General features: G+C 35.7%; 6 protein-coding genes, 1 long non-coding RNA gene and 1 other non-coding gene across 18 annotated transcripts in view; 2 read left to right on the forward strand and 6 right to left on the reverse strand.

The window, feature by feature from the left end:
- Window positions 1–19324: 19324 nt before the first annotated feature.
- LOC106050896 (uncharacterized) lies at window positions 19325–47102 on the forward strand. 2 transcript variants are annotated; one of them, XM_013205950.2, is made up of 3 exons: window positions 19325–19393; window positions 39481–40776; window positions 44691–47102. In XM_013205950.2, exons 2-3 carry the CDS (start codon window positions 39493–39495, stop codon window positions 44739–44741), a joined length of 1335 nt encoding a protein of 444 aa, XP_013061404.2. In that variant the 5' UTR covers window positions 19325–19393; window positions 39481–39492; the 3' UTR covers window positions 44742–47102. The 2 variants fall into 2 exon arrangements, with proteins under 2 accessions (XP_013061404.2, XP_013061403.2); XM_013205949.2 differs by lacking the exon at window positions 19325–19393 and adding an exon at window positions 25591–26018.
- Window positions 41238–41311, reverse strand: Trnai-aau (transfer RNA isoleucine (anticodon AAU)). The gene has a single exon. It is a non-coding gene; the product is annotated as a tRNA-Ile (tRNA).
- Window positions 47103–47869: 767 nt separating the features above from the next.
- Window positions 47870–57574, reverse strand: LOC106050891 (uncharacterized). Of its 3 annotated transcripts, none has more exons than XM_056024972.1 (3): window positions 57231–57574; window positions 55665–56156; window positions 47870–49591 (listed from the first exon to the last, which is right to left on the reverse strand). In XM_056024972.1, the coding sequence occupies exons 1-3, from the start codon at window positions 57231–57233 to the stop codon at window positions 49448–49450; spliced, it is 639 nt and encodes a 212-aa protein (XP_055880947.1). In that variant the 5' UTR covers window positions 57234–57574; the 3' UTR covers window positions 47870–49447. The 3 variants fall into 3 exon arrangements, with proteins under 3 accessions (XP_055880947.1, XP_055880939.1, XP_055880935.1); XM_056024964.1 differs by having other exon boundaries at window positions 57148–57574; XM_056024960.1 differs by having other exon boundaries at window positions 57142–57574.
- A 3074-nt stretch (window positions 57575–60648) lies between these two features.
- LOC106050890 (angiogenic factor with G patch and FHA domains 1-like) lies at window positions 60649–80419 on the forward strand. Of its 8 annotated transcripts, none has more exons than XM_056025007.1 (13): window positions 60649–60780; window positions 61274–61576; window positions 62839–62885; window positions 65188–65385; window positions 66300–66443; window positions 67653–68022; window positions 69310–69470; window positions 70998–71099; window positions 71535–71697; window positions 74097–74179; window positions 76246–76379; window positions 77998–78097; window positions 79767–80419. In XM_056025007.1, the coding sequence occupies exons 2-13, from the start codon at window positions 61288–61290 to the stop codon at window positions 80193–80195; spliced, it is 2220 nt and encodes a 739-aa protein (XP_055880982.1). In that variant the 5' UTR covers window positions 60649–60780; window positions 61274–61287; the 3' UTR covers window positions 80196–80419. The 8 variants fall into 8 exon arrangements, with proteins under 8 accessions (XP_055880982.1, XP_055881000.1, XP_055880957.1 ...); XM_056025025.1 differs by lacking the exon at window positions 67653–68022 and adding an exon at window positions 67477–67579 and having other exon boundaries at window positions 60673–60925; XM_056024982.1 differs by having other exon boundaries at window positions 60673–60925.
- Window positions 80420–90202: 9783 nt separating this feature from the next.
- Window positions 90203–91476, reverse strand: LOC106072125 (uncharacterized). The gene is made up of 2 exons (XM_056018552.1): window positions 90874–91476; window positions 90203–90442 (listed from the first exon to the last, which is right to left on the reverse strand). Exons 1-2 carry the CDS (start codon window positions 91474–91476, stop codon window positions 90203–90205), a joined length of 843 nt encoding a protein of 280 aa, XP_055874527.1.
- Window positions 91477–96235: 4759 nt separating this feature from the next.
- Window positions 96236–98299, reverse strand: LOC129924297 (uncharacterized). Its single transcript, XM_056018553.1, has 3 exons — window positions 97697–98299; window positions 97206–97391; window positions 96236–96286 (listed from the first exon to the last, which is right to left on the reverse strand). The coding sequence occupies exons 1-3, from the start codon at window positions 98297–98299 to the stop codon at window positions 96236–96238; spliced, it is 840 nt and encodes a 279-aa protein (XP_055874528.1).
- Window positions 98300–103063: 4764 nt separating this feature from the next.
- LOC129924298 (uncharacterized) lies at window positions 103064–104988 on the reverse strand. The gene is made up of 3 exons (XM_056018554.1): window positions 104386–104988; window positions 103895–104080; window positions 103064–103114 (listed from the first exon to the last, which is right to left on the reverse strand). Exons 1-3 carry the CDS (start codon window positions 104986–104988, stop codon window positions 103064–103066), a joined length of 840 nt encoding a protein of 279 aa, XP_055874529.1.
- A 32760-nt stretch (window positions 104989–137748) lies between these two features.
- The window catches only part of LOC129925375 (uncharacterized), a 10932-nt gene continuing 4501 nt past the window's right edge, over window positions 137749–144179 (reverse strand). Inside the window, exon 4 of the long non-coding RNA XR_008777139.1 lies at window positions 137749–138163. This is a non-coding gene — a long non-coding RNA (uncharacterized LOC129925375). The remainder of the gene's footprint in view (window positions 138164–144179) is intronic.

Below are 144179 nucleotides of genomic sequence, written 5' to 3' on the forward strand. Positions count from 1 at the left end.
GGGAGCGGGCAGGGTTTGAACCTGGGACCATCGATAATTCCGAACGACAGTGCATCGCGCAAACCGCACGAATAAGTTTTTAAATATTTCATTACATAAAAAAGTAGAGATTCTAATAGAAATCAAAAAGAAGGAAATAATATTTGTTTTATTTTATTAGTGAAAATTGTAACATGTATTACATCCAAAATAGATGGAAGAATAGCTAAAAAAAAAAAGTATATATACATATATATTTGTATGTATAAAATTACTTAGACTCAGGTCCTCCCATGCCTTTTGTTATGATGCTGCCAAGGTATGTTAACTTGTCCAAATCTTCAAGCTTTGACTCGCCAAATCTGACAGGGGCACCCTTTGCCTTATATCCCACTCGCAAAATTTTAGTCTTATCCAAGTTTATGCGTAGGCCAATTTTGGGTGCCTCTCTGTCTAGGCTCTCCGTCATTTCTTGAATGCATTTATTTGTAGCCCCGAGTAGTGCAACATCATCAGCAAAGTCCAAGTCCGTCAATCGGAGTTGTTCATGCCATGGAATACCAAAGACAGTCTGATTCATTGCTCTCTCATCATGTAGTCGATGGCTAGGAAGAAGAGGAAGGGAGATAAAATAAACACCTGTCTCGATGCTAAAAAACTCGGTTGTTCCTCCTTCTGCTGTAATGTAGCAACTATACTGACGGTATAGGTGTCGTAGGATCTGGACGATTTTTTCTGGGATGCCGTATTCTCTTGCTGTTTTACATAGTGATTCTCGGTGGACACTATCAAACGCTTTCTTAAAGTCTACGAAACTGATCGTTAGCCGTTGTTGGTACTCGAGACTTTGTTTTATGATATTTCTTAGAACGAAGATATGCTCTGCACATGATCTGCCTCTTCGGAAGCCTGCTTGTTCTTCTCTGAGCCTCTTATCTACAGATTTTTGAAGCCGTCTCAATAAAACAGTGCTGAAAACTTTGCCCGGGACTTTATAGGAGAGTAATGCCCCTCCAGTTGTTGCAGTCTGCCAAGTTGCCCATTTTTGGAAGGTTACTATCACTCCCATGCTAAACCAAAAGGGGGGGGGGCAGTGCATTGTTAACAGAATGACTGATCTCTTCAATCTCTGTTGGCGAACTTCTAAAGTCCACGAGGACTGGCAAAAAGGAGTGACAATAAAGCTTCCCAAAAAAAAAATATATATAAAATATAATCTGAAATTAAATCACTTGATAATTTAGGTTTACAAAGGGTATGGTACTGATGGGGTAGGAAGGAGTTCCCCAATCTAACGAAAGAAGGAAGCGAGGATGCTAATCGAAATATGTCTAAGATTAGTAGACTACGAGAACTAAGTTAGGTACGCATTTTAAAACCCGCACTGCTGAATCCAAATACAACTGGTTCTGACGTAACATACTTTTATTAAGCATGTGTGCATGTTTATGAGTAAAGGTGGGCAGATGGTTTGGTTGTGTAGTCTGAGTAGATTTGGATGAAATCTCGAGGTGATCTGTAGGGGCCTAGTAGTTCAGTTCATAAAAAGTTGAAGGAAAGAGAACAAGAGATTGAAGAGTGACAGCAAGACATGTATTTGTTTTTTTCTAGAGTGAGTTCTATTTGGTTTAAATTGTCCAAGATCATTTTTTATCTTGTGTTTCTAAATACATTCACATTGAAGTTAAAAGCTGTGCATATTTATTAACAAATATTAGTTAGTCAGTTTTGTTTAAAAACAAAGTTTGTTCTAGTTTATTTCTTAAGAATTTAATTCGCCTCCAGTGGTTTAGTTGTACTTGCTGTTATGAGCAACAACCAAAAAATCAACGCATAGGCCTGCACATGCCTTTAAAAGATATATCTTACTGGATGCGATTTTTATGCTAAAGTAATGGAAGTTGTTTTCATGTTGTGAAAGATCACAATAGTGTTTTACAAGATGTATTTATGGTGAAACTGAAACATGAACTCAGACATTATAGTAGACTTATACTCTTCAGCCTACCAGCTTACTAATACCAATAGTCTACCTATCCCCATGATGTTTAGAGAATGTCTATATGAATATAGATCAAGCTTCTTGTCCTTCTGTGGCAGGTCTGGTCATTGATTTCCTGCTGGTGAAGAACAAGACATTAAAATCCCAAAGAGTTTGAAATTATTCTTTAGTCTTGATATCAGCACCTGAAAAAAAGGTTGTGATAAACTAGTGATTATTTGTTTAATGTAAGGATATTTTTGAATTATTACATGTCATAATAGTAAATAAAATATCCTGAAATAAAAAATGCCAGGCACAAAATGCTGACCTGCTCTCAATATATATCGATCTAGCAAAAGCTTTCGACACTACTAGCAGAGAAGATTGTGTAGAAGTATGGATGCTCACAAAACATTCATGGCCATGGTAAGACCCTTTTACTATGGCATGTACGCTCGTGCCCAGGAGAGAGGAGAACCATCAGATTGTCAATCTTTACTTTGACTTGCTACAGCTAATAAATAAACTATGTTTTGGCTATGACCAAACTCTTATCTATTTTATCTTATGAATTACAGACGTTCCTTCAAAAGATAATATAATGTTACGACTTGGGAGTAGACTAAAGAAAGTTAACTGTCAGGTCGCCGATATCCTTCTGATCGCAGAAGCACAATCCAACTATGAACAGCCAATACTCCAAGTAATAAGAAATCATTTTACAGTTCTCTTAATCAAATGTACATATCCCTATTCACAAAAACTGATTCAAGACAAACAATCCTCCATCGAAAAATCAACGATCATAACTCCAGTTACTTTACACATCAACACACTCGCTCAGGTCAGTTTCGTCTCCAAGCGTAAACAAAATTCAAAAAGTTCGCACATGGAAAAAAAATGTTTAGCCTTGGGAAACAAGTTTACAACACTGCCCTCTCCCTATGTCTGTGTGTCCCGAACAAATTCTCCATCATCTCCACAATAACGGTGCAACCGATCTAGGTGCACTACTTTGCATTTGGTTCGAGGGCCCTTCTGGATCCGGTACACAACGCCATTGATCCTTTTCACAATTCGATATCCCAATCTTTCTGTAATTTCGGCGATCTTCCCTTCTTTCTCTTGGGGTTGTATAGCCAGACAAGATTATGTTCTACAAACCCCGTAAAATTGGCCTTTCTATCTTTCTGGTTTTCATAAGGTCGCTACTGTCTTTTATCCTACTCCTTGCAACTGCATGAACCTCTTCTAGTTTCTTTCGAAGTCCTGTTACATTTTCGCTTGATGTTGTTGATTGGTCTCCTGGCTGTCCAACTAAGAGGTCTGCTGGCATTCTCAGTTCTCAACCAAACAATAATTTGGCTGGCTTGTAACCTGTAGTTGCTCCTCTGTAAGACAGGATGAATAAGGGAATGTAGTCATCCCAATCATTTTGCTGTTCTGCTGACATTTTAGCCAGGTGTTGTACCAATGTACGAGTGAAGCGTTCTACCATCCCACCCGATTGAAGGCGTTGTGGTGTCGTTCGCGTCTTCTCGATAATCAAGATTTTACAAATCTCCTGAAACAGATTAGATTCAAAGTTGCGTCCTTGATCTGAATGTAATTCCATTGGGACACCAAACCGACTAATCCAATGTCCTACCAAAATATCGACTATTGTTGTGGTTTCCTGGTTGGGCATCGCGAAAGCTTCATGCCATTTACTAAAATAGTCCATTATCACTAGAATGTATTTGTTGCCTTTGTTAGTCTCAGGTAAAGGTCCAGCTACGTCCAGTGCGATTCTCTCAAATGGGACACCTACGTTGTACCGTTGTAAGGGTCCTCTAGTTCGACGTCTTCCTTGTAACGACACCAATAAAACCTTTGCCTGACTTTTTCTAACGTTTTTTTAATGCCTAAGTGACCACCCGTGGAGCCGTTGTGCATTTCTGGGATTCTAATCTTTCGTAAAACTAGTTGTACTCGTGTCGAGGTCCCATCGCTGGATTCCCAAATCCGTTTTAGGACGCCGTTGTCTATCACCAGAGAGTCCCATTGTGCCCAGTAAGCCTTGGTAATCTCTCCCGTACTAGAAATTTGATACAAATCAGGGCGTTGTCCAACTTCCTTCCATTGCAAAATAGGGGCTATATCTTTGTCATCCTTTTGTTCTCTGCTTATCGTCTCTTCAGACCAAGACTCCGATGCACTTAGCTCCAGCAGCCTACAATCCAGGGCTCTTGTTTTCCCTTCTACTTTTATGCAATGCTTACACTCCTGCTTACAAGGTCGTGGTGACAAAGTGTCGGCATTCGAATGGGCTTGTCCCTTCCTGTGTTGTGTTTCAAAATCATAAGTCTGTAACCTTTCTAACCATCTAGCTACTTTTCCTTCCGGATTCTTGAAGGAAAGTAGCCATTGGAGGGCCGCATGGTCTGTTCTCAAATTAAATCTTTGTCCATAGAGATACTTGTGAAAATGTTTAATGGAGTCCACCACAGCTAGCAGCTCACGTCTAGTCACACAATAATTTCGTTCAGCTTTTGACAAACTTCGGCTAAAGTAGGCTACCACTCTCTCGCTACCGTCCACTTCCTGTGATAAAATAGCACCGATCACTGTATTGCTAGCATCCGTGTCATGTTGAAACACAATACCTGGTAGGGGATAAGGCAACATGGGCGATGAGACGAGAGCCTCTTTCAATCTCTCAAAAGCTTCTTGGCAATCTGGCGTCCATTGAAATTGCGTCTTCCTCTCGGTCAATTGGTGAAGGGCTCTAGCGATAGTGGAAAAACTGGGTACAAAGCATCTGTAGTAGCTGCAAAGACACAAGAAGCTTCTGAGCTCATGAAGATTAGTGGGTGTAGGCCAGTGCTTGACGACTTCCGTTTTTTCTGGATCGTGCTTACCCCGTCATTGGATACAATATGTCCCATATATTTAACTTCCCACTTAAAAAATGAGGACTTCTTCGGATTTAGTTTCATTCCCGCACTTCGAATACGTTGCACCACTTCCCTCAAGTTATGTATGTGTTCATCAAATGTCTATAATGTCCTCTAGGTAAACCAGGCAAGCATTCCAATTTAAGCCCCGCAAAACTTGTTCCATCAGTCTCTCAAAAGTTGCCGGTGCATTGCAGAGCCCGAAAGGCATAACTGTAAACTGCCATAGTCCGTTTCTCGTGGAGAAAGCTGTTTTCTGTTTGTCATCAGGGTGTAAACCTACTTGCCAGTAGTCGTTTTTGAGATCTAGGGTTGAAAACATATGAGCCCCAGAAAGAGTGTCTAATGTGTCATCGATACGCGTCAGTGGATAGCTGTCTTTTTGTTTGACGTTATTTAAAGCCCTGTAGTCAACGCAAAAACGCAGAGAGCCATCTTTTTTTCTGAACCAGAACAACAGGCGAGCACCATGGGCTGTTAGACGGCTCTATAATTCCTTGTTCCTTCATTTGTTCCAACATGTGAGCGGCCTCTTGTCGCTTTGCTAATGGTAGTGGCCTTGGTGTTTGCCGGATTGGTCTAGTGTCACCTGTATCTAGCCTATGCAATGATTACGTCACACGCATATCCATGTGTATATCTAGCAATATCTTACCCAACCCCCAGCCACCCCCCCCCCCAAAAAAAAAAAAAACGTTAAACGACTTATTAAGTAAGCGACAACACAACCAGTGTCTTAGTTTCTCATGTTCCAAACTGACCTGAACAGAACAAAAAACAAAAACAAATCGGTGGTAGCCAGTGGTAGGCCTACGATCTTTGTTGCTGACGCAGACTGACAAAATCAAGCTCTGATTTTAATATGAACAAAAATTTGATAAATATCGACCTCATAAACACAATGGGCATACAGAAATGATAAGCTGAGAGTCGAACAATTCTTCGCAGTTTCGTATTTTAGTTGCAGTCTTAGAGCCATTGTGACATTAAACCTTTAACTCAAACCTCACACTATTATTGTTTTTGTTTTTTCATTTGAATGTAAAAGGAAATAATGCATGGAATGTTGAGCAGCTATTTCGGGACAAGTGGCTAAAGAAAAAAAAAAGCCTAATAAAATACTCAGAAAGACACATTTCTTATTCCACATGATTAGACAAACTCGTACAAGTGCTCCTTCTTTCCTAATGCCATCAGAACAAGGAATAGGTTGCCTGAATCAGCCAGGAAAACCAACGACTTAGCAGAATTTAATTATTTGATTAGCATGGTTAGATAGACACATAGATACGTGTATCTCTTTTGAAGTAACGTCTGTAATTTAAAAATTATAACAAGTTTACAACAATCTACTATTAGATTTGACCACAATGAAACGTTGGTTACTTACTGAGGCATATACACATTGGAAAGATTTGATGAAAGGTCGATTTGTACTTGGAACTCATGTTGTAATATAACAACATAGTGACAGAAGAATTGATGGAGTGCAAAAGAAATGCAAAAGACCATCCTGCCTCAAAACTATTGGACTGATCCCCGTTGATGCTATAGCCAGGCACCAATGGAGTCAATATTGAATTGATACTGGCGGGGGTGTAGCATACTATCAGCACGCTTGCCACCACAATCACCATACGAATAGTCTTCTTGTCTTTGCTTGACAAACCTTTGTCTCCGTTGTCTTTGTCGTAAGTTGACGCTTGTCGCCATTTTGACTTCTGCTTCAGACTGATGATCAAAATGGTCGTCAAGATAATGGCGCAAGAGAACGCCATCAATGCTAGCGTTACCATGAAGATGAACACCAGATCTAGTATGCTTGCAATATTGCTGGAAAAATCTACCCCCATGATGGTTGCGTTGTGTGTCGGATCTATTTTCCAACTGAAATAAGCTGAGAAGTATAATGGCGCTAGAGACGCCATGTTGACAAGATAGATACAGATCAAAATGGCAGCGGTCCTTTCGAATGTGACTATTTGTTTAATCTTCAGCGGCAAAGCGATAGAGAGACATCGTTCACCTGTAATGTAGACAGTTATCCAACCGGTGATTCGAACCAGACACGCGTTGGGGCTACCGGCGGTTAAAAACTGAATTTCCGTGAAGCTAACAGGCGCATCTATGAGGCTGACGTAAGGGTTTAAGCAGAAGTTGTGCCACAGCTGGGTCAGAAGACCCATCAGGTCAGTTATGGCCAATACAAAGAAGCTCAGGTTCATTGAATTCTTAAGTCCTTGCCTGGAGAAGACGAGGATGTTGACCACATTAGCCCCTAGGCCAAACAAACTGATTAAGTTACTCAATACCACGTGATTGACAAGAATGAAAATATTTCTCCCGCCATAAGAGAGAAACTGAGTATGGGTGTTAAGAGTTTCTTTGTCTTTGACATCAGCTGTCATAGTGTCATTCTCAGCAAAGTCAGACATTGTGTAGTGTGAAGGTGTTTGCTACACTGGTAACTGCTTTTTTTCAAGACTAGAAATATATAGCATCGATACTCACTGATGTCCCTTCCTTATATATATAATTATAAGAAACAAGAGAGAAAGAGAGAGAAAGAGAGAGATTGAAACTCAAATCTGACCTAAATAATTTTTCGATACTTTTAAAAGTAACTTAATGTTCTTTTTTTAAAAATTAAATGCAATTTTAGTTAAAAATCAAGAGATTTACTTCAAAACAGGCGGATTGATTTCTTCTCTTGATAATGTAAATGTGAACAAAGCAGAACTTAATTCAAATAAATCTCGAAAAGACTGATTCGTATAGATCTAGATTGTACGTTTTGGACTGTTTAAAATGGTCTTATTTCTAGTGCTCACTAACTTAGATCACTTGTTCTTCTGTGACAGCTTAATAACATCCTAGAGCACTGCTAAGACAACTTGATATTAATCATTCTAAACACTGCACAATTAATTGGGAAGTATAGTATGCTTATGCTGAGGTTTTAAGAGAACACCAAGTGTCTGAAATCATTGCGCGCGACACACACACACCTATACACATGGGTATCAATGTCAAGGCGATAATAGCTAAGACTTTCGCTTTTATGCCAGTGATTAACAATTAACATTATAATCATTTATTGAGCTATTTAAACAAAAACGTAGACTATAATTTCCGTCAAAACTAATGAGCCAATCATTTGTGCTAGCCAGTTTTAAAAGAATCAATACACAAGTAGGCAATTAGTTCGGCCTTCGTCTTTCTATAATTTCAACAGAGTAGTTTGAAAATGGTCTAATTTAGGTTAATATGACAAAATGGCGCTAGGGAACTTGGTACAGTTAATGCACCACCAGTTTAATTGCCAACTTGAAACTTTCAAACTTCTGGATTTCTGGATTTATTTTCAAACCAACCAGCCGTGATCAAAATGTCGATTTACAAAATACAATCTTATAGACAAATGTCTTAAAAAAAAATAATTTAAAATGCAACAACAAAATATTACACGGATAGATCAATATAGTTTAAAATTTACTTATTTTAAAATGTCAATGACTTTGTTTTAACATAAAAAAAAATATTTTTTCTTGACACGGTTCACAACGATTTTAATAAGTCAGTTAAAAAATCTTTTTTTCTTTTTTTTTCACTTCAAAAGTCGCTATTAAGAAATATAGATTTAAATGTACTAAAACAATTATGCAAAAAAAAAAAAAAAAGTTATAAAGAAGACAAAGTTTGGTCAATAGTGTACTACTGACTTTAGGCTAGTCGTAAGGACTCAAGCAGCCATATTTCTTAAACAAAAAAAAATCAGTCTAAAATAAAAAAAAGTTTTGAAAAGATTTTGAGGTTGGGTCACGGCATCTTAGGGCAGTAAAACTCGCAATCTATAACTTTTGCTACATGACAATAAATAAAAGGCTTTGTTTAACCGTTGCTCCTGTAATTTTGTGCTAGAAGTTACCTTTACCTTTTACCTTTTACCTATCCCTTAGTCCAGGGGTGGGCAAATTACGGACCGCGGGCCACATGCGGCCCGCCAGCCTGTTTTATGCTGCCCGCCGACACCTACAGAAATCAGGTGTGCCCACGGTATATACATATAAAAACGCAAATATATTTAAAATAATATGTATATAAATTATTGAAACTGTCTTATAAAAAGTTTCAAGTAAACGAAGATTATGCTTATTGGCTATACATCAATATACTCGATTTAAAACACAATCTCTGATCAGTATTTATTCAATGCTATGAAGAACTGTGTTGAATATTGGGTAGGCTTGGAACAAGATTGCAAATGTAACAACTGATGGAGCTCGATCTTTGACTGAGTTTTTATTTTATTTATTATTTTTTATAAAAAATATCCCAACCATAAACTCTAAACAGGAAAGTTTGCACAAAGCTGCATAAAATTTCAACATATTATTTTATAATAATGCATATCAATCGAAATTGTTAAAGCTAGTGATGTTAACCACAGGTAGTTCCGATTTAGAAACAAAGTAATCCAATGTATCCGCCAACTTAGCATGGGCAAGGCTAATGAGAACAATATAAAATCTCAAGGAAGAAATTGTTATGTTACTTGAAGGACATTGACTGTTAATTGTTATGTTACTTGAAGGACATTGACTGTTAATTTGTTACCCAATATTTCAAATGAGGAGTGGAAAACAGATTTCATGTGTTTCGTAATTGCAATTGCAAAGGGTATTTTGCATATGAAATGTAAATGCATGTTATATCTTTTCAAACAAGGCTTTCCCATTTCTTCAAGCAAACAAAAGAAAACAGGTTTTGTCATTTTCCTTAGCTGAAATGTGAAACTATTCCTAATGAAATGATTAAAAGTACAAAACTTATATAGATTCCTTAATTGTGCAATTTTTAAAAGCAAATTTTAAAGACGTCAAGAAACAGTTTTCAATACTATCAGCTCACCATTTAGCGCAGAAGCTGATTCAGCTCCAGAGGACATAATTCCAAGCAAAGAGAAGTTCTAGTCAGTACTTCCACGGGAGTCTTATGGGTGCCAGAAGCTGTATTTCAACACTTAAAAATTTGCTGTTGTTAGCACTATTTGTGTACACAAACACATGCACATACATGTGTTCTTCTTCTTCTTCTTTGTTCTCATGAACCGCGCAATGGTTTCCAGATCAGGCAGTTCTCCGAATAGCTTTGGTTCTATAGGAAGGCTTTGGGGCCAGAGTCTTGTTCAGGTCTTATGACTTAGTATGAAGGACATGGTCAGCATTCTCTGGTGATGCTCCACGAGGGCAAGTTTCGCTTGTCCCGACATTTAACTTCCGGAACATATATTGTCTGATTCAGTGAACAAGCAAAAAACAGTATAATTACTGGTCGATTTTGACTGACTGTAATTTGACAGCAGTCACAAGGGTAACAACTAGTAAGCTAGTTCCGCAGTTCCGGAACATATGCACGAGTGTAAAAAGTAGAGTGCTGCACATTAAGTACTAATGTATATTTATGGGGATATTGTAATATAAAAAGACAACAGAAATTTAAAAAATATCGTAAAATTGATTTAAAAAATTGCTACCTCTTGTTGTAATTCCTTAACGTGGAGTGTGGAAAAAAAAAAAGAAACGTGTGTATAATACAGTGTAAATATGAATTAACACATTCTATATAGTTAGCTACAGTATCTTTCTAAGTTATATATATATATATATATATATATATATATATATATATATATATATATATATATATATATATATATATATATATATATGCGGCCCGCCATTCCCAAATTTAAAAAAATGCGGCCCTCGATACAAAAAGGTTGCCCACCCCTGCCTTAGTCTGTTGGACCGTTGGGGCACCAGGCATGATTTGTCGACCGTCTTTCTCCATTCCTCCCTTTTTTTTGCATTGTTTAGAACCTCTCTCAATGGCAGGCCCGTCCATTCTTTAATGTTGTCCTCGCATCGCTTTTTCTGTCTGCCTCTTCTTCTTTTACCTGGCACTGTTCCCTGAAGGAAGGTCTTTGCGAGCCCCGTAGAACTTGTAATGTGGCCAAAGGTTTTAAGCTTTCGTCTTTTTACAATAGTTAGCAGGTCGTCATGGGCTCCGATCGCTACAGTAACCCTGTTTCTGATTTCTTGGTTTGTAATGCGGTCTTTGAATGTGATACCTAGGATCCTTCTGTAGCATCTCAATTCCATTGCTAGGATCCTCCTCTCAAGCTCTGCATTCAACGTCCACGACTCGCAAGCATATAAAAATGTGGCCATGACCAGAGAGCGCATCAGTCTGATTTTGGTGCCGAGGGCTAAGCCCTTATCTTTCCATATTATTTTAAGTTTAATAGTTCGGGTTTTGTTCCCTCATCTGAGACAATAGCTCCGAGGCATTTGAAGCTGTTAACACTTGTTAGCTTTTCACCTCCAATACTGATGCCTCTTTTAAAGCCCTGATGGCTATTGGTCATAATTTAAGTTTTTTCGGCATTTATTTGCTTGCCATATGCTGCGGAAGTCTTGTCAATGCGCATCACCAGGTCAGCTAGTTCTACTTCTGTCCCTGCTAGGCCGTCAATGTCATCTGCGAAGCGCAAGTTAGTAATTCTTCTTCCTCCAATGCCAACAGTACCTTCATAGCCCTCGAGGGCATCTTCCATTATCCTTTCAAGGAAGATATTGAAGAGTGTTGGTGACAGTAGGCAGCCTTGTCTTACTCCAACTGTGGTTTTGAACCAGTCCCCAATATTAATGTTGAAGTACACCGCACTGGTGGCATCCTTGTAGAGGTTCTGGATAACTTTGATTATGTTTTTATTAATGTTGTACTTTTCCATTGTCGACCAGAGTGCCCTGTGCCATACTCGATCGAAAGCTTTCTTGAAATCAATAACGACATGGAAAAGATTCTCTTGGTGTTGGAGATATCTCTCACAGAGTATTCTGAGGTTTAGAATTTGTTCTGTTGTGCTGCGACCTTGTCTAAAACCTGCTTGTTCTTCTGATATGATGTTGTCTGCTATCAGTTTTAGCCGGTTTAATAAGATTTTTAACAGAACTTTGCTGGGATGACTTATGAGGCTGATGGTGCGATAGTTTTGACAGAGTTGTAAGTTGCCTTTCTTTGGAAGGGTTATTATGAGTGATTGGGTCCAGGGTTTGGGCCAATCTCCTGATTGCCAGATCTTGTTGCAAATCATATAGAGTGCGTTTATCATAGTTTCTCCTCCCACCTGAAGAAGTTCACCAGGAATGTTGTCAACTAGAAGTTAAAGAACCATGATTCGTAGATCTTTCTAGGTTCTAGGTTAAACAAAATACATTCAAAATAAACAATCTCGTCTGAAAGTTGTGGAAAAACTGAGAAAGTTTAAAAATACGTCCACATTGTGTATAATATCAAGTGTGTATTGTTTCAGGAGTTATGGTAGGCAAGTGTTTCTCAAACTTTGACTAGCCCCCCCCCACCCCCCGGCTAAAAAAAATAGTTCGTGCCCCTCTTTGTCCATTATGGGGTCTGGGGCAGCGCTGTAAACATCTTCAGTGGAGTACAGGACGGAGCCCCAGCATCAAGCTTTTTCTTGCAATCTAAACTTCAGAAAATATATATTCATATTTCGTCTACAAGGCACTTTATCCCTAGTAAGAAGAGCACAGGACAAATAATAAAAAAAGTGATGTGACATGCCTATAAAATGTGAGAGACATCCAAGGCAGCAGAACATGTAGGAGGAATCTAGAATCGCATTGGCGAAAACGTATTAAATATCTTTTATAACAGAGCTTTTTAAATAGATATTTAAAAAAAAGTATAAACGTTCTTACTTAAAAGATGAATGATAGGGCATCATTTTATTTCATAATTGGTTAAACATATATTCTCACGTGGATTTATAACCATAATGCAGATTCAAAAGACTGTTTGTCCTTGGAAAAAAATAAGACCGAATACGCTCCCTTCTTTGAAGGAACCTCTAGGTTCCCCACAGTTTGAGAAACGCTGAAGTAAGCCCATATTAGGTGTGTATTTTTCTAGGGCTTATGTATTCACTGTATTGTATCTGGAGCCAGTGTATAAGGAGTATATATTGAATTGGAATGTGCATTCTATTCAGAATCACTGTAGTGTTAATGTGTTTTGTATTGGAAGTATACTTTATACAATACCAAGAAAGCAATCTTTTACTTTGACCTAGCTGCCAAATTCTGGGTGAATATGATTTGTTTATTAATGTTATATGAGGCTTTCAATAACTTTTTTTTAAAGAAAAAAAAACAACAACAACATACACAACAAACACAACATACACAACAAACACAACATAAACAACAAACACAACATACACAACAAACACAACATAGCGATTCTCGCTAGACGTAAGTGCGAGGCTGGGACGGAATGAACGAACAATGTCATCTCTTAATGCAGTGGGGTACCGAGGGTGCCAGGCTCCGGGGCAGCATGGCCTGTCAGTGCACCACTGTTTTAATAGGAATGACGAGATTAAGTGTTTAGTACTGGAGTCTCATCTAAATTTATTTTTTTTCTGACCTATTCCAAGACGTTAGGGTCACTATTTCCTTATCTACTGACCTATTTCAAGACATTAGGGTCACTATTCCTTTCTACCGACATATTCCAAAACTTTAGGATTACTATTTCTTTATTTACTGACCTATTACAAGACTTTATGATCACTATTTGTTTATCTATTGACGGTTTATTGACCTAGTCCAAGACGTTAAGGTCACTATATCCTTATCTACAGACATTTTTCATACTTTGAGAATCACTACTTCCTTAGTTACCTGCCTGTTTTAAAACATTGAGACTTGCTACATTCTCAAACTGCACTAGAGACAAAGAAAGGAAACATGACATAGTGACATTCTATTTCTCTTTTTTCTTCATGCGGGATGGGGCGAGCTACTTCTTGTCTTCATGCGGGATGGGGCGTGCTACTTCTTGTCTTCATGCGGGATGGGGCGAGCTACTTCTTGTCTTCATGCGGGATGGGGCGTGCTACTTCTTGTCTTCATGCGGGATGGGGCGAGCTACTTCTTGTCTTCATGCGGGATGGGGCGTGCTACTTCTTGTCTTCATGCGGGATGGGGCGAGCTACTTCTTGTCTTCATGCGGGATGGGGCGAGCTACTTCTTGTCTTCATGCGGGATGGGGCGAGCTACTTCTTGTCTTCATGCGGGATGGGGCGTGCTACTTCTTGTCTTCATGCGGGATGGGGCGTGCTACTTTTTTCCATGCGCTATCTATTTGTTCCCCTGACCATGTTCTAGGTAATATCAAGTCTCTTCATAGTTTGGCAAGAGTAATGGTTTTGTTACACGAATCTATTTCTGACATAACTATTTGTCAATATTATATATTCCTTATCAACAGTCATAATTCTATTACTACACGAAAGGTTCAAAACCACGTGATGTAGGTGGCGCCAGGTGTTTTTGTTTGAGTGCTCACCCCCATCAGTAGGCATGAGTAGTGCCAGGGTCCGTGGGAAAGTCACCTGTACCTGAGCTGGTGAAACAAATATCTGGCCAAACACTCTAGAACTATGCAACGTGGTAAACTTTTTAAAATACACGTATGAATTAGTATCTTTCTTTCCCTCGGGTATCTGGGGTTTGTAAATAAAAACTACAAAAGATCATTCCTCTCTTCCATGATACGTGATTGGTTATCTTTTCAGATTTCTCTTTTAAAAAGGTTAGAGAAATCTTCGTCGATTAGAAAAGCAAAGTACCAAAGCATGAGGCACAGTGAGGCCAAAACTACGGCAAGCGGACAAATCAGGCCAGAAAAGCGGTTCTATCCGGCGCCTTGGAAATTTGGCCACAGAGCATTATGAATCATCAAAGACTCACTTCCATTGACTAGTGTCAGCATCTTCAAATACCTGGGAGCTATTGTCTCGGATGAGGGAACGAAACCTGAACTACTGGCCCGAATTGCACAGTCCACAGCAACCCTTTCAAAACTTAAAATAATATGGAAAGACAAAGGCTTAGCACTCGGCACGAAAATCAGACTGATGCACTCCCTGGTCATGGTCACAGTTTTTTTTTATATGCTTGTGAGTCTTGGACGCTGACTGCAAATCTAGAGAGGAGGATCCTAGCAATGGAATTGAGGTATCACATTCTAAGACCGCATCACAAACCAAGATATAAGAGACAGGGTTACCGCAGCGATTGGACGCCATGATGACCTGCTAACTATCGTAAAAAAAAACAAGATTACAAAGAGAGTTTGTGTTACACAAACTCAGAGGCGGCCCCCGTCGAAGTCGGATCCCTGTCGGATCTGCATATTCGCAAATAATATTCAAGAGGTGATTTAATTTTGATGTAAAATGTTTTACACGTTTCGGATGTTCCTTCAGAGTTGAAGATAATTACTTCCTAGTCCAAACCTCCCGCAGGACGACGGGGGATGGGAGCGGGCAGGGTTTGAACCCTGGGCCATCCATAAATCTGAACGACAGTCCAGCGCGCAAACCGCACGACCAGGCAGCCATCCGATGGTCAAAAGTAATAATGTTTCAAAGATTCATTTGCCATAAATTTAAATTTAATAAAAAAATAGATTAGTTTTAGTATATTAAAACATTACAATATTGATCAAAACGTTTGGAAATGAAAATCTACACTTTTTTTTTACACTTTAAGTTTAGAAATTGAAATTCTACATCTTAATCTAGTCTATTTTAGTCTAAACTAGATCTAGAAATTCTAGATCTAGACTCTAAAATAATTTTAATTAGAATATAAATCCAGATCTAGATATACTGTAATAAAAATCTAGATCTAGTTTAAAAAATTTAGATTAGATCTAAATCAAGATATCATTCCTTTTTTAAACGCGAGTCACATAACGAGGCATAATAAACATTACTATACCGAGTTCTTTTTTCATTTCATTTGAAGAATTAATTCCATATAACGTCAGAGGGAAAAAAAACACTACGTCACACGGCCTAGCTAGACTAAAAATCGCCTTCATCTATAAGAGCCATTTATCGAGTGTTCATAGACTTTGGTGCACCGAGTGCGTTCTTTAAGCATTTCATTTAAAGAATTCATTCCATATGACGTCAAAGGAAAAAAAACACTACGTCACACGGCCTAGCTAGAATAAAAATCGCCTTCATCATTACGAGCCTTTTATCGAGTGTTCATAGACATTGGTGCACCGATTGCGTTCTTTTAGCATTTCATTTAAAGAATTCATTCCATATGACGTCAAAGGAAAAAAAAAACACTACGTCACAAGGCCTAGCTAGACTAAAAATCACCTTTATCAACACGAGCCATTTCTCGAGTGTTCATAGACATTGGTGCACCGAGTGCGTTCTTTTAGCATTTCATTTAAAGAATTCATTCCATGTGACGTCAAAGGAAAAAAAAACACTACGTCACACGGCTTAGTTAGACTAAAATATGTTTTCATTAATACAAGCAATTTTTTCGAGGGTTAATAGACATTGGTGCACCGAGTGCGTTCTTTTAACATTACATTTAAAGAGTCCATTCATATGACGTCAAAGAAAAAAAATTCCATTACCTCACAATAGGCTAGTACCGGTACCATAAAAAAAAATGTCTTTATTTACACGAGATATTTAACGAGGGTTCATAGACATTGGTGCACTGAGTTCTAATAGATATTATTTAAAAAGGATCAAAGCCACATTGTTTTTGCGTTTTGTCTGTCAGTCGGTCTGTCCGTTATCTTGATATAAAAAAAACAACTAAAAGTTATTAAAAATTGATTAACCTTTATTTTACGTTTCAAAACATCGCAATAATTTTTAGGTATGAACACAATTGAAAAGTTTATATAATAGATTGTTCCGGATGTTTGTATAAATAGTAAAAGAAAAAGAGAATTTCAGATAAATGTAATACCGTTAATTAAATTTTTTGGATGGTCTCGTATAAAAATTAGATGTACTACAGCCACGTGGAGAGATTTTCATACCTTACTTTGGTGTTTGGATTCTGTTTTCCTTAAAAATCGGAACATAATATTAACGATAATTAGATTTTTTAATGTTTTAGGTAGAAAGTTAAATGTACTGTAAGAGAGTAGTGAGTTAAAATATTTTTCATAAAAATCCGTAAAAACATTATTTCGTAAATGAGAAGATTATTTGTTTATTAATTAGAAGAGGGAGTTCAAACAATTATTTGGCGTTAGTAGATTTTTAAATAAATTCGGAAATTTCTGGCGACGATTTGTAAGAAACAAAATCCGGAACTTTCTTTATCGATTACAAAACTTCTATGTTATGTTTTACAAGAAAATTAAATGTCTAAAAAGTAATTTTCAGTAATCAATTCTAGTAAATTACTTTTTTTAAAAGCCTTATGCGATTTCAAACAATCATTAGGCATAATTCATGTTTTATAAAACAATATCCGGAACATTTTTACACTTAATGAAATATAAGTCAGTATAGAGATTATGATTTAGCATTAATATGCTATTTACATAAAAAACGGAACAACATATTATTGATAATGTGTTTTTGCAACGTTTAAGCATGGAAATTGAATGTAATATAAGTTAGAAGAGCAAACAAACATTTGTTGGCGTTGATTAGTTTTGCACAAAAAAATCCGGAACAATCAATTTTAGATACTTAAAACTATTGAGATGTTATGGGAGGAACATTAAAGGGTAAATCAGATTTTCAATAGCTTTTAGAGTTCTAGTTTTTTAAATCTAATCGTGACGGACAGACCGACCAACAGACAAAACGCACAAAAAATAAGCTTCTTTTATTCGGATGGGGGCACTAAACAAAAAATAAATAAAATCTGATTTTTAAAAAAAGTTTAAGGAATTGGTTTAGCACCTGATCATGTTGCGACGTTACGCTACTGCACGAAAATCGTTGCATAAAAAGTCCATTTAAAAAAATGTGCGTGATATTTACATACAAAGTGCATTATTAGCCTTTATAAACAAACAGAAATGTTTTCTTTTAATTTTAGCAGCTAGTTGACCAGAAAAAACGTCTTTAACTATTATTTGTATTTGTTGTAAACATTTCCTGTACATTTTAAATATATATTTGACTTAGTGATACTGAAAATACACAAAAATTGTCCATCTTTGTTAGCATATTGTAACATTGCCTCCCTTACATTTACGTAATTGTTTTAGAATTGGTGTATTTTTATGAAAAAATCGCTTGCATAATTAATTTTATAAATTAAACGGTTTGCTTTTAGAAAACCAAAAGTAGCCGTTGCACCTAAACTTTTCAAGCCGGATTTAATGATGAAATAATATTTTTCATATCTCTTCTAGTTTTCGAGATCTGAGTGTGACAGACGGACAGACGGACAGACGGACATTTTGCACAAACCTAATAGCGGCTTTTTCCCCTTACGGGGGCCGCTAAAAAACGCAAGCTAAAAATCTATGGCCATATTACAAGATCTTTGGGGCTCGCAAAGATCTTCCTTCAGGGAACAGTACCAGGAAAAAGAAGAAGAAGAAGCAGACAGAGAAAGCGATGGGAAGGCAACATAAAAGAATGGACGTGCCTGCCATTGAAAGAGGTTCTAACTAAGGCAAAAGACAGAGAGGAATGGAGAAAGACGGTCAATCGACGAATCTTGCATGGTGTCCCAACTGTTCAACAGACTGAGGGATAGGTAAAGGTAAAAATAAATATAAGGGAAAGAACTGCATACTTACAGCCGAATAATTTCTTTGTTTGATATTTTAAAATAATTTCGTCAGGATAAGGATTCTATAACTTTTCATTTATTTGAACACCTAGGTATTTTTTTTAATCATTGGTCTGTGTAACTGGTTTACCATCGATAAGATAAGTAATTTTTATTTTTTTTAAATTATTTTTAAAAATTTGCATTTCAGGCCTATATTTGGGAAAGAAATGCTCCTATCTGAACACCATCACTGTAATTCTACTATGCCTTATAAATAATTCAGTTAATAGTTTACTTTCTGCAGCTTCTGCAAGAAGTATATTTCTACCACTAATGTCATTGTTCCGTAATAAATCCTATTAATTAATGTAAATACATAACACTTAAAAAGCATGCTTTAAAAAAGGTGTATGAGTATGACTTTAAAAGAGGAATATAGTTCGCATATTCCATATTTCAATACGAATTTAACTCTTGCTCCCATGAGCACGAAACAAGTTATGGGGACTAAGTTGTTTCTTTTGTTTTTTGAGATTTAAACCTGATAGACAGGAGGCAACAGACGTACTGAACGATGGACAGACAGACAGCACACAACCAGAAGCAGCTTTTTCCTATGAGGGCCGTTACAAAAACAAATTGAATAGCGCAGGTTTAAAAAAAAATGCTATGAGTGTCAGTAAATGTTATTGTTACATTCAAAGTCACCTACAAACCATCTGTTAGTGTCGAGTGAACAATGACAACACACTTGACTATGTGTACTCGATGGTCAGGTGGGTACAGAAGGTTGTGTACATCTGTCAAAGGTTTGAGCGATACCTCAATGAAAGGTAATATACTACTTTGTCATTTCTAGCTTGTTTCGTCACGTTTTGAGACAATGTTTAGAATATTACTGTAATGATTTTTATGAATATAAGATAATTAGAATATTTTAACTTTTAGGATAAGGATAAGATTGACAGTGTCATGTACTAGTTACGTAAAAGATTTAATTCCTGTTTTGTTTTTCTGCTGTTGCTGTTTTGAGATGTGTGAGTGTGTGTGACGTAAGCTGAGTGTTTAACTGCTTGGCCTCTGATCATAATGCTCTTGTACAAAACGTGACCAATTTCAGTCATTGAATGACGATAGTCCATTTCTTGATTGACTTAATCTTGTGCACCCCCAGTGGATCATAGGGTCGAAACCACAACTCTCCACTGAACTCGGTTCTGAACGGCTTTCTTCATCTGCTAACATGTCATTCCAGTATCCTCATCTTCGCTGATGACTGACCTCTTCCAGGTATGATTGGGCCAACCCACTTTCCTCTTTCCTTCCGATTCCCGTCAATGGACCTCATTCACCAATCGTAAACAAACAACATTTAGCCACGTGATTCTATATATCTTCTATACAAATTATGTAATCCATAAAGGCTGTCACGCGATAAGTATTTGTCATTGTTTCATCAATAATATGACGTGGCTAAATGTGTTTATTTACGACTGGTGAATGAGGTCCATTGGCCTGCCTTGCAAAATTGATACTTTGTTTTCGCAGCGTGTCTTATCCTTATCCAGCACCAGTTTCGCTTTTAAATATTCTAGGTTCTGGGTTTGTTTTTTGGTTTACTCCAAAAACTTGACAGTAGATATCTTTTCGAGCCACCTAAATTCTTATATCTGGTGTAGGCTCACTTTGGCGAAGTTCTGGAGTTTTTCGATATTAAAAAAAATTATATATGTTCGAATTTTGAGGTCAATTTGAAATAGATGGATACGAGCATCTCTTAAACGAATCAGGACGTTGTGGCGCAGCCTCTTTGGTGTGATGGTAGTTTTGGCGCATCCGTTTTGATGTGTACGTTTTGGCGCGAAATGTTTCAGTTTTATTTTGTTCTTAAAAAGAATGATACATATCTATGTTTTGTATCTGTTTGAGTACAAACGTATTTTTGACCAAAGAACAATTTTTTTTGTTCGCCCATTAGAATTGGGATTTAAGTTTGTTGTTATTATTCTTATCACTAAGATTATAATGTATGAGTGCTAGAGAATCTAGGCTAACAGGGTTTGAACCCGGGGCCATGGAGACGACATATCCCGTGCTTAAACCACAAAAACCAGGTAGCCATCTTTAGTTCGCAATATGCGTTCATGAAATACTCAACATTTTTATAGCTTTTTTTTTTCGGGATGGAGTTGTGGAGAATGTATACTATATATACGTTAGCAGAGTATAGAGAGCAAAATAATGTTTATTCTAAATAGATGTGTGCTTTATAAATGATCATTCCCGTTAGTTCTTAATTGAACTTTGTCTTGAAAATCTGCGCTCTTCTTATTAGGAAAATAGTGCGTTGTAGATGCATAGAGAACGAATTTCTGAAGCTTACGGCGCTCACCCAGACCCCTAACTGGTTGAGAGTAAAACTAACTTTGATTTTTTGGTCGGGGGTGGGGTTAAGTCACTGTTAAAAATTAAGAAAATATAGTTCTGTATCCATCCATCTAAGCATCTATAACGAAATAATCTTTCCATTTATCAATGGATTGGATTTTTGTTTTCTGACCTTATGAGAACCAATTTAGAAACAAGTGTATCTGTTTCTAAACTTATCTGTTTCTAAACTTTTTGTTTTTAAACTATATGTTTCTAAACTTGTTATCTGTTTCTAAACTCGACTGTTTCTAAACCTGTTGTCTGTTTCTAGAATTGTCGTATGTTTCTAAACCTGTTGTCTGTTTCTAAACACGTTGTCTGCTTCTATACTTGTTGTCTGTTTCTCGCTCAATGGACAGAAAGATACATTCACATGGGACGCTAAACAAAATAGTGTAAATAAGTTTTTATATTTAACTTCTTTCAGTCAACACATTGTTTATTTTTTTCATTGTTTTTTCCTTAAATGTTTCCTATGGGCCCAAATAGGTTATTGGCCTCAGTTCTGCTAACCAAAATGCTGAGAACACAAACTCTGAAATGTTAGAGCTCTACTGGATCTTTAGTACACGCTTGCAGCTGAACAACTTTTCTTGTACATTAAATAGGTTAAAATGTAATTCAAACAAATAACCTTCGATTAGATGTATATTGATTTTTTTTTTGTTCTTATTTCCAAGCATAGAGGATTTGATCTCGGAACGACACGGTTAACCTGTCGATAAAACAGGAGAAACTATTTAAATTAATGATAAAAACATCTCCTCCCCTCTTAAATATCTACGTACAAACACACACACACACACCTGATTATTAATTCAGTTTCGACGTTGATAATGTAACAGCTCCCACCTTTCAATTTTAATTGACAACTAATGAGACAAACTATCTGGCCACTCTTCATACAAGCGCCCTTTGTTTTCAACTTAGATCTACCCCCCCCCCTTTTTTTTTTCTTCTTGTTTTCTTCCCTGAATCGAGCCAACAAACGCGCGCGCTTTCTTGTCGGCACCACGTGCATCGTCTGCTCCTTATCTTTCTCAACCAAGTGCTTGGTAGATTTTTCTTTTTTTCTCTTTTCTATCTTTCTTACCGCATTTCTTTTTTATACACATTTTTTTTTTTTTTGTATTTTACCTGCTTGCGAGTTGGTCAACAGAGAACATTTTCCCACGGTGCTCGCGTGTGAAGCAAGAGATATGTGTTGTCTCTGGCTCGCGTCCAAACCATTAAAATAATGTGCTTTTGAAATAAACCCCTTCCCAGACTATTTAGTTTGCGTTATTGTTTTCCCTTTAATACATTCCATCTTTGGCTAGTGTCTAGCAGACGAAGTGTTTGTTTCGACTGGAGGATGAGTTTTTAATGTGTTAATTGGCTTATCCTTTTTTACAAAGCTTATATCAACTCACTCTGTCTGTCTGGTAAAAAGTGTGTACACGTTATTTCTCCCACACCCATCCTCGGATCAAGCTGAAACTTCGCATAATTATTAATTGACATAGACAAGACATGAATCAATAAAAAAAAAAAAACAGACAATATATTACTGGTAATTCATTATTTTGTTTAATAGCAGCAAGGGAAACTAATACTTCAGTATTCACAGATACGGCTAAATTTGTTGGATTTAGTTCCCATAAATAATGTTAACGCTATTTCTCCCTCACGCATTCTCGGATCAAGTTGATATTTAAAGCATTCGTTTTTAACATCCACTTTATGTTCTTAAAGCAATAAAACACAGTGATAGAGAAGAAAAAAAAAGAAGAAAAAGCGGAATGAAGAAATGTAGTGGCAATATAATAAAAAATGGAAAAGGGAAAAATTGAAAAAGATTTAGAAATCAATAGGATAAATAAACGATGTCAAAGACGCCATATTGAAAGATCTTTGTTGCCTTGGAAATCATAAAAACAATTTTGTACTATAAGCGATAGCACTTCGACATTTGATTCAACAGTGCTGAAATAAAAAAAAAGAAACAAATTCAGTACCCCGGCTAGACCAAAAGGTTTGCTATTTCTGTATGTAACTCCTGATATGAAACTCTCTACTACAATAATACCGTGTTTGACTTGAGTCAAAGTAGGCTTTCTCATGACAAAGTCAACTCAAGTCTGGCTTAGTTTCACTATTTGTTTTGGTTTAGCAGATGACCTAAAGTAAAGGTGCCCCATTCCTATCTTGCGATGTTCAGGTCATCTGTTTCTAAGGCCGCCGGTTAACGAGGGTGTCATGTTGACAGCACAACGAACCTTAACTTCACTAACGTATGTCAGATAACCATTAGAGTGGGGGCTCAGGGGCGACCTAAAAATCTAGATGTTCAAAATCCCAGAGTCTTCATCAGAATTCAAACTTGAGACCCCTCGGTGCGGAAGCCAAGCGCTTTACCACTCAGCCACCACAGCGGATAACATGATCATGACCGGATGTGACGTACGTTTGTGTTGATTATGTTCAGTCCAAACTGTCCTCACTTTAATTTATGTGTGGTGGAAAAAAATTCAAAGAGTTAGTCACATAGATCTACTTAAGCCCGCTAAACAAGAAACCGAACATTGTACGAATACTTTAGGTTGTCAATGTTTTTTTAGCCCCTCCCCCTCCCACTTTGACACGGTATTGTGAGTTTAAGGCTAAGGGTCATGTGAGATTCGAAGATTTATAAAGTAGTAAGCTCGTTGTTTATTTGATTCGTGAACCCATTTGTACAAAGCTTATATATTGACTCACTCTGTCTGTCAGTCTGTCTTCACTAATTTCGTTTTCTAGGATCTCTATCTCTTCTATACAAATTACGTAATACACACAGGCTGTCACGTGACAGTTTTTTTCCCATTGTTTTATCAATATTATCACGTGGCTAAATGTTGTTTGTTTACAATTGGTGAATGAGGTCCATTAGTTAATCAATTAGTGGTAACGAATTCATTTGTTTGATATATACAGCAGTGAGAGATATATGGCAGTGAGAGATATAGGGCAGTGAGAGATATAGGGCAGTGATTTGGCTTTTCTTTCCCTTATACACGTTTTTTTTGTTGTTTTAAATTATTTTTTTTAAAATATTTTCAAAGCTCTTCTTTGATGCTAAAACATGTGGCAAGTGTTCCATTTCTTTTATGTTTAGTTAGAACTATAAGGTAACCTGTATGTTTAGTTAGAGCCACGAGGTAACCTGTATGTTTAGAGCCATGAGGTAACATGTATGTTTAGTTAGAGCCACGATACCTAGTGGAATGAAAACCTCCAGGTTCAAATGAGAAACTAGCTTCGCGACACCTCTCGCAGACATAGACAGAGTACTTTCTGAGTTGGGAGGTCGCTGTGCAGTTTATCACATTAAAACTTTCATGCCATCATTAAGATTGACCCCCTCATATTTTTCAAACAAGCATTAAGAAATTGGCAAAACAAAATGAATAAAAGTTTGGATTTAGTTTAAATCCTCAGTTTCCTTTAGCCAATTATATATTTTCTTTCTAAGTATAACCTTACTGTTAAATCCCTGCATGCATTAGTCACGTGCACCCTTCTTGTTTCAATGAAAGTTACCTGTTCGACGAGTTAAAGGTCAAGGCTGGAGTGTGATAAAAAGTACAAGTACCTGTTAAAAAATAAAAAGTACAAAACGATATTAAAATCTTTGCAATTCATGCCCCAACACACACACGCAAACACACTATGAGGTTTTCGTTACAGACACTTCGTTTTAAAGGTAGCAATTTCATGAATTAAAGTTCTGAATTTTTTTGTGGACGTTTTTCTTGTTGTTGACTGAACTCGTACAAACAGCACCCCCCCCCCTCCTCTCTCTGTCATTGCTAGAGTCTTTGTTTATGTTTCCACAGGAACTGCTATTAGAAACTAATAAGCCAGGTACCCGTTAGAGTTGGGAGTCAAGTCAAGGCCAGGTACCCGTTAGAGTTGGGGTCAAGTCAGGGCCAGGTACCCGTTAGAGTTGGGGTCAAGTCAGAGCCAGGTACCCGTTTGAGTTGGGGTCAAGTCAGGGCCAGGTACCCGTTAGAGTTGGGGTCAAGTCAGAGCCAGGTACCCGTTAGAGTTGGGGGTCAAGTCAGGGCCAGGTACCCGTTAGAGTTGGGGTCAAGTCAGAGCCAGGTACCCGTTTGAGTTGGGGTCAAGTCAGGGCCAGGTACCCGTTTGAGTTGGGGTCAAGTCAGGGCCAGGTACCCGTTAGAGTTGGGGTCAAGTCAGGGCCAGGTATCCGTTAGAGTTTGGGAGAAACAAGGACGTCCAATCAAATCTTAGTTTTCACTAGGATTGGAACCATGTGACATAGGCCACCACTCAGCCAACACACCCTACAACTCATTCAAAGCCAAAAAAAAAAAAAAAATTAAAAAGGCACTAAAAGTCTTCTTGTGTCTGGTTTTTTTTTTTATCTACGGTCGTGACATTTTGGTTTCTTCAAGGCTAATCAATGTACCGCCATCCTAGTATTGTATAGTGTGCTGAGGATACTGACGTTGTTCGTATATAAATAACAACATATAGACTGCTATATTTATAGATAGTTGTGTCAGTCTTAAACAGCAACCACCCTGTGGATGGTTGTTGGCAATCAGGTGTTGTTTTTATTGGTGTGGAGTGCGTGTTGTTTCAAGACGGCGACTGAGGTATTCTTCATGCGTCACAAGGTAACATCTGTTTGCATTGGCTACCCCCGCAAATTCACCTCCCATCTCCGAGCTTTACCCCTATTTTTTTTTTACCAGTAGCAACAGCAGGCGTCTCAGTCATCAGTTGCCAGATCGCAGCCCGCTCTTTCTGGAATATATTACCTGGCGTTTTCTACTAGTATTTTTTTTCTTTAATCCTTCGCCTGCTACGTATTCTTCCTTAGTGACATCAGCCCTAAGCGTGGCACGTTGAATGACATCAGCAAATACTTTAGACATGACGACGATTCTATGTTAGTGTGTCTGCATGTCAGGCACTGTCTAGCCAGGGAATGCTAGGCTGTGAGATATCATGGATATAAACATCTGAAGTTTTAATTTGGTGAGAAATCTGGCATGCTTAATTGCTTGACATTGTTTTTAGAAACTCAGTTTCTTTCCACTGAAGTCTGCGGCTGTATAGTTCATTTTTTTTAATTATCCAAAAGAAAAGTTTTATAATATCAAATAAAAAAAAAACAAAACATTTTGTGAATAATCTGTTTCTTACAAACATGTTGCGTTATTTATTTGAACAAACAACTTTTCGTACAATTATAGCAACAGTTTAAATGCGAAAAGTTTATGCAACTTATCAAACCATTAGATTCTATATAGAAAATATAATAATTAAAAATAATATTATCATTAGCTGGCCTTGACACCTGATCTGATTTGGGCAAATACGCCTCTCTACTACTCACACTCAAGGGTTCTCTAGTCTAACAATTATATGCTCTGTTATGAATCAGAAAAGAAATTTCATTCGACCTGATCTACTTTTGATTGACTAACATGGAAGTCCGCAATAATTATATCATTGCTGTATCACCAGCTCATAAGCTCATAATGTTAAAAAAAATGCTTAAAAACAAAACAAAATATGAAAATGTACTCTTAAAGACTAAGCAAAAATTGTAACTGAACAAAATAATATATCCAATAATGATAGCCGAATGGGGGATGGAAATAAACTGGCAGACATCTTCAACGTCCTGAAGATATGTTAGAAGATTTTCCATATAAGTTAGGTAGGCACTGCTGAAAACATGCCACATTATAGAGAATCTCTCTCAGTGGACACAGTTAATGGAATGATGAATTGTGTTTCGCCTTAAATAAACTCGTTCCTGGCAGAAATAATTAACTACTGGCCTAACTATTAACTACTGGCCTAACTATTAACTACTAGCCTAACTATTAACTACTGGCCTAACTATTAACTACTGGCCTAACTATTAACTACTGGCCTAACTATTAACTACTGGCCTAACTATTAACTACTAGCCTAACTATTAACTACTAGCCTAACTATTAACTACTAGCCTAACTATTAACTACTAGCCTAACTATTAACTACTAGCCTAAGTGAAAAGAACACTGACCTATTTAAAAAAAAAACTTTTAAAAAAATAATAACAACAAAAAAAAGGGGAAAAAAGGGAAAAAAAAAGAAACGATATACTTGATTGTATCAGTTAGGGCAGCGCTTCCCAAACTGTGTTCTGAGAAACCCTAGTGCTCGCGAGGACTGAATAGGTGTTCCACAAACTACTGGAAGAATTAACTAGTAAACTCTGAAAAAATATACAAAGTGTTCCGCTAAATACTCAGAATGTGCGAAGTGTTCCGCTAAATACTCAGAAAGTGCGAAGTGTTCCGTTCAAGAAAAAGTTTGGGAAACACTGAAAGTAAAGAAAAAACTTCGTCTCCATTATAAGGCTTGCTAAGGGAAGAGGTTAGGCTTCAATTAATATAATGATGGCTTTGTGAAAAAGTCTAATCAACTCTATAATTAAGGTGGTTTGTGGTCAGTGGGCTTAGTTTCAGGCTCGCTGGTTTTTCAACAACAAAGAAAAAAACAACAACTTTTAGCCAGATAGTAGACGATGTAAGCTATGCCAGGATGTCAACATCTTCACATTTGAGCCTTGCAAAAACGTGTTGCTAAACCATAGTCCGATATGAAAACTTATACTCAGTAAAATGATTTTTTAAAACAATTATCAAACGTTTTATAATTAGTGTTTAAAGAATGCAATTAATACTACAAGCTGGTCCAAAAAAAAATACTTAAGTTTTTTAAAATCTTTATTAATTCTTGAAAAATCTACTTTCTTTCCGTAACGTCGAATTTAAAAGATTCAAATCAGCGACAAAATTAATTTTCTTTAGAAGAAGCTACGGGACAAAACCGGATGTACACTTTAGCACTGCAGAATCAAATTTCATAAGCTCTTTGGTTTCTATCACAAACTAGTTTCAATACAGATTAAAAAGTGAGATGCCCCTCTAGCCTCTAGGACTTATTTTTAAACAAACGGGCAACTAATTAGCGGGAATAAAGGAGACGAAGATCAACTACGTACTTGACATTACTTAGTTCATAGTGAAAAATCTCCTATACTAGACTATAAAGTATACACTAGAGCAGGGGTTCTCAACCTGTGGGTCGCGACCCCCTTGGGGGTCGATTGACGATTTGCCAGGGGTCGCCTAAGACAAATCAAAAATATGGATTGTTATTGTCTATTCTTCTATTGCTATATGTGTATGTGTGTGAGGTGGGGTCGCGGCAGAGTGGGAAATTGTAAAAAGGGGTCGCCGTGCTTAAAAGGTTGAGAACCGCTGCACTAGAGTCTAGACATTGCGTTGTAACTATACTACACCCTAGACATTGGATACTAAACAACACACTAGATATTTGATACAAGACTATACACTCGGCATTGGATACAAAAATATACTCTAGACACTGAATACAAGACTATAACACTAGACATGTTGCTCATCTCATTTTTAGCGGTCCCGAAAGGGGTTTGTTTGGTGTGTCAGTCCGTACCGTTTATGTCGCAAAAACTAGAAAATATATAAAAAATCCGACATTATAATATGTAAGTAAAGTCCTGTTGTGTTGCAACGGCTACCTTTTTGTTTCCTCAAAACGAATCGTATAATTTTTAATTATTAAATATGCAAGACGTTTTTAATAAATATACATTATTAAAAGCAAATAAAAACACGGGGAAAAAAGGGGGTTTACAGACAAAATGAATTAAAATAATGAGGGCGATAATTGATTTGTAAATTTTGAGACCTAGTACCAACTGTTTCTTTTTTTAATAATTTTTTTTATAGAAAATATGTTTATTACTAAATTAAGTTTTATAAGCTATACAAGTTAAGTAACATTTTAAAAAGTGTTTACTTTTATTTTTAAAGAGAAATAATTCATTTAGTATTTATATAAGTCAAATATATTTCAAAACAACATTAAATAATTGTTTTAGTAAATGTAGCCTACAAGACATCCCGGGGTGGTTATGAAGAGATAGGCCTCTTCCTTGAAGCCTTGAATGAGAGACTGGCTCTTTACACAGCTATCAATGAGATAATCATTCAATAACATCAGTTAAGCCAGGCTCGCACTGAGCCATATCTCCTTAGCTATCAGTTCATTAAATTTATATGAATATTAACAATGTAATAATAACAATAATATGATATCATGTCGTCAGTTGACCTAACAATACAATAATATCGACGACACTTTGAAACGCATCTTTAGCGGCCCCGAAAGGGGAAAAGACGCTATTAGTTTTGTGCGAAATGTCTGTCCGTCTGTCCGTCTGTCCGTCCGTCCCGTTTAGATCTCATAAACTAGAAGAGATATTGAAAATCCGATTTCACAATATTTTAGACCATTCAAAGTTCTGATGCAACGGCTACTTTTTTTTTTCCTGAAAGCGAAAATTCTAATTTTTAAAATCAATTATGCAAGCAGTTTTTTTATAAGAAAAAGCTAATTAGTATGCATTATATGTTAAACCTAATATAAGACGAATAATAATCTTATAAACATAATTTTTGTGAACATTTTCTATATAGCGGAATTTTTTTTTTTTTTTTTTTTTTTTTTTTTTAGGATTCGAATATGAGATTGAGCCTGTTCAAAACAATTAACTTATTTAGTCCGAACCGAGGGTCCCGGGTTCGAATCCTGGTGAAGACTGGGATTTTCAACTTCTGAGTCTACCCAGCTCTAATGGGTACCTGACATTAGTTGGGAAAAAGCAAAGGCGATTGGTCGTTGTGCTGGCTACATGACACCCTCGTTAACCGTAGGCCACAAAAACAGATGAACTTTACATCATCTGCCCTATAGACCACAAACTAGTTAGGCCAGGTTCACATCTAACTTGACATTCACTTTCACGTATCCTTTGATCTGTGGGACGGTTGGGACACTACACAAGATCTGTTAACCTTCTTTCTCCATTCTTATCTCTCATTTGTCTTTGATATAATTTCATTCGGATGTTCTTTCTGAAAATATTGAAGCCTACCTGGGTGGACCACTGGTCGTGCGGTTTGCGCGCTGGACTGTCGTTTGGATTTATCGACGATCGAAGGTTCAAACCCTGCCTGCTCCCATCCCCCGTCGTCCTGCGGGAGGTTTGGACTAGGAAGTAAACTATCTTCAACTCTGAAGGATTATCCGAATTATGTAAAACATTTTACTTCGGGGGCCGATTTTGAGTTTGTGTTTCCACACAAACTGTCTTTTGTAACCTTGTTTTATATAGATAGGTTTGTAGTTGTGGATAACTTGTAGTTCATAGCTTTTGGTATTCATACTGGAAATATTGAAACCTGCCTTTTTACCTGCCTGAGTGGATCACTATGTGAACCGATTCCGAGTCGCTAATCACTTTTTTTTGTAATAGAATGTCTTTTACGTCGCTTCCCTTTCTGTCCTGGCAGAAGTTCTGTTTGCTGCTGTTGATTTTGTTTTAAATTATGAAATTATGTCATTTTGGTAAATAATTTCATTTGGTTTCTGTATTATCTCTTTGCATTATGCGTCCTTAGTTACCGCAACCACAACATGGAAAAACGTATATTCCTTATTTGTTTGATTCCGCATACACAGTATTTCAAAGTTCTGCTAGAGGCTTGTGGGGACAGAAAGGAAGCATCACTTACCATTCGACAGCTACTCTGGGTTGAAAACCTATCCCGTATGGAGGATGACCGCAGACCAAAGGCTATCTCTTTTTTTGGCGATTTTAGAGAGGTACGGCGTAAAATAGGTGCGACCCGGAAGTGTTTAACCGCATGCGTAGCATTTGTTAAAGTGTTGACTGGCCAAAGATTAAAAAGGAGATACCTTGTTCATAATAGCTGCCATTTTGCCCTCTTCGGCATAGAGCAGTGTTTCCCCAAACTTTTTCCTTAACGGAACACCTCGCACATACTAGTTAATTATTCCAGTAGTTCGTGAAACACCTGTTCGGGCCTCACGGAACACTAGGGTTCCACGGAACACAGTTTGGGAAACACTGGCGTAGAGGAAAACAGCTGGCAGCATATGAACTCTGAAAGAGACAACTGATAAGCTCTTTCGAAGGTCGCGGTATACACATTTAAGACCCAAAAAAAGACTCTGCCCAAGACAGGTGGACCCCACGGTGGACAACGTCTTTGTCTGCATTCGATTTTGCAAAAAAAGCAGGTCTCAAACTGTGTTTGCGGGGTCAAGGAAAAAATACTGCACTCATCCTTAATCTTTGAAATCGAAGACAACGCTTTATTATTATTATTTCAAAGTTTCCTAATTTTTCTTTTCTTTTTTTTTTTACTAAATAGTATCTAGTACCACCTTGGTTAATGATTGCTCTGCCTGACTTATAATCACAGCTATCACAAGAAGTAATATTTACCTAAAGTTGTCAAAAATCGACAGCGAAGCCTAACATTGCTCCCATTTTTGCACGATGTCTTTGATCTATATCAGACGCAAACATTTTACCAGATACTGTAACTTTAGTCTAGTCACTCTAGTGTGATATCAGTTCTAGACGTTTGCTTGTAAACTTAATCTGTCACTGTCGTTGTATCATGTACTAGCGCATTTTACACAGACACCCGCATGCGCAGCACTTGTTAAAGTGTTGATTGGCCAAAGATTAAAAAGAAGACACCTTTTTCATAATAGCTGCCAACTGCCAGGTTTGGTAAAATAGCGCGACTTGTCTGTTTACTACCAGACTAGGAGCGGCTTATCTATATACTTCATTACTAGGAGCTGGAGCGACTTGTCTTCTTACCACATAACTAGGAGTAGGAGCGGCTTGTCTTCTTACTACATAACTAGGAGTATGAGCGGCTTGTCTTCTTACCACATAACTAGGAGCAGGAGCGACTTGTCTTCTTACCACATAACTAGGAGCTGGATCTGTTAGTCTTCTTACCACATAACTAGGAGCAGGAGCGACTTGTCTTCTTACCACATTACTAGAAGCTGGAGCTGTTAGTCTTCTTACCACATAACTAGGAGCTGGAGCGACTTGTCTTCTTACCACATAACTAGGAGCAGGAGCGACTTGTCTTCTTACTACATAACTAGGAGCAGGAGCGACTTGTCTTCTTATCACATAACTAGGAACAGGAGTGACTTGTCTTCTTATCACATAACTAGGAGCAGAAGCGACTTGTCTTCTTATCACATAACTAGGAGCTGGAGCGACTTGTCTTCTTACTACATAACTAGGAGCTGGAGCGACTTGTCTTCTTACTACATAACTAGGAACAGGAGCGACTTGTCTTCTTACTACATAATTGGGAGCTGGAGCGACTTGTCTTCTTACTACATAACTAGGAGCTGGAGCGACTTGTCTTCTTAGTACATAATTGGGAGCTGGAGCGACTTGTCTTCTTACTACATAACTAGGAGCTGGAGCGACTTGTCTTCTTAGTACATAATTGGGAGCTGGAGCGACTTGTCTTCTTACTACATAACTAGGAACAGGAGCGACTTGTCTTCTTACTACATAACTAGGAGCTGGAGCGACTTGTCTTCTTACCACATAACTAGGAGCTGGAGCGACTTGTCTTCTTACTACATAACTAGGAGCTGGAGCGACTTGTCTTCTTACCACATAATTGGGAGCTGGAGCGACTTGTCTTCTTACTTCATTACTAGGAGCTGGAGCGACTTGTCTTCTTACCACATAACTAGGAGTAGGAGCGGCTTGTCTTCTTACTACATAACTAGGAGTATGAGCGGCTTGTCTTCTTACCACATAACTAGGAGCAGGAGCGACTTGTCTTCTTACCACATAACTAGGAGCTGGATCTGTTAGTCTTCTTACCACATAACTAGGAGCAGGAGCGACTTGTCTTCTTACCACATAACTAGAAGCTGGAGCTGTTAGTCTTCTTACCACATAACTAGGAGCTGGAGCGACTTGTCTTCTTACCACATAACTAGGAGCAGGAGCGACTTGTCTTCTTACTACATAACTAGGAGCAGGAGCGACTTGTCTTCTTATCACATAACTAGGAACAGGAGTGACTTGTCTTCTTATCACATAACTAGGAGCAGAAGCGACTTGTCTTCTTATCACATAACTAGGAGCTGGAGCGACTTGTCTTCTTACTACATAACTAGGAGCTGGAGCGACTTGTCTTCTTACTACATAACTAGAAGCTGTAGCGACTTGTCTTCTTACTACATAATTGGGAGCTGGAGCGACTTGTCTTCTTACTACATAACTAGGAGCTGGAGCGACTTGTCTTCTTAGTACATAATTGGGAGCTGGAGCGACTTGTCTTCTTACTACATAACTAGGAGCTGGAGCGACTTGTCTTCTTAGTACATAATTGGGAGCTGGAGCGACTTGTCTTCTTACTACATAACTAGGAACAGGAGCGACTTGTCTTCTTACTACATAACTAGGAGCTGGAGCGACTTGTCTTCTTACCACATAACTAGGAGCTGGAGCGACTTGTCTTCTTACTACATAACTAGGAGCTGGAGCGACTTGTCTTCTTACCACATAATTGGGAGCTGGAGCGACTTGTCTTCTTACTACATAACTAGGAGCTGGAGCGACTTGTCTTCTTAGTACATAATTGGGAGCTGGAGCGGCTTGTCTTCTTACTACATAACTAGGAACAGGAGCGACTTGTCTTCTTACTACATAATTGGGAGCTGGAGCGGCTTGTCTTCTTACTACATAACTAGGAGCTGGAGCGACTTGTCTTCTTACTACATAACTAGGAACAGGAGCGGCTTGTCTTCTTACTACATAACTAGGAACAGGAGCGACTTGTCTTCTTACCACATAATTGGGAGCTGGAGCGACTTGTCTTCTTACTACATAACTAGGAGCTGGAGCGACTTGTCTTCTTAGTACAAAATTGGGAGCTGGAGCGGCTTGTCTTCTTACTACATAACTAGGAACAGGAGCGACTTGTCTTCTTACTACATAACTAGGAGCTGGAGCGGCTTGTCTTCTTACTACATAACTAGCAGCTGGAGCGACTTGTCTTCTTACTACATAACTAGGAACAGGAGCGACTTGTCTTCTTACTACATAATTGGGAGCTGGAGCGACTTGTCTTCTTACCACATAACTAGGAGCTGGAGCGACTTGTCTTCTTACCACATAACTAGGAGCTGGAGCGACTTGTCTTCTTACTACATAACTAGGAGCAGGAGCGGCTTGTCTTCTTACCACATAACTAGGAACAGGAGCGACTTGTCTTCTTACTACATAACTATTAGTAGGAGCGACTTGTCTTCTTACCACATAACTAGGAACAGGAGCGACTTGTCTTCTTACTACATAACTAGGAACAGGAGCGACTTGTCTTCTTACTACATAATTGGGAGCTGGAGCGACTTGTCTTCTTACTACATAACTAGGAGCTGGAGCGACTTGTCTTCTTACCACATAACTAGGAACAGGAGCGAGTTGTCTTCTTACTACATAACTAGGAACAGGAGCGACTTGTCTTCTTACTACATAATTGGGAGCTGGAGCGACTTGTCTTCTTACTACATAACTAGGAACAGGAGCGACTTGTCTTCTTACCACATAACTAGGAACAGGAGCGACTTGTCTTCTTACTACATAACTAGGAACAGGAGCGACTTGTCTTCTTACTACATAACTAGGAACAGGAGCGACTTGTCTTCTTACTACATAACTATTAGTAGGAGCGACTTGTCTTCTTACCACATAACTAGGAACAGGAGCGACTTGTCTTCTTACTACATAACTAGGAACAGGAGCGACTTGTCTTCTTACCACATAACTAGGAGTAGGAGCGACTTGTCTTCTTATCACATAACTAGGAACAGGAGCGACTTGTCTTCTTACTACATAACTAGGAGCTGGAGCGACTTGTCTTCTTACCACATAACTAGGAGCTGGAGCGACTTGTCTTCTTACTACATAACTAGGAGTAGGAGCGACTTGTCTTCTTACTACATAACTAGGAGCTGGAGCGACTTGTCTTCTTACCACATAACTAGGAGCTGGAGCGACTTGTCTTCTTACCACATAACTAGGAACAGAAGTGACTTGTCTTCTTACCACATAACTAGGAGCTGGAGCGACTTGTCTTCTTACCACATAACTAGGAGTAGGAGCGACTTGTCTTCTTACCACATAACTAGGTGCTGGAGCGACTTGTCTTCTTACCACATAACTAGGAGTAGGAGCAACTTGTCTTCTTACCACATAACTAGGAGCTGGAGCGACTTGTCTTCTTACTACATAACTAGGAGTAGGAGCGACTAGTCTTCTTACTACATAACTAGGAGTAGGAGCGACTTGTCTTCTTACCACATAACTAGGTGCTGGAGCGACTTGTCTTCTTACCACATAACTAGGAGTAGGAGCGACTTGTCTTCTTACTACATAACTAGGAACAGGAGCGACCTGTCTTCTTACCACATAACTAGGTGCTGGAGCGACTTGTCTTGATACCACATAACTAAGAGTAGGAGCGACTTGTCTTCTTACCACATAACTAGGAGCAGGAGCGACCTGTCTTCTTACCACATAACTAGGAGCTGGAGCGACCTGTCTTCTTACCACATAACTAGGTGCTGGAGCGACTTGTCTTCTTACCACATAACTAGGAACAGGAGCGACTTGTCTTCTTACTACATAATTGGGAGCTGGAGCGGCTTGTCTTCTTACTACATAACTAGGAGCTGGAGCGACTTGTCTTCTTACTACATAACTAGGAACAGGAGCGGCTTGTCTTCTTACTACATAACTAGGAACAGGAGCGACTTGTCTTCTTACCACATAATTGGGAGCTGGAGCGACTTGTCTTCTTACTACATAACTAGGAGCTGGAGCGACTTGTCTTCTTAGTACAAAATTGGGAGCTGGAGCGGCTTGTCTTCTTACTACATAACTAGGAACAGGAGCGACTTGTCTTCTTACTACATAACTAGGAGCTGGAGCGGCTTGTCTTCTTACTACATAACTAGCAGCTGGAGCGACTTGTCTTCTTACTACATAACTAGGAACAGGAGCGACTTGTCTTCTTACTACATAATTGGGAGCTGGAGCGACTTGTCTTCTTACCACATAACTAGGAGCTGGAGCGACTTGTCTTCTTACCACATAACTAGGAGCTGGAGCGACTTGTCTTCTTACTACATAACTAGGAGCAGGAGCGGCTTGTCTTCTTACCACATAACTAGGAACAGGAGCGACTTGTCTTCTTACTACATAACTATTAGTAGGAGCGACTTGTCTTCTTACCACATAACTAGGAACAGGAGCGACTTGTCTTCTTACTACATAACTAGGAACAGGAGCGACTTGTCTTCTTACTACATAATTGGGAGCTGGAGCGACTTGTCTTCTTACTACATAACTAGGAGCTGGAGCGACTTGTCTTCTTACCACATAACTAGGAACAGGAGCGAGTTGTCTTCTTACTACATAACTAGGAACAGGAGCGACTTGTCTTCTTACTACATAATTGGGAGCTGGAGCGACTTGTCTTCTTACTACATAACTAGGAACAGGAGCGACTTGTCTTCTTACCACATAACTAGGAACAGGAGCGACTTGTCTTCTTACTACATAACTAGGAACAGGAGCGACTTGTCTTCTTACTACATAACTAGGAACAGGAGCGACTTGTCTTCTTACTACATAACTATTAGTAGGAGCGACTTGTCTTCTTACCACATAACTAGGAACAGGAGCGACTTGTCTTCTTACTACATAACTAGGAACAGGAGCGACTTGTCTTCTTACCACATAACTAGGAGTAGGAGCGACTTGTCTTCTTATCACATAACTAGGAACAGGAGCGACTTGTCTTCTTACTACATAACTAGGAGCTGGAGCGACTTGTCTTCTTACCACATAACTAGGAGCTGGAGCGACTTGTCTTCTTACTACATAACTAGGAGTAGGAGCGACTTGTCTTCTTACTACATAACTAGGAGCTGGAGCGACTTGTCTTCTTACCACATAAGTAGGAGTTGGAGCGACTTGTCTTCTTACCACATAACTAGGAACAGAAGTGACTTGTCTTCTTACCACATAACTAGGAGCTGGAGCGACTTGTCTTCTTACCACATAACTAGGAGTAGGAGCGACTTGTCTTCTTACCACATAACTAGGTGCTGGAGCGACTTGTCTTCTTACCACATAACTAGGAGTAGGAGCAACTTGTCTTCTTACCACATAACTAGGAGCTGGAGCGACTTGTCTTCTTACTACATAACTAGGAGTAGGAGCGACTAGTCTTCTTACTACATAACTAGGAGTAGGAGCGACTTGTCTTCTTACCACATAACTAGGTGCTGGAGCGACTTGTCTTCTTACCACATAACTAGGAGTAGGAGCGACTTGTCTTCTTACTACATAACTAGGAACAGGAGCGACCTGTCTTCTTACCACATAACTAGGTGCTGGAGCGACTTGTCTTGATACCACATAACTAAGAGTAGGAGCGACTTGTCTTCTTACCACATAACTAGGAGCAGGAGCGACCTGTCTTCTTACCACATAACTAGGAGCTGGAGCGACCTGTCTTCTTACCACATAACTAGGTGCTGGAGCGACTTGTCTTCTTACCACATAACTAGGTCCTGGAGCGACTAGTCCTCTTACCACATAACTAGGTGCTGGAACGACTTGTTTTCTTACCACATAACTAGGTCCTGGAGCGACTTGTCCTCTTACCACATAACTAGGTGCTGGAGCGACTTGTTTTCTTACCACATAACTAGGTGCTGGAGAGACTTGTCTTCTTACTACATAACTAGGAGCTGGAGCGACCTGTCTTCTTACCACATAACTAGGAGCAGGAGCGACCTGTCTTCTTACCACATAACTAGGAACAGGAGTGACTTGTCTTCTTACCACATAACTAGGAGCAGGAGCGACTTGTTTATCCACTACATAACTGGGAGCAGGAGCGGCTTTTGTTCTTACTACTTAACTAAGAGCAGGAGCGACTTGTCAATTTTACATCATTTAATGGTACACAAACTAGTTTCCCCTCCAGACCATTGAGTTTATCTAGCAAGCTCATTGCTGGATTTACCTACAGGTAACATTAGCTGTAATTTAGGGTCCCCATTTGCCTGGGAGCTCCATTTTTTAAAAGAAAAAGCAAAGAAATAAATGGTGATTACTAGGGGCCCCATGTCTCAAATGGACCTTATCTAGTTCAAATCCGGTCCTGAGCAGCCTAAGCATTGAATAAAATTTGTGACCATTTTGGGAAAGTTTTCTCTAAGTATGTCTCTTAGAGCATTAAGGACCGGACGTCGAAGGACCAGGATCAAGCCATAACCGTCTATTTAATTAATCAAAGAACTCTTCTGAAATCAATGCCAGACTAATTCAGAAACCGCCACGGTCCTACATTCATACATTGAGCAATATTGGTGTCACCTTGACAGGCCTCTTAAGTACTGATCCTGATCAAGTTGAAATTTTGCACATTGTCGATGACAACGCATGAAAAAATAAATAAATAATTATTCAATCAATTAGTCGTAAATAATTAATTTTGTTTTATAGATAAGCTAAGGGAAGATAAGCCTTTTGTAGAGAATTAGTTTGTTCGCTAACAATGTTAAACTAACTATAAAAATTTCTATTCTTATAATTATTTGAATAGCTCAGTGGAAAACATGTCGGCATTCCATTATGGAGATTCCAGTTCGAATTAGTCTTAATTAATTTTCTTGTATATAGTACTAGTTAGGGGACGATAAGGCTTGTGCAGATAATTAGGTCGTCGCCTAAAAATTTGAAACTAACAATAGATAACCATACAACCTTCCACTTTAATAAGCACGTATCTACAAAATACAGCACCTGCTAACTAGTGCATCTCTCAAACCTTCTAATATGGATCTGAGACATGGGTACTATACAGAAAACAACCAAGACATCTTGAACGCTTTCACCAAAGATGTCTGCGCTCCATCATGGACACACGATGTCAAGACCGCACCACAAATCTTGGTTTTGCCGGTTCGGACAGTGTAGATTCTAAAAGCAATTCCCCCCCCCCCACACCAACGGTTCTCAACCTTTGGGATAAATAAATAAATATTTATATATGTTGCAAAATAAATCCATTTCCCGTCTCGATGGACTATAACTAATAATTGACCTTCCACTATGTTATAAAGCTTCACTATGTTATAAAGCTTCACTATGTTATAAAGCTTCACTATCTTATAAAGCTTCACTATCTTATAAAGCTTCACTATCTTATAAAGCTTCACTTTGTTATAAAGCTTCCATAGACTTAGTTCTGGTGTTGAAGTTTTTTATTTTGTGTAGCTACGTTAAATCTGATAATCTGTCTGCCTAATTGAAATGGACAGTTGGTAGCAGGGCTTGGTAAAAGAAGGAGCAGGAGTAGAAAGTTTAAATTTCATTCAGGTCTACCATTCTAAAGACGACTCTGTCTCTGTTAGTCTCTTGCTCTAGCTGTTTGTTGTTTTTTTTCAGAATTTTATTAGAATGCAACCATCAAGAACGCCAACTCTTGATCAAATGGGAGGCTCGGAGCAGTCCGAAATCGACGACAACGGACAAGGCCCCCACATCGTCAGTGCCCCTCTAGACCTCAGCTTAACACAGCCGTACGATATGGCTAGCACACGTCATGGCTGGTCCTTGACAGCGGCTGTGACATCTCCTCCAAACAGCAGCAACAACTTTACTTCGCCCATACATTCGAGACACAACTTGCCTCCCTTAGCCCTACATTCGGAGACTATATCTTCAAACATCTCGACAGCCCAAAACATAAGCAACCAGTCACCAGAAAGCCAAACACACGAGGTAACACACGAGGTAACTGAGCAGCCTGTAAACAGTGGAAACCCTGAGGACTTTCAAAATGGTGTTCAGAATTCCGGAAGTAAACCAGAAAGCAACAAAGACATTGATGATAAAGGTTTTTATCAAGAATATGATGAAAACATGAACATAATTAGTTTCTTGAATAACAACGCTTCTTGCACGCCTGAGTATCAGCAAGATCAGAATGAAATCTTCCAAGATAGAGATCTATCTCAAATACATTTTGACAGATGTTTAACTCTCCAGCGTTCAAGTGATTGTTTTGATGATACATGCATTGGCACGTCGAAAATACTGATAGGATGTGAATCACCAAAAGTTGTCACCTCATCAAGTCATTGTGATCATGTTTTTGTTACGTGGCAGCAAAATCATAGAGATGTCTCAAATTTTACATTCAGCTGCTTAGCCCCTCCCATATGGACATCTTTAGCACTGAGGGACAATGTTTCAATGGTTACGAGTATGGTCAACCCTGTGCCTCGAGTGCCGGTGATAAGAAATGGTATTACGATAAACCCTGACAATATGTTTGAGCCTATCAGAGATCGCAGTAGCGAGGATCTGCGCGGGAGCTCCAGGTGTAGGTCTCGTAGTTCTGAAGATGCCTTCTCTTTTGAGTCGCGGCGGACGAGCGTGGACCTATCTACCAGAAGCAGCGCGCTGGACTATTGCGACGAGTGCCGCCTCTTAGACGCGAGTGATGAGGACGAACTTGTGGATGTTGGCCTTTGCCCCGCTTGCCACTACAGATACTCTCCAATGCTGAGCGACTTGGAGAGCTTTCTCGCCATGCTGCCTTCGTTTGGTGATCGTATGGACTCTCCTCTCATAGAAGATCTGATGCAGCATCAAGACTATATGGGCGGAGAAGGACAAAGAGAGACAATCAGACCTAGTAACCCAGTAGCTGAGTCGCTCAGACACGGAGGTAGTGAGGTATGTTAGAGTTTACATTAGAAGTCATTAAATCTATGGCGCTGCGTACCTTCTTTAGTTGAATCGCGATGTAGAGGCGCACACAGTTATACGCTTCAACTATATCGTACCAAGACATTTTTTTGTCAATATTAAACTCTTTTAACACACATGAACTCCACACTACTTAGACCTACAGACTGGAAAATAATTATGAAATCAGCATTTATGCCAAATGATTGTCGTGTAAATAGTGTAACCACCAGCTCATGAATAGACAATTAGCGTATATATATATATATAGGCCATGACAATTATTAACCAATTTTTAAAAAATTCACTAAGGAAAAAAAATTGACTAACAAGTAAAATTAAATTAAAAATTTCTTTTAAAATTACATAGTTAAATTTAAAACTAGTTATTTGTATTAGTATTAGTAGGTATTTGTTATGGGGTTCAGCTCAATTTAAAAAAAAAAAATTGGCCAGTATGGGGATCGAACCCACGACATTCGCGTTATTAGCACGACGCTCTAACCAACTGAGCTAACCGGCCATATTAGCGTAGTTGAATTTTATTGTAAAATTCTCTACGTACGACATATATATAAAGTAACACTTTATAGTTATACTTACTGTGAACACAGATGAAGAACTAACTGTAGCCCACATAGATTGCACATAGATTCATGACCAACGCACAAAAAGGTTTCACTCTGAAGAATTTAGTCTTAACAAGGCAAGCAGTAGATATTGCATAGCATACACACAAGCATTCTACTTATATACTAGCTACATCCAAGGCGACCAAGGCTATAAACTATAAAGGACTGTTCAACTATTGTTTATTTAGGACACTATATCGTTTTCTTTGTAACACTGTAACACTGGCCCTCTTTATAACACTGGCCCTCTTTATAACACTGTAACACTGGCCCTCTTTGTAACACTGTAACACTGGCCCTCTTTGTAACACTGTAACACTGGCCCTCTTTGTAACACTCGCCCTCTTTGTAAGACTCACCCTCGACCGTCACCTCCGCCTCGACACACAACACAAAAGTTCTACGTACAATCTCTGATTTCTCTTCGGCTTCTCAATTTAGGCCTAATCTCGAAATATCTAATAGACTCAAATCTATTTATAGCTCCACCACTCTTCCCCCTCCCCAGCCAATTTTCGGCCCTTTTTCCCTATAATAATGACTTAAAAAAAAAACACCCCTCCACACACACTTTTATGCTTGAATTCTAGATAGGCCCTATAAGACTTCTAAAATCATAAGGCAAGTCATGTACTGTATCAGACATCGCACACCATCAGGCCGACAGCCGCCTCACTTTAATGTCCTCCGTCCATCACATCTTTTTTTGTTTTGGCTTGGTGTTCTCTAAATAAATATACTTAACAGTTTGGTTTTATTAATTGTAATTGATATCTGATCCATTTCGAATGTAGAGACATGTCTGTGCTACAGATTATTATAGTAGTCATTTACATTCGCACAAAATTGTAATAATAACGCGAATTCCAAAACAAGAAATTCAAATACTTAATTTTGGCTATTTGATAGTAAATCTAAAAAGCAGATCTGAATGTTAATCCGCTTTTCGTTACAAAACTATTATCTACTGTAGATAGCTGCTTAAAGTTAATTTTACAGCGATTTTTGTACTTAGTAAAAAATGAATAAAATGCAAAGACCAATTTTTTTTTTTCTAATACGAAATCTTAATTTTCACTTATTATCCTTATCCCTACCCAGACTGGGCCCCGCACAATCCGTTTCGCATAGGGCCCCGCATTCTGTAGGCCCGGCCCTGAATATATTAATAAGATAAGATAAGATAAGATAATTTTTTACTGTTACAATCAAATGGAAATTCAGTTTGACTACAATTTAACTAACCACCTCAGCGTAACAACTGTAACAATAACAATATAGATGCAAATACGAACAACATTCACACACTCACAACCAGCGCTTTATGAATTGACTTAGGTGTTTACATACTTCTCGATGACGACAAATGATCTTGTAACACTTTCTGTTTTAGTCCTAATGGAAAGGGGAGACGACCACTTCGTTCAGATATGATGCAGGTTGTCTTTAAGAATCGTGTGTTTAATAAAATTATATTTCAGTTTCATAATACATAAGCCTATTGCCATAATTAATTATCTTCTTTTTGGAAGTAACTGAAGTAACGTTTGTATTTTATTTTAAAAAATTAACGCTTATTAATTTAGAGAGCCGTTTTGATTAGGCCTACAATAAATTAAAAATTATAAAATTTCAATATCGGGCTTCAGTTTAGTTTTGGGTTTAATATTAAACCTCCTTGGTAAGGGATATCCAGCTTTTGTTAGAAGATAGGCAACCTAGCTAGCTGAAACCTTTTTCCACTACATATGAATAAGATGGGAAAAAAATACACATTTTCTATCGATATATAATATCTGATACAGTAAAATAAAGCCCCGCTTTCAGACCTTACAATCTATGGGCAGTTTGTTTCTGTGGCCAACGGTTCACGTTGATGTTATGTGGCCAGCACAACTACCAACCGCCTTTACTTTTTCCCAACTAACGCCAGGTAGCCATCAGAGTTGGCTGAACTCAGGGGCCTCCTAAAAATCTCTAAATTCGAAATCCCAGTCTTCGAATCCAAGAGGCAAACGTTTAAACTACAATGGGTCTATTCTGCACTTTATCTTTGATTGTTCGAAATATATATAAAATCTGTATCTATTTTATAGTGTCATTGTCTCGTATGATTTTCCAGGTTAGATGATTTCATGGCGTCATTACTTAAAACTTGGTTGCATAAAAAGACATGTAGGTAATAAAGGAAGAATTAAAGCTAAATTTCAAATGATCACACTCTGCGCTCTACATTCTTTTTGGGGTTCAGCCATGTTAAATATTTGTTTCATATAGACACAATTAAGATATTTAAATTAGATGTTAACATTTAAACATTTTTAATGATTCATTCAAATAATAAGGTTAAAATTTAAAGGATTAACAAAGCTACAAATCAGTTGAGTGTGTATGAGTTAATTCCACTGATGGGTAATGCAAATTTGAAGCCTCGATCTGCGTAAGAGATCTACTATCGTAGACCCCAAATTCATTTTTCACTCTCGTGGATCCCTTTGGGAATCAATGGTCTAGATATTTTTGGGTGCTATTACGTTAAGATTTTTTTTTTGCTAAAGGAAATGGAAATGAAAATAGGCCTACGATAAAAAGAAAGAAAATATGCATTAAAATAACAGAAGTCTGATTTTGTTTTGTGCTATTTGTATTTAAGCTTTATTTTTATACATAGTCTGCGACCTTTCGGGGAATTACCAAAATTAAAATGTAAATGCGGCGTTCAGACTGCGAATCCGTCTAAACCCTGTCTAACCTAAGAGGTAGGCCCTAAAAGAAGCCTGTGTACAAAATTTCATATGAATCCGTACGGCAGTTGATGAGTTCTATTGATACATATATCAGTGAGTAGAATTTTACGCTTAAATATTGATCTAGGTTGGGTTACTTTGTGCAGAAATATGCACATAACCATTCATACTATTCACCTCGTTTAGTTTTAAAATTGTGAATGTAGTTGTCACTTTAGTTTCACATATATCATTTCTTTTACGAAACAAAAAACAAATGTTTTGTCTGGTAGGGGCTATCATTTATCTGGAAGTCATTAAAACATCTTCAGGTGAGTTTTAAAAGCCTCTTACGTTCAATTATTCTAACGCCAAATTAACTTAGTTATCACTGAGCTATTTAACATTAAATAAAAAAACCCTAGAACTTAAAGGAAGCGTCTTAAATACCGTTACCCCCTCCCTCTCAAACGCAACCGCTTTCAGCACGTGCTCAAGTAAAAACACATTTGTTTTACAGTTGAATCTTTATTTTACTCCTCAGCATTTTCTGCCTCTAGACATAGACTATGTACTTCAAGACGCAGTACTGTAAGTCACGAGATAGATTCAACATAAGCCTGCCAGTGTACGAAAACCACTTATCTTTGAAGCCAAACTAATCAAGTCAGTATTATAAATAATCAGCAGGGAAAAAAAACCCATCAGCCTATGAAGCTAGAAACTGTTACTGATCTGCTTGTTCAAGACTTGCACTGCCAACAAATACATCTCTTAGGTTACATGATGCCAGCATTAATATATAGGCCTAATCAATGATTACTGTGCAATAATTGAAGTCTGAAACTAGGAGATACACGATTTATATTAAATTACAATTTTTTTTTTTTAATTTAAAAGCAAAACAAGAAAATATATTGTTCTTTTCAGTTTAGTAGAGACATTAGCACAGAAGTGCAAAGGCATTTTTCATGAAATGAAGACTATTGTAGCCATGATTACAGTCTAACCACTTGAAATGTCTTCTTGATTTTGTTGCAGACCCCTCTTAATTTAATAAAAAAAAACTGCTAACTATATCTTTTACTTAATCAATACTCAAATATAAATATAACAGTTAAATGAATTGTTTGTTTGTTTTACATGTTTTGGATGTTCCTTCAGATTCTGAAAATAATTACATCCTACTTTAACCTCCAGCAGCGGTGAGGGCTCAAACCTGGGACCTTCGAGAACCCCGAACAAAAGCCCAGAGCACATACCACACGACAACGTAGGTTAAAGGTTTTCATATTATCTTATTACAATCCAACATGAAGCAAGGAACAATTTTTTTTTATGTTGATCTTGTAAATGATATTAGATTTCAAATTGAGATTCTAATGTTTTCTTCAGTTGTGTTTTTTTTTTTTTTTATTGTCCTTCAAGTTTTAAAATGTTCTTTTCATATACAAATGTCTTTGACTTGTTCAAGTTTGGTAAATTTTATCCACATTTGAATTATTTCAAGTTGTAGTGTTCAAAGTTCCAAGCTCTCCAGAATGAACTGTAGTTTGGAAGAAAATTGCAATACACACATCAGAATATTAAAGTTAGTTTTATTGCATATGTTTAGTTCACACTAAGTTTAGTTCACACTATGTACTGTGAATATAAACTAACAAAGTTATATTCTACTTTAAAAAAAAATAACAATAACTCAAAAGTATCAGATTTCTCTATTTGCCTTTTAAGAGAAATAATAGGTTCCTGTTAAGTAGGCCTAAGTTACACTAACAATGCAGAGCTGTTAAGTTTTAACTTTACTTTGAGATGTTAATGACAAAGGGAGCAAAACAAATATGATGTAAAAGATATGATCAAGCTGATCTAACCTGCACACTTGTGCATATAATTGTTTTGTTCCTTGGCTATTATGTCTGTCTGTCTTGTCTAAATACTCCTCAATATGAAATTCTTTTCTAGTAAACTTTTCTTCAGTTTTAAGACATTTAAGTATTTAAATGTGATGTACATCTGTGAAATAATATATTAATTTTTGGATCTAGATTTTGTCAAAAGAAAATGATCTCTCAGGTTCATGGTCAGGTTGTGTGAAGTAAACACTAAAAAGGTCAAGGGTTAATTTTTGATAAAATATAGATCTGGGTCTAGAAACTTTTAAAGTAAGGCAGAATGGTCTAAAATAATTAGAAACCAAAAGCAAATTATCTTTAATCTTGCATTTTGAAAGTTGTAAAGTTGACCTAAATCTAATTTGTAATTTGAGAGTCTTGGACAATCAAAAGTTGTTACTATTTTTAACACCTGTATACTTAGCTACAACCTAACACATGGCATGAATGTTTGTTGTTTGTCAAAGAAGAAAATTAAATGTTAAGCCTCTTATTATGTAATATGCAATGTTCACAATACCAATGTTATCATCCATCATGTTTTAGTGTCCCAGTGCTATTAGAGTGAACGTTTCTAAACGTACAGTTTGCGTTTTTTTAAGCTGTGATTAGAATGAATGACCACTGTATTCTTGACTTGATTAACCACTGTCTCATTTACATTATTTATAGAATGCAATATACTATGTTTAACAGTATTATGATGAAAAAAAATGTTGAAATTATGTGCAATGTGAATGAATTGGAGTTATATCTCTGTGTTATACTGCCCAGCCTTTGTACACACGAAAACCTACCAAGTATTTTTTTTTTTTGACCCTAGTTTGTCTAGGACTTCATCTCAATGAACGAATCCTAATTGTCTTTCAATTGTAAAACAATTTTTCTTTTACATTGTTCAAGTATATCTATCTATCTAAAGTGGGACTGATGTTCTATAATCATATTGTACAGCTGCAGCTGATTTATGATGTCAATGTCTGTGCAACTAACTAGTTAGAGATGGTGTGATCATGGTTAATGGTTGCTTCTGACATAATTAAAATCATTTTTATATTTCATGACAGTTTGGTTTAACTTGTATTTATAAGTAACCTTATATTCACCAGTAAAACTCAGTGTTTTCAAAATGAAAGCCTGAGACACCCAAAAAATTTGTTTTTAAGGAATATTGTATAACACGGCAATAAAATGATATGACGTTGTTTTTAGATTTGTTAAATTATCTCCCTTCTCTTTTTCATATCAAAATATTTTAATCAACAGAACAAGTAGTTTTAATAACTAATCAAAAATATTTACTGATGGAGAAAAAGATCGCAAGACCAAAGAAAAATGAAGAAAAATAAATTGGAGATAAAAAAAAAAACAGCTTAAAAAAAGGATCTCTCCTGAGTTGTAATCATTACTGAAAGAAAAGATGAATTTTTATTTTTCAACACTTTCACCATCATTGATAGATGATTTGCAATTTAGTGAATGTTAATTATTGTAGCCGTTATTGGCAATAGTACAACACTAAGAACTTAGTTCCTAATCGTCTTCACAGGAAGATGGTTTACTTTATCTATCTATTTATTTATCTAATACTGGTCAATCAAAGTTTTCTTAATTTGATACCTAGCACATAACTGACATAACTTTATAGTGAGAAACTTGCACATTCTCTATACAGTTTTATCATCATAAAAACAATTCAGTTATAAAGAGTGTTTGGCAAAGAACAAGATATTTCCTCAGTACCAACTACTTCCAATGTAAGTAAAATATTTTTTCAACGAGAAGTGAATTAAAATAAATAAATAAAAAAAGCCACGTTTTAAAAAAATCAAACTTATTCATTTTATTTGGGTTCAAGTTTAAACAAAAGGAATTGTATAACTTCATAAATTCATTGATGATTTATAATTCTAATACTATACTTCATACATACTGACATAAAATTCTAAACATTTACTTAAAATTTATTAAAGTTTTAGTTATATTTCATATAATTTTACAGATATACAGTAAAACTAGTCAAATTATAGATAGCATGTTATTTTTATTTGAAATGAAAATGAGAATTCACTAAAAGAAACACAATGTTATTATATAATGGCATGTAAACATGACACTTTCAAATGAATTATTTAATATTAACATTTTTCATAAGCATTAAAAAAAAAATGAAAAAAATTATAAGTAAGTGGACATCATATATAAGATAGGATAAAATTTTGATGAAGGAATGACAATATATTTACTTGAAAAAATGTTCGGTTCATAAGTACACTGAATTCATCATATTGTGGCCTACCCATAACGTAGCGCAGATAAAGATTAACCATTTAAAAATATGCTAAAACAATATCTAAAAAAACATGTCACACTTAAAGAAAGTTAAGCTTGACAAAAGAAATATACAAAAAAAATTATAGAATATATGGTTGTATCAGGTGGTACCTAAATTTTTTAGAATATTAAAACATTATTTCCTGAATTTAAAATAATAATAATTACTGCACTAATTATGGAAAGTAAACAATAAACTGAATGTTTCAATATTTATGTTTCTTCAAAATTATTATCACAGAAAATTATTTATAGCTGAATTTAATAATTTACTTTAATATCACTTATCAAAGTCTACAATCGTATGATTTTCAGTACAATATAGTGTATTGGTCAAGCGCATGTAGATTAAATAATCAGATTAAAACACTACTTTAATAAAATAAAATAACAAACCCTATCTTATAATCTGATTATCCTGATGATGTCTGAGTTCTGCTCAATGACATTTAGTTGCCAGCAAATGAAACATCTAAATGGATATAAATGTTTCTATTCTATATAAGCAAGTTGTACTTCATTCAAATAAAAGGATGTCTTGGTGGAACACTCAAAATTGTTCAGCAGGAAAAAAAAATGTTTGTTAAGCCTAACGTTATTTATTCAAAAACATTCATCCCCCCTCCCCCCGAAAAAAAAAAACCCCAACACCTTAGCATTTTTACAAGGTGCCATTCACATCAATCGTAGATTTAAAGGACTATAAGGTTTTACTTGACTAACACTACATATTTCCTATTGCCTAACATCCTTACACAACACAATGAGACATAACTAGAAAACTAAATTAGAAACATATTTTGTTTGTCAACAGCCAGCTGTTGTGATACAGTTTGCAAGTGTTCAAACTGAGCTATATACATTTTCACATATTTTGTTTGTGCATTTAAAATATCATCAAAATGACAAAAATCAATATCTAAAAACAAACAAAAAATTAAGCAAACCTTAAAATAAAAGTATACCAAAAGTAAAAAAACAACAACTTTAAAAACACATAAATATAAAGACTTGTACACAGTTAATCAATTATTTTTTTTAAAGTTTAAAAAAATACCATTACAACATTTCATTATAATAATTTCGGCACTATAGGCGTTGCTGGTAAATCTTTCCAAGGGTCTTCTATCATGCTGGGGCTGACATAATCTCGGATATTGTCACTACTACCTGGGTTTCTCAAACCGGTACTTCTATTCCTTGGTGTGAATGGCCTCTGAAAGGGTAAAAAATCAACATATGGTCAAGGCATTATAGTCATGTAGAAGTTTTCCAACTTTTTAAAGTAACAAATCCATATTTATAAGTTATTAGACCTTTGACAACATTTTGTAACAGAAGACCTACATGGTGTTATAGTCCAAATAAGGGTGACTTTAAAAAATTTCTTCACTCTATGTTATAAATAAACTAGCTAAAAACTAAACAAGAAGATTTCTGGACTATTCTGAGATGAACTCCAATTGATGGCAAGGCTGGAAGGATCAGTCCTCCCATAGCATTGGCAAGAAACTCTGGTGTTAGTGCCTTTAAGCTCCCATGTAGGTCAAGTGACTCTGCAGACAAACTACCCAGCAGCTCTCAGAGCTGCGGACACTCTTGCAAGAGATGCACCACTGTTTCCACCGACTCTTCACAGTGTCGGCAATGGGCATCGAAATTTGGCTGGAACCAGCCAAAATAAGCACCAACAGGGCAGTGCCTGTTCTACACTGTGCAATGATAGATTGTTCCAACCTAATTAGCCTCCACCATGGATCATCGCTGCCAGACTCCACGGGCTTTGTTGGAGCCATCCCAGAATTTCAACCACTTGTCATGTACCCACTCTCGGATTAATGGGGTGGCTTGGTTAAACGTACTTAGGGCTTTGAAAGTGGGCACGGCCAGTGCTCCTTTTTGTGCTAGAGCATCAACTGCCTCGTTACCCCCGCACCACAGTGTGAGGGCACCCACAGCATAAAAATGACAACTCGAATAAATAGGCGGATGTTATTTGGCTTGGAGGTCCCGCTTCTCTCAGGCCTGTAAAGAATATGGCTTGACTATTAGCACAAAGAAAACAAATGTTATGGGACCACCTGCTACAGCACCTATCTGGGATCCACAATTACAGATGACCTGTCTCTAGAAGAGGAGATAAAAAAACGCATAGGGAAGGCTGCCTTGACCTTCGCTAGACTCAGGCCAAGAGTTTGGGAAAACCATAAGCTAACTACGGTGACCAAAATGGAAGTCTACAAGGCATGCGTTATGAGTACACACTGCTGTATGGCAGTGAATCATGGACCACCTACGCAAAGCAAGAGAGAAAACTGAACTCATTCCATTTGAGATGTCTCCGTAGGATCTTGAATGTCACATGGAAAGAAAAAGTGTGCAATACTGAGATCCTTGTGCGATCAGGTACTCCCAGCATCTTTACAGCTCTCAGACAACGCCGCTTGCGCTGGCTTGGACATGTTCGCCGGATGGAGGACAAGGGCATCCCAAAAGTCATCCTCTATGGTCAACTTGCGACTGGCACAAGAAAAACTGGTCGCCTCCACCACCGTTACATAGATGTAATAAAACGTGACCTCAAATCAGTGAACATCAATACTGACAATTGGGAAGACATAGCTCTAGACCGCAACAGATGGAGAGAGACAGTGACCAAGAAAGCTATGGACAGTGAAAGTGCATGGGTCTCAGCTCACAAAGAAAAGCGTGCAATCCGAAAAACGGCCAGCTCCTCTACCACCGAAGTAAAAGCCACCTTAACCTGTGCTATCTCTGAACAGGCGTGTCTCTCCAAAATAGAGCTCCACAGCCACATGAGGAAGTGTGCTTTGAGATGAACCATAGTCGTTCTATGACTGAAGGAGGCCAATGATGATGAGGTATTTTGCATTTTCGGCCTGTGTTACTAATAGTTCTAAGCACGAAAGTAAACTTGTAAATTCGTAGGCCTAATAAGTATTGCAGTTAAATGAATATATTATTATTAATATTAATAGATTAAAATAAGAAACAATGAACTAATGATTTAAAATCTTATATGATACAGACGTTACTTCAAAAAAGAAGATGATTATGTACTACGCGTCATGCATATTAACCAATGACCTAAACTCTGCTGTCACTGGTTTTCCTGGCTAGTTCAGGCAACCCATTCCATGCTCTAATAGCGCTAGGAAAGAAGGAGCTTTTGTACAAATTTGTCCTAGCATATGGAACAAGGAATGTGCCTTTATCTTTGTGTCTTTCTAAGTATTTTATTAAATTTTGTTTTTGTATTTGAAGATTATGGTTCAGTGTTTTATGTATAATTGCTACTTCTATCCTGAAGGCTTTCTAAATTTAGTGATTTTACTAAAGGTGTTACTCTAGTCAAATGTGAATATTCGTTTGTTATGAATCTCACTGCTCTATTTTGTGTCTGTTCCAGTTTCTTAATGTTTTCTTGAGTTGAGGGGTCCCAAATATTCTATTATTGGCCTAACCAAGGTTAAATAACATTTTAGTGTTATGTTCTTATTTGATTTATAGGAATTTCAAAATAGAAAAATAAGGTGGAAAGGAGTCCTAATTATTTAATATTATTTGTCAAGAACTTTTTAAATTTAATATTGCAAGTTTTTGAAGGTCAAAACTGCAAATTATTGAAAGTAGACTATTTCATGTATTATGTGTACTTCTAGTCCTATTATATAAATATAGATCTGGGGCTAGAAACTTTTAAAGTAAGGCTGAATGGTCTGAAATAATTAGAAACCAATAAAACAAAAGCAAATTATCTTTAATGTTGCATTTTGAAAAGTGTAAAGTTGATCTAATTCTAATTTGTAATTCAAGAGTCTTGAACTAGTAATTCTAGTAGTAGGCTTAGGTTAAAGGGTTCAACCTCCATGTTAGAAAATACTAGGGGTGCACCGGATAGTACTTTTTGATATCCGACCGGAGCCGGATATGACCGGATAGTAAAATTTGATATTCGGCCGGGGCCGGAGCCAGAGCCGGATACCTAAGTGTCTTGTAAATATCTTGTATTGCTGAACATTTTACGAAACTGTTAAATAACATACCTATATTGGTTGGTTTTTTTTTTTCCTTTTATATACCTTATAGTTTTAAACTCTGTTACTGATTGATTTATTCAAACTTAACAGTATTTCTAAAAATCTGTATAGCATGAGTGTGTCTGTGTGTATGTACGATGCCACCAACTGTAAAGGATGTGTGTAGGAAGGTCAATGTAAATAATGTTAGTATATATTTAACTAGCTACTAATGTAAATCTCATAAGTAAAGTACAATCTGCCTTGTATAGTGGTCGGTTGTGTGTGTTCATGAATTTCAGACCAACAACTTGGTCAGATATACCTAATGAGCCTACACATGTAGCCCTAGTGTAGTGTGTATAGTTGTTTGTGTTAACCATCAAACATTGTTTTTTTCCTTGAGCATACGCACGCAATAGAGTTGGGTGTCAGTCAAAAAAGATAACACATTGGCATGGTCAGTCAAGCATATAGATAAATTATACCCGTCCACTAGTTAGAGGTCATGAGTTGTTTTTTTTTACGCTCCAGCATATTGTTTCTTTGTTTGCTAGATCTAACTGCGGTATTATTATTCAATTTATTTTATGTGATTTTAAAATGTACTGTAAGGTTTTCCGTTATTTATTAAGTCAAAAGAATTAAACAATGAAATTAGCTTTCTTTCTAAAGATTTTAATACCAGGCAAAAAAATACATACACGCAAACATGCACATTTTTGTTTTATTGTATTGTGCAAAGAACGTACGTAAGAAATATTAAATGCAAAGAACGTATGTAAGAAACATATTCCTTAATTATTACTTATTAATTATTTTATTCGTGGTATCAGTAACTGTTACAAAAGGGAACGATAGTAAGCTGGCTTAAAAATGGCCAATGTCTATCAATAAATTGGGTGTCAAGGACCAAAGAAATAAAATAAAGAGTACGGGGTGTTTAGCTCTCCATTTAAAGATAGCCCTGGTCGTGTCTTCTACAAAATAATTAGTTACTGGCTTACTGGGCTATATAATCTCGCGGTTTGTGTTCACTTGTTTAGATGCGTTTGATCTTTAGTCCAGCTTACTAATTGAGATTTATGTTCAAGTAACTCGGCACACTTGAAAAGGTGTTGCCTCTAGCCCAACCACGTGATTAAGATTTTTCTCCAAATAAGCAAACTCTTTGTACGGATACCTGTGTAGATGTTTGGCTTGAAGTCCAGCCCCCCTCCCCCCTATTAGGGTTAACTACTAAGTAAACAAACATAGTTCCCTCGTGTGACCTCTAGAGAGTGCTTACGTCCATCGTATCTGACTTGGGGTCACTTGTCAATCAATGAACTCATTGTGATGAACGAAACAAATAAAAGGGGGAGGGAGTTGTTCATCTGGAAATATACCTAGTTACCTTAGAGGTGTGGCTCTTGTAGTCCAGCCCCCCTAATAAAGATTAACTACTAAATAAACAAACTTAGTTCCCTCGAAAGGTGTGACCTCTAGAGAGTGTCAATACGCTGACATTAAACCTACGTCCATCGTATTTAACTTGTGGTCGCCTGCCTATAAAAAAAAACTCAATGTGATGGACTAAACAAATAAAAGGGGTGGGAGTTGTTCATCTCTACCTCTGGAGATATACCCGCACAGCTAGGCAGACGTCTGGTCAGCATGACGTAGTCAAGGAATGTAGCATTTTAACATGTTAACTAACCTACTCAAAGGTCAAGACAAATTGAAAAAAGTGTCAGCCATTGCTGCTCTGTATGTAAAGCGCTTTTATGATGTAAAGTTTCATTTCTATTTATATTAAGTTATTAACACGCCTTGTCTTTATAATAAGCGATGTTTGGTGCATATTCATAATGGCTCTATTTTTAAGCACATTATTTTGTTTTAATATAAACATTAATACATTCTACAACAGACATTAATGGAACGAGGTCCACTTTATGCATATTAAATAGGTGTATTTTTTACTATCCGGTTTACTATCCGGTAGTGATATCCGACCGGAGCCGAATAGCACCGGATAGTAAAAAACGCCGGATATTCGGCAGAAGCCGGAGCCGGAGCGACTATCCGGTGCACCCCTAGAAAATACAAAAGAAAGACATAATTCAAGTGAATGTGTAAAAAAAAAAAACAACACATTTGAAAGTGAATAGTATTGATGATAAAAAAAATGTAAAAATGTAAACTATTTTTTGTGTGTGTGCCTATGACCTTACATTTGATTAGCATTACTGCACAACCAAAGGTAATTATGAATGGAGCTATCGCAAAATGGCTAGTTTGACTAAATTTAATGAAGCAAATTGCATTTATAGAGGTGTGCATTTTTTATTTATTTTTGGTTTCTTCGCTTGTGGGAAGGACATTAAACATCCACTATGATCTCCATTGTAATCTAAGGAATGTACACGTGTCAAATTTTATCAAGATTGCTGAAATGGTTTTGATTTTTATTCAGAACCTACACACACATGATAGATATGTTATATATATACACATATGCACACCTTAGATTCAATTATATATCAAATATATATATATATATCAGCAAATCAAATGTAATATTTATTTATAGTGTAGTATGCTGTCTTTGTATGTTGTGTTTATCCATTCTAGCTAAAACAAGGTTACAAAGACAGTTTGTGTGGAGACACAAACTCAAAATCGGCCCCTGAAGTGGTCCACCCAGACAGGTAAAAAAAAACAGTTTTTAATATTTTCAGAAAGAACATCAGAATGAAATTCTATCAAAGACAAATGACAGAGAAGAATGGAGAAAGAAGGTTGACAGATCTTGTGTGGTGCCCCAGCGGTCCACAGACCAAAGGATAGGTGAAAGTGAATGTAAAGTTAGATGTGAACCTGGCCTAACTAATGTCTTATAATGAATATATATAATTGGTCTAATTGTTTTGTAAAGGGACAATCTCTTGTTCCTCAAGAAAAAAACATTTCTGTATAAAAAAATATCTTGATGCTTAAATCAGTCAGACAGTGGTATTTTACAAATGTAGTGTATGTAAGGCATGTGTAGTTTTATATTTCATGTGTATATTTATAAGTAGATAAAAAATAGACATAAGAGCCATGTATTTGATCTGAAACATTGATAGTAACGACTCAAAGGGTGTCTTACATATTATTTTTATAGACAAAGATGATTTTTCCTCTCTCAATGCAAGGACTTCCCTAATGTTCACAGGAAAGCATGTCATAGGGCATATTTTAATAAATTCAAATTTAACTCACCTTAGCAAAATTGGAATGACAATTTGAGTCATTCATGAATCTAACAGGTGATGGTGTTTGAAAATTTCGACTATGTCCATGGAAATTTTTGGATGGAGTATTGGAGCTGAACCTTTGATGTGGTCCGCCAGGTATCAGTGGACTTGAATGAGAAAAAGGCTTTATGCTGGGAGAAGATTTATTTCCATCTTGGTAACTTCTATTCATGCTCTTTTGATATGGATTGTCTGAACTGAATTTCTTGCAGCTATTCTGAAATGGATTTCCTGAGCTGAAATTTTGAAATGTTTTTGGACTATCGTCACTGTGGCCATTGTCAGGTGTACCATTTCTAGATCTGTTAGGATTGTATGGACTAGGTCTCTGGAAACGATTTGAAAACTGTTTTCCTTGACCTTGGTGATGTTGTGGGCTGGGTGTATGAGGACTTAGGGGGTTAGCATTTAATCCACCTGAAGCAGGTGCACCCCAGCTAGGTGTCCTGTGTGGCTCCTAGAGAAATATTAAACACAAGATATTATAAATAGTAATTTATAAAAAAGTAGCATATATTATATTTATAAATTCATCAAGAAATAGACTCAATATTTAGTTTAACTTTGTTCCATCAATCAAAAATACATGTACACACATGGATCTATGGTCTATACAATATCTATAGTCTATAGATATATTATATAGGCTCTCTAACATTGGCTTCTATTCTTTACTAAACATGTTACTTGTTAGATTATAATAAAAATCTCTCTCTCTCTCTCTATATATATATATGTATATATAATATATATATATGTATGCACTGGCTGTTTTATAATTATAGTACTCTATAATATCATTTAGATCTAGATAATAATTTTAGTATCTAATTCTAATTTATATAAAATTTAATTATAAATTAAAATCTATAAAATTTAGTTTAGACCGTTTAGTATCTAAGACCTAAGTCCATCTAAAATAAATCTAAGTCTAATAATTCTAGTATCTATATAATTTTATTTTCTATAAAATTAAGTTTAGACTAGAGTCACTAGACAGTTTAGTATCTAGAATTTCTAGATCTAAGTCTAAGTCTTACTCTTTAATTTAGATAGACCTATATAATATACTATTATATTAATATTAACTATTAGATCTAGTTACTAGTTCTAGATCTTACCATCTACTTGATCTACTAAATCTACTTAAATCTATTAATTATATTAATACTATTATCTAGATCTACTGATCTACTATTTAAAAGTATTTTCGTTTACTATTTAAATTTATAATAATTAGAACTAGATCTAGATCTATACTTATATTTTATAATTATTATACATCTCTATACACTATAGTTGACTATAGTATAGAATAGTAAAATAGTAGACTATTAACTATATAATTAAGTAATAACTAATAGTAATATTTCAATATTATAAACTAAGACACTAAGTGTGACTAAGACTACGTCACTAAGAATTAGCAATCTAGAACTTACCATTACCATGAACCTATATAGTATAATATATTATTATATATAATAATATGCAACTAGACTCTATCTCTAGATCAAGAAAATTATCGTACCATGTACTAGATCTAGATTATTTATTATAATGACAATCAACAGTTCAACTCAACTGCTTTTATTTATTTTTTTTAGCCTATCGAAAATAGGGTAGTTCAGAACTAGACTAGATCTAGCAGTACAAACAAATTTCACTGAAGTAAAGAAACAGGAAATGACCTGATAACAATAAGACTCTAATAAAGATAGAGAAAGTAGAAAGATATAGATCTATATCTAAAAATATAGATCGAGAATTGAAAATCGATTTATAATCAATCATAGAGCCAATAGAGCGGCATTATCATAACATAAGACTAAGACTACTAAGAGTCTATTCCAGTAGCTTGTTTACATGCGAGTTAAAAATTTAACACTGACCCTTATAGCTCATAATCATAGACTATATATTATAGTCTATGCCAGTGGTCTTCAACGGGGGCGATATCGCCCCCTAGGGGGCGTTTTCGAGATTTTGGGGGGCGCTGAGAGCCAAAGGGGCGGTAGGGGGGCGCTGGGCACAAAATGGGGCGGTAAGGGGGCGCTGGGCATAAAGGCGGAAAGAAGAAACTTAAGGTGCTCTGAAACAAAACAAATTAAAAAATTCTTCAACATTAAAGCTGGGAAACTAAATATAGACAAAGTATAGTTAACTTGATTCTAATTTAAGAACAGAAACAGCGTTAGAAATTGAGTTCGGGAATCCCATTTTCTATTTTTAAATTCTTACTCTTTTGTTATGATCTGAGAGTATCTATAGTCCTTGAATCTTTCGCGTCTAAACGTTTAAGATTTGATCAACAAAGTAGGTAATACGCCTTTTAGATTATAGTTTATTTTATCTACATATGTTAATATATTGATAAGTAAAAGTTAATTGCAAAAAACATTAAAGGTAACATTTAATAGAATAATTTAACTTTTTAAAAACAAAAAAAAACATTGATAAAATATTGTTACGAAAACTCACTGGTATGTCATGTAATATTTCCTTGAGATTTAGTGAATTGCCACTAGAAAAAAAGTAAGTTCTACTTTGATGGCATTTTCAGATGAGGTTATGAAACCAAGTCGGCTTCACGAACATATAACGATATCCAAAAATAAGTTAAGGATATTCATGAACAATTATAAAAATCTACAATTAAAACAATATTAAAAACAAAAAAACGGCAAAGCAGGATATGTTTTAATGGCTTTTTAGAAAAATGCATAGTTTTTTAAAAATTGGTATGATATTGTTGAAAAATTGATTAAAACTAAATTTATTTTAAAACATATATAACACAAGAAGACTTTTTTTCAGTTAGAATTGAAATATTATTTCAAAATTGTCTAGTGATGTAGCTTTTGAGGACATATAGGAAACCATCAGTGGTTGGACGCTACAATGACTTCATGGGTAATATAGAATAAAGAACAAATCTATTCACTATTCACATTGTGAGTTATGATACACAAGAAAAGTTAATCCCGCAATTTCATTTCTATTTGAATCTAATTATAAAACTGTAAATAAAATACAAACCCATGCCGAAAATAAGCGCATCTTTCAACAGTTTTGTGAAACAAATGATGAAAAAGGTGTTAGACTCTTGTTGTATACTGAAGTTCGCTGAATTTCCAAAGGGGTTTGTTAATTGTTATGGCTCGTTTTTTTTTAACTCTTAAATAATTTTTTTTTTTTTTTTTTTTGAGAAACGGGAAGATTCAACGTTTGGCGATGACTTAAAGCAGGCTAAAAAATTAAATTGTTTTCCATGCTAGGCATCTAACACAAATGAATGAAACCAACCTCCGACAGTCCGACTGCTAGGAAAGAAATTGATTGTCATTGATCATATCATTTTCTTCTTTTATCGAGGAATTAAATCTATTTTAAAGAGTTTTACAATTTCACATAATTTGTTTCTTAACAAATGAATTACTGCCCAAGGACACCGATATCTATGCAATTCACATAACAATACTCTATGAAGAAATTAAGATTCGCTTCTAAAATTTAGAAAAAAAAATATATAAATGACAATTATTAAACATCTGTTACTGACGTTCAAATTGAGTTGCATGAAAAAATAGATTTACAAAACTATGTCTTCAGTAAAAAGAATGTAAACATAGGAGGCACACAGTGGCGTAGCTAGGGTGGGGGTTAGGGAAAATTGAAAATCCCCCGGGCCCCCATTTAAGGGAGGGGCCCAAATGAGTGCTTTTTAAAATTAAATATTGCGCAAAATGCAGCGGCCCCCAAAGATGTCAAGCCCCCTGGACCCCAAACGATGGAAATTCCTAGCTACGTCCCTGGAGGCACAACAGAGATGTGGCTGTATTTAAATGTTTCAGTAAAATTCCAAAACTGTGGTCGAAATTGGCTTTTATGTTTTAGCTTTTCAGTAAACATACATGGTTAACCTAGATTTAGTGGGTGACAAAGTTAATGAATAAGCAAAGCAATAGATTTGGCGACTAGAGGAGACCTTCGCCTTGCTTTGGCTAAATTAAAGCTGGAAATTTCTAATATTGTCAGACCGCAGGGGACACAAGGTTCCCCATTAGCTTAATTTCATTTTGTATTGAATTCTGCAATAATAATATTTGTATTAAAATATAAAACTAAATTTACAATTAAACCTAAAAACAGTAGGCCCTAATATTCAAAAATTTAAACGGAGACTTTTCTTAGGATTTGAAAGAAAGTCTTTACAATTAATTTTTGTGTGTAATCACTGCAAATTATTTGACAAAATTTTTGCATAATGATAATATTGGCTGTTTTTGCCTTTAATTCCGAAGATTACGGCTGAGTCCACTGTTTCACATAACTACGCAAACCCAACTGCGACCTACATATTTTCCCGAATTTTTATGCAGACAAAGCCGTTGTATGCTGGCTTTTCTTTGAGTATCAAATGTTTGTCCCGCAGTTTTTGTAAGAGCTCTCGAACTGTTTCTCTCAGAGGCTATCTGCTGCCAGAGAATGTTGCCAGGTACTTTCCTCTATGCCAGTGAGAGCGAAATGGCGCCTGAATGCCCGAATAAATCTTCATAGCGCTCACGGGGTAGGGGGTCACCTATGTAACTCAGTCTTCCTTAAAGCTCGTCAGACATAGGCCAAGGAGTTCAATACAATCGCCTTTGGCATGCGGTCGTCTCCCAAGCGGGATAAGTGTTATTGACAGCATACAAATTAATAGATAGATGATATTTTGTTCAAATTTGCCTTCTCACGCTTCTTTATAACTGTTTTTCTTAGAGGGGGGCGCTGGCGGATTTTTTTAAAGAAAAAATTTGAAAAGGGGGCGGTAGGCCAAAAAAGGTTGAAGACCCCTGGTCTATGCTCATAATAAAGAGATTTCATTTTATACATAGACATAAAAATATATAGGTCTGTGGTTAAAAATCTAGTTAGTTGTTTTTTATTTTTTTTTATTTTTACTGCTTGAAACTACACTGTAAAAACAAACATAGAATTGTATACTACAGATCGGATTAATTTCTAGACCACAGATCTAGAATCTAGATCTATATAGATCTAGATCTAGATTTTTAGGTCTACTCAATTACCCTAATGTAGATCTACATTATTCTACAGTATCTAGATCTAAACCTAATAAATTACAGGCGTAACTTTCAAAGAAATGATAATTACGTTCAGTTACAATTTTAATAATTTTTAACAAGTAAAACTAAAGTGTCTGTTACTGTTAGTCAGTAGGTAAGTTAGTGTCAAGCAAGACTGACAAGACATCTCAATCACCAATCATTTGAATCATCATGAATAATATGAATAAATCTATAATAAAACTGACTAAACACTAATTCAAGACACTCAAGAAAATCAACTTTCGATATAAGAACATAAGTATAAGTCGTAAATCTAGATCTATAGTATATAAATAAAATAATATAGAAAGATTCTAAATCTAATTAAGTTTCAATTAACATGATGATATGAAATTATGATGATGATAAACTAGCCCTTTAAACTTTTGTAGTACCAGAGTTTATGCTAGAGCTCTAGTACTACATTATACTTATTTATATACATAATAATTTTATCTAGATCTCTGGAAAAACATGGAAGAATTAGTACTTTGCAGATCTACCAATAGTAACATCACTCCTGACAATATAACGCTGACAAAGTCTGCATCAAACATCTCAGATTTGTTGGAGCAAAAAAAACTTGAAATTGAACATTTAAAGAAGCAGCTTATAAAAACAGAAAGGTTACTGGAGAAAGCTAACCACTACAATGAAGATCTCAGGAAAGAACTGGAGACTCTCAGTGCGAAAATTCATGAGACTAGGAAAAACTCTCCCATTGATGTGGCCACTCAAGTTACGGAAGCAGTCATTGAAGAAGGTAGTTTTCTGTTTGTATGAAATTAATGTTTAACAATCATCTTTCACTTAAAGAGAGCTTATTTAAGAACAAGAAGGCAGGCTATTGGGGAAAGTTTCTAGTAGAAAACAAGGACTGCTGACTAACTGTATGGTGGACACTTCAAACTGCAGACAAATTTACTTTATTAGTTATTACCCTAATTTTTTTCTTCCCAGCAATCAATCTATCAAACAAAATACAAAAATATGTTACTGAATTTAGCAATAAAATCTTGTTTTCCCAAAAGAAACAAAATCATTATTATTATTATTATATAAATATATTTAATAAAGGTTTTACCCTTATAGAAGTCCTCTTATAATGTGTGACATGTTTGGGGATGGAAAGCTATAGAATCTAATAGGTATTTTAGTGTGACAAATTCTGATGGGATGTCTCAGATTTTGACACCCATTTGATGCTAACAATAGCTGTCTAATGCTTTAGAAATGCATTGTAGCATGCTGGAGATCCTTTATCCATTAGTGGCTTAAAAACAAAGTCATTATTCTTGAGATGCCCTTTCCAAATCAATGACCTGCTCCAGAGTTCTCCGTTATCTAGGGTAAAAAGTTATACAACAATGGCCTCTCTGGATTTCTCAAATCTTGAGCCTTTTTAACACCCGGAAGTTGTTGTTTGTATTTTGTTTATTAATCTAAAATATTGGATTGTTGGGGGTGCTTGAAACATATTGTCATATTGCTAGTCTTTTTTTTTAAAACTTAGGTTTAAAAGATGTTTCTTTCCATCATGGTTTTATAGCTTGTTGTCAGTTAAGAAAGAAATTATAGCTATACAAAAATAGGTAAATTCTATCTCAGCCATATATATTTTAAGCTTACAATAGGGACTGACACCAGTTTATTGTAGAGGAATTTTAAATTGTATGTAAAGATGAGGAATTAGATAGCTAACTAGTGTGATACATAATTGTATTGTATAATTTGCTGAGTGGTCTGAAAAGATGTTTTCACACTATCAATCAATAACTTCTGATGTCCTAGTGTCCTAAGGTACTTTACTCATCATATCATTCAAGTATTAGCTTTTTAATAAAATGTTTATCACTATCTTTCAATTACTAAAGAGCCTACAGCTCAGCAGTAAAAAGCTGGCTACATGAAGAAGAAAGTCACTATTATCTCAATCTACCCCACCTTCCAATCCAAATGTACTATATATTATTCTAGCTTTTATATATTTTCCTTATTTATAAATTTATGCTTCAAATTTTTCAGCCTATGGAAATAAACCAATGCCAGAGTGGATAGTTTCTTCCTCTGATGTAAGCAATATAACATGCAAATATATTTGAATTTTAAAAATATTTTTTAAACATTTTGAAATGAACTCTGTGTGACCTAAAGAGGATTCAAGAACCAATATGAATTCACATTACCTAGTAGCGGGTATAGCTAAAAATATTCAATTAGAATTATAGCTAGACTTAGGTACTTTAGATCAACAGATCAGTGTTAAAAGTGTGCTGGCACGTTCGTCCAGAGGTGTACTGGTCCCTTCTTGTACTGCCTAGGTTATTAAGTATAACCTCCAGGTATACAATTCAACTAATGTATGCAACAAAAGACTTTACAAAGTCGCAGGTAAACATATTTACATGGTTTATTTACATGAATAAAATAAAGGTGTAAATACATGGCCGTTAACTCACAGACCACACCACAAAAAGTAAACAAAAGATACTCAAAAATAATATGGCACACAGCCCTAGTCATATGTTACATTATCGTCACATTCTGGTTATCAAAAATACAGGTCACAGGCCTCAGGTCAACACATGACCACTTTTGACCATTGGGTTACAAACTTCCGGCTTACACAGCCAACTAAAGGTCACATGCCTCAGGTCGAAATACGACCACTTTTGGCTACACTATGGTTACAGGCTTCAGGCTTACACTAGCCACTTTTAGCCAAAAAAAACAACAACAAAATGGTCATGATGAACTATAGGCTTCAGGGAAACCTATGAGCCTACAAGCTTCATAGAATCCCACCTATAGCCATCCGTTTGGTAAAGCCCATCTGATGATTCAATACTGGTTGAATCCCTCAGAAAAAGGTTACAAAAATATGTCACGTTTGGGAGTACCCCAGGATGCAGAACATCAGGGTAAAAAAAATATACTGACTGGAAATCATTTGGGGCTATATCTATTAATAAATACATTATATAAAATACAATAATACTAAAGACATACTTAGCCCAAAGATCTCCAGAGCAGGGCACACTTCTCCGAGTACCCCATGACACACGACCACTAACAGAAAAAATACTATACACAACACAGGTCAAGTGGTCAAGCTGGTAACTCAGGAGCAAGTGGCAACTAAACACAGTTTGCAAGGCCTTTTATAAACTACATAAGGGGAATCACTCCTAACTATACAAGTAATCAAAAATAGTTATTTCCCCATTATGTCACACCCCCCACCTTAAAAATGCCCTTGTGAGGAAAACATGACGCACAAGGCATTAAACTTAAACCAATGGGGAAAAGGACAGTATCAAACAAATAATTACAAGTTAACATCTCTACTTAGTTAACATTTCAACATTTCCACATTAAATCCTCTGTTTACAAAATCATCAAAATTCTCCACAACACTAATAATGAACTAGTACTGTAGAAAAAATCGCTAAATTTACATCAGCTTAAACTAATCAAAATCTAGTCATCAAGTACTCATGTACAATACAAATATGAGGAGACTTGCTTCACTATACAAAAAAACAACAACAACAAAATGGTCATGATGAACTATAGGCTTCAGGGAAACCTATGAGCCTACAAGCTTCATAGAATCCCACCTATAGCCATCCGTTTGGTAAAGCCCATCTGATGATTCAATACTGGTTGAATCCCTCAGAAAAAGGTTACAAAAATATGTCACGTTTGGGAGTACCCCAGGATGCAGAACATCAGGGTAAAAAAAATATACTGACTGGAAATCATTTGGGGCTATATCTATTAATAAATACATTATATAAAATACAATAATACTAAAGACATACTTAGCCCAAAGATCTCCAGAGCAGGGCACACTTCTCCGAGTACCCCATGACACACGACCACTAACAGAAAAAATACTATACACAACACAGGTCAAGTGGTCAAGCTGGTAACTCAGGAGCAAGTGGCAACTAAACACAGTTTGCAAGGCCTTTTATAAACTACATAAGGGGAATCACTCCTAACTATACAAGTAATCAAAAATAGTTATTTCCCCATTATGTCACACCCCCCACCTTAAAAATGCCCTCGTGAGGAAAACATGACGCACAAGGCATTAAACTTAAACCAATGGGGAAAAGGACAGTATCAAACAAATAATTACAAGTTAACATCTCTACTTAGTTAACATTTCAACATTTCCACATTAAATCCTCTGTTTACAAAATCATCAAAATTCTCCACAACACTAATAATGAACTAGTACTGTAGAAAAAATCGCTAAATTTACATCAGCTTAAACTAATCAAAAATAGTTATTTCCCCATTATGTCACACTCTGTGAGATGATGATAAATCAGCTCATTTTTTTGTTTCTATTTAACATCCTAGAAATCATCTTCTCTGTCCATCGCTGAAACAGTAAAAGCAACTATTGAAGCTGAACTAGAATGTCTTTCTAATGCTGGCAAGTCAAGTTCAGAGAAAGAATGCCCAAAAGAAAGTTCAACAGAAGAAACACAAGAGTATATATATGATCCGACATCTGGCTGCTATTATCATCCAGCCACTGGATATTATTGGGATTCTGTAAGCTAAACTCTATACAATATTTATACTAGCTGTTGCTACTGTAATTGTTACATTTATAACTTTAAAATAGTCTTTATTTCTTAGAAAGTAATAAGATAGAAGAAATGTGAAGTAGGTTCAGTACTTACTCATTACATGCCCTACATTGTATGGGTTGAACAATTTGTCCTATTTCTAAAATTAGTTATGCTTATGGTTTCAAATCTTTAGCTTAAGATGACTATCATTGGGCCCATAATTAACCAGACCTGTTAATATAGTATGCAGGCTTGAAATTCATGGTTTACATTTAATGGTGTCACCTCCTAGGTGCATGTGTTTTGCAAGCTATGATTTTCATATCCTAGAAATATTTCCTCATCCTATTGTAGCCTTTTTCAAAGTATATTCAATCAATAGTTTTAGATATAGTGTGCACTCAATTATTTTGATTGGTTTTGTATTAGTTGTGTAAAGCCAACCCTCTTTACTTTCTCTGTTTGTTTTTAGAAACTATAGAAATGGGTGAACCATTTGTTCTTTAGAACTGTTGAAAAATTCACTGAAGTTCTCTCATTCTGCTTTACCCAATTTCAGAGCAAAACGTAATATGTGCCAGAACTCTAAAAATGTAAGCTTGTTGGGTAAATGAAAGAGAAAATGTCAGTGCCCAATTTTGTTTACAAAGCATATGTTCTTTTTAATATAAAAAAAATAGTTATGACAAAACTTAATTAGTTTTAAAATTATGATGTCTGTAACTAAACTGTTTATTTTATTTTGTCTTTCCCTTTTGTCTTGTAATCAACAGTTTGAACATAAGTATGTCTAAGTTTACCATCTTTATTGTATAGTTTAAATATTAGTGTATCTCATACATAGTGAATCAAATTCATTCAAATACAAAAAATTTTTCTTGACCTTTCTACCAGAACCGAGGTTTGTTCTATGACTACACTACTGGGACATACTACCAATATGATGAACATGCAAAGCAGTACAAAGTGCATTCAGTGATAGATTCCACTGGACAGTATCAACAGTTTGGTTCTAACCAAGATGGCAGTCATTGTCTGGTATTGTTGTAACTAAGTTTTTGATGCTGTAACATTTCATTAAATTAATAAGTGAATGTAAAGTCTGTTATTTAATATATACCAGAAACCGTTTTCCTTTAGCAAAGATAAATATTGGTGCTTTGAAATTTTGTGATAAGTTCATAATGAATGGGAAGAATCTCACACTGGTATGTGTTAAGGTGTAATGATCATGTATGCTAGTCAGGACAGAACTAATTGTTTAGTTGATCTAATAATGAATATCTCAGAGTTGGTTGTCTGGTTCGTCTTTCTCATGTTCACACAATCACAACAGTATCAGCAATTAATTTTCCACTTATTATTGATTTATACTGTTACTTAAGTTAATATTGTAATGACACAAGATGCGTAGAAGTTGGGTGTAATCGGGTTTTTCCATAGTGACGTGACGAGTAATTAAAAAGTAAAAGAACGGAACTAGAAGAGTAACGGACAAGACGCCTTAGAGGATGACGCTAGGCTAGCGACGACAGAGGACTGTGCCCTTTTTATTGTTCATTAAATTGTTGAAGTTATCAGCCTGCATTCTCAAGTATATTCTTTATTCATTCTGTTGTTGTGTCTTTTACGAACTTTCATGCACCATCAACATCTATAATCATCAACAAAACAGACCATCAACAATATGATAATAAAATGTATCTTATGTTAATATTGAATTGTTCTACTTTTTAACAAGGAACACAATAACTTCTATGCCATTGAATCTCATGATTTGTTTTTTTTTTGTATGTGTTTTGGTCTAATCAGAACCATTTAGATTGGTTTAGGTAAAATCAAATGTTGTACAATGTTGTTTTAGGTTGGATAACTCTGCTGAATAGGAAAATTGATTTCTTTTCTTTGTCAAGTAATGTGTTTGCTTGGTTCCTGCTGTATTGCAAGGCTGTCTTTCTTTGTTTGAATCTGGACGTCTTGTCTCCTGTCCCTATTTCTATCTTCTCTCAAAAGCATGGTCTTCTAATGCTGTTGTTATTTCATGTTTTGTATCTACATCATCTCATTGCAGCAGTGTTTCAATAAAACAGTGAAGGAAGCTTTGCTAGACAACTTGTCCTCTCAGTTCATGTCATTGAACATTGATGCTCAGTTGTGCAAGAAGAACGCACTAGGTAATAAAACTAACCTCATTTCCTATTTTCTTTAACAGTGTACCAAACATGTTTCATCTTTTCTCTATTTCAGGTCAAGACTGACATGTCCAAGTCTGGAGAAGGAGCCAAAATAAAAAAGAAACAAAGGACAAGAAGAAAAAAAAGATCATGCAATAAAATGTCTGAGAAATTGAAGACGGATGTAATTATGATAAGTGATTCAGACAATGAGGATGTCGATTACACGAGAAAAATGGGAGAATCAAATCCTGAAAATGAAGCTAAACAAAAAGAAAACTCAAGTTTGGAGTCAGATGAATCTTCTGGAAGTCTAGCTACAGGAGAATCTGAGCTAGAATCAGGGGAGATAACTGATGATAGTTCTTGTTCAGACATGATAATGGATGCAATAGTGTGTAATGATCAATCAACAGTTGAACAATTATCTGATTCACTAACTGGTTTGATATGTTCATCTTCTTACTGTTAGGTTTATGTATATTTTGAATATTTATACTTCTTTTAAACTTATTAAACAAACATGCCTATATAGTCTTATAAATGTGTTAGTTCAAGGGTTATAAAGGGTTAGAAAAATAAAATGATGAAATGGTAATTTCACTATTTGAAAAGTATAGTTATATAAAATACCAAACCTGTCTGGATGATGTTCTTATGAAATTTAGTATATAAAGGATGAAAGATAATCTAGATCCCATGTGTCTATTGAAATTCACAACTTATTTTAGAATTTTTTTATTTTTTTTTATGTATATTCATAATTCTTAAGCATGAAGAAAATGGTACACTTTCAGTAATCTGTTAAAATTGTTGACGGAAAAGAAAATTTATGAACTGTTTTGTTTTCAAGATAAGACTAAATAACATGAAATATCTTTTCCCCTTTATCAAATGCCCAATACATATATATGCATTCAGTAAGATAAAAAACTAAAGAAACAAGAGGCATGCTTTCAGGAGACCATGCATAGCAGTTACACCTTTTTAAAGCACAATGAAGGCTATTATAAGATTTTAAATGGTACTTTTAGTGTTTTGAAGCACTTTTGTTTTTGAGGTATAAATCTTAAGACAGTCTACGGCAAAAACACAATAATAACTTTCTCTAATGGAGGCAGCAAACAAAAATTTGAAGCTTTTTCAAAGGCTAACTTATTTCACTTACATACAATAATATTAAATCTTATTTTTGATAAGAATATTTCTAAAACATTTCTTATATTGCTGTACGGTATGAGTTAGAAAACAATGAATTGAGTGTCAATAAAAACTTATTGACAGCCAAAGCATCCATATCATGTTTTATTTTTTGTCATTTTTATATCAAAAGAATTGAAAATTACTCTCTTAACATTGTTGTAAAAAGATTATTTTATGTCTATTGGTATTATTATTTAAAAGTGCACTAAAAAAATAACCTAATTGATAAGACTGTATGCACTAGTTTGAATTGTTATGCCTTACCTTAGTTTGCAAACCTATGACCTTGTCCTTGAATCTTTAGTAAGAAACTATTTATTTGTACAATCCAATATTGCCTATTTTTTTCATGCTTATTAATGAGCTAAACTAAATTATAAGTGGTAGTTATGGTCAGTGCAATTTTTTTTTAAATTTTTGAATTATATCAATCAATATTTACATTTTGTATACTTTAACTAAACTTTACTAGGTATGATTTTTCTTTGTTTCTGTATATTATAGTTTCCTTTTGCTTTTTTTTTCAGAAATAGCTGATAATTATCCTCCATGCATCAGAGTGATAGTTGAAGCATCTGAACATCTGCCATTAGGATCCTTGTACATAATAACTTGTGCTGGGGGCAGCATTGGTAGAGAACAGAATACGGGACATGCTATTGAAATATGTGACAGTAATATTAGCAAGGTAAGTGTAATCAATAGTATTTTTTTTTACTACAATCATTTGTAACACTAAGTAAAATCAGGAAATATTATTTAGTACTAAAGAAAAAAGGAAATGACCAAATCCTAAAACCAAAGCTTATTAACAAAGCTGCATAACTCTTTCAGGATGATGGTGTTGCTAATTAAAAAAAAACAAAAAAACTTGCTTGCAGATGGTTGAACTAGTACATATGAACAACTCATTTCATCCAAGTTCTTATGAAACTTAAATTGGGTTACTAGAACTTTGCTTATTTTGTTAGTATACTATCTACTTTAATTTTGAAATTGATAAAGTGTATAGATATAAAATTGGTGCTATTGTTTGTCAATGTCTTCTGTTTCTCTCTGACTATGGTTTGTCAATGTAATCTGTTTCTCTCTGACTATTGTTTGTCTGTGTAATTTGTTTCTCTCTGACTATTGTTTGTCAATGTCATCTGTTTCTCTCTGACTATTATTTGTCTATGTAATCTGTTTCTCTCTGACTATTGTTGTCAATGTCATCTGTTTCTCTCTGACTATGGTTTGTCAATGTTATCTGTTTCTCTCTGACTATGGTTTGTCAATGTTATCTGTTTCTCTCTGACTATGGTTTGTCAATGTCATCTGTTTCTCTCTGACTATGGTTTGTCAATGTAATCTGTTTCTCTCTGATTATTGTTTGTCTGTGTAATTTGTTTCTCTCTGACTATTGTTTGTCAATGTCATCTGTTTCTCTCTGACTATTATTTGTCAATGTCATCTGTTTCTCTCTGACTATGGTTTGTCAATGTAATCTGTTTCTCTCTGATTATTGTTTGTCTGTGTAATTTGTTTTTCTCTGACTATTGTTTGTCAATGTCATCTGTTTCTCTCTGACTATGGTTTGTCAATGTTATCTGTTTTTCATTGACTATTGTTTGTCAATGTAATCTGTTTCTCTCTGACTATTATTTGTCTATGTAATTTGTTTCTCTGACTATTGTTTACCAATGTTATCTGTTTCTCTCTGACTATGGTTTGTCAATGTTATCTGTTTCTCTCTGACTATGGTTTGTCAATGTTATCTGTTTCTCTCTGACTATGGTTTGTCAATGTCATCTGTTTCTCTCTGACTATGGTTTGTCAATGTAATCTGTTTCTCTCTGATTATTGTTTGTCTGTGTAATTTGTTTCTCTCTGACTATTGTTTGTCAATGTCATCTGTTTCTCTCTGACTATTATTTGTCAATGTCATCTGTTTCTCTCTGACTATGGTTTGTCAATGTAATCTGTTTCTCTCTGATTATTGTTTGTCTGTGTAATTTGTTTTTCTCTGACTATTGTTTGTCAATGTCATCTGTTTCTCTCTGACTATGGTTTGTCAATGTTATCTGTTTTTCATTGACTATTGTTTGTCAATGTAATCTGTTTCTCTCTGACTATTATTTGTCTATGTAATTTGTTTCTCTGACTATTGTTTACCAATGTTATCTGTTTCTCTCTGACTATTGTTTGTCAATGTTATCTGTTTCTCTCTGACTAGATTCATGCTGAAGTAAGCTATGATTATGAAAACAGTTGTTATGTCCTGATTGATAAAGGAAGTCAGAATGGAACATTTTTAAACAGCAAGAGAATGTCTAAGGTTAGTAGACTGTAGTTCATATCAAAGAGTTTCTTTACATTTTTTCTGAAATGCTCTTGATTGTTATGCAAGCCCAAAACACTGTTGGATCAGAAAATTGATATAATCATTTATATGACTCTTTTTTGAAATATTTTCAGTTAAGTTGGTGACAATATTGTGTAATATTACACAAGTGTAGCCAATGACAGTGTTGTCAAGATAAAAAAAAAATTGAATGATCTTTTTAAAAAAATACCTTTGAAAGTAATTTTTAACCGATGTTTTAAGTTGAAGAATTACACAGATATCAGTTAAGATATTCATTAGAAATGTTATAAGCAGAATATACAGCTTAGTATACAGTGGACAATCATCAGATTTATGAAGCAACAGACATTGATTAGCTGTACGATGAGTAATAGATTTTGTCTTATCTCAGAAAAATACTTTCAGAGTAAGTGTACTAGTGAGAACCACAAATTGGCTCATGGGGATGTGGTTGAGATTGGCTCGACCAAGCTGCTGCTGCACATCCACAAGGGCCATGAAACATGTGAAGAGTGTGAGCCTGGACAAGTGCAGGCCAAAATCAAAGCCCAAAACCCAATTAAAAATGGTGAGAGTAACTTGTTTCTTCTTATATCAAGGACTGCATAAAAGTAAAAAAAAAGGTAAAAGTTCCCCATTCAGACCATGTGGTCTATAGGGCAGATGATGTTAAGGTCATCTGTTTCTTTAGCTATCAGTTAAGGAGCAGGGTGTCATATGGTCAGCACAACGACCAACTGCCTTTACTTTCCCCACCTATTAGAGTTGGGTGGACTCAGGGGCACCCTAAAAATCCTAAAATTCAAAATCCCAAGTCTTCACCGAGATTTGAACCCAGGACCTCAGGTTTGGAAGCCAAGCGCTTAACCACTCAGTCACTGTGCCACTCAAGGGCTACATAGAAGCTTATTTCTTCTTCTTCTTCATCGTTCTCATTGTTATGTTGGAGTGTTCATATGACTAGACCAATACATGAGATGAACTGCGCTGTGGTTTCCAAATCAGGGAGCTCTCCATATAGTTTTCTTTCTATTGGGGGGATTTGGGGCCAATGTCTTATACGGGCCTCTTGGTAGAGAGAGCAGTTTTGGAGGACGTGGTCGGCATTTTCTGGTGATACTCCACATGGGCAGATTTCACTGATTCCAATTTTGAGCTTCCGGAACATGTGTTGTCGCATTCTGTTGTGTCCGGTCCTGAGTCGAAAGATTAGACGTTGGTCTTGTCGGGATAGCTTATAGTAAGCGTCATCTTTCTTGTGATTTGGATGGGAGCTCGTCCATTTCTCATTTATTTTATCTACAATTAATTTCTTCATTTCTTCTGGATAGAGTGCAGAGTTTACTTGTGAGTTTGTTCTCCCACTCTTGGCGAGTGTGTCAGCCTTCTCATTTCCTGCTAGTTGTATGTGAGCTGGTATCCATTGAATAACAGTTTTTTTGCTGTTGTTGTTGAGCTTTGTAAGTGCTGTTCTGAGTTTTTTAATATAAGGGGAATCAGAGTTTTGCAAGCTTTGGAGGGTTGTTTTCGCGTCTGTTAGAACTTGAGGGGGAACTTGGATGATTTGCTAGAATGGTAGCAGCTAGTGCTAGTGCTTCCCTTTCTGCTCTGCGACTGTCAGAGAGCTCTCCAGTTGCAATGGATTTTTCTAGTTTTCCTCCATCTGGCCATTCGATAAGTATTCCAGCTCCTCCATTTGTGGTGGCTTTATGGGATGAGCCATCCGAGTAAACTCTGATCCACTGATTGCTAGGGTAATTGGTATGTAGAAAACAGTTCACTATTTCCTTGAGCTCTGTTGGTCTGTAATCAGATTTTCTTTTTATGTCTTCAATATGATCCCTTATAGTAGGAAGAGGGCTTTCGTCCCAGGGTGGAGATTCATTATAGTGTATCGAGGATTCCAGAGTAATTTTTTCAAGTTGGTGTTTCTTTTTTAGGTTTAGAGATTCCTGTATGAAATTGGTCCTTTTGAGATGGTTTTTTGTGCCAGTTTTGTGGATTTTTGTTCTGAGTGGGTGCCTCTCCAAGGTTTCCAATTTAATGAATTGGGAAAGGATTTTTATTTCTCTTCTTTCATCCAGAGAGATCAGGGCAGCGGTTTCCTCCATAGCTCTTATGGGTGTTGTTTTGATTGCTCCTGTCATTATCCTTAGACCAATATTTTGAACCTTGTCTATTTTTCTTAGGTTGGTTTGGGCTGCTGAGCCCCATGCTGTGGCACCATATTCTAGTACAGGTCTTACATAACTGGTATAGGTCTTTTTCAGGATGTTGTGATTAGCTCCCCAATCTGTGCCAGCTAATTTTTTCAAGAGGGATAGTTAAAATTATCATAATATAGCTAATAAAGCTATTTTATAGAAGCTTATAAAATAGCTATATTAGCTATATTATGATAATTTTAACTTCATTTATAAACAAACATAATAGCTTCACCAAATATGATGATTCAATGTGATAATAGTGTAGATAGAACTAGTAATGAATGAATTGACTAATCTGTAATTGAACTCCCAACCACATTTTTTAAGTTCTCTGTCTTGTATACAGCTTCTAGCAACCTTCTTGTTTCCTGAACCTTTGCCTAATGTATTTTTCAGACTGCTAGTTTTCATGTCATCGTTGGAAATTCCTGTTTTCTACTTTCTTTACTTGTGTCTATAATGTTGTATATTTGGTACTTTACATTGTGCATAAAACAATTAAATGACATTGAGTATATAGTGGATGAAACAACATATTTGGCTATGTTGTTGAGCTATGTTATTTGGCTATGTTGTTGAGTTATGTTGTTGAGCTATGTTGTTGGGTTATGCTGTTGAGCTATGTTGCTGAAGTTGTATAGTTTGTATACCAGTATAGTTTTCATTAATACACTCAGAAACTGCTAGTCATTGTAGCCAAATAAACACAAAATTTTCTATAAAAATGATTAAAGAATGAATACTTTTTAAATGATTTCAGATTATGTTTTATTGAGCAAAGAAGAAAAAAACAGACTCAGGAGAAATCAATTGAAGAACATTAAGAAGAAATATGGACTTCAGGTAACTTCAATACTTGTGAATCTGTGTGTGGGTAATAGGCTTTAGGTCTCTTCATTGTTTTTGGTATCCCCTACTATTTCAGTTCATCAGTGACCTTAGAAATGTATGGGTCTTAATGTAATGTTGTGTATGAAGTGTCAACTGCTGACTGGACACATGAGCATTTATTCCAAAGTGGTCCTATCAACTGTCATTTCAGTTTTGATTCCTCATTTTGAAATCATTTAGCATGTTGTTTTGACTCCTCATTTTGAAATCCTGTTAGTTTGTTGTTTTGCCTATTAGTTTGTACGTTGTCATCTTGTTTTTTTAAAGTGTTTTTAGTTTTTGTACCTTGGCTAAGCACCTTGTAACTTTTTAGCCGCACACAAAAGGGGAAAAGATGCTATTAGTTTAGTTTTGTGTGGCCTGTCTGACCATCAATCTGTCCCGTTTAGACCTCAGAAACTAGAAGAGAAAATGAAAATCGGACATCATGATATTTTAGATCATTCAAAGTTCTGATGCAGCGGCTACTTTTTTCTTTTCCGAAAGTGAACCATCTAATTTTTAAAATTATATATGCAAGCAGATTTTTCAAAACATCACACCACTTTTCAATGAAAAACTTCAGGGGAGGTAACTTTTTTTAAAAGGTCATGGACTTCTTCATTAATAACTCAAGCTTCATTCATAGATTCGCGCCTTGGTACAAAAAATTTGCATGTCAATCGATAATTTTAAAATATATTTTCCATTTATTAACTAACTCATTGAAATGTTGCTTTTAAAAAAGAATTTTGATACAAACTTTGTTTTAGTTATAAGTTTAAAAAATAACGAACTACTTTTATAGCGCGCAGTTTTGACATATCCTCATTATAGGGGCCTACACTTGACAGTCTAAATAAGACTAAATAGAGCCCAGATCTAGATATATTTATAATATATATATATATATTATAAATGTATTGATAATTTGAACAAAATTTTAATTATTAAGGCAATAACTTATCTTCTGACAGCTTAGGGGTGCAGATTTATTTATTTTGTAAACAATAGTATCACATTAAGAAATGAATCGGATACGAACAGCATAGTACAACATTACCTGGTAACAAAAGGCATACTATTCATGATCATAACATTTGCCTCAGTCCAATAATTTTGAGATTAAACGTGTAAATTCATACTAGTTCTAGTTTAGATATAGTAGATTCTATATCAAGATTCTATATTTAGTTCAAGATCTAGATCTAGACTTAGATCTAGTTCTAGACTCTAGACCTAGACTTAGATCTTGAATCTAGATTTAGATCTAAAACTAGTAGGTCCAGATCTAGCTAGATCTATGTCTAGTTTTGTATGACAAATGACAATGGAGATATTAATTTTTATTTGCAAGGGGAAAGTCTTTTTAAGTCATTTGTACACATTTTTTTTTGTGTTGCCAATTCATCTAATTTTGTTAGAAGAATAAATCTTTTTTAGTTTCTCTTTATTACATGTAACATTATAAATTTTGAATGTATGGATAAGGTTAATAACTATTATTTTTTAAAATATAAGTGTACGCTAAATGAATATATGGAGAATGCTGTGGCTGAGGGGTAAAGCACTTGGAACCAGAAGTCCCGTGTTCGAATCCTGGTGAAGACTCTAGGTTAGCGGTTCTCAACCTTTTAGGCTTGGCGACCCCTTTTTACGATCCCCCACTCTGTCGTGACCCCCCCCCCCCGGCACACACGCACACAGCAATAGAAGGATGGACAAAAACAATTCATTTTTTCGATGATCTTAGGCGACCCCTGGCAAATCGTCAATTGACCCCCAAAGGGGTCGTGACCCACAGGTTGAGAACCCCTGCTCTAGGTGGACCACTTTGGGGGCTGATTTTTAGTTTGTGTTTCCACACAAACTGTCTTTGTAACCTCGTTCTTTTTCCAGCTTGACAAATCTGAGACTCATGACTCCAACGTTTTCTGTTATTTTTGTATTAACTTGAATTGAAATATATTTAATTAAGAATACTTATCTGTTATAAAGTTTGATTTTTAAATTTCCTTTTTGAAAAAAAATATTAATAGAATACTCATTTTGAGAACCCTGGTGCTGTATTACCTGGCTCAGATTATTGTGACAAAGCTTATCTTAGAAGAAAATACATTGGCAGTGAAAGTAATGCTACAGGACAGGATGATACCCCAGCTTCAGTGCAGAGGTATGTTTTTGTTTTGTTTTATTACTTTTGGCTGTCTAGACTAGCTACACTTTTGTTTCATTGTATTTTTTTGTATAGGGTTTCTTTCATGCAAAGCATGCTCAGGGGTTTATGTGGACATGTAGAGGTAGGGATGTATCACAACTCAACTTGAGTCAGGATTCAGACATTTATTTACGAATGTTAGAAATATTTTTAAGTAGTTAATGATTTCACACCTGGGCAGATTTGTTAAATATGAGATTATTTTTAATCATGAATTTTCATGAGACTATGTTGCAGATAGTGGTGGCAGAGTGTAAAATGCTAGACTTCTCGGGATTTTTATTTTTTAAATTTTAAGGATGCATCCTGATCCCACCCAACTCTATTACCTGACATTAGTTGGGTGAAAGTAAATTAGTTGGTTGTTGTGCTGGCCACATGACACTGTTAACTGTTGGTCATAGAAACAGATGATCTTTACATTATCTGCCCTATAGATCGCAAGGTCTGAAAGAGGTAAACCCTCTTAAGATGGAGCATTTTAGCATGTCTTGTGCCAAAAAGACGGAGCCCTATTTCCAGCCTTAACACTTAACACTTACAAAAAAATTCCTAACAAATAAACTAATTATTATTAACATTTATTAAAATAAGCTAAGCTAATTTGCATAATTTATGCGCATACAATTCCAAAAATTAAAAAAAAAACAGAACAGAATTATAAAGGTAAGAGTTTTTTATGAAGTTTTAGGCTTGAATAAGCCTGAATACATGTCTTTAGAGAAACAAGGCACATAGAGACCCTTCAATCACATTTTTTTACTACTTTTCTTCCCCCCCCCCCCCCCCCCAGCTACCATGGAAACTAACACCTTCATAATTGTCACAGTGACAGTCAGTCATTTATGACCCAGGGATCATTTTTTTAGCTGTTTGTTATTCAGAAAGTTGGCATCATATTTATTAGTCTCCCTGATAAATATTTGAACTCAATTGATAGTAAAAAAAAAGAGCATAATACAGCCTGTTGGGTGATAATCCCTTGGTTCTCAAATGGGTCTTCTCTATCCAGCTACCCACCCTTACCTCTAAACCATATTACCAAGAATAGACATCGTCAAACCATACTAGATCTAGTATTAGTGTTAACTTAGATCTAAAGCTTTCCTTAATTCTGCTCTTATTTTTATTAATTCTAGCATATTTAAAATAAAATCAGAGTCAGTGAGTTTGTTTTCATCAATATCAACGGCTGACATGTTAAAATTATCACCTCCCACTAGCTAACTTCAAAAAATCAATAAAAAAAAATTATTGCGTTAAAACAGCGAAGGAAGCCGCCATTACAGTCTACTAATGTGTAAAAATAGTAAGAACTAATTTAATTGGCTGATACAAACACTGGCAAGCCAATCCTTTGGTTGGAAACATTGCGGCCGATATATCGTCCGGCTCGTCTTTTTCGCCAAATAGCCTTGGGCCGCGTTGTCTTAAGAAGGTTAACTCATGTTGCAGATAATCTTGATTTACCTGTGTTTACAATGGAGATATTCTATGTATGTTGGCAACATACGTATTTGATTTTTTTTCACTCAAGAAAATCCTGTTCATGTTTATATATTATATTTTCCAGCCCAATATCAACAGAAAACAAAGGTCATAAGTTGTTAGCCAAGATGGGATGGAAGGAAGGTGAAGGTCTTGGAAAATCCAATTCAGGAATAGCTGAACCGGTATGGTCAATGTCTAGATCATATAATTTTTATAGCATCTTCATTATAATTATGATATTTTTAGTATATATAACACTTTATTTGGGTCCGAAAATGAACTCTTGCAGTGCTGCGTTACTCTCAGGGAGTAACTTCACTAGTGCTGGTAAGTGTGGCATTCCTCTCAGAGAGTAATTTGGTGTTTAATATTTTTACCTTTTTAATGTCAAACTTTTTTTTTTCACATGTAAGTGATTATTCTTTGTTTTAGCAGTAAATTGATGCAGGACCAACATTTAAAAAAAAATACACCATTGTGTTAGTGGTTCCTTCTTTGGGGTTTATTTTGCTGGCCCAAAAAAATGTAAATAATACAATTTCTTAGTGTATGTTTAGTTCCGTGAATTTATAATATTTATGGATTAAATGCATAATCAAAAGGTTAAATTTTCCAGTATATCAATTTTTTAATTAATTATATATATATATATATATATATATATATATATATATTCGCTTTTTCATTGCTCAGTTCAAATTTAATGAAAACAATTTTTTCTTGAATAATTTATTTAATTTATTATACTTCTGTAGCCAATTCATTTTCCTTTAATATAAAATCAAATATGTTAGATTATATAATAAAATGAAAGAGTTTGTTAGTTTTAGTAACTAACTCAAATCCAATGTAGATGAAACCTGCTTGTCTGCTTGTAGTCAACTTATGTTCTCTTTTCTCTGTCTACCCCTGTCTTTGGAAAAAGATTTCCTTTTGGTCTCAAAAGTGAATTCCTCTGCCTTTGTAGGAAATTGTGAGCAGTCTTATTTTTTGGAAGCACACCACCAACAGTGAGAGTGTTCAAGAAGCCAGGTCTCAGCTCTATAGAGAATGTTGACTGCATTGGTAGACACTGATTTTTGTGTTGGAAGGAGAGATTTATTCTTCCTTATTCTCATTTGTAGCTATCCAAATAGACTACTAGCTTTAGACAAATGGTTATCTACTAAGTACCACAGATCGCTGTGAATGGCCATCCCCTCAAGTAATAGACCAGTTAAGATTAAGGGATTTGCTCACATGTTGTTCTTTAAAACTCTTTGATGGAAATTATAATTTTTAGCATTAGTTGGGCTTCATATTTGGGCAATTCTTCCACCTGTAACTTCTGGGTGAAGAGGTCATGGGGTAGACTCCTCTGTAGAACTTAAACCTAATTTCTTTGCAATGTTTTTCCGTATAGCAGATCATTCATAGAGTAGGGGGAAGAGTTTTTTCCTCTTTCCAGATCACTGGAACAAACTTTTTGAGTGGTCTATCGTCTCATGGGGCCTTGATAAAGTCTCTGACACTACACAAAGGTCTCATGGGGCCTTGATGAAGTCTCTGACACTACACAAAGGTCTCATGATCTATTCTCTGCAGCTTTAGAGAATGACTCTGTACCAAAGCTCTATTATTTAGGAATATTTCAGAGGCAAAGGATGGGAAAGTAATCTCATTTCTTTATAATATAGGCAACTTGTATGTTTACTCAAATATTCTATATCACATCTTTGCACAAATCATTACAGTCCTAATCATATGAGACTTGGAATTGACCTGGTATTTATATAAATGTGAGAAAGTATGTAAAAAAATTAAAATATAAATAAAGATGTCTTGTTGAAGGACTTTGTCTTTACTCTACAGATATATGTTGAGATGAGAGTCAACCAGAGTGCAGGCTTGGGATCAAGTTCAGGTGTAACACTTTCTCTGGACAATATTCACAATACCGCTAAGGCTAAGAGGTGGAGCAAAGCTCAGCAACGTTTCCACCAATCAGGTCACTCAGGAGACAGTGTGACTACACCTAGTACTGATATACCAGCAAAAGAACATTACACATCTCCTTTGAATTCTGCTGCAAAGGGTGCTTCCTCTATCACTGCTGATAGCCAACATTCCTTTGACCCACATAACCACTCGTCAGATCACAGCAACCAAAATTCTTCCCCCAAGGTCAAACAAATGTCTTGGGTCAGTGGCGGCACAGAGACTATTGGTCAAGTGGATCAACTACTCACACTCTCCCAAGCAGCAGATGGTGAGGAAAACATTTCTCCATTAGGCTCGTGATAAGCCGTCTGTTGACCCTGAACTTTGGTCAAGTGGGTGCCAGCATGTCATGTGATATAATACTTTCAGCAGTATTATGTAAAGATTGCGTTCTCAGTTTGGATCATGTTCATTGGAATGTAAAATGTTTATGCTATATATTAGTGTTGTTATAATTAATAAAATGTTTAACCTATATATTAGTGTTGTTATAATTAATAAAATGTTTATAATTTGTCCTCCTTTGACTTGACTATGTCCTTTTGAGAAATAGACTTGATGTTTGATGTTTGCCTCTTCTGTAGAAATGTATGTTTTACAGGAGCAAGTCACTAGCCTAACCTCATCAATTCTCATCTGTGCTTGGCACTGGCTATGGTAGAGCACTGCATTATTGCTCATTGCGTTTGATTGGACATCAGATTGTATAGCAATCCAATCTAAGTATCAAGAAAAAAGATTAAGAAAACAATAAAAGCATTTTTAATTTAATTAGACTTAAAGTGAAACCTTCTATATTTTCTTTTTCAGTTTTACTGGTTCACTGAGATTAACCACTTAATATATGGAAGGCTTTCTCCCACCAAAAAACAGTAGCTGATTCTAGTAGTAAATACTTTATTTCATATTAGTCATTCTTTTTCATGATTCTTTATATTCAATCTTTGCAGTCATGATTCCTGGCCAGTGTTCAATGACATTCTAGTTTGTTTCATAATTTCTAAATGGATGAAGCCAATGCTAAATGGTTGAGTAGCATTGACATACCATTCACTGATAACGTTGTCGAGGAGAGATCCTAAGCAAGGGGCGTTACTCTGACAAGACTAAAGTATGTTAGCTCTAGTGTTGATCTCTCCCTGTCTCCACCCCTTCCCCGTTTGAAAGCTGCATTTCAATAATGTTTCAATAAGTCAACAAAATCTAGAAAGTTGATAACAGACTCACTCTCCAAGCCTGCCATCAACGTTGTAATGAGATGAAAGACAATAAATACCGGTACATCTATTTAAAAGAAATATGTTTGATCGACGTTGGATTCAAATTTTTTTCTGCTTTCATGTTCATTTTGTTAAACTTTAAATATTCACATACAAAATTGTTTGAACAGGCTTCTTGATAGTTTGTTGGACTGTTTAGTCCCTTACATGGTCTGTTGGCCACGTGTTCTTCCGTTAGGAATTTCTTTCTAAATAAAGATAGACTTGTAGGTTGAGTTCAATGTTCTCATTAATAGCCGATTCTAATGTACGCATGAATTGATTACGTCATATACTTGCTCTGAGCTGCTTTGCCTTCCTATAATCAACAATGTATTGACTACCAAGTAAGGTAATAAGTCCACTTTGGTAACACTTCCCTAGACCAGAAAGACGCCAAGATCAATTCACAATTATCATTATATATGTTTTTATTTCCACAGTCTTCAAAACGGACTGAGAGAGCTAGTGCTACAACCATGAAAGACTAGTATAACCTAAATATAGACAATCACACATACACGCGTTTTAAAAATGTTTAATATGTTTCGGATGTTCCTTCCAAGTTGAAGATAATCTACTTCCTAGTCCAAACCTCCCGCAGGACGACGGAGAATGGCAGCGGGCAGGGTATGAACCCGGCACCATCGAGAGGACCAAATGACAGTCCAGCGCACAAACCGCAAGACCGGGAAGTCATTGTAATAACAAGTCAGACGCTATTATAAATGTAAGAATGATTGCCACAACTGTAAGAGAAGAAAATAATATGCTAACTAAAAATAATAAGAGTTTAACTATGCATTATTATCATATAGCCTACATCAAAGTAAAATAAATATAAAAAAAAAAGACTAAAGATGGTGGACTAAGACTAAACTAAATATCGCACGAGAGCGAGACTTCAGCAAAACCGTACGAGAGCGAGACTTCAGCAATTGTCCTTTACTTCCCCTTTCTTAATTAATCTGTTAAATAAAACAAGAAAAGCATACAACTTTACTTTAAAAAACAAAACATCAAAGTTTATATTAAGCGTAGGTGTATCAATTAGTTTGGATCAGTCATGTCATTAAATTTGTTATATATCTAGCTAGCTTGTAGCTCTCTCAATGCGCTAGGATCCTATCAATTGTCCCGACCAGTTGGAAAGGAGTGGGAAAAAAGAGAAGGGGAGATCTAAGTGATCGATCTTTAAATGCATTTATTAAAAAAATAAAAAAAAAAAAAGGGTAAAAAGACCTGAATTCAAACTCGAGGGCTAAAGCCTCCTCAATCTAACATACTAACCACTGTGCCAGGGTGGTGCTTATGAAAATAAAAGGTTTTATACATATCTATTGTTAGTTTCAAACTTTTCTCTCAACAAAGTAGTAATGGGACTACTTCAACTTATACCACCTTATCAGTCAAGTACATTTCTTTGCCTTGTTCGAGATACCAAAGAAAATAATTAATTACCAATAGTTAATTATTATTTTTTTAAATTGATTCTTGTTTTGTCAGGTAAAAGAAATAATTGTGCAAAATTTCAGCTTGATCCGAGATTGGGTGTGGGAGAAATAACGTGTACTAGCTTTTGACCAGACAGACAGAGTGAGTTGTAAAAAAAAAAAAGTAAGAGTGTTGTAGATCATTGTGAATGTCATTGTATTACTTAAAGTCACTCTTAGGACCTCTCTTGTCACTCTTAAGGCCTATGTTGTCACTATTAGTTTAGGGTCAATCTTAAGTTTAAAATGGGGGGACAGTGTTGAAAGGGTTAAACTGTGACAGTTATAATGGAAGGACTCGATCCTCTAACTAAAGAGCCCCTGAATGTGAAAGCCCACTTCACAAGATATCAACAGTCGATGAATCATACAAGAGTAGTAGCCTAAGCCTCCTCAGCTGTGCGGGCCTGTAGCACGCTTATGAGACGAATTGGAGTTCTGTTGTTTGGGTGGCTGTCATATTCAACCTCCCCCACCCGTTACTTTTCCAATCCCAGTTCGGTCTGCTAACGTAATACCCCCCCCCCTCTCCATTATTCTTTACTGCGCTTCGTAACTCCACTGCGAAATCAAGTTAGCCTGTTGTTTAGGAGAAAGCACATGCTCACGGAGGCACGAGCCGTGGACAAGAGCGTCAAATGAGTGGCAGAAATTTGTTTGCTATTGACACTTGCCATGTGCGTGCATTGGAGTGTGTGCATGTGTGAGAGACTGTGTGTATGTGTGTGTGTGTGTGTGTGAAAGAAGAGTCAGAGTGTTCTAACCTACACATTTCTTTCTAGCAAAGGTTCATAGAGTTTCCAATATATTTTTTATGTACGAAATTATGAAATTGAACTATTGTTAAATGGTGTCGCTAGAAGGCTGCGACTCGCACCGAATGATAACCCAAGGAGTTTTAACACAGTGGAGGACGAACAATCTTTTTTTTTTTCAGAAGTCTAGTTACAGTTAAATACAGTAACATAAAATGTTACAAACAATGTTACAAACAATGTTACAAACAACGATAATTTAAAAATTGATTGCACGCATACTTTATAATACTGGGCCAATGAATATATCATTTTAATTTTTTCTTGGTGGTAGAAGCGGGGTGGTAATTTGGGGTGGGTGACATCATCCCAGGTGACGTCTTTGTTAAATAAAAAACTATCGAGTTTTAGCACTCTGATACAACGTGCCAATAGCTACATGTGTTGGAGGCTTGAGAGAACGTCTGCATTGCAGATTACTTTGACTAAAAGTTGGCGTCTGATCTGCAAAGGACTTTAAAGGAGTTATGCCGTCATTCGTGAAGTTTACATTCTACTAACTTGAATCATTCCAAAACGTTTGGGGAAGGTGTTCATTTCAAAGCAACTATCACACAATAAACATTGGCTTATGGACATTTACAAAAGTTTGCATCAGCTTCAACGAACTCATTTTACTGAAAGTCCTGTTCAGTGTGAAGTAATAGAGCGTGGTAATAATGGTAGAGTGAAATTTTGTAATAAACATGTTTCTTTAGTTGTAGCATGAGTCTCTTATGAGTGATTTGAAGAAATCTTTGTTTGAATAAAAAAAAACAACAAAACACTCCACTTCAACATGACTTCCTTCTGGTTTACAGTGTTCTTCCAGGAAGGTTACACTTTTGGTTATATTTTAGGTTATACTCCAAATATAACCCAATCAGTATGTCTTCTTTAACGTCAGGGTTAGCTCAGTGATTTTACAAAGCTCTGTTCCTTTCCACATCCTGCCTTAATGTTCTTGAATTGATTATAAGCTCCCCGCCTGACCGGTGGTCAGCTATTCATCACACATGATTACTCAATCGTTCATTAACACAAGCTTTGATTAACGACTGCAGTACAAAAAAATATTTGACGTCCTTAGCCCGAGAAAAAAATGACGAAATTCGCCGATGGCTACTTTTTGGAAAATCCAGAATGAGGCTCACGCACATTTCAAGGGGTCAAACCTGCGTCCACACTCAACATTCCCGGTTTTATTGTGTATAATGTGCCATTGAATATAGCAATTAAGTCTTCCAAACAAATCAGATAGTCTTTTTTATTAAAAAGCCCCGAAGCTTCGTAAATTGTGTTATAATGGGACTTGTTTGTGACGCATGCGCGCAAAACTCGACGCCATAGCTCTTTAATTATATCTTGTTGTGCATGTTTTTAAATTTGCGCTAATCTTTTGCAATACTTGAGAAGAAGTAAGAGTAAGAGCCTTATCAATCACATAATTGCCTAACGATAGGGGGAGACAAACACCACACATTACATTGTTTAGTGATCCCAGTAGAGTTGTTGTTCGTAATAACACTGTTGATTATTTAAATTATTATTATTAGTATCATTATTATTATTATTTAAAAAGTAGTGTAGCACTGAGTGCTGCAAGCCGCCTAAGGGTCGCCGGCTCCTCATTTTTCCTCAAGGTGGACTTCCGATGCCGTTTCCTATGTTTGTTTAGCCGCAGAAATTTGAATTCAAAGTTTACATTCTCCCTGATGGGTAGTCAGCTAAGGCTAGCGAGCCCCTCCTGTCCGAAGCATACTGGAGCCCCACCTGTCCGAAGCTTACTGGTTTAAACGTCAGTTACTCGCCTTTGCCATTTCTCCTGTCAGTAATAACAGTTCTACCGGACCTGATATCGGAGCCACATGCGACGATCAGAACTGTTTGTCAGAGGCTGCTTGAGACGCATGCCACACAAATAATTTTATAGGTAGTAAAGTGCTTGTATCCATTACACTTTCAGCAATGACAACCTTACGGAAAATTAAAAAAAAATGCAGGCTGCAAATAAAAATTCCTAAAGCAGTAAGCATAGACGAGTAAATCATTACGATTTTATTTCTGATACAATAAGACAAAAGACACCAGGTCCGACTACTCTAATTCTTTTCTTCATCTTTTGTTCCTTTGTCAACACGCTACAAATGGAAGAGTTGGCCCAAAGTTGTTTCTAAGGTAAGTAAAAGTTCCCCTTTCAGACCTTGCGATCTATAATGGAACCAGGGATCCCCGGTACCGAAGCCTAGTGCTTTACGACTCAGCCAACGCGCCTCCCAAAAGTTTGTTTCCTTATTTGATTCTAAATCTCTTTTCTCTTTTCTTAAGTATTTTTATTTAGCATTCAAACCAGCACATTTATCTTAGCGCTTAGTTTCTTATTCTTTCTTACAGCATTTTAATGCTTAACCCTTAACACAGTGTTTCCCAAACTGTGTACCGTGGAACACTAGTGTTCCGCGACTGGAATAATTAACTAGTAGGCCACCACATGAATTAATGTCTCTTAAAAAAAAAAAGCAAAGTGTCCGCAAAATACCCAGAATGTGCGAAGTGTTCCGTTAATGAAAAAGTTTGGGAACCACTGACTTAACATACCAAGGGGAGTCCCTCAGCGATTTTTATTGATGTTGTGCTAATTGTGCCAACTAGTTTACTCGTGATTTATTAAAGTGTCCCCCAGTATTACCACTATTTAAATCTTATTTAGTTACTGTTATAGTTACAAAGAGCTGTTTACTAGTTGGCAACAAGTATAGAAATGCACATGCAGCTATTGATTAGTAAAATAAAATAAATTGAGTTGTAGTTACCATGAGCTGTTTACAAAAATAGAAAAGCACTGGCTTGATAAGTTATAAACTCTTATTGCTTTATCTCATGATCTGAAAACTGTAATATTTTAAAACAAGCATAAAAATACTTTTCAAAATATGCCTTTTTTATATCAAACAAAATTAATAAATTACCACTAATTAATTAATTAATCGTTTAATTCTTTAAATACATTGTGATGTTTTGTAAGGAACAATGAATCAATGAATAATTGTGCAAAGTTTCAACTTGATACGAGAAGAGGCAGCGGGAGAAATAACGGGGACACAATGTGCACCAGACAGACAGACAGACAGACGGACTGGGAAAAATGCCTCGTCGACGTTATTTTGATAGCACTGATGTTACTGACATTATTATGGCTTACTGTGATTAGCTTTAAGTGCAAACATTCGAGAATAAAATGATGATTAAAAATGTGAGGCATTACCGAAGTAGATCAAATTCTTTATTTAACTTCTGACTGAACTGTGTAGGAAGTGAAGAATTCCTGGTTCAAATCTGTCCAAGAAAGAATTTCTCAGTAGTCACGGTGTGCGAAGGAATACGGTCTCCTCTCAAAGCCTTGATGTTAAGAGAAGAATAAGGAGGGCTAATGAAAAGTTTATAGAAGATTTTTAAAGCAACAATATTGATAAATTTTAAAATCAAACTTACTATATATATATATATTAAGTTTCATTTTAAATTTGTGATTAAAACGGAGGTCCAGTCTTGTATTTTGGGCGACTTACATCTTTTCTAACAGCCCTCAGGCCCCCCCCCCCCACCCCTTTTTTTTTCAATGTGAATATTGGTAATATTGTTGAAACAGTGTTGCTAACGTGGGCCAATGAGCTCTACGAAATATCATCTCTTTCAGTATTAGCAAGAGAATGGAAAGTACAACATCGATAGGAATTATCATTATAATTATGTAGATAAAAGATAAAATATCTTATTTGCATTTTTTTGCAACTGCAGAGAGAGGTATAGGAATAAAAAGTTTTTAGAAAAACAATTTCGGATTAGTTGTAGGAAAAATCTAGTCGCGTAAAGTTGTACTTTGAGTTGTAGAACCAGAATCATAGTAACAGCTAGTTGTAGTTATGAGTTTGGGCGAAGATAATGAACTTGTTTCATTTTATTGTAGCCTACAGTTTGTGTATTTGTTTAAGTGATTCCTAGTTCCAGAATTAAAGATTTCTATTTATTGTTCAAGAATATTCATTGTTTGAATTGATAGTTGTATTTGAATCTCTGGTATGATGATTTTATTTAAGTATTCAGCTGTTGTTAAAAATAGAAATTTACACTAAATTATAGTCTAATATCAGAAACGCATTGTCTGATCAACACAATCTCATCGTCACATCAAGACATCTTCACATTTAACACTCAGAAACCAATGATCGCCACGATAATTAGGCTACGTGATGGATCCTCAATCTAAGCGGACACCAGACCTATGATATTAACACAAGTTGGTACATGAAGCGAGAGCCGTAAAAACAACTTGTGTTTGGGTAGATAAATATTGGTTTTAGTTTTCTTCAAAGGTTTCGATTGATGTTCCACTCACCTACATTGCGCGAACCCATTATTGGGTCACACTGACCGTTCCCGGTCAACCGTGTCCACTGCGCGCACTCCTTAACGAGCCTATTGTTCTCGTGATAACCTCGCAGTCGAGGTACCGCTTTTAAGAAAACAAAATAGACAAGTAAAAAAACAAACAAACAAACAAAAAAACAAAAGGGTTCCTAAAATAAACATTTTTTGTCAAAGATTGCAAATACAACCAAATGTGTCTCCCACAGATTTATAGTAATGCTTTTAGGGTCGTCGCCGAAAAAAAAAGTTTATTTATATTTGATTTTGTTTCAATTTTGCCCAATTAGGTTCTACTCTATTTTTTTTAATGTTTAGAATTAAAGTATATATTGAGAGTTATAGTCCCAGAGTTATTTATACAATAAAAAATCTCTGTTTGAGTAAATGTTTGAAAAAGGTGACTAGGAAAAACAAATTTGGGTTCAGGACTCATCTCGATTGTTACTCTTATACTTTTATAATTTTATATGACTTCTAAATTTATTATTATTATCTAAATTGTTAAAATAGCAATAAGCAGCTTTTATCATATAGATATGCAACTTTTAATGTTAACAAACTGTGATTTCTAATAAAAGAATTGGTACGCCCACTAATAAAAAAATTGTGTGTGTGTGTGGGTGGGCAGATTGATGCATTCGTCACCAAATGGGCCAACATACTAGAGGGAGGTTGACACAGTTCTAAAATAGGTTAAAATATAAATTATTAGTAATTATTATTTTGACAAGTAATGAATTCCTACACAAATTGTGTGAATTTTCTACTAAAATTCGCAATCCCCCCCCCCCAGCTTTGAAGGGGGAGGGCGAATGAGAGCCTCCACTGTATCCGCAGTGTTGTTGACTGGTGTTTCTTCTTGAGCTGGTGTATGAAAGACAAATTGACAAGAAAGATGACAGAATAAAGTTAAACATTGAGTGTGCTAGCTTTCGTCTGACCTCTACCCACACAGATCTTTCCAGCTCTCTATCTAGCAAGGTTGAATCTGCAAGGAGTTAAAACTCCCGCTGGTCTAGATCTGGGGGTCATCAAGGTTCTCAAGCTGCCAAGCCACGACAAGGCCCTAGCACATGTTGGCAGAACATGCAATTACTAGTTAGTAAAAACTTACAAGCAGTTAGTCATTAGTACAAATAACAAGCAGTTAGTCATTAGTAAAAATAACAAGCAGTTAGTCATTAGTAAAAATAACAAGCAGTTAGTCATAAGTAAAAATAACAAGCAGTTAGTCATAAGTAATAATAACAAGCAGTTAGTCATTAGTAAAAATAACAAGCAATTAGTCATTAGTAAAAATAACAAGCAGTTAGTCATAAGTAAAAATAACAAGCAATTAGTCATTAGTAAAAATAAGAAGCAGTTAGTCATAAGTAAAAATAACAAGCAGTTAGTCATAAGTAAAAATAACAAGCAATTAGTCATTAGTAAAAATAACAAGCAGTTAGTCATTAGTAAAAATAACAAGCAATTAGTCATTAGTAAAAATAACAAGCAGTTAGTCATAAGTAAAAATAACAAGCAGTTAGTCATAAGTAATAATAACAAGCAGTTAGTCATTAGTAAAAATAACAAGCAGTTAGTCATTAGTAAAAATAACAAGCAGTTAGTCATAAGTAAAAATAACAAGCAATTAGTCATTAGTAAAAATAACAAGCAGTTAGTCATAAGTAAAAATAACAAGCAGTTAGTCATAAGTAAAAATAACAAGCAGTTAGTCATTAGTAAAAATAACAAGCAGTTAGTCATAAGTAAAAATAACAAGCAATTGGTAGTTAGTAATATAACAAAGAGTGAGAATATTTTTAAACAACCTGAAGTAAATATTTACTTTAAAAATGAATGCTACCATTATTAAGTTTGAAAACAATATTCAATCAGCCAGTAAAAATTAAATACATGCAACTACTAGTTGGCGACAAATATAGACATGCACATGCAGTTATTGATTAATAAAATAAAATACATTGAGATTTTAAAACTATGCAACTTCGTAATTAGTATGACACAATACAAAATATATGCCATTAATAATTAGTAAAATGAAACATTCAAATAGTTATTGAAAGAAAGTACCGGAATACCAAAATGTTAAAAGACTAGTAGGAATATTATCAAGCATAAAACTATTATGCAACAGTTAGTAGGTGTTAATTTATTAGTAGAAAACAAAAATAAAAAAGGGTGAGTTATTTATTAAAAGAATAATGTTTTAATATTTAAATTGTAAAGATAAAAAGTTATTTAATTAGTAAAACGCTAATTTTATTAGTTTAAATGTTAAGCTTTAAAGAAGAAAAAAAAAAGCTCTGAATTGACTATTAGAATAAAACTTATAAAAGTTTCACTCTGTCAGTCAACCAATAAGCTTGACCAAGGGCACTCACCAGACTATACATATCCCATCTGGCATCAGGCTCTGGTTCCAACATATGCTCCAAGACATTCTTGTAGAAATGCAAAGGGAAGGTCCAAATGTAGGTCTTGACCATGGTCAGGTAGTCCAGTCTCTGTGTCACATCTTTCTCAAAGATCAAACAAAACAGGACAACGCCAAGAGCGTAAATGTCCAACTGGAGAGAATCAAGTAAGTTTTGTTTAAGTCTTCATTTACAATTAATAACGCATCAAACAATCAATGTACATGTATATAATATAATACAATGACTTTGTTAAAGAGTGTATTAGATACGTTTAACTGATTATCACACACCTAAATCATACAATGTGTTATAAATCAAGAAAACAAAGTACAACTTATATAATCATAATCAGTTTTTGTTAACAAGTGAGATTTTACCTACTGCAAAAAAGTTTTTTTCGGCAAATTATATTAGTTTTGTATGTGAAATATGTCCTAGTTTTGTTTACTAATACTTCGTTACTCCCTAACATAAAATGAGAATACTTTAAGAAATTAGTAAACTTAACAATTCTTATCAATGTTAAATGAAAATGAACATGTTTTGATATAGATCTATTTTAAATGTGAACATTTTCTTACCTTATACCCGTTGTAGGAGCCAGTAGGAGACTTGACCATCTCTGGTGCCATATAGGATTCTGTTCCCGCCATGTTTTGAACCGTGGGACACTCAGGACGAAGTGTACACGACATATCAAAGTCTGTCAGATAAATTTTGTGATTTTTGTCCACCAGAATATTGTCCAACTTAATGTCACGATGCAAAATGAAGTTGTCGTGAAGATACTTCACCGCAGAGCAGGTCTGTAGAAAGTAATGTTCCGAGTAGTTTAAAGGAACTTTCCCGATCATGTTGTACAGAGCGCCTATCTCGCAGTAGGGCATTATGATGGCGTGGTGGTCAGGGAACGTTGCTGCCTCATCAAAAACCATGATGTTGGGATGTTTCAGCTTCTTCATGATGGCCACCTCGGTGTGGAATCTTATGGTGCACGCTTTGGAGCGTTTGCAAAATTTGACAATTTTCTTCTGGGTTGTGTCTGTATTCTTGTGCGCCAGATAAATTTCACATCGTGTCCTCGTCAGAAATTGTTCTTTAGTTAATCCGAATGTCTGGAACACATCTGTAGAGTACTTCTTCACAAGAGGTGGCCTACTGGTGGTATTCGACATCTGACTCATTTTATTAGAATATGAACACTTTGATTCAAGGATCCAAAGAAAGCTGCCAAGTGGAAACTCTTCAGTAAAAAATCAAAATATGAACAAGTGACTGAACGTTGTAACAAGCTTATATAGCTGATGAGTCTGTGTACAGGAGCATTCTGATTGGTAGACAGTACAAGCGGTATTGAGTCATGGAGATCTAAAAGCAGTACCTTGACCGAAAAATTATCACGAGAACAATAGGCTCGTTAAGGAATGCGCGCGGTGGACACGGTTGACCGGGAACGGTCAGTTTGAAACAATGAAGAGTGCGTACAAGGTAGTTGAGCGGAACATGAATCCAAAGTTTGGATGAAAACCTAAACCAATATTTATTCAGCCAATGTATAACAATGGGAGACACTCGCTTCTTGGACTTGTTTTTATACCACGGAGGTTTTTTATGTTTATTTGATGGTTTAGAAAGTGTAAACGTATTAGAAAACATTTCAACAAGACTTATACAGAACTAGCTTTAGTTTGTTTAGGACTCAGTTTCCTTGTTCTGATTTATGTCAATATTATAGCGTCTGATTGGATTATTTTTCCTTGAGTAGAGGTTGAAAGAGTTAATGATTTTGAAGTAGATAGACCGTACTGGGAAGGAGAAGGATGCAGCGATGTAAACATTTTCTTCTACAGATATAGGTTAATGTATTATAAGAAAAGAGAAAATAGTCTATCTCTTAAAAAGAATCTGGGAGTCGTTTTCAAACTTCTTTTTAATTATAACATTAAGTCTTAACTAGCTTTACCTTTTTTTTTCAATTTCTTTTTTTTCGTGTCTTAACCAAAGTTTTGTTTTTTAAAAAAATGGAGAAATAAAATGTATGTCATGTACATAGACATAAATAAATCGACCAGTCTATATTTATTTATGTCTATGGTCATGTACAAATATGAGATTGGAGATTGTCTCCCGTTTAAGGAGAAGCTAGGAGTAATGGCTTTTAGAGTTTCTAGTATAATATGTTTTAGGAAAGCTTTGGAAAGGAGGAGAGAGTGGATTGTTGCAGCACTCTTATGGATATCTATATTGGTCTATCTAAAATGGGGTTAAGCTTAGAAAAAGCTATATGTTGGCAAGCCTTCATCGTTCTGTCTTCATTTAGCCAAACATGTTAGAATAAAGTATAGAGAAGACAATATTATGTACGAATGGCCTTCCAAATTGCTGTAAGGGGTCCATGCTTACAATTGTTCAGTATTTATTTTTTGTTTTTTAATGAATGAACCATGCTCTGCATGTGTAAAGGTCATATGTGAAGGTAATTGTAAAGAAACTGTAATGTTATACCCTCGATGAAGTATACTACTCCTAATACCCAAGTTTTCTATCTATATCAAAAAAATATTAAAAGCAATTTAGGTTTACAAATGAATGATATTCTAAAATTTTACATCTAATAAAATAAATTAACTTTTTTTTTGTTTCACAATTTTTTATATTAATGAGTTTAAACAAATTTTGTATTTTTATAGAAGTTGGACTATTCACAGTAAAAAAAAAGGTTTAAAAAAATAAAAACTTTTCTAATAAATACACCAAAAGGTCCCCTACATCTTCGTAATATGAAAATACAAAACGGAAAAGGTCATTTCTACAAAGATAGATAGCTATTGGAAAAGATGTCATCTATTTTTATTTATAAGGTATTACTAAATTTAGAATGTGAAAGGTCAACTATAGAGTCAGCATTAAACATTCTCTTTCTTTTTGCTAATAATATTTTAAAACATATAAAATGTTTCCATTCATAAAAAGTTCAACGTTTTGAAGCAACATTTAGAAAATACTGAATAAAAGAATGTAGATTTATCTTTCAGAAGCAGTTTTTGTTTCATAATATCAATATGTATAAATAAACTTGAATTTCATAAAACACCTGTATTGTGAATGGAAGCAAGAGTAATGTGAATGGAAGAAAGGGTAATGTGAATGGAAGCAAGGGTAATGTGAATGGAAGCAAGAGTAATGTGAATGGAAGCAAGGTAATGTGAATGGAAGCAAGGGTAATGTGAAAGGAAGCAAGCCTAATGTGAATGGAAGAAGGGGTAATGTGAATGGAAGCAAGGGTAATGTGATAAATAAAAAAACGCAGTCGATTACTTGCTTCTATGTCGGTCTCGAGTTTAAATTCAGAAGTTTCTAAGATTTTAAATTTGTGATTAAAAAGGAGGTCCAGTCCAGGCCACTTGCTAAAATCTTCTAACAGCCCTCAGCCCACCTTTTCCCATGTGAACATTGGTACCGTCAACTATTTGAACTTTGTCTGTTGAAACAATGTTGCTAACGTGGACCAATGGGCTCTACAAAAGATCATCTCTTTCAGCATTAGCAAGAGGATGGGAAACTAAAGTAAAGCATTGATAGGAATTGGAGTTTAAATTTCTTCAAGTTTTAACCTTTATATGTAGATCAAAAGATAAAAAGTCACATTCCTCCACCCTCCTCCCAACCCCGTTCTATTTAAAAACGAATAACTCTTTCCATATTTAGCTAATTAACTCATGGATCGTCAATCTAATCGGACACTAGACTTATGATATTGACACAAGCTGGTACATGAAGCGAGAGCCGTAAAAAGAACTTGTGTTGTTTGTTTTTGTTAACAAAACACTACGTGGATCTACTGCAGTTCTAATTGCGAGCCCGAGCCCGAGTCTTACGTTGTTGTTGTTTGGGTAGATAAATATTGGTTTTAGTTTTCTTCAAAGGTTTTGATTGATGTACCGCTCATCTACCTTGCTTTATTGTGTCAAACTGACCGTTCCCGGTCAACTGTGTCCACTGCGCGCATTCCTTAACGAGCCTATTGTTCTTGTGATACCCTCGCGGTCGAGGTACCGCCTTAAGAAAAAAAAAAAGATAAGCAAAAAAAAAAAAAAAAACACACAATAAAACCCCCCACAAAAAACAACAACACAATATGTTGGCAAAGATAGCAAATATAACCAATTTGTTTCTTGAAAAGAAAAGTTACCCAACAGATTGAATTTAACGCTTTTAGGATTGTCCCGCCGAAAAAAAAATGATTCCAACACTAACATTTTAAAAAAAATTCCTTTTAAGTGATTTATAAGTGATTGACTATGTTCAATACCCCACTTTGTAGATTCGTTTTGTTACAGAACTATAATTAAATGCTCTGAATACAAATATTTCGTAAGAGTAATAGAAAATGAAGTAGATAAATGAAAGTCTACTCTAAATTTAATGTATATTTAGGATTCAAAAAATAAATTATGAGTTATATTCCCAAAGTTATTTATACAATAGAAAATTCTCAGATTGAATATACTTATACATTTCAAAATTCAAAGACTTTCTTTAACTAATAATTTAAATTCATGCGCAATGACTTACACTATGTCGCCATATTTGACAATTCTGTTTTAAAACGTTATGTTTTGATCGGAAAAGGGGAGTGGGCGGTAGAGTAAAAAGGATTAATTATGTAAGAGTCCTCTCTCTATTTTATAATTATTGCTAATGATTGCATTTAGTATTGCAGAGCAAGAAGTGGTGCGAATCGAAATAAGAATTTAATTTATAGTACAAATTAACCCGGGGGGCCGAGTGGGGGGGGGGGGAGACGCGGTGGTTGAGTGGTTAAGCATTCGGCTTCCAAACCTGGGGTCCTGGGTTCGAATCACGGTGAAGACTGGGATTGTGAATTTCGGGAATTTTAGGGCGACCCTGAGTCCACCCAACTCTAAAGGCGGTTGGTCGTTGTGCTGGCCACATGACACCCTGCTCGTTAACCGTTGGCCATAGAAATAGATGACCGTATTGATACTATGCAATTGCAAAGTCTGAAAGGGAAACTTTACTTTAAATTTATTTTTGCATATAAACTATATTAGTGACAGATTGTTTGAATAAAATTTGAAATTTCTAAAATATAAAAGAAAAAGTATTTGTATGTCAGGTTAGGGGATGGGAAGGCGCTAAGATTACAGTGTGGTGCGAAGTAATATACAAATGGGTTGAAATATCAATAACTATCTTATATTATATAGATATTCAACTAACTGTGTTCACAAACTACGATTTCTGCATTAAAATTGGACCGTCTTTCCCCCCACTAAAAGGGTTTAAGTAAGAGGGTAAGTAAAAAATAAGTAAAGTTTCCCTTTCAGACCTTACGATCTAAGGTAAGAGGGTAGTAGTTAAAAAAGCCCCTCACGCCCCTCTCCCCCAACAACAACAAACGAGTCGACCAACATACCAGAAGGGGAACGACGACAAAATGAAGTTGGTTAAAGTATCAATACGTAGCTTTTATCATATAGATATGTTACAAATTATGATAACAAACTGTAATTTCTATTAGAAAATTTGACCGCCCACCACCAGTTTAGTGTGTGTATAGGTGGGGAGATTGATACAATTGTCACCAAATAGGCCAACATACTACAGTGAAGATGCCATAATTTAAAAATAGGTTAAACTATAAATAATTAGTCTATATTATTAACACAAATAAAGAATTCGTATACAAATTGTGTGATTTCTCAACTAAATTTCCCCCTCCCCCTCCTTTGAGCCCACACCCTCGATCCGCAGTGTTGTTGACTTATGTTTCTTCTTGAGCTGGTGTAGGAAAGGCAAGTTGACAAGAAAGATGACAGAATAAAGTTAATTATTAAGTGTGCTAGCTTTCGTCTGACCTCTACCCAACAGATCTTTCCAGCTAGGTTGAACCTGCCAGGAGTTAAAACTCCCGCTGGTCTAGCTCTGGGGGTCATCAAGGTTCTCAAGCTGCCGAGCCACGACAAGGCCCTAGCACATGTTGGCAGAACATGCAATTACAAGTTAGTAAAAAATTACAAGCAGTTAGTCATTAGTAAAAATAACAAGCAGTTAGTCATTAGTAAAAATAACAAGCAGTTAGTCATTAGTAAAAATAACAAGCAGTTAGTCATTAGTAAAAATAACAAGCAATTGGTAGTTAGTAATATAACAAAGAGTGGGAGTATTATTAAACAACCTGAACTAAATATTTACTTTAAAAATGAATGCTACCATTATTAAGTTTGAAAACAATATTCAATCAGCCAGTAAAAATTAAATACATGCAACTACTAGTTGGCAACAAATATAGACATGCACATGCAGTTATTGATTAGTAAAATAAAATACATTGACATTTTAAAACATGCAACTTCGTAATTAGTATGACACGATACAAAATATATGCCATTAATAATTAGTAAAATGAAACATTCAAATAGTTATTGAAAGAAAGTATAAGAAGATAAAAACAGCATGCAATTAGTAGTTTGTAAAATGTAAACAAGCAATTAATAAACAACAAGAAAAGAAATAATTTAAAATGTTAATGAACCGATAAATGAAAGACAGACACAAATGCTTTAGTACCGGAATACCAAAATGTTAAAAGACTAGTAGGAATATTATCAAGCATAAAACTATTATGCAACAGTTAGTAGGTGTTAATTTATTAGTAGAAAACAAAAATAAAAAAGGGCTGAGTTATTTATTTAAAAGAATAATGTTTTAATATTTAAATTGTAAAGATAAAAAAAAAATGTTATTTAATTAGTAATAAGTTAGGTTAATAAGTTTAAATGTTAAGCTTTAAAGAAGAAAAAAAAAAGTTCAGAATTGACTATTAGAATAAAACTTATAAAAGTTTCACTCTGTCAGTCAACCAATAAGCTTGACCAAGGGCACTCACCAGAGTATACATATCCCATCTGGCATCAGGCTCTGGTTCCAACATATGCTCCAAGACATTCTTGTAGAAATGCAAAGGGAAGGTCCAAATGTAGGTCTTGACCATGGTCAGGTAGTCCAGTCTCTGTGTGACATCTTTCTCAAAGATCAAACAAAATAGGACAACGCCAAGAGCGTAAATGTCCAACTGGAGAGAATCAAGTAAGTTTTGTTTAAGTCTTCGTTTACAATAAATAGTACATTACGAATAAATATGCGTGTATGTATCTATTATATTACAATGAATTGTTAATGAGTGTATTAAATAAGTTTAACTGATTATCACATATCTAAATAAGACAATGTGTTATAAATAAATAAAACAAATTACAACTTATATAATCATAATCAGTTTTTGTTAACAAATGAGATTTTGCCTAGTGCAAAAACAATGTTAAATGAAAATGAACATGTTTTGATATAGATCTATGTTAAATGTGAACACTTTCTTACCTTATATCCGTTGTAGGAGCCAGTAGGAGACTTGACCATCTCTGGTGCCATATAGGATTCTGTTCCCGCCATGTTTTGAACCGTGGGACACTCAGGACGAAGTGCACACGACATATCAAAGTCTGTCAGATAAATTTTGTGATTTTTGTCCACCAGAATATTGTCCAACTTAATGTCACGATGCAAAATGAAGTTGTCGTGAAGATACTTCACCGCAGAGCAGGTCTGTAGAAAGTAATGTTCCGAGTAGTTTAAAGGAACTTTCCCGATCATGTTGTACAGAGCGCCTATCTCGCAGTAGGGCATTATGATGGCGTGGTGGTCAGGGAACGTTGCTGCCTCATCAAAAACCATGATGTTGGGATGTTTCAGCTTCTTCATGATGGCCACCTCGGTGTGGAATCTTATGGTGCACGCTTTGGAGCGTTTGCAAAATTTGACAATTTTCTTCTGGGTTGTGTCTGTATTCTTGTGCGCCAGATAAATTTCACATCGTGTCCTCGTCAGAAATTGTTCTTTAGTTAATCCGAATGTCTGGAACACATCTGTAGAGTACTTCTTCAAAAGAGGTGGCCTACTGGTGGTATTCGACATCTGACTCATTTTATTAGAATATGAACACTTTGATTCAAGGATCCAAAGAAAGCTGCCAAGTGGAAACTCTTCAGTAAAAAATCAAAATATGAACAAGTGACTGAACGTTGTAACAAGCTTATATAGCTGATGAGTCTGTGTACAGAAGCATTCTGATTGGTAGACAGTACAAGCGCTATTACGTCATGGAGATCTAAAGACGGTACCTTGACCGCGAGGTTATCACGAGAACAAAAGGCTCGTTAAGGAATGCGCGCGGTGGACACGGTTGACCGGGAACGGTCAGTTTGAAACAATGAAGAGTGCGTACAAGGTAGTTGAGCGGAACATGAATCCAAAGTTTGGATGAAAACCTAAACCAATATTTATTCAGCCAATGTATAACAATGGGAGACACTCGCTTCTTGGACTTGTTTTTATACCACGGAGGTTTTTTATGTTTATTTGATGGTTTAGAAAGTGTAAACGTATTAGAAAACATTTCAACAAGACTTATACAGAACTAGCTTTAGTTTGTTTAGGACTCAGTTTCCTTGATCTGATTTATGTCAATATTATAGCGTCTGATTGGATTATTTTTCCTTGAGTAGAGGTTGAAAGAGTTAATGATTTTGAAGTAGATAGATCGTACTGGGAAGGAGAGGGATGCAGCGATGTAAACATTTTCTTCTACAGATATAGGTTAATGTATTATAAGAAAAGAGAAAATAGTCTATCTCTTAAAAAGAATCTGGGAGTCGTTTTCAAACTTCTTTTTAATTATAACATTAAGTCTTAACTAGCTTTACCTTTTTTTTTCAATTTCTTTTTTTTCATGTCTTAACCAAAGTTTTGTTTTTTAAAAAAATGGAGAAATAAAATGTATGTCATGTACATAGACATAAATAAATCGACCAGTCTATATTTATTTATGTCTATGGTCATGTACAAATATGAGATTGCAGATTGTCTCCCGTTTAAGGAGAAGCTAGGAGTAATGGCTTTTAGAGTTTCTAGTATAATATGTTTTAGGAAAGCTTTGGAAAGGAGGAGAGAGTGGATTGTTGCAGCACTCTTATGAATATCTATATTGGTCTATCTAAAATGGGGTTAAGCTTAGAAAAAGCTATATGTTGGCAAGCCTTCATCGTTCTGTCTTCATTTAGCCAAACATGTTAGAATAAAGTATAGAGAAGACAATATTATGTACGAATGGCCTTCCAAATTGCTGTAAGGGGTCCATGCTTACAATTGTTCAGTATTTATTTTTTGTTTTTTAATGAATGAACCATGCTCTGCATTTGTAAAGGTCATATGAAGGTAATTGTAAAGAAACTGTAATGTTATACCCTCGATGATTTATACTACTCCTAATACCCAAGTTTTCTATCTATATAAAAAAAATATTAAAAGCAATTTAGGTTTACAAATGAATGATATTCTAAAATTTTACATCTAATAAAATAAATTAACTTTTTTTTTGTTTCACAATTTTTTATATTGATGAGTTTAAACAAATTTGTATTTTTATAGAAGTTGGACTATTCACAGTAAAAAAAAATGTTTAAAAAAATAAAAACTTTTCTAATAAATACACCAAAAGGTCCCCTACATCTTCGTATTATGAAAATACAAAACGGAAAGGTCATTTCTACAAAGATAGATAGCTATTGGAAAAGATGTCATCTATTTTTATTTATAAGGTATTACTAAATTTAGAATGTGAAAGGTCAACTATAGAGTCAGCATTAAACATTCTCTTTCTTTTTGCTAATAATATTTTAAAACATATAAAATGTTTCCATTCATAAAAAGTTCAATGTTTTGAAGCAACATTTAGAAAATACTGAATAAAAGAATGTAGATTTATCTTTCAGAAGCAGTTTTTGTTTCATAATATCAATATGTATAAATAAACTTGAATTTCATAAAACACCTGTATTGTGAATGGAAGCAAGAGTAATGTGAATGGAAGAAAGGGTAATGTGAATGGAAGCAAGGGTAATGTGAATGGAAGCAAGAGTAATGTGAATGGAAGCAAGGTAATGTGAATGGAAGCAAGGGTAATGTGAATGGAAGCAAGCCTAATGTGAATGGAAGAAGGGGTAATGTGAATGGAAGCAAGGGTAATGTGATAAATAAAAAAACGCAGTCGATTACTTGCTTCTATGTCGGTCTCGAGTTTAAATTCAGAAGTTTCTAAGATTTTAAATTTGTGATTAAAAAGGAGGTCCAGTCTTTGTGTTTCAGGCCACTTGCTAAAATCTTCTAACAGCCCTCAGCCCACCTTTTCCCATGTGAACATTGGTACCGTCAACTATTTGAACTTTGTCTGTTGAAACAATGTTGCTAACGTGGACCAATGGGCTCTACAAAAGATCATCTCTTTCAGCATTAGCAAGAGGATGGGAAACTAAAGTAAAGCATTGATAGGAATTGGAGTTTAAATTTCTTCAAGTTTTAACCTTTATATGTAGATCAAAAGATAAAAAGTCACATTCCTCCACCCTCCTCCCAACCCCGTTCTATTTAAAAACGAATAACTCTTTCCATATTTAGCTAATTAACTCATGGATCGTCAATCTAATCGGACACTAGACTTATGATATTGACACAAGCTGGTACATGAAGCGAGAGCCGTAAAAAGAACTTGTGTTGTTTGTTTTTGTTAACAAAACACTACGTGGATCTACTGCAGTTCTAATTGCGAGCCCGAGCCCGAGTCTTACGTTGTTGTTGTTTGGGTAGATAAATATTGGTTTTAGTTTTCTTCAAAGGTTTTGATTGATGTACCGCTCATCTACCTTGCTTTATTGTGTCAAACTGACCGTTCCCGGTCAACTGTGTCCACTGCGCGCATTCCTTAACGAGCCTATTGTTCTTGTGATACCCTCGCGGTCGAGGTACCGCCTTAAGAAAAAAAAAAAGATAAGCAAAAAAAAAAAAAAAAACACACAATAAAACCCCCCACAAAAAACAACAACACAATATGTTGGCAAAGATAGCAAATATAACCAATTTGTTTCTTGAAAAGAAAAGTTACCCAACAGATTGAATTTAACGCTTTTAGGATTGTCCCGCCGAAAAAAAAATGATTCCAACACTAACATTTAAAAAAAAATTCCTTTTAAGTGATTTATAAGTGATTGACTATGTTCAATACCCCACTTTGTAGATTCGTTTTGTTACAGAACTATAATTAAATGCTCTGAATACAAATATTTCGTAAGAGTAATAGAAAATGAAGTAGATAAATGAAAGTCTACTCTAAATTTAATGTATATTTAGGATTCAAAAAATAAATTATGAGTTATATTCCCAAAGTTATTTATTCAATAGAAAATTCTCAGATTGAATATACTTATACATTTCAAAATTCAAAGACTTTCTTTAACTAATAATTTAAATTCATGCGCAATGACTTACACTATGTCGCCATATTTGACAATTCTGTTTTAAAACGTTATGTTTTGATCGGAAAAGGGGAGTGGGCGGTAGAGTAAAAAGGATTAATTATGTAAGAGTCCTCTCTCTATTTTATAATTATTGCTAATGATTGCATTTAGTATTGCAGAGCAAGAAGTGGTGCGAATCGAAATAAGAATTTAATTTATAGTACAAATTAACCCGGGGGGCCGAGTGGGGGGGGGGGGAGACGCGGTGGTTGAGTGGTTAAGCATTCGGCTTCCAAACCTGGGGTCCTGGGTTCGAATCACGGTGAAGACTGGGATTGTGAATTTCGGGAATTTTAGGGCGACCCTGAGTCCACCCAACTCTAAAGGCGGTTGGTCGTTGTGCTGGCCACATGACACCCTGCTCGTTAACCGTTGGCCATAGAAATAGATGACCGTATTGATACTATGCAATTGCAAAGTCTGAAAGGGAAACTTTACTTTAAATTTATTTTTGCATATAAACTATATTAGTGACAGATTGTTTGAATAAAATTTGAAATTTCTAAAATATAAAAGAAAAAGTATTTGTATGTCAGGTTAGGGGATGGGAAGGCGCTAAGATTACAGTGTGGTGCGAAGTAATATACAAATGGGTTGAAATATCAATAACTATCTTATATTATATAGATATTCAACTAACTGTGTTCACAAACTACGATTTCTGCATTAAAATTGGACCGTCTTTCCCCCCACTAAAAGGGTTTAAGTAAGAGGGTAAGTAAAAAATAAGTAAAGTTTCCCTTTCAGACCTTACGATCTAAGGTAAGAGGGTAGTAGTTAAAAAAGCCCCTCACGCCCCTCTCCCCCAACAACAACAAACGAGTCGACCAACATACCAGAAGGGGAACGACGACAAAATGAAGTTGGTTAAAGTATCAATACGTAGCTTTTATCATATAGATATGTTACAAATTATGATAACAAACTGTAATTTCTATTAGAAAATTTGACCGCCCACCACCAGTTTAGTGTGTGTATAGGTGGGGAGATTGATACAATTGTCACCAAATAGGCCAACATACTACAGTGAAGATGCCATAATTTAAAAATAGGTTAAACTATAAATAATTAGTCTATATTATTAACACAAATAAAGAATTCGTATACAAATTGTGTGATTTCTCAACTAAATTTCCCCCTCCCCCTCCTTTGAGCCCACACCCTCGATCCGCAGTGTTGTTGACTTATGTTTCTTCTTGAGCTGGTGTAGGAAAGGCAAGTTGACAAGAAAGATGACAGAATAAAGTTAATTATTAAGTGTGCTAGCTTTCGTCTGACCTCTACCCAACAGATCATTCCAGCTAGGTTGAACCTGCCAGGAGTTAAAACTCCCGCTGGTCTAGCTCTGGGGGTCATCAAGGTTCTCAAGCTGCCAAGCCACGACAAGGCCCTAGCACATGTTGGCAGAACATGCAATTACAAGTTAGTAAAAAATTACAAGCAGTTAGTCATTAGTAAAAATAACAAGCAGTTAGTCATTAGTAAAAATAACAAGCAGTTAGTCATTAGTAAAAATAACAAGCAGTTAGTCATTAGTAAAAATAACAAGCAATTGGTAGTTAGTAATATAACAAAGAGTGGGAGTATTATTAAACAACCTGAACTAAATATTTACTTTAAAAATGAATGCTACCATTATTAAGTTTGAAAACAATATTCAATCAGCCAGTAAAAATTAAATACATGCAACTACTAGTTGGCAACAAATATAGACATGCAAATGCAGTTATTGATTAGTAAAATAAAATACATTGACATTTTAAAACATGCAACTTCGTAATTAGTATGACACGATACAAAATATATGCCATTAATAATTAGTAAAATGAAACATTCAAATAGTTATTGAAAGAAAGTACCGGAATACCAAAATGTTAAAAGACTAGTAGGAATATTATCAAGCATAAAACTATTATGCAACAGTTAGTAGGTGTTAATTTATTAGTAGAAAACAAAAATAAAAAAGGGTGAGTTATTTATTAAAAGAATAATGTTTTAATATTTAAATTGTAAAGATAAAAAGTTATTTAATTAGTAAAACGCTAATTTTATTAGTTTAAATGTTAAGCTTTAAAGAAGAAAAAAAAAAGCTCTGAATTGACTATTAGAATAAAACTTATAAAAGTTTCACTCTGTCAGTCAACCAATAAGCTTGACCAAGGGCACTCACCAGACTATACATATCCCATCTGGCATCAGACTCTGGTTCCAACATATGCTCCAAGACATTCTTGTAGAAATGCAAAGGGAAGGTCCAAATGTAGGTCTTGACCATGGTCAGGTAGTCCAGTCTCTGTGTCACATCTTTCTCAAAGATCAAACAAAATAGGACAACGCCAAGAGCGTAAATGTCCAACTGGAGAGAATCAAGTAAGTTTTGTTTAAGTCTTCGTTTACAATAAATAGTACATTACGAATAAATATGCGTGTATGTATCTATTATATTACAATGAATTGTTAATGAGTGTATTAAATAAGTTTAACTGATTATCACATATCTAAATAAGACAATGTGTTATAAATAAATAAAACAAATTACAACTTATATAATCATAATCAGTTTTTGTTAACAAATGAGATTTTGCCTAGTGCAAAAACAATGTTAAATGAAAATGAACATGTTTTGATATAGATCTATGTTAAATGTGAACACTTTCTTACCTTATATCCGTTGTAGGAGCCAGTAGGAGACTTGACCATCTCTGGTGCCATATAGGATTCTGTTCCCGCCATGTTTTGAACCGTGGGACACTCAGGACGAAGTGCACACGACATATCAAAGTCTGTCAGATAAATTTTGTGATTTTTGTCCACCAGAATATTGTCCAACTTAATGTCACGATGCAAAATGAAGTTGTCGTGAAGATACTTCACCGCAGAGCAGGTCTGTAGAAAGTAATGTTCCGAGTAGTTTAAAGGAACTTTCCCGATCATGTTGTACAGAGCGCCTATCTCGCAGTAGGGCATTATGATGGCGTGGTGGTCAGGGAACGTTGCTGCCTCATCAAAAACCATGATGTTGGGATGTTTCAGCTTCTTCATGATGGCCACCTCGGTGTGGAATCTTATGGTGCACGCTTTGGAGCGTTTGCAAAATTTGACAATTTTCTTCTGGGTTGTGTCTGTATTCTTGTGCGCCAGATAAATTTCACATCGTGTCCTCGTCAGAAATTGTTCTTTAGTTAATCCGAATGTCTGGAACACATCTGTAGAGTACTTCTTCACAAGAGGTGGCCTACTGGTGGTATTCGACATCTGACTCATTTTATTAGAATATGAACACTTTGATTCAAGGATCCAAAGAAAGCTGCCAAGTGGAAACTCTTCAGTAAAAAATCAAAATATGAACAAGTGACTGAACGTTGTAACAAGCTTATATAGCTGATGAGTCTGTGTACAGAAGCATTCTGATTGGTAGACAGTACAAGCGCTATTACGCCATGGAGATCTAAAGACGGTACCTTGACCGCGAGGTTATCACGAGAACAAAAGGCTCGTTAAGGAATGCGCGCGGTGGACACGGTTGACCGGGAACGGTCAGTTTGAAACAATGAAGAGTGCGTACAAGGTAGTTGAGCGGAACATGAATCCAAAGTTTGGATGAAAACCTAAACCAATATTTATTCAGCCAATGTATAACAATGGGAGACACTCGCTTCTTGGACTTGTTTTTATACCACGGAGGTTTTTTATGTTTATTTGATGGTTTAGAAAGTGTAAACGTATTAGAAAACATTTCAACAAGACTTATACAGAACTAGCTTTAGTTTGTTTAGGACTCAGTTTCCTTGTTCTGATTTATGTCAATATTATAGCGTCTGATTGGATTATTTTTCCTTGAGTAGAGGTTGAAAGAGTTAATGATTTTGAAGTAGATAGATCGTACTGGGAAGGAGAGGGATGCAGCGATGTAAACATTTTCTTCTACAGATATAGGTTAATGTATTATAAGAAAAGAGAAAATAGTCTATCTCTTAAAAAGAATCTGGGAGTCGTTTTCAAACTTCTTTTTAATTATAACATTAAGTCTTAACTAGCTTTACCTTTTTTTTTCAATTTCTTTTTTTTCATGTCTTAACCAAAGTTTTGTTTTTTAAAAAAATGGAGAAATAAAATGTATGTCATGTACATAGACATAAATAAATCGACCAGTCTATATTTATTTATGTCTATGGTCATGTACAAATATGAGATTGCAGATTGTCTCCCGTTTAAGGAGAAGCTAGGAGTAATGGCTTTTAGAGTTTCTAGTATAATATGTTTTAGGAAAGCTTTGGAAAGGAGGAGAGAGTGGATTGTTGCAGCACTCTTATGGATATCTATATTGGTCTATCTAAAATGGGGTTAAGCTTAGAAAAAGCTATATGTTGGCAAGCCTTCATCGTTCTGTCTTCATTTAGCCAAACATGTTAGAATAAAGTATAGAGAAGACAATATTATGTACGAATGGCCTTCCAAATTGCTGTAAGGGGTCCATGCTTACAATTGATCATTATTTATTTTTTGTTTTTTAATGAATGAACCATGCTCTGCATTTGTAAAGGTCATATGAAGGTAATTGTAAAGAAACTGTAATGTTATACCCTCGATGGAGTATACTACTCCTAATACCCAAGTTTTCTATCTATATCAAAAAAATATTAAAAGCAATTTAGGTTTACAAATGAATGATATTCTAAAATTTTACATCTAATAAAATAAATTAACTTTTTTTTTGTTTCACAATTTTTTATATTAATGAGTTTAAACAAATTTTGTATTTTTATAGAAGTTGGACTATTCACAGTAAAAAAAAAGGTTTAAAAAAATAAAAACTTTTCTAATAAATACACCAAAAGGATCCCCTACATCTTCGTACAATGAAAATACAAAACGGAAAGGTCATTTCTACAAAGATAGATAGCTATTGGAAAAGATGTCATCTATTTTTTATTTATAAGGTATTACTAAATTTAGAATGTGAAATGTCAACTATAGAGTCAGCATTAAACATTCTCTTTCTTTTTGCTAATAATGTTTTAAAACATATAAAATGTTTAAATTCATAAAAAGTTCAACGTTTTGAAGCAATAGTTAGAAAATACTGAATAATAGAATGTAGCTTTATATTTCAGAAGGAATTCTTGTTACATAATACCAGTATGTATAAATAAACATGAATTTCATAAACTACATGTATTGTGTAGCTCTTTTCTGGTGGACAAAAATCACAAAATTTATCTGACAGACTTTGATATGTCATGTACACTTCGTCCTGAGTGTCCCACGGTTCAAAACATGGCGGGAACAGAATCCTATATGGCACCAGAGATGGTCAAGTCTCCTACTGGCTCCTACAACGGATATAAGGTAAGAAAATGTTCACATTTAAAATAGATCTATATCAAAACATGTTCATTTTCATTTAACATTGTTTTTGACTAGGCAAAATCTCATTTGTTAAGAAAAACTGATTATGATTATATAAGTTGTAATTTGTTTTATTGATTTATAACACATTTAGGTGTGTGATAATCAGTTAAACGTATCTAATACACTCATTAACAAAGTCATTGTAGTATATTATATACATGTACATTGATTGTTTGATGCGTTATTTATTGTAAATGAAGACTTAAAGAAAACTTACTTGATTCTCTCCAGTTGGACATTTACGCTCTTGGCGTTGTCCTGTTTTGTTTGATCTTTGAGAAAGATGTGACACAGAGACTGGACTCCCTGACCATGGTCAAGACCTACATTTGGACCTTCCCTTTGCATTTCTACAAGATTGTCTTGGAGCATATGTTGGTACCAGAGCCTGATGGCAGATGGGATATGTATAGTCTGGTGAGTGCCCTTGGTCAAGCTTATTGGTTGACTGACAGAGTGAAACTTTTATAAGTTTTATTCTAATAGTCAATTCTGAACTTTTTTTTTCATTTCTAAAGCTTATTATTTAAACTTCTTTTTTACTAATTAAATAACATTTTAATTTTTACATTTTAACAGTTTAATATAATTAATTATTTTTTTTTACAAATAATCAAGTACTTAAAAACATTTTCATTACTCTCTATTAATTGTTTATTCTTGCATGCTTTACTAAATGTTGCACTAACGCATGTCATATTTCGATATTAATAATTTTTGGTTTCGTTTCGTTTCGTTTTTATTTTACTAACAAATTTGTTCATATTTTTATCTCATACTAAATACTTATTGCGTGCTATTTTTACTTGTTATTATTTGCATGTCTTTCTTTCCATTTTTAGATACATATTTTTTTATTTGATAATTATTAAAGTCTTTTTTTCTTTGCTAATGCATTCCTTTTTTAGTAATTAATAACTGCTTTTAATTTTTTACTAATCCCTAATTTCTTGTTTTTTTTTATTAATTATTAACTTCTTGTTATTTATTTTAATAATCACTTACTTCCTTTTATTTGAACTAATCACAAACTTTTGTTATTTTTACTAATCACTAACTTCTTGTTATTTTTACTAATCACTAACTTGTTATTTTTACTAATCACTAACTTCTTGTTATATTTACTAATAACTAACTTGTTTTGTTTTTTTTTACTAATCACTAACTTGTTTTTTTTTTTACTTATTATTAACTTCTTGTTATTTTACTAATGCATGTTCTGCCAACACGTGCTAGGGCCTTGTCGTGGCTTGGCAACTTGAGAACCTTGATGACCCCCAGAGCTAGACCAGCGGGAGTTTCAACTCTTGGCAGGTTCAACCTTGATGGAAAGATCTGTTGGGTAGAGGTCAGACGAACGCTAGCACACATGTCCTCAAATTAGGAAATTAGAATTAAAAAATATGATGAATCAGACCATTTATCTTCTAAATTTAAGGAACGTCTGCAATTTATAAGATAAGATAAGAAATATAAATTTTAAGATTTTAAAGAAACATGAGTTAGAATTTAAACATAATTTACATTTTAAACAAAGTTTACTTTTGATATAAATTAGACGTGGGTACATAGGGCCTCAGTAAAAACACGCCACTCTCCACGGTCTCTTGCTAAGGAATGCAGTAAAACTGACCAGAAATGTACTGGTGTTTGAACGATATGTCCAGTTGTTGGAAGGTGGGGCATGAAACGAAAAAAAAATAGTGGGTCTTTTTGTTTGATTGTTTCGGTGACTTACACACATGTAGGAAATAAAAAAAATAAAATAAAAGGTAAAACCTATCTGTTCACAACTTGTTACAAAGCTTCCATCAACTCACTTCAAGTGCCTGGTACACATTTTGTATACGTTATTTCGCCTTCTTCCCATTCTCGGATCAAGTTGAAACTTTGCGCAATTGTGCTTAAAAAAACAACGAATCAGCCAAAAAAAAAATAAACACTTAATCAATTAAATAGTGGTAATTAATTAATTTAGTTTGATATGACGAAGGGAAATAAGTCTGACAGTATTTTGATGTATGGCTGTGATGCACAGTTCTTTCCCTTACATAAGCTTCGTTGTTAAAAAAAGTATTTTTACATATACCTATGGATTAATAAAGTCGTGATATTAACTTTACTAAGTCATTGGCTGGTTCTGACAACCTGTTTTATGCGACGATGGAACTTTGAATGAAAAAAAAAACACTAATACAAATTTGTCCTAGCATATGAAACAAAAAATCAATGTTTCTTTATATTACTGCGCAAATCAAGGAACGAAGGAAGGAAATATTCTCTATTTTGTTCTTCTGCACGAGTTACCCAATCATAGTGACCCTATTTCTTTCAAACCACTATCACTACAACCAATGCACTAGATTTGTGATTGTAGTCTAGAGTCTGTACGTGTGTTGCCCTGTTTATCGGAGTCCAGGGTGACCTTCGCTGGTCCAAACACGCGACACACTGGATATAAACATCCCTGGACAGCCAATCACGTGCACTCGGTGCATATTATATCCACACTGCTGACCGACCGAAGTGAGATAACTAGAGAGGAGAGCGCTGGGCGCTGACTTGAGATGTGGCTACGTGGGCGCACAGACAGGGTTTACAATTTCCGCCCCCTTGGGAATCATTACATTGTCAAGTAAAAAAACAACAAAAAAAGCACTGCTTCAGTCATGAAACCAGATTGTTGAGGTGCCAGTAGCCGGGGAAGCCATCCCAGCATGCCGTTGCATGTCCAGTCACAGGTCGGCGACACTCGACACTGTCCCTCTCCCAGACCAAGGCTTGGGCAGTGTCCAGTTTCTTGGGGGCAAGTCAGCTGTCTAGGCAAAAGTTTAATGACACTTGTGTGCGCACACTGGGATCACATGACGTGGTTCATTGTTTGTGCAGAATTCAATTAGCAAGATTGAGTTCATTGAATCTGATTCAAGCGATTGAAAAACAAAATCCATTTAAACTAGATTTCTGCACTAAGTTGGTTTTTTTTTCATTTTTCACAATAGATTATGACATTCAAACGTGTTTCTTTGTATTGAGAGCCAGGCGACGAATAGAAATATAAGCAACTCATCTAATGACGAACGTATCAAAACTTTGTTAGCGATACACATAGTCTAATGCTTGTACAAGTGCTTCTTTTACTTTGACTAGGGACACAGCTACCCCCCCCCCTTTTTTTTTTTCGCAAAGGACAAACTTTTCCTTCGCGCCCCTCTTAGACAGATGGGGGTGGGGTGCGGAAACTGTGATTTCCCCCAGTGGGGTCTGGGAGGGTTTTAAGGATGTTTTAAATGTTATGAAAAAAAAAAAACTTTTTGAAAACAACAAAGCTTCACGTGTATAATATGAAACAATGCTGATTAATTGATGTATTCAATTATATTCGACTTATATGTATACTAAATAGATTTAGTCTCTTTAAAAACAACATTCTGTTTAAAATATAAGTAGCTGCTATCACAGAAATAATTATAATTACAGAAATAATAGTAAAAAAAATCTTAAACCTATGTATAAATGTGTCAAAAGATACGCCTAGCGTATAATTGAGAGTAGGTATGGGTATTTTAATGAAAAAAACTGTATTGATTTGATTTTAAAAATTATTTTTTTTGCTTTTGAAAAAGAAAAATGTAGCCGTCGAAAGGTCTAAAATATGATATCGGAATTTTAATATATATTATGGTTTATGATATCTAAACGGGACGGACGGAAGAACAGACCACACAAAACTAATAGTGGCTATTCCCCTTTCGGGGCCGCTAAAAATGAAGCCAAAAAAGAAAGCGTTCTGTACACATGTGTGGGAGTTACAATGAAACCTTAAAAACAGTGTGGAGAAATAGAAGTAGGAATTTGGAAACCAAGTGACAAGATAAACAAAGTCATGTACCGTGTGTACGCCATACTGAAAGATCAACGTTGTCATCTAAATAGTAAAAATTAATTAGTGCAAAAATAATAAAAAATTATAATAGTTAAATTATCAATACTTCCGTACAGTGTAGATCAGATGGGTTTAAAGTTAGCTATTTATAGAGTAGCATCCAGTTATGAAAACCCAATAATGGTGGAACTTGTATAGGAACTAATTCTGTTGACCTAACACCATAATCTTTTTGTAGTTAGAAATTTCATTTCACGCGTGCAGTTTAAAAAATCTCTTTTTTTACTCCCTATCACAAATGTTTGCTGAAACATCCCCCCCCCTTACCCAAAATAAAAAAAATCATGCATACCATGGGAGTTACATTTATTTTCTTCGGTTGGGTTGGAGGAGAGGGGTACATTTTTTCCCATGTTATTTGATGTGCACACACACACACAAAAATCTAACTTCACGTCATAAATTTTCATTTCGGAGGTAAGTCTTTTGTAGCCTAGAGTTATTGGAGTTAGTGGAATGACAGTAGACACCCTTCACTAGCTGGGGTGTCTAGGGCCTGGGAGAGAGCTATTAGCTGGGGTGTCTAGGGCCTGGGAGAGAGCTCCATCGAATCCAAGATTTTATTTTTCCCTGTTTCTGACCTTTAAAAATGCATTTTCATAGCACTATCATCCAGCTATTGTTCTAACAGGAGTCGCCAATCAATTATCAAATCTTCTATTCACTTCACGACCCAAACCACTGGTAGAAAACAGATCAGTGTGAAATGTTTTATTTGGAGGGGGGATAAAATTCACCCACCATCGGCTACGCTTATGTTATTTGGTAACTGTTTTTTTCTTTAACTTTTTCTAAGGCTGTTGCTTTGGATTCTCATAGATTTACTTTCATAATTGATTCTAGCGACTGGTCAACGTGTGAAGTATTTTATTTCAGGTAAGGGGAGGGGTGATTTGAACACCCGATCCCACTGGTTACGCCCATGATGAATAGTTTTTGTTGCATTTTATCACACCGCATATGATCTCTAACGGGAGATCCCTCGAGTTCATTAAAACTATCTCAATAAACATTTGTCTTCTTTCAACGTCAATACAAAACACATTAAATACGTTTTTTTTTTTTTGTTCTATTCTTCTATCCCACTTCAGAATCCATTTCGAAATATAGACATAAAAAATCCTTTTTTCTTTTTTCAGGACAAAGAGCTTAATTCTTGAAAAATAAAAACAATATAAATAAAATGTTGAATTGATTCGTTTCTTCGTTTGTTTGTTGTTTTTTTTTTTCATCCACTTATTCTCTGTCACAATGACGGATACAGTGTTTTGTTCTTATCTGCAAGTGTTTCTTAATTGAAGGTCAGTTGAATGGATCGTGTGCCAACAACTAATTACATTATTTGAAAGACTAAGTGACACTAGGATATACTCAACGTTGGAGATACCACCGAGCTCAGTAGTCTTCATAATACTTTAGGAGTTAATTTGTGTGTAAGCGATTCCAAGTTGGGACCCATTTCTAGAAGTGTAAGTAACCACTGATCAAAACAAAGCTACTCTTTTTTGTAGTGTTTTATGTTTCTGCTTTGTTTTTCAGTTTATGTTTTTTTAATAGTTAAAACTTGTTTTTTGTTGAACATTGCGAGCATGCATTGTTCGCTAAAGGTTAGATAACAACAAACACTCTCAATCGCCCTGTGGTTCTTACTTCAGTGCACAGTTTTTAGTACGTTTGCTTTCAGCTTTGATGTCGCGAAGGTTTGCAGATTGTAATCGTTGTGTTTGTATGTTTAGGCTGAGTCCAGAATACAAACAGCGACAAAACGTTCGTACAACAAACGCGATTATTCAAACTTCTCTCATCAGTAGTTGTACCGTATCCGACTATACACCCATCTGCAGTGGCAATAGCCCCCGCTATACACACAAACATCGTGACCATCTAAGTGATAGTATAATATTTGTGTGTTATGACTAGGTTGCTGTGCATAAACACAGGCTGCCATGTAAAAACAAGGGACGCAGACATTCATGAACAGTTTAGAGGCTAATTTTTTTCTCGCCCTGGCCAGGGTGCGATAATTCATATTTCACGACTGTATTTTTTTAAGCCGGCAAAGTTTCTGAGTTGTTCGCCCCTGTCGGTTATCTCTCCACTGTCCGTTAGTCTCATTAAACTTGTACGAGGACTAATTACTGTGACCAGTCTTCCCGCTAACACTACTGGACTCTAATCATTGGTCATTCACATAGTCAGAAATAACGGTAGCTAAAAAACACTGCTAGGGACTAACCGCTCTTTGCTAAATTGATATAACAGCCAATAGAGTTGGGCATTAACGGGGAGAAAAAAAGCATTTGTTGATAAATGTGTTATTAACTAAAGTAATTGTTTACATGCTACTTTTAATTCTCATTTGTTTTAGTGCTGGCTGGATCAGGGAGAGGGCAGACAGAACATACCTCTAATTGACACAATTCCAAAATATTTGAGAAAGAGCTTGTACGAAGAAATAAAATAGGAATGCCATAATCTTCAAATACAAAAACAAAATTTAATAAAATATTCAGAAAGACACAAAGATAAAATCACATTCCTCGTTCCATACGCTAGGACAGATTTGTACAAATGCTCCTTCTTCCCTAGTGCTATTGGAGCATGGAACGGGTTGCCAGAGCCAGCCAGGAAAACCAATGACTTGGCAGAATTTAAGTCATTGGTTAACATGCATGACTAGATGCATGACGCGTAGGACGTAATCATCTTCTTTTTTTTGAAGTAGCGTTTGTATTTTATAAGATACGATAAGATAATGCTATTGTACAAATATTACCAGGGATAGTGAGTAGAGTGAGAGGACTTCAAGTGACTACATCAACGTTTTATTGATAAACATGAACAAATCGGCTCAAATCGTGGAAATATTAGGCCATTCAAAAACGAACAAAATATGAAACCCTACACATGGAGATTGAATACATTGATACCATACCTAATCCTATCAGCCAAAGGTTCTTCCAGGCTAAAAACATTCTTAAAAAGATTCTTACTATGACCTATCAGAGTGCGGTATTGTTGCAGACAGATAATACTTCTGTACAATATACTGATGGACGCTGTCAAAAGGACTTCGATGAATTCTTTAGCATCTCTATTTTAGCCAGAGAATTAAATGAATATCAATCTATATGCGTCTTTAACTTACCGTTCTGCTATATACAGCACTCAATGAGTTAAGTTATGAATGTCATTGTTTATTTGTTATTAATACTTTTAGTTGTCCCGGTCAAGATCAAGACGAGTAGAGAAAAGTAAAAAAAACAAACAAAAAAACTTCATTTCTAGTCTCCCTTTAACTAAGTTTCACTATAGAATTTTTCTATGACCTTCTCTTAAAAACAATGTCTCGAAATTATTATAATTATTATAATCTTATCATCCCTCTCACTTTATCCATCATGCCAACTCTTTCCGTCTATTTGTCTTTCTGTCTGTCAGTCTGTCTGTCTGTCTGTCTCTCTCTCACTCTGTATTTCTTTTGCTGTGCGAAATCAGTGGTCGCTAGGTTTATGTTCTAGATTATTCCTGTTAGTGCTAAGGTTCGTAACGTCAAAATACGATCTTCAGCGCTCTGTTTTTTTCCCCTGTCTCCAGTTGTATGAAACATGTCCAGACTTAACTGGGTTAGCTCAAGAAAGAGCTCATCCACCCGAGAAGATACGAAACTATTTCTAATAAATAATATCACATGTCAAACTAAGACCAAACAGAAATGTCAAAACAACCATCGCCATCTTGGGGAAAACGTACCGAACAAATAGAGCGTCAAGAGCATCGTCAAGACAATGACACCAAGACTTCCATAGAGAGAGAGAATAAAGTTCCTCTTTCAGACCTTGTGATCTATGGTGCAGACAATGTCAAGTTCATCTGCTTCTATGGCCCACGTGTCATGTTGCCAGCACAACGACCAATTGCCTTTTCCTTTTCATCAACTAATGTCAGGTACGCATTAAAAAGTTCTCTGAAATGGAGATTGAAGCCCTAACTAGATAAGGCAGATTTAGCTATTTGGAGTCAGAAGCGCCCTTATTATCCCGAAAGTATAAATTCCAGTCTTCACCTGGATCTGAACCCTTACCTTCGGTTCGGTAATCAAGCGCTTTACACGCAGCCACCGCGCCTCCGACCCATATAGAAATAAACTCAAAGTACTCCATGACACATAGTTTCAGAACTGGTCACACCCATAAGTACTCTCTCTCTCTCCCAATCTCTCCCTCTCCCAATATCTCTCTCTCTCTCTCCCTCCCAATCTCTCTCCTTTCTCCCTCTCTCCCTCTCTCTCGTTTTCATATTCTCTCTTTCTTTTTTTCCTCTTGATTCTCTTTCACTGTCACCCTCAGACTTACTAATGACACCAAAGTTTGCTAAAATAGAAAGACTGGAGTGGGTGGGTATCAACACCTTACAATGCTGTACCGAAGCACCTTAAAATTCTTTAAGAAGTTCATTGACATTTTACACCCTTTCCGCCTCCCGCCCTCTCGCGCCCCCTCCTACCCTCCTCTCATCATAATACAAACCAACATATCGCTGTACAAGATCGATTACGACCTAAATAACATTTTGAATTTCAAGTGGAAGAAAGCGAATCTGATTACTGAGCAAGGGGTCAGTCAGGCAGTTTGAAATTTTCCAATGGAGCCGAGATCCCTTGTGATCAGTTATGACGGGCCTGTACGCTTGGATGCTTAAATTAGAGCAACTGGATTCAATAGTTTTCTACATCTTGAATATTTGAATATGTTCGCCCCTTCGGTGGTCAACCTCGGCTCTTTGATCCTGTTTCAGTTCTATTTAAAGATTACAAAGTGTTTGTTTCAAATATTGTCCAAGACACGCCCGAGGATGTGATGGATTACATAATATTATAGCTGGACAAAAAAGATGTTAAAATAAAATGGGAAGGGTGCAGGTGGTGAGATGTGTAATTGGTAAACAAGAAATATACAGAAGCAGCACATTTCACACAAGTCGCAAAGTTCTAAGTCATCATTGCACTGGCGAGTGAAGTGCTAACTAGAGAAGGCAGATTTAGCAAGATTTATTGCATGCTTTCAAAGCCGCAGTGCCAATTAAGATTTAGCCAGATTATTACATACTTTAAAAGCCAGTTTTTATAAATATTTTTCTAACTTACAAGTTGCAGAGCAACGATTCAAGTTGTGTATCCATAATCTTCTTTTTTTTTATACAATCCCATTGTCCTTTTTGTCTTTGGGGCACATATAGAGAATGTTTGTTGAATTGTACAGCTGACACCAACAAGGTTTGGTAAAGCGTCATTTCTTCACGATAATATAGGCGAGCAAGCGCTTGAATGGATTGCTGTTTTCTCCTGGGTTTGATACTGTGTTATGGAGCTCTCAGTATCCCACTTTTGTCTACACCACATTGCTTTTTTTTTTAAATATAACTTTTAATATAACCATGATTTGTTCCTCAGTAACACTAAGACATGAATGGTAGATTTCTATAGACCAACCGCGCTACATTGACAGTTAAGTGCAGGAACGAAGAGACGTCACTCGTGTTAACTTTGTAGAGTGCAGCAGAGATCATCTCAGTTCTATTTGTAGGGGAGTAGAGTTAGTGTATTACTTCGGAATGAAGTAGAAATATGGAGACACATATCAATAGAAGTAAATAGGAGAATTACATTTCTTCAGAAATAACATGTCCAAGTCCAACTCATGTAAATAGCAGAATTAAAAATGTTATCTGTTCGTCAGAAATAACATGTCCAATAGAAGTAAATAGTACAATGAAAATGTTATCCAGAAATAATATGTTTGAAGTAGATGGACAAGTGTCATTAATAGGGTGGTCGTGCGTTATGCGCGCTGGACTGTCGGTCGATGGTCCCTGGTTCATACCCTTCCCGCTGCCATCCCCGTCGTCCTGCGGGAGGTTCGGATTAGAAAGTAAAATATCTTCCACTCTGAAGGAACATTCAAAACATGTCAAACATTTGACAAATATTTAATATAAATCTCAAGCGGAAGTCAGTTTGGTAATTGATAAGGTCACCTCACCTTCACCCAGCCCTTAGTCTGTTAACCTTTGGGGTACCACACATGATCTGTCGACCATATTTTTAAATAAAACTCTATTGACTTGCGCGTCCATTCCTGAATGTTACATCGATATGGTAGGAGTGTATTCAACTATTTGTGTGTGTGTGTGTCACAGATACAGACATCAATTAACTTCATATCTTTTGTTTGTACTCTTGTTTACTACTTTCTCCTCTCTCACTCTCTGTCTCTTCTGTCACTCACTTTTCAATCTTCTATCGATACACTCTATTCTCTTAGATTTTTTCTACATTTAGTGTTCTTCTTTCTATTCTCTCTTTGCCCCCTCTCTTTCTCTCGCTTTTTCTTTCTCTTTATCTTTTTGTCGCTCTTCTTCTTCTTCTAGCCAGCTTTATTGCTGTCGCTCACGTCTCTCTACCTTCTTCTCTCTCTCCGCGTCCCATTATGCAATAAGAATTTAAAAAAACAGGCCGCACTAAATAGACACCCAGTGTTAGGTTTAAACCCAGATCAAAGAAATTCTCTGCTTCTCCTCGCCACATAACTTCCTCGGCCAGACCCAAGTGATATTTCTACTGGGAATATACACGACACAACACGACCGTGAAAAGAACAAGGCAGAAGTAACCTATGCAAAGTGAGTCTGGCTTTTGTCCATGGGCTGCTTCTAATGCAGTAGAACCAAAGTCTTCGTATAATTTGGCCCTTTAAAGCGATCGTCGCCTATACTCAACGCATTTTCTTACTTTCTTAGTTTAACATAATTATTAATTGCTGAATTCAATACAAATAATTTTTTTTTCGGAAAATACATTTTAATAAACAGTAATCAAATTTGACGAAAACAATTGTCTACATCTATAAAATAACGTATGTGTTAGCCTATTGGGGATTGTCCCGTTCTACAATGGACAAAAGTATCTTACGTTGAATTTCAAAGTTGCCAACTAAATAAAAAAAAAAACTCTCAAAATATAAAAATACTTGAAAAGCAAAAACAAATCTTATGTAAAAGTCTTTTCCCTTTTCGATATCAGAATAATTACCAATAATTAATAAACTAATTTGTCAATTATCGAAGGGGACAAAACCCTATATGTTTAGCCATACCTGTGAATAGTAAAGGATAATTTTCCTTGTTGGTATCAAACACAATAATTAATTATCAGTAATTAATTGACTAATTGGTTAATTTTTCTGTTGTTTCATGTTTTATTAGATGAAATAAATATATGTGTAAAATTTCAACTTGATTCGAGAATGGTTGTGGGAGAAAACACGTGTTCAAACTTTGTACTAGATAGACAGAGTGAGTTAAGATAAGCTTGGTAAAAAGCTACTAACGGAAAAGCGTAGAAAATATTCTATAATGCTAATAAATGCATAAAACTATCAAATACCTTTTAAAAACAAAGCTTATAAACACATCCTTCATTCTTCACACCAGTTACACCAACACGTTTTGAACTGCTGTAATATTTGTTTAAACTATTTGGAACTTTTGACAGTCGGCTAGTTGGTGACAGAGAAAGTGTCTGTATCGTTCAGTTATACAAAAGTGGACATTAACTGTAATCTTTTTGTATCACGCTCTAGAAAATAAGCCTCAAAGGTTTTAGACAAAATTTTAGAACTGTTTCGATTTTAGTGATTTAAAAAAAAAACAACAAAAAAAAACTATGTTTTTCGAAGTCTAAAGTCGATTATTGTCGACAGACCCAGTTTCTAAAGTGGCAAGTGGTTTTGCCTTTATTGCATAGTGGTACATTATATGGACAATTATTAAACTTTCATGGCGGCATATATACAAACAAACAACAGTTATCACCTTGCAGCAGACGCATTCTCACGCCCTAACCGGCATCCAAATCTCCATCACGTGACCAAGACCCTCGTGGAGTTGTCCCCGAGTGTGATGGAAGCTATCGCTGTGAATGAGAAGAACTGGCCCAGGCCGTAATGTGAGTTTTGTGGCGGAGGACGCGCTCAATGAGAACCAATTACCCGCATTCATGGCTGTCGAATAGAGAAGTCTAGAAACTCTTACAGAACCACGGCTTGCTAAAGATGGCATGAAACTGTCTTTATCTTGGGGGTGGAGGGGGGAAAGGTACAAATATATGTATCAATGTTTCCCTTCTTTGTGCCTTATCGTCACGTGACCTAGATCTGTACTAGATGTAATTACTACACCTTGGATAACGTGTCGGAAACGTATACTCCTATTATAACCTTAGCCCTAGAGCCAGCTTGCCTACAGCATAGAGGACATCCCGAGCCGATGTTCTAAGACAGAGCCGGATGACTCAGCCTTCCAGCTAAGAAATATAAGTAGACAAGACATAGGAACACTGTATCATTCACTCATTAATTAGCAATCTATGAAGAGAAATTATTTTATAGATTAATTCTTCTATTTCATTTCTCGTTTATATTTTTTTTTCTGGTTGTGTAAAAGTTGAAGAGTATATCTGGTTGTATAAAAGTTGAAGTGTATATCTGGTGGTATAAAAGTTGAAGTGTATATCTGGTGGTATAAAAGAAAATAACGATTGTTTAAACAATTTTGTTAGTCTATATTTTGTTACATTTGTAGGCTCACACACACACACACACACTTAAAGGTACTTTATTAAAAGAAAATCTGAAATCAAATCACACTCTGGACAATTTGATCCCAGTCTCCGATATGAAATTTGTTAATAAAATCACATTCTCGATTCTTCCCATACATTCCTGACTCTATCACCAAGTGTATAACATAATAATCCCTTTTCAACACTGTCTCCAACACTTCCGAGAGTCTAGAGACTGCTTTATCCAATCATGTTGAGTCGACCGTCTGTTCAGCTGGTAATCTGTTCAGTTGGTAATCTGTTGATATGGTAATCTCTTGAATAGGTAATCTGTTAAGTTGATATTGACAATCTACTCAGTTGGTAATCAGTTCAGTTGGTAATTTGTTGAGTAAAGCAAGCTAAGACAAACTAAAAGTTATTTACTTCCAAAGCTAATTGAACTTAAGTATGAGATGGTTAACTCTCAATCAAAATCTAGAAGTATTATAAACTCTCAACATTTGTACTTAACAAGAATGACTTAAATAACTAAATAGTATTGGGTGTAATTGTTTGTAGAAAGGCCTTTAAAAGGCCTTTAAAAGATAACACCATCAACCTTCATCTCAATGAAAAGGTATCTGCTATGAGGAACATGCATTGGGACCACCACTGGCAAAGAATCTGTTCAAAGAAGTTTCAGGCATCATGGAGGAGGAGGCTTCTTTTCTATGGAAGAAATTACCGTCAGAAGTTTGTCTGGGTGACTTAGCGAACTGGGAGCAAGAAGTCATCATCTTCAAAAGTTGGTTTTGGATAAACTCCTACATCCCATGAATTAATTTGGTGGATAAGTGGTACAGTGCTTGGCTTGCGATCCGGGAAGTCCCAGGTTTGAATCCTGGTGAAGACTGTGATTTTTAATTTCGGGATCTTAAGGTCGCCTCCGAGTCCACCTAGCTCTAAAAGGTACCTGACGTTAGTTGGGGAAAAGTAAAGGCGGTTGGTCGTTGTGCTGGTTACATGACACCCTCGTTAACCATGGACCACAGAAATAGAGGAATGATGGAATCTGCCCTGTAGATCGTATTGTCTGAAAGAAAAACTTTAAAAAAAAATTATATCCACGGGTTTCTAGAAAAAGTGCGTTATTTTTTTTTATGTAATGTTATGTGGCCCGCGACACGAGTGTTGGAAATTAAAATGGCCCACCGGCCCAATAAGGTTTCACGTCGCTGTTTTATCTCATAAATAATTGAATTAAACATTATTACATTACATGTACCTAATTTGGCTATTACCTAATTTCATGACATCGAACCGAACCCGATCTTTAGATCTTGCCGAACCGAACCCGAACTATACTCGTCATCGAACCGAACCGAACCCGAACTTAAATCTGACCGAACCGAACCGAACCCGAACTTTAAAAGTTGGGTTCGATTCCCATCTCTAATTAGGTCTATCTTACGGTGAGCTGGCCAGTGAGGATACTGTTGGTAGTTCAAATGTTAATGGTTTTGTCTAGGCACTGATGGAATACTATAAATTAAACATAATAGACAGGTAAGAGTTACTTCCCTTCCCTTAGTGCTTTAAAAAAAAAATATATCGCGGTAGAAGGTCACCAGCGTCTTCTATCTGGCTGTAGCCACGCGCCCAGAATGTTATCTCAAGTCGGATTGGTAGGAACCGTTAGCACGTGAGTAGCTGCTCGAACTGATAGCGCGGAATTTGATTGGATTGTACGTCGGGTTCCTGATTGAAACTGGGGGTCACTGCGGACATCTGGACAACTCGTTACACTAAGTGGAGGCCACTTAGAATTGCATAGACTGAGTTTACAATGTCACCTTTTAGCAAGCTTGATATTTCCTGGTATAGCTTTTTTTTTTTTTTTTTTTCAATGGCAGGTCCGGATATAGCTCTGCAGGGGAAGTAATACATTAACAACAAATGTTATTTGCTTTGTGAACTAAAATCATAGCCAATCATTGACGCATTTGTGAAAATAATTAAACTTGTGCAACTAGGTCAAGTTGTGAGTGTGAGCGTTTGCTGGACGAACAAATCGAGGACAAGACGGCTAACTTACAGTCCTCAATACTCACCCAGGGAGACTTTATACAATACCTCTATGCCTCTATTCAAGTCAGAACTTCGTGGAACCTGGATCCAGAAACATGAACAGCTGATCTCAAAAACAGCTTTAACCCTTAAAATGCGTTTGGTATATTAGCCTCTAAACATCAGAATTGTAATTCCATTTGGTATGCACTCATTGTAAAACAGCTCAGCACTTTAAGGGTATATCTCTGAGAAGAGAGTTACTAGTTCGATGGCCACATGGGGGAAAACTCTAAATGTAAATTTGACAAGAGACTAAATGTAGGTCTAGATCCAACATCGTTTTGAAAGGACTATCGCGTTGTTGAAATGACTATCGCGTTCCGGCATTTCCAAATATAAGGCATTATTGATTCGAGAGTATAATAAATTAATGTTCAGGGAAATTTTGCGCATCGTGTTCTAAGTCTAGATTTAAAGGCATAGATCTATATCATTGGAATTATTATATAATAAAAAATAGCTATTTATAAATTTAAAGCTTCTTTAATTAACTTTAAGTTTATTGATAAATTATCTAAGCTTTGCTTATATTTTTTAATGTAAATTTAATTCAGATTACCTCTAGATTCTATATCTAGAAGTAGATCTAGATTTAGAGTAGATTTAAGAGTTCTACGTGTAATAAATGAATAATTTGAATCTCATACAATGCCCGCTGGCCTAATTGGTAGAATTGTTCAATTAAGAAGCTGACGATGTCAACATCACGAGCTCAATATTTCAATTTAAAGTAGAAAAAATCAATTAATTTTCAAAAATATCTTATTATAAGTTGAATAATGGAGGTATTGTCTTTAAAAATGTATTTTTCAATGTTTTTTTTTCTTGTTCTGAATGAACGAAAACAAGCCTACTCCTCTGAACCCCTACCAGCCCAGTGCTTGAGCCTTAGTTCCGTATACATGTAGTAAAAATAGGATAAACACTTAAACCTCATAATAAAAAAAAATAATCCATTTCACAATGTTATTGATTATCTTTCACGTCTATTTACCGTCCTCGATTCCTTCCAATAGAAACATCTTATTTCTCCATGTACACATTCTCTCCTTTCTTATTTCTCCATGTACACATTCTCTCCTTTCTGTTTTCCAGAAAGATCCTCTTCACCCCTCAAATAAATCTTGAATTGTTAGCAAAATGTTCAATTCTACTTCAATATTTGTTCAGTTTAGTTTATTAATAACAGATGCTAAAGAAAAAAAATCCATTCCTACCCGCTCCCACTCCAACCCCCACCCTCCCAAAAAAAAAATGAATAAAAGAATAAAAAAAAATAAAATCCCACAGCGATCTCACGCTCTGCTATGGAAACCATGCCATTGACCCTCCCTCAGGGTCGAGGCCTAAGGATGTCCATTAAAGCAACATTTCCTCACTCGATGGGATCGACGAGCGCCCTTCTGACCAAGTACTACAACCCCAAATGCACAAGGTGACCCTGTCATCATCCAGCGATAGATATCGATCAGAAACTGGGCCAGAAATGTGGGAGCATCCAAACATCTTCAACTAATTTCTATCTTTTTCTTTTTCTTATAGTTTGAAAATATTTTTTTTTGTCCGTACGAATCCTGAACATTAAGCGTCCGTAATTATATCTTCTTTAGCATTGAGATTATAAAAAGGGGGAAAAATATTTCTTGCCGCAATGACGTCATCAGCGTGGAGATTATCACGGTCGGAGAAATGTGTCTAGGTCGTTACTCATGGGGTTGACTAGATGTGGCCCGAACGAACTCCTGAACACCAAGTCATTTGTTTACTTTTTGACAATGTGTACTAGCCACGTAGATAAGATCTTGGTGCGTTTATGGTGTCTGGTAAGCTAGAAAGATTGGTTCAAGTGTGTAGCCTACTTATTCTTTGCTATCCCAATATTCAAATCAATTAATAAATTCTAGTTTTGAAACTATAACATTTCAAAATAATATGTTTTAAAAAGTTGCTTTTAAATAGCGCATCTTTCAGTGTGCGATAGTCCAATCTCTTCTGTGGACCATTTGGGGAGGGGGGGGGAGAAGGCGCTCTGCTCGAGTCGGGAATTCGAACTAGAGTCCACTTGTTAGGTAGTTAAGCCGTAGCCAAGCGGTTATCGCCACACATCATAAAATATTAAAGAAAAGGAAAAACATTTTTGTTCCTAATTTTTTGTTTTGTTTTGGTTAGGGGGGGGGAGGTAACTGTGTCTAGACGTTTTCTCTTTACATCTTGTTGCAATACTGCGACGTGAACAGCTGGAAGGTTTGAACTTTGGATCATCACAAACACACATAGTGTACGACCATTGAGCCATCTCGAACAAAATATATGCTAGTGCAACTAAAAGAAACAACCAAAACATTTGTAGATTATTCTAAGGTGACATTGGTCAGTTTTCAACTACTAGATCTGGTACAATGGCTGCCTGGTCGTGCGGTATGTGCGTTAAAATGTCGTTCAGTTGTCTCGTTGGTCCCGGGTTCATACCCTGTCCGCTGCCATCGCCCCGCGCCCCCCCCCCCCTATTCGTCAAGAGGAAGTGTGGGCTAAGAACGTCCGAAACATTTTACAATCGAAACATTTGAAAACCATGTAAACTTCAAACAGACAGGTTATTGGTAGGCTTTGTTATGCTCTAATCAAGACTTATATATGCGAGTCTGCAGAGCTGCACGGCGTTTCAGACGCTCTATAAGGAACTGGATACCGCTTTAGTAAACCTTTAAAACCAGTATTTACAGGGGAAAAATGGTCATCGAGCCTTCTACTCTGTCTCTATTGTCAGTCCCTCATGCTAGCGTCTCTAAACATGGCGTATTTCCTGTCTAATTCTATCTATTCTTTTGGTCCCGCGATTAATACAGGAATAACTATAAAATGTGTATCATAACAACTGAAATGTCGATACTCTATTTCTCCTGCTAATTGAAACAACTCAGTGATACAAACTTAACTAGACTTCCGCGCTCTGGTTATGTCGTAAATTAGTAATAAGAAGTGAAGCTCAAATATGTTCAAGGTAATCATCATTCATCTCTAGCGAGGATTAGGAAGACATTGGAAACACATTATACAATACAGCCTTAAATTAACTCTTAGATTACATTTATTAATATTAACACTACTGCATGTGGGAATGTGTGTGTGGTTATGATCAGGCGCAATTATTCTGTAGGACTGTGTTCCCAAGACTTTGTTTCTTTCATCAAGTTATCTCGTTCATAAAAAGAAAAGGATTATTAGCCTCTTTATGGGGCCCTCCAGACTTCCGGTTATCCAATAATACTTTGATCGTGGTGCTTATCGCTTTCAACTTGACTCGTGTTTGACAACAATCTCAAACGTCAGGAGAGAAATACTTCTAGAAGTGTCTAATCACTCTTTAATTCCACACTGAAATGCTGTTTCTTGCTTTCTATTTCTTTACGTATTTTGATTTTTTTTTCTTAAATCTAAAAAGGGGTTTGACATTCCTTGCTTGGTGTCTTGTTTTAGACCGGATATGTCAAAGTAACGCCGTCTGGCGGAAGCCTCTAAAATCAACATGGAGGCGAGTTCTACCTGGACGTTTGCTAGCCAAAGATCGTCGGGTTCACCATTAAGGATCAATAACTCAGGCTATAAATCCCTTTTTGGTTGTGCTATAATTGACTGGATTGGAATCATGGGTTACTGCCCTTGAATTAAACTGGGGATACCCGGCCTTTATTCTCGTAACCTCCAGTTTATTATTTTATCTTCTGAAGACGGGAGCGAGGCTGTACCTCAAGTCTAATATTTTTCTTCCCTTCGATCTTGTTTTTTTTTTTTACTTCCATGACTCAGAAAGTTTTCGACAAAAAAGAAAAAGGTCGCTTTTTTTTTCTTATTTATTGTTTGATTTGAAATAAAAAACAACCTTGGTGCCAGAACGTAGTTTTCTAAATTCTATCTCTTCAAGTATAAAATGTAGGAAAAGATCGATTAGACGTGATCTTCTATTTTTTTTTCTTCTTCTTCCTTGTCCATCGCTAGCGTCCTCTTGCTTTTGGCTCTGTGTTTTGATTGCCTGATTAGGATGCATTTTGAGATATTTACACCGCGTCCAAACTTCAGGAGCGAACGTGCCTGCCGTTCATAAATCGTTGAAGTTATGAACTTGGAAAGACGGACAACACACACTCAACTTCATCATACAGCTGGACAACATTACCTCACATATACAAACAGACACATAGCACATATAGCTACATTGTATTACTTGACATCACCCACTCACACGCACATATACACCTACTCATGCGTCAGTCACACATGTGCCATACATATAAATTATGAGCATCTTACTCTTGTCATTATAAGTTGGGGAAAGACAACAATGTTATTATTTAACAAAAACTAGTGTTGTTTGTTTGACATGTTTTGGATGCTTCTTTATTGAATTCTCTCCCAAACCTCCTGCAGGACAGTAGTGGACGGCTCCAGCCAGAGTTCGAACCTAGGACCATCAAAACGACAGTTCAGAACGCATAACACACGACAAGGCAGTGATCTAACTAGTGTTTCAAGTGTACGAAAAAGCTGAAGTCCATTTGTTTTTCTTCGACCTTGACCTTGTGGTTACTTAAGATGATAAGAGGTTGACAGGGACACGACTGACAAGGTTGTAAGATACTAGACTCCAAATGAGCAGTTAAAGTTGTAAGATACTAGACTCGAAATGAGCAGTTAAGGTTGTAAGATACTAGACTCCTAATGAGCAGTTAAGGTTGTATGATACTAGACTCCTAATGAGCAGTTAAGGTTGTAAGTTACTAGACACCAAATGAGCAGTTAAGGTTGTAAGATACTAGACTCCTAATGAGCAGTTAAGGTTGTAAGATACTAGACTCCTAATGAGCAGTTAAGGTTGTAAGATACTAGACTCCTAATGAGCAGTAAAGGTTGTAGGATACTAGACTCCTAATGAGCAGTTAAGGTTGTAAGATACTAGACTTCTAATGAGCAGTTAAGGTTGTAAGATACTAGACTCCTAATGAGCAGTTAAGGTTGTAAGATACTAGACTCCTAATGAGCAGTTAAGGTTGTAAGATACTAGACTCCTAATGAGCAGTTAAGGTTGTAAGATACTAGACTCTTAATGAGCAGTTAAGGTTGTAAGATACTAGACTCCTAATGAGCAGTTAAGGTTGTATGATACTAGACTCCTAATGAGCAGTTAAGGTTGTAAGATACTAGACTTCTAATGAGCAGTTAAGGTTGTAAGATACTAGACTCCTAATAAGCAGTTAAGGTTGTTAGATACTAGACTCCTAATGAGCAGTTAAGGTTGTAAGATACTAGACTCCTAATGAGCAGTTAAGGTTGTAAGATACTTGACTCCTAATGAGCAGTTAAGGTTGTATGATACTAGACTCCTAATGAGCAGTTAAGGTTGTAAGATACTAGACTCCTAATGAGCAGTTAAGGTTGTATGATACTAGACTCCTAATGAGCAGTTAAGGTTGTAAGATACTAGACTCCTAATGAGCAGTTAAGGTTGTAAGATACTAGACTCCTAATGAGCAGTTAAGGTTGTAAGATACTAGAATTCTAATGAGCAGTTAAGGTTGTAAGATACTAGACTCCTAATGAGCAGTTAAGGTTGTAGGATACTAGACTCCTAATGAGCAGTTAAGGTTGTAAGATACTAGACTTCTAATGAGCAGTTAAGGTTGTAAGATACTAGACTCCTAATGAGCAGTTAAGGTTGTAAGATACTAGACTTCTAATGAGCAGTTAAGGTTGTAAGATACTAGACTCCTAATGAGCAGTTAAGGTTGTATGATACTAGACTCCTAATGAGCAGTTAAGGTTGTAAGATACTAGACTTCTAATGAGCAGTTAAGGTTGTAAAATACTAGACTCCTAATGAGCAGTTAAGGTTGTAAGATACTAGACTCCTAATGAGCAGTTAAGGTTGTAAGATACTAGACTCCTAATGAGCAGTTAAGGTTGTAAGATACTAGACTCCTAATGAGCAGTTAAGGTTGTATGATACTAGACTCCTAATGAGCAGTTAAGGTTGTAAGATACTAGACTCCTAATGAGCAGTTAAGGTTGTATGATACTAGACTCCTAATGAGCAGTTAAGGTTGTAAGATACTAGACTCCTAATGAGCAGTTAAGGTTGTAAGATACTAGACTCCTAATGAGCAGTTAAGGTTGTAAGATACTAGACTTCTAATGAGCAGTTAAGGTTGTAAGATACTAGACTCCTAATGAGCAGTTAAGGTTGTAAGATACTAGACTCCTAATGAGCAGTTAAGGTTGTAAGATACTAGACTCCTAATGAGCAGTTAAGGTTGTAAGATACTAGACTCCTAATGAGCAGTTAAGGTTGTAAGATACTAGACTCCTAATGAGCAGTTAAGGTTGTATGATACTAGACTCCTAATGAGCAGTTAAGGTTGTAAGATACTAGACTCCTAATGAGCAGTTAAGGTTGTAAGATACTAGACTCCTAATGAGCAGTTAAGGTTGTAAGATACTAGACTCCTAATGAGCAGTTAAGGTTGTAAGATACTAGACTCCTAATGAGCAGTTAAGGTTGTAAGATACTAGACTCCTAATGAGCAGTTAAGGTTGTAAGATACTAGACTTCTAATGAGCAGTTAAGGTTGTAAGATACTAGACTCCTAATGAGCAGTTAAGGTTGTAGGATACTAGACTCCTAATGAGCAGTTAAGGTTGTAAGATACTAGACTTCTAATGAGCAGTTAAGGTTGTAAGATACTAGACTCCTAATGAGCAGTTAAGGTTGTAAGATACTAGACTCCTAATGAGCAGTTAAGGTTGTAAGATACTAGACTCCTAATGAGCAGTTAAGGTTGTAAGATACTAGACTCTTAATGAGCAGTTAAGGTTGTAAGATACTAGACTCCTAATGAGCAGTTAAGGTTGTATGATACTAGACTCCTAATGAGCAGTTAAGGTTGTAAGATACTAGACTTCTAATGAGCAGTTAAGGTTGTAAGATACTAGACTCCTAATGAGCAGTTAAGGTTGTAAGATACTAGACTCCTAATGAGCAGTTAAGGTTGTAAGATACTAGACTCCTAATGAGCAGTTAAGGTTGTAAGATACTAGACTCCTAATGAGCAGTTAAGGTTGTATGATACTAGACTCCTAATGAGCAGTTAAGGTTGTATGATACTAGACTCCTAATGAGCAGTTAAGGTTGTAAGATACTAGACTCCTAATGAGCAGTTAAGGTTGTAAGATACTAGACTCCTAATGAGCAGTTAAGGTTGTAAGATACTAGACTTCTAATGAGCAGTTAAGGTTGTAAGATACTAGACTCCTAATGAGCAGTTAAGGTTGTAAGATACTAGACTCCTAATGAGCAGTTAAGGTTGTAAGATACTAGACTCCTAATGAGCAGTTAAAGTTGTAAGATACTAGACTCGAAATGAGCAGTTAAGGTTGTAAGATACTAGACTCCTAATGAGCAGTTAAGGTTGTAAGATACTAGACACCAAATGAGCAGTTAAGGTTGTAAGATACTAGACTCCTAATGAGCAGTTAAGGTTGTAAGATACTAGACTCCTAATGAGCAGTTAAGGTTGTAAGATACTAGACTCCTAATGAGCAGTTAAGGTTGTAGGATACTAGACTCCTAATGAGCAGTTAAGGTTGTAAGATACTAGACTTCTAATGAGCAGTTAAGGTTGTAAGATACTAGACTCCTAATGAGCAGTTAAGGTTGTAAGATACTAGACTCTTAATGAGCAGTTAAGGTTGTAAGATACTAGACTCCTAATGAGCAGTTAAGGTTGTATGATACTAGACTCCTAATGAGCAGTTAAGGTTGTAAGATACTAGACTTCTAATGAGCAGTTAAGGTTGTAAGATACTAGACTCCTAATGAGCAGTTAAGGTTGTAAGATACTAGACTCCTAATGAGCAGTTAAGGTTGTAAGATACTAGACTCCTAATGAGCAGTTAAGGTTGTAAGATACTAGACTCCTAATGAGCAGTTAAGGTTGTATGATACTAGACTCCTAATGAGCAGTTAAGGTTGTAAGATACTAGACTCCTAATGAGCAGTTAAGGTTGTATGATACTAGACTCCTAATGAGCAGTTAAGGTTGTAAGATACTAGACTCCTAATGAGCAGTTAAGGTTGTAAGATACTAGACTCCTAATGAGCAGTTAAGGTTGTAAGATACTAGACTCCTAATGAGCAGTTAAGGTTGTAAGATACTAGACTCCTAATGAGCAGTTAAGGTTGTAAGATACTAGACTCCTAATGAGCAGTTAAGGTTGTAAGATACTAGACTCCTAATGAGCAGTTTGCATTGTTTCACTAAGAGGCACACTTAGAAATCATCACCTATTAGATTCACAAGTCTTCTCCACTCTGAGGGGGACACAATTTGCAGCCACTATATGTACCGTTAATATTGAATTAATATTTACGTCTTATATATATATATATATATATATATATATATATATATATATATATATATATATAGATAGATAGATAGATAGATATATTATCTATCTATCTATCTATCTATCTATCTATCTATCTATCTAGCTATCTATCTATCTACCTATCTATATACAGAGAGAGAGAGAGAGAGAGAGGCACAGCCGGCCCTAGCCATTGCGGGGCCCTATGCGAAACGGATTGCACGGGGCCTAGCCTAGGTAGGGTTAAGCAAAATTTCAAAATTAAGATTTTCGTACAAGAAAAGACATTCGTCTATATAACAAATATTTATAAAATGAAAGCTGACAATGCCGTTTTTTTTTTATCGCGCGTAGGGTTGGTACCCCAAAATGACAATTTTGTCCATTTTTTTCAGGAGAATTTTAAACGTTTACATGAGATTTTTAATTTCATGAGATTTCCTTGACTTCTTGGTATATTTTGCAAATACAGGAGATTTCCAGGACTTTTTGGTATATTTTGCAAATACAGGAGATTTCCAGGAATTTTTGGTATATTTTGCAAATACAGGAGATTTCCAGGACTTTTTGGAATATTTTGCAAATACAGGAGATTTCCAGGACTTTTTAGTGTATTTTGCAAACACATGAGATTTCCAGGACTTTTTGGTATTGTTGTAACTCCAGTGGCGGACTGACAGGTTAATGTGTGTGCGGCCTACTGATACACACCACTCAGGCCAATCACACAGATAAACGAGTCAACGGCTGTCGATAGACAAGGGACAGTACTACTAATAACCGCAAGGATTATCTGTGTTGTGGTCATGTGATCAAGAGCCTTCACGGTCGAGAGAAAGTGTGTAACAATAGACAGTCGAGTCCAGGACAGCAAGGCATAAGTACCTTGTGAGTCCTCGAAAATGTAGCTGTATGAGCTAGAGACACTAGTAATGTTTAGTTAGGCAGTTCTGTAGTGTAGCAAAGCATTTGAATTTGATATAGCCAATTGTGTTGAATTGGCTGTCAATGTATTTGTAATTAAACCGCCACATTGTTACTTGAAGCTCTTGTTGTCAAGTTCTTGTGTTAGATGTGCTGTTGTGTTGTTGAGTAGTGTTTGCAGAAGGCCTGGTAGAGAAGATCGTAACAGTATATATTGCAAATACAGGAGATTTCCAGGACTTTTTGGTATATTTTGCAAATACAGGAGATTTCCAGGACTTTTTGGTATATTTTGCAAATACAGGAGATTTCCAGGACTTTTTGGTATATTTTGCAAATAGTGGAGATTTCCAGAACGTTTTGGTATATTTTGCAAATACAGGAGATTTCCAGGACTTTTTGGTATATTTTGCAAATAGTGGAGATTGCCAGGACTTTTTGGTATATTTTGCAAATACAGGAGATTTCCAGTAGCCCCTGCAACATCAGGAAGCAGCGGAAAACCTGTTATTAATATGTAAGTTATAATGTTTTAATTTAATATTTTACACCTAGAATTAGCGCGGTTCCTATGAAAGTGCAGGGTCTACTGCGACCGCAGTATAGAGGCCGATGTTTAAAGTTAATGCCATCTAATACATATATTTTAAATAGACTGGGGATTAATATATTGCATATATATATATAGAGAGAGAGAGATAGATAGATAGATAGATCCACAGTCTACAGACATTATGTTGATGTCATGTAGCTTACAGCTCTAGATAATCGTTAAGTTTAGTAATTAGAAATCGTGCAAAAAATATTCAATGTGAGGTTAAGTTTATTATGTACAAAACTCCCCCCAGAATTGCAGTGGATAGCGGTGGGCATGGTTAGAAGCCGAACCAGAGTGGCGACTATACGGACAGCATACTTTATGACCAGGTAGCCGCATCCCCAATAACAACAACATCAGATCAACGTTGAAGTCCACTTGTTCATTGTATTCATTTGTTTTCTTTTGTGAAAAAAACAACAACCCTGGTTAAAGCTCCAATAATATCTAATCCTCGCTCCCACTCACAAATATGTTTATCACTGCAGGCACGTTGTACTCACCAATAACAACTACACATATTTTTTGAAAATTTAAAGCACCAAATCACTCCATTACATGACATAATTAATGCAAATTCCCTCTTTTTTTAAAACTCTTTTCTAAAAAAAATATAAAAAAAAGGTACTACCGAAGGCTTGTATTTTATCAGATATCAGCAAATTGACAATCACTCGGCGTAGAGAGTATGTGTGGGAAAAACAAATACAAACATGGCGTTAATCTCCAACCCAGAAGAAAAACTCAGCCCTATAATGACGTCAATGATTTTGGTTGAATGAAATACTACCCCCCTCCTTTTTATCCAAACTGCTTGTCGATACTGAAAAGAAGTTCAAAAAAAAAATAATGTTAATTTTTTTAGTGGAATTTTGTACATTACTTATACGTCAGATTACACATCACTACAAACACACACTCCATCCGTTCAAACATATATTTTATTTTAATTGTTTAAATCTCCAACAATGTTACCATTAAAAAAAAAACAAAAAAAAACTTTACACATTAATTGTAATGAGATGGCGTTCTTTAATTCTACATATTTTATCGTAAGTTCAGAAAGCTTTTAGGGGGAAAAATCACTATTTTCATACTAAAAGTCGACCGTAAGACTACTAACAGAATTCCGGGAAATCGCAGTTTACATTCCTTTCTTTACCTTGTAAATGTAGACCCCTTACATAGTATGCAAAACCTTGCATTGTATTGTAAATTAGAATGAAAAAAAAAAGCCATGGCATTGCTTAGGTTAGATCTAAATGTAATAGTACAATATCACAAGGTAGTCAGCAGGCGAAGTCTACAAGTTGATTAAATAACATGAAGGAGTGAAAACACTACTCTAATGCTTAGGACTTGTGGAAACTTCGATCAAGTCCAGTAGGAAATCGCCGTCGAAGGAAAAGATTTTAACCAACGGCGTGGACCGTGAGCTTTTTTCCCCAAGTCCTGCCTGAAGGTTCCAGCGTCCATCACTGGGTTGGGTCGTGCTAGATACGTGACGCAAGGTAACCGGTGCAGCCTCCAGGCCTCGCTATAGTCTGCCGGAAGTCGGGCTAATCACAGGGAATTTCTTTATATCCCTGCTCTGTTACCGCCAAAATGACGTGTAAGAACCGCCAATCCTAAAGCGCTATTGATGTTGGCCCTCTTCTGGCTCAGATTAGTGCAGAACTTTTGTTGCACGCACAGCATCAGCCTCTCACAAGTCAAGGATAAAAGGATAATAAACATTGTGTGCTCATAAAATGCTCGTTAATGAACTACAAACTAATTGACCAAGGTAACCTCGTGTCGAGTATTTTAATAAAGCAATCACAAGCATTTAAGCTACAAATATATGAAAATAATCACCAAGTCCTAAACATTTCTTCTTTGTTTTACGTCCATATTGGTTCTACTAAATATTTTACATATTATTACTTCTATCTTTTGAAGAAAATAGTAGGTCACTATGTGAATAGGTTGATATCTCAGTCTATAAGCCCTACATGAAATATACACATATTTCTATATATTGTTATTATTAAAATATGCGTATTAACTTTAAAAAAAAGAAAAAAAAATGACATTAAATTTACAAATATTCTAATTCTTCTTCTAGAATATGGCATACTTTTAGATATAATTGTAGTCAAACTAAATTTCCATTGGATTGGATAAATAAAATTATCTTATCTTATTGTTATTATTAAAATATGCGTATTAACTTTAAAAAAAAGAAAAAAAAATGACATTAAATTTACAAATATTCTAATTCTTCTTCTAGAATATGGCATACTTTTAGATATAATTGTAGTCAAACTAAATTTCCATTGGATTGGATAAATAAAATTATCTTATCTTTTCTGAGTAGTATTATTAATAATGATATCGTTATTAAAGCTTTTGAAGTTTTTGCAAAAGTGCAAAAGTCCGGCCCTGTATGTAATACATATACAAACCAAACCTATAGGTACTCGATTTATTATTATTATTAGATATTAGCGATAACCGAGAATTGTCAGCAAATATTGGATGAAGCTACTCTGGAGTGACGCTAAAAATTAAATCAAAATTTAATATACGGGCAACAATACCTATAAGAGCACCTTAACATGTTTCATCTATGCCTTATCTGATAAACCCTGTGGGACGCCCCGCATTTCCTGTTGTACAGCCCCCTCACTTCTCAATGTCTTCTATTATCTACGTGCCTCCAGTAGATTGGGGCCAGTTCGTTCATCACATCTGTTTTTCTACCAATTGGTCCCTAAATCCTAAAACATCATTCTTCTTTCACCAACATGAACGGCACATGGCTATCTTCTAAATATGTTCTGTTGTCACAGATAAATAAATATATTACTGTAGACATTAATTAATAATAACAATAATAATAACAGAGACTTTGTGTTTATACACGTAGACATAGAAGACTATCATTTTTATTACGTCACATCCTTTCAAGTACTTTCTCACAAAACATTCACAACAAACAATGACGCAATATAAACATAGCATAAAATTGATCTTTAAAAAAAAAAAAGATCCAGTTATATATATATATATATATATATATATATATATATATATATATATATATATATATATATATATATAATATATATATATATATATATATATAAATTTATTTATATAAATTTGATTCGAAAATCTTACCCAACAAAAACTTGGAACAATTAGCTGCTATTAGCATGTATTTATTTCTCGGGTGGTCAAAGGTCAAATAAGCGCAAAATCAATTCAGCAACATATTTTTTTTTGTTTGAAGCACTGGCCTATAAAAGTCCTTATTACATTCTAACCTGTTTCCCAAAGCAGCGGGTACTTTATTACTAGCAAGCGGTCCGAGTACAAACGGCAATAAATATTACAGCTAACAAGGATCTGCTGTCGATAAGACGCTACTCAGGATTGCGAAAGAGGAATGAATAGTGAGCCAACTAATCTAGTTTGTTGCCAGAAGTTGGGGTAGCGGGGGAGGGAAGCACACAGGGAGGGGTGGGGGCTTTTGTTTCCATCCATTACAGCAATTGAATCTGATGTAGACGTTTTCTTTCTACTCCGGGTTAATGTTTTTTAATTCATGGCGCGAGAGTCCGCGAGAGAGACGAGATCAGACTAATTACCGGAATAACAAGAATACGTCAGGAGTACAATGAGACAGCCACATTGGGGGCAGCCTTCGTTTTGTCTACGTGTCTATGTGTGTTGGACGTTATTAGTGTGGGTGTAAGTGGGTGTGAAGCTGTGCGCGTCTGCTAAGGAGGAGAACATAGGGAAGTCAAAAGAAATATTGAGAGAGAGAGAGATAGAGAGAGAGAGAGAGAGATGCCATACATAGGCTACAACCTTTTCGATGTGTTTTTTGTTTGTTTGTTTATTTTTGACATTTTGTTTTTTTACCACCTACTACATGCAAAAACAAAAAAAATCATATCTCGGCTATGGGCTCTATCTAAATAACAAAAATTTAAAAAAAAAAGTGTTGAAAAGCTGAGATCTCAATACTTTAACAAATAGCTTACTATATATAGTTTGTCCATCGTGGTTCGATGATGACCACTTTGTCATTCAGGGCGATGAGGGCTTTGCACTGGGGTTTTATGCCTCCTTATGTGGAGTAAGAAATGATGAGGCATAGAGGTGAAAGACATTTAATAGTATAATAATAAATATTTTGTCAATATTGAGACCATATCTAATAAAGTACATGTTAATTCACATACCGAATCAGTAAACATAGGAAATGTTACACTAATATGTGAATATGTTCGTATATGTCTGTGACTATACTTACAAGAACCTATGAATTAGATTTTTTGACTGTTTATAAGACTATATGACATTTCTAGTAAGAAACAGGACAGTGTTTGTAAGAATCTGACTATTTTTTTAAAGAATCTGTGACTATGTTTGTAACAAGCTGTGACTTCGTTCATAAGAATTTGTGACTATGCTCATTAGAATATGAGATTATGTTTCTAAGAATCTGTGACTATGCTCATAAGAATATGAGATTATGTTTCTAAGAATCTGTGACTATTCTCATAAGAATATGAGATTATGTTTCTAAGAATCTGTGACTATGTTCACAAGCAGAAGAAAGGGAATGAATTTTATTCACCATTTCGTAAATGTGTTTTTTTAAAGGGAGTTAATCATAGAAAATTTAAAAAAAGAAGGGGAATTAGTAAGCTAATATGTATTGTAAATTACTATTTGATTCCATCGCTGTTGTTAGGATGTTGATTATGTTTCTATATTTCAAGATACATGACACATGGTTCAATGATTCCATTCTAAACACACACACCAAGAAAACACGTATTTTTCGACTTTTCTGTATCGCTTTTTTTGTTTTGTTTTTGACGTTGTATTTTGGAACTTGGCAACATTTTCCAGCTACGCCCCTGACAAGACGAAGGGCGAGACAGGAGACTTAAGATGTGACACTTGTCCAGTGCCGGTGATTGGCAGGCTAATGAGGCTTCATTATTTATTGAAGCTGGGCTAATAATACCGTCTTTGTGTGGCACACACCTCGACGATATAGGTCAGTGATATGGGTGAGAGCTCCCCGAGAGCGCGTGCATGTAAGCGCGCACTAAGCTGATACTCTTACCCGTGAAACACGATAACCTTTAGAGAAAGTTTTCATTAAACGCTTTTTTAAAATTTTATTTGCAGATATTCTGATGTCAGACTCTCACTTTCTATAGGTCAGTGTTTCCCAAACGTTTGACTTGTGTACCCCTTTTATAATTTTTGTAACGCTGAGTACCCCTTATTCCCCTCCCACCCCCCCACACACATATGTACTTGCATCTATGTGCTTAGATGATAGATCATATGATATGGTTCCCTGGTTATTAATTTTAATCCGAGATTTTATTTCTCGTTCTATAGTCTGTTCCTTTTTATTTTACTTAATATCTACAAATGCTGAAAAAAGCAACTTCACATTTTAAGTTGGAAAAAACAACATGTATTACAGAACTGTTTCTGTTAAAACTGGATACACATGTTTCAAATACCAGAGTATCTAAACGAGTGGCGATCCTAACCTTTTTCAACCACACATGGGGAAATGAAACGTATATTTTGAGACACGTAACGAATGTCTTTTAACTTCACATGGGGAAACTTCAAAGAAATGTTCTAATGTCGTTTTTATTGGTACATCAAAAAACTATAAATCTTTTGCAATAAAGACTTCTATTTGTGGGATTAATTTGCACCAATACAAACGTAAAGACATATACACAAATATAATATATTTGACCTTCACAAAAACATCCCAATTCATTATCCGATACTTAGAAATCCATTTTTAAGATGTATAATAACACCGATTATGAATCCGTATAAATACAAAATCAAAGAATAAAAACAAAATTGAATTAAAACGTATTACTAATTTATTTTAATTCATTAACAGAATATATAAAAAATTAGTATTTAAAAGAAATCAGCATAGTTAATGAGTTGCAATGCGTACCACGACCACCTCCAAAGTCCTTCCGTATCACTGGGAGTACGCGTACACCACTTTGGAAATCACCTCTGTAGGTAGCTGATGACGTGGAAATAATATGTGAATTTCCGTTCAGAAAGAAAGGGAAGAAACTGCTCCATTCATCTATTTCTAAAATATCACATTTAAAGCAGCATATCAATAATAAGCTTTCATGGTCTTTTAGGAACGTTTTGGACGAGTGTTAGCGCTTGATTTTTCGTACGGAGGGCTCGATTTCGAATCTTGTTGGTGAGTGAAATTTTTAGGACGCCATTAAATCCACCAAGCTTTAATGGGTACCTGAAATACGTTGGGGCAAGTATAGGCGGTTGGTTGTTTCGTTGGCCAAAGAATCAGATCTGTCCACATAGATCACCTGGTCTGAAATAGGTACATTAACTTTTTCTTTATTTGATTGAAGCACATATTTTCACTTTTTATCTTATCTTACATATTACAGACGTTACTTAAAAAAAGAAGATAATTACGTCATACGCTTTTCATGTGTCAATCTAGTCATGTATGTTAATCAATGACTTAAACCAAAACCAACACATTTGTCATCCACACCAAAACCAACACATTTGTCATCCACACCAAAACCAACACATTTGTCATCCACACCAAAACCAACACATTTGTCATCCACACCAAAACCAACTCATTTGTCATCCACACCAAAACCAACTCATTTGTCATCCACACCAAAACCAACACATTTGTCATCCACAACAAAACCAAATCATTTGTCATCCACACCAATACCAACTCATTTGTCATCCACAACAAAACCAACTCATTTGTCATCCACACCAAAACCAACACATTTGTCATCCACACCAAAACCAACACATTTGTCATCCACACCAAAACCAACACATTTGTCATCCACAACAAAACCAACACATTTGTCATCCACACCAAAACCAACACATTTGTCATCCACACCAAAACCAACACATTTGTCATCCACACCAAAACCAACACATTTGTCATCCACAACAAAACCAACACATTTGTCATCCACAACAAAACCAACTCATTTGTCATCCACACCAAAACCAACACATTTGTCATCCACACCAAAACCAACACATTTGTCATCCACACCAAAACCAACACATTTGTCATTAACACCAAAATCAGCACATTTGTCATCCACACCAAAACCAACACATTTGTCATCCACACCAAAACCAACACATTTGTCATCCACACCAAAACCAACACATTTGTCATTAACACCAAAACCAACACATTTGTCATCCACACCAAAATCAGCACATTTGTCATCCACACCAAAACCAACTCATTTGTCATCCACACCAAAACCAACACATTTGTCATCCACACCAAAACCAACTCATTTGTCATCCACACCAAAACCAACTCATTTGTCATCCACACCAAAACCAACACATTTGTCATCCACAACAAAACCAAATCATTTGTCATCCACACCAAAACCAACTCATTTGTCATCCACAACAAAACCAACACATTTGTCATCCACACCAAAACCAACTCATTTGTCATCCACAACAAAACCAACACATTTGTCATCCACACCAAAACCAACACATTTGTCATCCACACCAAAACCAACACATTTGTCATTAACACCAAAACCAACACATTTGTCATTAACACCAAAACCAACACATTTGTCATCCACACCAAAACCAACACATTTGTCATTAACACCAAAACCAACACATTTGTCATCCACAACAAAACCAACACATTTGTCATCCACACCAAAATCAGCACATTTGTCATCCACACCAAAATCAGCACATTTGTCATCCACACCAAAACCAACACATTTGTCATCCACAACAAAACCAACACATTTGTCATCCACACCAAAACCAACACATTTGTCATCCACACCAAAACCAACACATTTGTCATTAACACCAAAACCAACACATTTGTCATCCACACCAAAATCAGCACATTTGTCATCCACACCAAAACCAACTCATTTGTCATCCACACCAAAACCAACACATTTGTCATCCACACCAAAATCAGCACATTTGTCATCCACACCAAAACCAACTCATTTGTCATCCACACCAAAACCAACACATTTGTCATCCACACCAAAACCAACTCATTTGTCATCCACACCAAAACCAACTCATTTGTCATCCACACCAAAACCAACACATTTGTCATCCACAACAAAACCAAATCATTTGTCATCCACACCAAAACCAACTCATTTGTCATCCACAACAAAACCAACACATTTGTCATCCACACCAAAACCAACTCATTTGTCATCCACAACAAAACCAACACATTTGTCATCCACACCAAAACCAACACATTTGTCATCCACACCAAAACCAACACATTTGTCATTAACACCAAAACCAACACATTTGTCATTAACACCAAAACCAACACATTTGTCATCCACACCAAAACCAACACATTTGTCATTAACACCAAAACCAACACATTTGTCATCCACAACAAAACCAACACATTTGTCATCCACACCAAAATCAGCACATTTGTCATCCACACCAAAATCAGCACATTTGTCATCCACACCAAAACCAACACATTTGTCATCCACACCAAAACCAACACATTTGTCATTAACACCAAAACCAACACATTTGTCATCCACACCAAAACCAACACATTTGTCATTAACACCAAAACCAACACATTTGTCATCCACACCAAAACCAACACATTTGTCATCCACACCAAAATCAGCACATTTGTCATTAACACCAAAACCAACACATTTGTCATCCACACCAAAATCAGCACATTTGTCATCCACACCAAAATCAGCACATTTGTCATCCACACCAAAATCAGCACATTTGTCATCCACACCAACGTGAGCTTATTATTTTCTTTAGATGCGTATTTGTCGAAGAAATAAAAGAAAGCAGAAAACAAAAAATTATATTTTCATTGTTTTAAAATCATCAACTAATAATAACGTTTGCTACTGACCGAGCCGAGACTCGTTATTATTGTTAATAGAACATCCCCATCATTATCAATATCATCATTTTAGCCTACGGCGTTTGTTTGGGAAATAAAAGAAACAATTGGGGGTTTTACTTATCACGTGATACTTTCGCAACGTTGAACCAATTAAGCCAACATCCTAGTCAGACGTAGATTGATAGGCCTGGAATAGAACTAGCTTTGTTTATTTTAAACGCACCTTTTTTTTTTCTCAAAATTTTAAACTGAAAATACTGGACATAAGACTGATAAAAAGGGATTATATTGATTGTAATCCAAAGTAAGTTAAATTTGATACCTAGAGATGTTTCACAGTATTTGGAATCGATGTTAGTATCCGTCCGTTGTCAATAAGTTTCATTCGATACCTAGTAGTCCAGACGATATATTGTATTGAAATTACTTGTATTGAAATTACTTGATATATCTTCAATAACGGACCGGCTTGTATTGTCAATCCTCCTTTGTTTACTATTCAGGAAATCTGTTTTTTTTCCCCAGGACATTCAAGGCCTTGATTATATGGAACCTAATCCGGCTGGAAAATGACATCTGTCGTTGACTATCTAGTATCAATGTGTCACACTCTATTAGCGTGCGTGTTCACGTGGTAACGCTACTACTGACCAAGCCTCACATGCCGGACACATGGACGGGGACAAAATTATGCTCGTACGGGTTAATGACCTTAGTGGTCAAGTTCTAGCTAGACGGGAAATCTGACATGCTTTGCTTTTAGTGCTATTAATAGTTATTAATAGTCATTATTATTATTATTATTATTATTATCGCCACCGTTACTGTTGTCGCTATTTTTTATCTTTTTTGCTTTCAGAAAATATGCATTTTTTATTAAGCACACGAAGACTTCTAAAAAAAAAATGTCATGATAAGTAAGTTACTAGGTTTAGTTGATGAATAGACTTTTCAATGTTCATATTTATAATTTACATTTGAAAGGATTTGATCTATATTAGCTTAATTTCGTGCTTCGACCTCATTATAAAACACTCCCAATCATAATTCTGGCCCGTGAATTCTAGTATCACTAGCCTCTTAAAAGTATGGACTCCTGAGTAAAGAGTGCTTAATCCTATAATGAAATAACATAATAAAGAGCTACTAGTTTAAACATTCTTTAGATATGTTCATAGCAAAATAAAATTTCCTTCTTCCCACCTTATTTTAGTCCCACCATCCGCCACTGTTGACGTCTTTTTGTATCTTATTTCTTCTGGTACTTAAATATTGTTTGAAGAGCATCAATCATGAGCCAATCTACATTGTGACATTCCAGTTGCTAACTGAAGGTCTGGCACGGAGAAATTAACAATTCTATTGACTTCATTAATTGCACTCTTGAGAATTGAACTCAAATACTACAGTGTAATCAATCTCTCTGTGGTAGATTTCTCATGTTCGTGATCCCTGCCTACATTGGTCAAGAATTCCTATCAAGGATTTTAAAATAACCCGGAAATAGCGTCTATAAAATATGGTTGAATAGAAATTATTGAAAATGTTAGTATCTACAACTATGTAGCATACGGATGGCTAAAACACCATACTTTGTGAGTCTAAAACTAAACAGCCATTCTTTGTGACTCTAAAACTAAACAGTCATACTTTGTGAGTCTAAAACTAAACAGACATACTTTGTGAGTCTAAAACTAAACAGCCATTCTTTGTGACTCTAAAACTAAACAGTCATACTTTGTGAGTCTTAAACTAAACAGTCATACTTTGTGATTCTAAAACTAAACAGTCATACTTTGTGACTCTAAAACTAAACAGTCATACTTTGTGACTCTAAAACTAAACAGTCATACTTTGTGAGTCTAAAACTAAACAGCCATTCTTTGTGACTCTAAAACTAAACAGTCATACTTTGTGAGTCTTAAACTAAACAGTCATACTTTGTGACTCTAAAACTAAACAGTCATACTTTGTGACTCTAAAACTAAACAGTCATACTTTGTGACTCTAAAACTAAACAGTCATACTTTGTGACTCTAAAACTAAACAGTCATACTTTGTGACTCTAAAACTAAACAGTCATACTTTGTGAGTCTAAAACTAAACAGTCATACTTTGTGACTCTAAAACTAAACAGCCATACTTTGTGAGTCTAAAACTAAACAGCCATTCTTTGTGACTCTAAAACTAAACAGTCATACTTTGTGACTCTAAAACTAAACAGTCATACTTTGTGAGTCTAAAACTAAACAGCCATTCTTTGTGACTCTAAAACTAAACAGTCATACTTTGTGACTCTAAAACTAAACAGTCATACTTTGTGAGTCTAAAACTAAACAGCCATTCTTTGTGACTCTAAAACTAAACAGTCATACTTTGTGAGTCTAAAACTAAACAGTCATACTTTGTGAGTCTAAAACTAAACAGCCATTCTTTGTGACTCTAAAACTAAACAGTCATACTTTGTGAGTCTTAAACTAAACAGTCATACTTTGTGACTCTAAAACTAAACAGTCATACTTTGTGACTCTAAAACTAAACAGTCATACTTTGTGACTCTAAAACTAAACAGTCATACTTTGTGAGTCTAAAACTAAACAGTCATACTTTGTGAGTCTTAAACTAAACAGTCATACTTTGTGACTCTAAAACTAAACAGTCATACTTTGTGACTCTAAAACTAAACAGACATTCTTTGTGACTCTAAAACTAAACAGTTATACTTTGTGACTCTAAAACTAAACAGCCATTCTTTGTGACTCTAAAACTAAACAGTCATACTTTGTGACTCTAAAACTAAACAGCCATACTTTGTGACTCTAAAACTAAACAGTCATACTTTGTGACTCTAAAACTAAACAGCCATACTTTGTGACTCTAAAACTAAACAGACATTCTTTGTGACTCTAAAACTAAACAGCCATTCTTTGTGACTCTAAAACTAAGAAGACATTCTTTGTGACTCTAAAACTAAACAGTCATACTTTGTGACTCTAAAACTAAACAGCCATTCTTTGTGACTCTAAAACTAAACAGCCATTCTTTGTGACTCTAAAACTAAACAGACATTCTTTGTGACTCTAAAACTAAACAGTCATACTTTGTGACTCTAAAACTAAACAGCCATTCTCTAAAACTAAACAGCCATTCTTTGTGACTCTAAAACTAAACAGACATTCTTTGTGACTCTAAAACTAAACAGCCATTCTTTGTGACTCTAAAACTAAACAGACATTCTTTGTGACTCTAAAACTAAACAGCCATTCTTTGTGACTCTAAAACTAAACAGACATTCTTTGTGACTCTAAAACTAAACAGCCATACTTTGTGACTCTAAAACTAAACAGCCATTCTTTGTGACTCTAAAACTAAACAGTCATACTTTGTGACTCTAAAACTAAACAGCCATTCTTTG

The sequence above is a fragment of the Biomphalaria glabrata genome, chromosome 1 (assembly GCF_947242115.1).
Source record: "Biomphalaria glabrata chromosome 1, xgBioGlab47.1, whole genome shotgun sequence".
NCBI lineage: Eukaryota > Metazoa > Mollusca > Gastropoda > Planorbidae > Biomphalaria > Biomphalaria glabrata.

Bases quoted from the DNA above. Each gene is read 5' to 3' on its own strand.
- LOC129924298 (XM_056018554.1), bottom strand. From the start codon at position 104,988: ATGAGTCAGATGTCGAATACCACCAGTAGGCCACCTCTTGTGAAGAAG. The intron at 104,081-104,385 runs GTAAGAAAGTGT...GATTCTCTCCAG, and splicing joins GCTCCTACAACGGATATAAG to TTGGACATTTACGCTCTTGG. The intron at 103,115-103,894 runs GTGAGTGCCCTT...AACATGTGCTAG, and splicing joins GATGGGATATGTATAGTCTG to GGCCTTGTCGTGGCTTGGCA.
- LOC106050896 (XM_013205950.2), top strand. From the start codon at position 39,493: ATGCAACCATCAAGAACGCCAACTCTTGATCAAATGGGAGGCTCGGAG. The intron at 40,777-44,690 runs GTATGTTAGAGT...TTTACTCCTCAG, and splicing joins TCAGACACGGAGGTAGTGAG to CATTTTCTGCCTCTAGACAT.
- LOC129924297 (XM_056018553.1), bottom strand. From the start codon at position 98,299: ATGAGTCAGATGTCGAATACCACCAGTAGGCCACCTCTTTTGAAGAAG. The intron at 97,392-97,696 runs GTAAGAAAGTGT...GATTCTCTCCAG, and splicing joins GCTCCTACAACGGATATAAG to TTGGACATTTACGCTCTTGG. The intron at 96,287-97,205 runs GTGAGTGCCCTT...AACATGTGCTAG, and splicing joins GATGGGATATGTATACTCTG to GGCCTTGTCGTGGCTCGGCA.
- LOC106050890 (XM_056025007.1), top strand. From the start codon at position 61,288: ATGGAAGAATTAGTACTTTGCAGATCTACCAATAGTAACATCACTCCT. The intron at 69,471-70,997 runs GTAAGTGTAATC...CTCTCTGACTAG, and splicing joins GTGACAGTAATATTAGCAAG to ATTCATGCTGAAGTAAGCTA. The intron at 78,098-79,766 runs GTATGGTCAATG...TTTACTCTACAG, and splicing joins ATTCAGGAATAGCTGAACCG to ATATATGTTGAGATGAGAGT.
- LOC106072125 (XM_056018552.1), bottom strand. From the start codon at position 91,476: ATGAGTCAGATGTCGAATACCACCAGTAGGCCACCTCTTGTGAAGAAG. The intron at 90,443-90,873 runs GTAAGAAAATGT...GATTCTCTCCAG, and splicing joins GCTCCTACAACGGGTATAAG to TTGGACATTTACGCTCTTGG.
- LOC106050891 (XM_056024960.1), bottom strand. The intron at 49,592-55,664 runs GTGAGTTAAATT...TTACCCTTTCAG, and splicing joins GTCATTCCAATTTTGCTAAG to AGGCCATTCACACCAAGGAA.